At 40.4% G+C, this 117,708-nt stretch overlaps 2 protein-coding genes and 1 long non-coding RNA gene across 21 annotated transcripts; 2 read left to right on the forward strand and 1 right to left on the reverse strand.

The window, feature by feature from the left end:
• Window positions 1-1,207: 1,207 nt before the first annotated feature.
• LOC135580470 (uncharacterized) lies at window positions 1,208-2,748 on the forward strand. Its single transcript, XR_010475126.1, has 2 exons — window positions 1,208-2,222; window positions 2,266-2,748. It is a non-coding gene; the product is annotated as an uncharacterized LOC135580470 (long non-coding RNA).
• Window positions 2,749-5,099: 2,351 nt separating this feature from the next.
• On the reverse strand, window positions 5,100-89,673 carry ATXN7 (ataxin 7). Of its 19 annotated transcripts, none has more exons than XM_065075532.1 (16): window positions 88,968-89,105; window positions 83,561-83,674; window positions 80,790-80,997; window positions 78,918-78,975; window positions 71,649-71,741; window positions 63,323-63,580; window positions 62,624-62,692; window positions 40,047-40,151; window positions 13,348-13,600; window positions 12,369-12,631; window positions 11,506-11,588; window positions 9,686-9,951; window positions 9,072-9,270; window positions 8,078-8,199; window positions 6,847-7,801; window positions 5,100-5,494 (listed from the first exon to the last, which is right to left on the reverse strand). In XM_065075532.1, the coding sequence occupies exons 5-16, from the start codon at window positions 71,680-71,682 to the stop codon at window positions 5,477-5,479; spliced, it is 2,625 nt and encodes an 874-aa protein (XP_064931604.1). In that variant the 5' UTR covers window positions 71,683-71,741; window positions 78,918-78,975; window positions 80,790-80,997; window positions 83,561-83,674; window positions 88,968-89,105; the 3' UTR covers window positions 5,100-5,476. The 19 variants fall into 19 exon arrangements, with proteins under 19 accessions (XP_064931604.1, XP_064931605.1, XP_064931610.1 ...); XM_065075533.1 differs by lacking the exon at window positions 88,968-89,105 and adding an exon at window positions 73,812-73,910 and having other exon boundaries at window positions 83,561-83,677; XM_065075538.1 differs by lacking the exons at window positions 80,790-80,997; window positions 83,561-83,674 and adding an exon at window positions 73,812-73,910 and having other exon boundaries at window positions 88,968-89,106.
• Window positions 88,983-98,750, forward strand: THOC7 (THO complex subunit 7). The gene is made up of 8 exons (XM_065075550.1): window positions 88,983-89,214; window positions 89,669-89,786; window positions 90,672-90,799; window positions 91,578-91,664; window positions 93,134-93,191; window positions 96,353-96,419; window positions 96,542-96,611; window positions 97,854-98,750. The coding sequence occupies exons 1-8, from the start codon at window positions 89,196-89,198 to the stop codon at window positions 97,919-97,921; spliced, it is 615 nt and encodes a 204-aa protein (XP_064931622.1). The 5' UTR covers window positions 88,983-89,195; the 3' UTR covers window positions 97,922-98,750.
• The last annotated feature ends 18,958 nt before the right edge of the window (window positions 98,751-117,708 follow it).

A 117,708-nucleotide genomic window follows, 5' to 3' on the forward strand; every position in this document is an offset into this window, starting at 1 on the left:
GTCACCATCCCTGGAAGGGTTTAAAAGATGCATAGATGAGGTTCTTAGGGATGTGGTTTAGAGGTGGACTCGGCAGCGTTGGGTTAATAGTTGGACTTAAAGGTCTTTTCCAACCGAAATGATTCTATGAGTGATGTCTGCATTTAGGGGGCTCTACTCCACCACCTGGCCAGCCAGTATTTGTCACAACAAACCCCTGCACTGAACGGAGTCACTGGCAGAAGCGATAACCCAGCGAGCAGCTCTGCACTGCGAGCTCTGAGACACCTCACAGTTACACGGCATAACCCCACCTTTCCTCACCTTACCACGTTTTCAGGGATGCAGATCCCTGTTTTAAATGCAGTTAAACATGGAGTTAATCCTTCAGTTCTGAGGCAGTTGCAGGTCAGGGTCACGGACTCGCCTGAACGCGACGAGAAGCAGCAAGCCCAGCTCCCATCACCGGTACAGCCCGGCACAGCCACCGCTGCCAGCAGCTGATCGAGTGGAGCACAAATCAGAAATTGCTACCAGAAAAGATATTTTCAGGATGGTGAGGCAAAAGGATAGATAAAAATCTTCAGTCAATGCAAAAATTTAAATGTAGAAATATTGAAGTACTCACTGTAAAAAGGCAAAGCAAAAACTGCTTGCTGCCCGACCCCTCTCTTAAATCTTGTAGCTTTTATTCCAGATAATTGGGAAAACTTCGTTCTTACTGTTGTAAAAGGAAAATAAAAAGATAAAAAAAGAAAAAGGAGAGGGAGGAAATAAAGGAAGCGTTGCCATGGATACAACCATGACTTTCTATCCCACTAACAGGAGTTTTACCGGTTTCACCACCCGCTCCTCAGATGTCATCGTCACACGCGAGGCCTGAGTCACATGCAGAGAAAAGCCTGGAAGAGGATTTAACCTGCTCAATTCACACACCGGGGTTTAAACAGTGAAAATACGGAAGATGCTTTTTTAGAAGGAAAAAGCCACGATCATTCGACATAGTGCATTTGGGGTTGTAATAGCTGCTTCTCCTTTTTCTGTTTAGAAAACAATACAAAGTGTGAACCTTAAGTAAAAAAAAACCCAAAAACATCCTTTGCGCAGGAAAAATACTGCGGAGCCGATACGGGTATCTCTCAAAACCAGGGACCAGACCCCCAGATCTGATCCTAGCGGGCCAGCTCTGTGCCATCCCCCGCGATGCTGAGGTGCAGGGGCAGAATTTGAGCACATCCAATTCTCTGAAATTAGTTCACATAGGCACTGATACAGATCATGTTTTCCTTTAATGGTGAATGACTTTATAATGAAGCAGAAACATATAATGTATTCCATGCAACCAACCTCATTTATTGAAAAGTCCTAATTTTATTGCCTTGTTTAGTAACATGTTTGTTCAACAAACTAATCTTTTTCATGAAGCAAAGCACAACTTTTTCTTATAAATAGTATAAATTATTTTATTTACAGAAACTTGTTACAAAACAAATAGACTATATATTTATTTTTCTTTTAAATATCCAAAGTAATTTTTCTATCCCATGACATTTGTTCATGTACTATACAGCAGCCAACACAGAGTTCAGCTGATCAGATGCTCTTGATTATGTATACAAATTATCGAACTATTCACACATTTTACACAGGAGATTGCTTTTAGAACCAGGCTCAACACCGAGCAAGATGCTTTCAAGGCCTACATTCACATTGACATTATGTAGTGCTCATTGTAAAATTACCTTTAAAACGTAAAATATCTTGCACAAAAGGTAAAAATAACTCTTTTCTGCTGGACAGTGAAACATTTAAGAATCTTTCTAAGCCCAATTCCCTCCTCCAGGACAGAATGAGTGAAAGACGAGAAAGAGATTCCTTGGCAAGAGAACTCTTACAGGAAGACAACTGCCTTAAAAATGCCATGTGGAAACCACATCTTTGTTTTTTAATGGTTTCAAGAGGTACTTACTTGGTTTTGTTTGTTTGTTTTCCTGGAATACCAGCTATTTCGGACATTTTCCAAGTTATTTCATTTACGAATAACCCCCATCTCTTCCCCAAATGAGACAGTTAAATAAACTGCTGGTTAAAACCATATTTCAAACCCTTGGCGTTGTACTAAATAGGAGTTATCAATGGGGTTGTTCCAACACAAGGTATTCTAATTAAAAGATTTTACAAAAGTTACCAGCATCATTCGCTTTCTTTTGTCAATCCATTAATTTCAGGAAATATACATATATGTGCGTGTATACACATATACACGCACACATATATCATATATAGGTGGAAAAAGCAAGCTCCAAAATTTCAACTGAACATTCAAGTCTTTTAAGGAGAAGCTGTCTAAACAGTCCAAGCTTTAAAACTAGTTATATCAGGCACTTTCAGTTTTTCCGTTAGTTTTACACCACATGAGACCCACACGGATGCGCACGCACACACACAAACACTAAAATAAAATAAAATAAAATTAAACAAACTGAGAAGCAGTGTGTCACTTCACTAAATGTCATCTTCCGGGAATCAGGCAACTGATAAGCAACGCCGGAGCGAGATTTGGGCCCCGATCCTGCGCTCGGGGTCCGGCGGCAGAGCCCGGGCACAGGACCCGGGTGGCGCTGGCCGTGGATTCACTCCCAAGACGTGAAAAGGGACACGGCTTTCACAAAAACGGAGGCATCCCTTCAGTTCGCAAAAGTAGGCATGTTAAACTATTGGCTTGGCAGTGAACCACTTCAAATTATAAAAAGGTATTTGCTTCCCCCCCCCCCGCCGCCCCCTTTTTTTTTATTTATTTATATTTTTTTAATTAATTAATAAATAAATACTAGATGATCTCAGTTGTACCAAAACTGGATATAAGAAAAAAAGACCTGTGCAAAAATACATATTTAAATATGTACAATCAATTAACAAAATATGTCTTCTGAAATAGGGATACTTCAATATTTATAATAGAACAAGAAATTCCAAAATAAAGATACAAAAGTATGTGTTTTTTTTTTTTTCTTGTATAATTCTTTGTTCATCATTGCAGCAATTTTTTAGGTTAAGAAAACTGCAGGAGTCATAACGAGAAGTTGGAAAGACTATAAAAACTGTATATCTTAAATTAATACCAAAATCTGTCTAGAAACAACCCAGCCACTGCAAATTCAATTTTGCAAGGAAAATTCATTGTAAGCGTCCTTAGTTATTTACAGTTAAGAACTATGTGACAATAAAAGCTTTAGGAACAATGTTCTGCTTATAAGCAAGATCTAAAACATAATATTTAAGCAGGTCTATGCTCAAGGGCAGACTGAATTTACGACGTTCTAACACTTTACACCCAATGGCTTAAAACCACACGCCGCAGGTGGCTGCAAACACCGGCTCTGTACGAGCAGAGATCAGGAATTCACTTTGCAACACGTCTGCAGGCTACTGAAGGAGCACGAATTTGCCATTTATGCTTTCAGATCAACAGAACCTTAAAAAGAAACACAGAGGAGAGTTGGATCACAGAATCGCTAGCGCTCAATAGTGACAAGTTTATGTTTCCTTTACCTTTGTGTCTATCAAGAGTCCAATTGCACTTGTGACTGACGCTCTCCTGAAGTGGAAGCTCTGCCCCAGGGACTTCATCAGAGCGTGGATTTCACTCCAAACGTGCAGCGCTTAATACGCTTTGATTTCTCTTTGTGGCATAGCGCTTTGGTTCCTTCTACATTAAACCAATCGCAGTTCTAATAATCCTTTTAACAGGGCAACTTAATAAATACAAACCCTTTGTTCCTGAAAAGCTGTCTATTTTTTTTTTTTGTTTTAGTTTGCATAATAAGTGTCTCTAGTACGTTGCTTTCTCAATGTGATCTTTTCAAATTCAAAGCTAAAACGTCTGCATAGAGGCTTCTTGTTGTTTTGCTGTATTAGAACGATTTCGAAGCAAGTTCAGTTCAAACTGAAAGCATCGTTAGGTAAACAACAAAGCAACTGCTACTCAGAGTGGCTTTGGATTCCCTGATGTACCACTTGCCACCAGAACCGGGCAGGCTGGGCTACGCCAACAGCTGGGCAGGCTCAGATTGTCTCTTCTCAGCAATAGCTGGTGCCCCTTTAAGGCAGAAAATAAAATACCTTCTGGGTTAGGAATTGGTTTTCCTTTCCTTTGCCTCCTTATTAAAAGTTTAGTCAGTTTTGAGACTTTACCTGATGTTTAAAAAGTAACAAAAACATCCAGACGAACCAAATCATAATACAATAAGCCCTTTAGCAGAATTCACTTTTGAGGTGTTTTGAAGCAAGAGAAAATATTTCATAAAAATTGACTGGACTATATAAAACTGTGTGAAGCCCCTTTTATTCGTAAAGCTTGGGCAGGTGGGGGACGACTGCGGTGAGACTGGGATGACATCTGCACTTTATGGTGAACTCGGCTTTCAAATTGGTGTTTATTCCAGAATTTCGGAAAAGAAAAACCTTACTGAGTGGCTGAAAGCATAACATGTTAACCATTTACTTATACAAACCAGGCATAAAGTAACTGACTTCAGTTTTTTTGGAAAATATTTAAATACTTTAAATACTTAGTTTTAAAAGGGCTATCCAGCCTTATTTAACCAATACAGCTGTTATTTCTTTTTAAATAGCAAAGGTATACAGGTCAATAAATAACGTTCTTTGGGCATATAGTTTGAGAGGTTATTTGCCTTTGTTTGATGGGTTTGGATTTTTTAAAAAACAAAATTAAACTTTTCTTCTGCAATCAAATCTTATTCAAAGGAATGGGAAATAGGTTTTGTATCATGCAAGTATGACATTTTTACACTTGTTTTTGAGCGATGGCCTCCAACAAGTTTTTCTGGGTTTTGTTGATTTTTTTTTAAAACTCCTGATAGTTTCTTATCCCAAATTACTTGCAAAAGGCTGGGCAAAACACAGACTATTTTTTGAATTGTGCTATTTTGATATTCCGTTACAGGAACATTGCTATAAAAACACTAAAGCCATATTCCCTTCTTGAGGGCTTCTTTCCATTGTGCCTCACACGTTTTTCCCCTTGTCACGGGGTCCTCTCCATTGAGGGTGTCTGTCTGGTTAGCTATCACCTACAAAAGACACCATCAGTATAAAAATAAGTCAACAGTAACGTTTATTTCCCCCCAGAAAACATTCCTTTGCCCAACCAATCTATGTCAAATAGTGGCAAGATGATGTACTCCTGTAAGTAAAATCTAACAGCTGTGTAGCAAAAGTCCAGACCACCATTAACACTGATAAGAGCAATTTTGTGGCTGAACTTCATCCAGTGTCCATTTCTAGTATATTCACTGCTACAGACATGGCTTCAGGGAAATTCCTTGTTTTAAGTGACAGTCCAGTAGATTTCCACACCTGAGGACCATGGGAAGTTGGGAAAAGTCAAGGCATCTTGGAGTCCAGAAATCCAGATAGAGGTTTTGCTTGTAGTGAAAATTATCCAGTCCGTTTCTCACCGGGGTGCGTTCAGCTATCAGGGACGTGCCTTTGGCTTTTGAGCAAGCAAAAGGGAGAGAAGGATGAGTGAGCCAGGCTGTTACAGCACGTGCCCCTAAAAGACATTTTCTGGATGACAAGAGCATATTAGGGGGAGAATCACCAGGCACAATGCGCCACCACTAGTATGTGGATGACTTCTCTAAGACTTGGCAATTCTCAAGCTAGAGCTCTTTAAAGTTTTAATGGTTTCAGCCATTATTTCCTTCCTTCAGACATCATTTCCTTCCTTCATTCACTCACATTATATTTCTCCTTTATCTAATAGTTACTATTTCAACTATGCAACGTAAATAAGTCCAAAAATAAAAGGAGAAAAAAACCTCATGTGGCTAAATTTGTTACAGTAAACACAACACAATGATGAAAATCTTCCTCTATGGCTGAAACTGAAAATTCAAAAACCATTCTGAAAAAGCTCTTACTGACCTGTTAGCTCTCCAGGTACACAGATTTTAGGTTATTAGCACCAGAGGAAACAAAAGGTTTCTTGGGTTTTCCATCCCAAAGACTCCAGTTCTAAAGCTATGCTCTGAAATTTCATCTTCTGTACTCTCTCCGACCTGTATCCAATTATTTTTGCCCCTCCAACTGATCCTCCAAGTCCATTTGAATAGTTTTATTACAAAGTCTGAGCTACTCGTTCCCTAATTCTCTGTCATCTTAACTTCGATAACCTTCCCTCCTGATACACTACTGTTCCAGTGTGATTTATTTAAAAATATCAAAAAAAACAACTAAACACAAAACCCCAAACTAAATTTTAAAATGGGATTTTACGGATCCATGAGATCTGCTTCCTTTATAGCCAATCTGTTTGCTTTACTGATTATAAAAGTTTCTATCTTATTTATAACCTTTAATCTTGTTATTACTAAGAAGTTAGCCAATGACACCTTGGGATAATAGGCTTATTTTATCACAGTATCACAGTTCTGTTATCAGCATCATTATGTTCCACTTTGTAGAATGTTTACTACCGACACAAAAACAAGAAGTCAGGCTGAGACACACACCTCAGTTCCACGGTTGGCTGGCAACATTTACCTTTATATTTTTTTAAATGTGAAGACTGAATTTCATCTGAAAGCAACTCACAGGCAACATCTAAGGAACTTGGAAAGTCATATTTAAGGTTTCATAAAGTGTAGCTTTCTTTAAGTGTGTTTATTAAAATCTTAGGTAAATGTACTATGAAACCATTTAAAATGGACAGTGGACAAAAAAAGAGAACTATCACTTGAATAGGATCTGAAATTGGCTAACTAATATTTAAGAGAACACATCTAACGTAAGCATGTGAAGAGGCATGTTCATATTGGCTTAGTTTGAGACAAAATTTCATACCTGATGAAAAAGAGAATTGTTCATCAGTCCTTGTGTCCCTGGGATTGCACCAGTGTGTTTTGCGTGAACATTGTTCATCGATGTCAATTTGGCAACTTTGTTTGATTTGCTGCTGCTGCTGCTGTTTATGCTGCTTGAACCAGGTGAGCACTTTCTTTTCTTTCCTATTAATTTGTCAAGGGAAGTATGCGAATGTGAAAAACTGCTGTGTGAATTTACAGTCAGCTCACTGGACTGATGAACAAACGGCCCTAAGGAGAGCGTGGAGTCACTGCTGTTCATCATCACACTCATCCTCTTTATCGACTCCGCAGGGCTCCCGGTCGGAGGACCCCTCCCTGATTGCTCGTGTTTGAGGCTCACAGAGTTCGCTTTGCTCGTCATACAGTTGAGGCCAACGCTGTGGGACGAGGCTGTCACCGACGGGTGATAGGAGGTCCCAGAGCTTCCAGAGTTAACCACACAGTTTTTTCTAAAGGACTCTGTGGAATGAGAAGGTGCTAGCAGTGCGGAACTGTTTTTACGCTTCTTTCCTGAGCCGCTGCTGCTACTGACGCTGCCGGTACTGTTACAGGTGCCACTGCCAGCAGAAGATTCCTTAGGTTTAAAAGATTTGCTGGATTTAATTTTCTGAGGTTTGCTGGGCATAGGTGAAGGTACAGAGGAAAGCACTGTAGGTGTTGAAGGGGATGAAGACACTTGTCTCGATTGCATACTGCAGACAGGATCCACCGCACCCAAAGTCGCAGGATTGGCATTTAGTGTCGTTCCATGGGATGGTACCGATTTATTATTCAGAGACACGCAGGAAGGAGACACCAATGCTGGCGATGACATAACCGTGGTGGGTAAGAGGAAACCTGCTGCACTGACACCATACTGTGAAGCAGGCATTGAGTTTGTCCGATGTGGTGCACGAACTGATGCTGCGTTAGTAGACGCTGGAGGAATTTTCCTGCAGGTGAACAGGAAAACAAACAAAAACCTACGTATCTACCGCTCTTTGGAATGATACCCAGTCTAATAAAGCTCCATTAAAGTGATTGTACCTTGAGATTGATTAACGCCAATAAGTATTTTCTTAAATTAATTAATTAACTTGTTGCAAAAACAAAGCATAGACTATTAACCTTTGATTCAATTAATCCGAACCAAGATTATCGTTCTTTAACTATAATCACAGGCTTCATGTGTTTCTACAAATACCAAGAACTCTTTCACTTCTACTCACTTCCACATCTGTGAATTCAGATGCTTCTCGAACATGAAGTCAAGTGCACATCGCATATGGTTCCATCGCTTGTCGAACACGTAATAACCTCTTCCAATTTGCCGACTACCAAATGTGCAAAACTGAAAAGACAGATTTTCATTGGTGCTTTCTACTTTCAGTAACAGCTCTCTGAATAACAATGCAGTTGTTTACAAATAAATAATCGCTAAATGAATATGCTTTTACATGTTTAAATCAAGGATAGAAAAATAGAAATTATCATTTTTATTTCTATGGTATAACAACTATTTTAAATTTTTGGTAGTGGTATATTGGTATCATTTTCTTCCCATTCAAGACTCCCTTACAACCAAAAGCGAGGGTCAAATTTGAATGCCCATGATTAAACAGGGAAAGACAATGTGTTTCTGTACGTGTATAAAAACATAATACGTATATGTAACATCCGCTTCAGAGGACCTATCAGCTATCTGCTTGTAGTCTGTTTAAAAAACCAAAAAGGAGATAATTTGATATATAGGTTAGGCAATAAAGCTTGTGCTTTTAGTTGGACTAACTAGCTTCTGTCAATATTTAAATATTAAAACAACACATTACTGCTACCTCTACTGCGGTGACTGGCACTTTAAGTAAAAAATGTGTGTGTGAGAGGGAAAGTCCAACAACAAAATCTCACCCAAAAGACCCTGCTTACATGTCCTTATTGCAAAACCACGGCCCTTTAGAGCAGTTACCAATTTCATCTTCAGTATTTTGGCATTTTGATTTTTGCATTAGTGAGGTCCCAACATGTTTCTTTAGCACATTTACTTCACAACTACAGTTAAATCTTCACTGCCTACTAGCCAACAAAATAACTTTCTTAAAATGAAGAAAAGAAACAAACAAAAATCATATGCCCAATAGAAACCCACTCTTAAAACCCCCAAGTAATGTGTTTACAAGTTCAGAGCCAGTCAGAGAGCAAAGTCAACTTTAACTCAAAACGTACAGCAGCTGGTTGAGGATGATGACCTGAATAATGACAATCCAGTTTTTCAACAGGCTCTTCTTTTTCATCACATTCTCCCTCATCACTGGATAACCGAGGTGCTGGCTCAGCTGCAGGCAAGGGAGGGTGCGGGGACTCGTGGACAGAAGGAGACTCGCTGGGGACATTTCCACCGTGCTGGGCTGGACAGCCTGGAGGCCTGGGCAGGGCGAGCAGGAAAGGTGTTAGTGAACTACGTCTAGGTAAAAATTCCAAGCTGAAGTGCTTTATGTTACTGACAGCAGGAAATCCTCACAAACAGATTTCTGATATTTTCCACAGTCTCGCATCACACCTACTGAGAGGAAGCACAGAAGGTACGATACCCCTGGCAAAGCGGCTTTGCCTTCATTGCTGAATCACTTTCATTGATGCAACTCAGCTTTTACTGTTTCAAACACCAAACCCTTCTTGTATGAGTTACAGCTCAGCATCTAATTGCTAATTGCAGACAGTCAGCAAGCCTAGAGCAAAAATATTGCCCCATCCAACAGATCCATATCACTCTTTCAAAATCCACCTGAGGAAGCTACCAGTATTAATTCCAGACCATTAGACTGGCAGATTTTCCTTACCTTGGAAGACTGGGGGGGTGAGGTTTGGGTTTATTAGGTAATAAAGGCTTTGACTCTGTAAGAGTAACTCCATGAGAATTTTGGTGCAGCTCCTGGGAAGTTTTCGTAGGTGATGGATGTGGTTCCCTGAGAGGGGGCATCTGCTGATGATGATCCGAATGTCGAAGAAGTTCCTTTTCCCTGGTTTTGCTTTTGTGCTCGGCTAATAACACATCAAATCGTTTTCTTCGACCCTGTACAGCCCTCCGCTGGGTTAAGGAATGTGTCTGCAAAACCATGAATAAATCATTAATCCTACGCTATTAGATTTGTGGAAATTAAACAAGCAAAACATGTATCTAGAGCTCTAGAGCACAGAAAATTATCACACCTGTGGTTTAGTAAAGAGGGAGGAGAATGACTTAGAAAACAAACTTTAAAATTGCCCTGTAGGTTCCTATATCCCTGTCTGACACAAAAATAACGAAAACCAGTAACTGAGTAAAAGGCTTCTTTCAAAACACTTTTAAAAAATAAACTGTTAAAGCTCTTATAAGGTTAATACTAGAATTGAAAAATCTTTTTACATCAAGATTTTAATTGCCAACATGGTATCGAAAAACATTTCTCTCATCCTAGTGGATAACCAGGAGTACTAAATATTTACTTTCATTTACAAAAATATTTAACACATCTCCCATTAAAAGTCTGATTTTAAAGATGAAAAATACTTATAAAAATACTTTGCTTTCTTCTATGTACTAATACATTCCTTGAAAGCTAATGTAATCGAATAGATATTAAGGAATGCAAAAAAAATCAGCAGAATCCACAGTCAGAACTCAAAGCTACACATAGTGAAATGTATATGTGTATATATGGCATAAACTCTAGACAAAGTGAGATAGATGTAGGTTATTTTTCTGAATTGTTAAAGTCACAGCAATACCCTTTATTCATATGGCATAAAAGGTTTGATTAGGTTCATTTTAATAGGTAAAAATTATCATCACATAATTAAGACACAAACAGTGATTTCGAAAATATTTTATAAGTAGGCATAAGGAATAGCTGAGAAATGTTTTTACTTTTTCTCTTTTACACTCTCATCTTGCTCTCTTGTAAAATCTTGAAGTTTTTCCCTCCTCTATTAGCAAACCAGTTGCCTCCCCCCTGTAATTCCAAAAGGGCAACATGTTCAAGTTCAGTTCCTCTGGGTCATTAGTACCAGCTTCATTTACCTTTGTTCTGTAGGTGGTTTATTTGCCAGATGCTTCCCCTACTGACGGTTTAGCCACTTTGCAGGAAAATAGCTAAATATTACACAATTGCAGGGGATCTGATTTTTGGTTCCTTGGGACTAAGCAACATCCCTCTGTCTACCAAGATTTAAGCCAGAGAACACATTTTATCTGACTGAAGGTTTTCACAGATGAGAGGAGTAGCCTGATTTAGTCAACTTCTGCATAAACAAATAATACTTTTTATGCTTATGAGGAATTTTTAAGTTCATGATCTATGACCCAAAGGTTATCCCTAAAAAGAACATGCTGGCCCCCTGCTACCTATAGGTGGAGTAACATTATTCGTCCCATGTCAACATCCATGTTTAAAGGGTTTATACAAAACCACAAATCTCCGGGTTACTTTACTAAATAAGTTTTTGAGCAAATAATGAAACAAACTTTGAAAAAATTCCTCCTTGGTTCTGGGAAACATGTTTGAACAGGTACCATTTACAGGTAATTACTGACAGCAAAAAAAATGGTAGTTTTCTGTCATATTTCTCAAGATATTGAACAAAAACTTTACACAATCTTATTCTGATGAAGATATCCCACCTTGCATGTCAAAGACCTAGTGCAAGGTTTCCTGGTTTCCACATCAATGACACCACAGTATATATCAGGATCAAATTCTCTCTCTGTCAAAGGCACAAAGAATTGAGAAGTTATCAAAAGACATTTTGATATACTAAAATTTATTTTTGTTATAAAAACTAACCATAGCAGAAACTGCTTTCAAATGTAACATAGGCAAGCATACAAGTAAAAAATGCACAATAAAATTGTACAAACACAATTTTCTATACTCTCAGCAAGTTTATGGTGTGCTGGAATACAGATTTCAAGTCTACAAACAGAATGGAGAAATTCACAGCTGTAGGGACCCCAAAGGAGGAGCAGATTCTGCATGTTAGGATTAGAGGTCACCATCAATATAAACTGTGACAAACAAATGGTGGTTTTTTTGTTGTTAGTTTAGATGTTACGAAATTTTCTACCATTCTACTAACACTCAAAGTTATTGTGTTTAAAAAGTGTAAAGGGCAGACTGGGTTTATATTTTTAAGTTTATGAGGTGCTAGTTGTTCCAGTTCTATGTACATTTGGACCTTCCATATAGAAAGAGGGAAAAGAAAAGCTTTAAAGATAATAGAAGAGCTTAACGTTAAAACTGTATGAACTGACAGATCTTTGAGGTTTCTGAAAGCAATAGCTACACTTAAATTTGCTCGTGTACTTTAAGAGTATGTCAAGTTATAGACTGAAACTCTAATATGTAAAACGTCCCAAAATACAAGTTACAGTGTTATAAAAGTGTTCAATTTAGTTCTAAAGCTTATTTCTATATATTCTATATATGTAATTTTATATATACACTAACAAGAGGAATACAGCAAATAACAATTAAAACCAATTACCTGACAATCTTTTATGTAAAAATTTCCTATTATTTGTATTTTCTTCAGGTTTCTTTTCCAAAAATGGAGGCACAGAGAGAAGACCTTTACCATTCAGTATCTGTCCAGGGGAAGGCAAGGGTGGCTTTGGTATTGAGGGACAATTAAGGCCAGTCTTTATTGAGGAACTCACAGTAGTAGAACAAGTTGGACCAACAGCAGCTTTCAGTTGGGCACCATCTATCTTTGGATGAATCTTTTCCACTTTGACAGATGGAGTCATACTATTATTTATGAAAAATAAAGGGAGTGAAATGGAAAATTATTGTAATAAATTTTTAAAGAATATTTCAAACGTTATTACTCAACAATACTCTGATCTATTCACCATGCAAACATAGACCTTCCTCCTTTATTCCCAGGTGCTTTTGTATTTGTTGGTTTGGGGTTTTTTTGTTTTGTTTCATTGCTGTTGTTTTTTCCCCATATTTTTTGTGATGTCCATAATCTCTTCTGCCCTCTTTTCCCCATTTCCTTTTAAATATTTCAGTGAGTCATCAGGGACTTCAGAAACTGTTATTTGGATTCACAAATACAGCGCATCACCAAAGCAATTATGTCCAGTGAGAAATGACCCATTCTGTGCAGAACTGATAATATAATTTACTGTCAATCTCACTTGTGCAGGTCAAAAATGACCTGAATCAGAGCTAAAACTCCCTTATGATCAAAGTATGCAGATTAGATCAAAGAATTAAGAGCCCCTAGTATAATGACCTTTATTTTTAGTGATTTAAGATGCAGCTTTGCAAGAGTTCATGTTCAACATAACCATGAGTATTACCTACAATCTTAGACTAGGCTGCTGAAAATGATCTGGAGGAGTTAAAAGTGATTATTTCTTAAACCAAAACGCCTCTGAAACAAAAAGAAATTCTGCTGATGCAGCAGTGTCTATGAAAGTAATAACATTTAATTCTTTGTCAAAATGTGTACTCACATTTTATCATGGGGAACTTTGCTATGCTGTACCGGATGCATTAACTTGTTGTTTCCGCTGATCTGCAGCTTGTCTTTGGGTGATTTCAACAACTTGGAATTTGATGATGATGCACTAGTACCTCCACTGGATGAACGATTGCTCCCACTTCCACTGCTACCTTTGTTTTTTGAAGGGAGAGATGAAATGAGGGAAAATACTGAAGAAGAGGGAGGAGTCAAAGGCGGCTTGCTAGAGGAGCTGTGTCTTCTTTCTGAAAAGGACGAAAAGGGGTTTTAAGCACCCATACAGAAACAACTTACAAATACTTCATCTTGTCATTTACTCCATTAGCATTTTTCCCTTATTGGCTTGGGAGAGCACAGAGGATTCAAGCCCCACTGGAATCCATCAGGCTCCTTTCATTGCAGGTGCCCAGCCAGTTACCAGAGTCTCTTTTAACCTGGGGAGCTAAATTCCTCGGCTGCTAAAGCTTCACTTCTAATAACACTCCTCACTCTCTATCCAACTTAAAGAACAAGAAAGTGAGGATCAAACCTAGACCTCAGACACACAGAGCAGAGACCCCTATCCTCAGGCCGAGCAAGCTTAAATATCATATTTCCTGAAAGGATAACAATTATCTGTAAGTATGTCACCTAACAGGCAAAATTATATTGGAGCCAACACTTTAACTTTCACTTCATGACAGCCGTCTGGTATGATCTACTAGAGCTTCAGTGTGGAACACCCTCGAGAACAGCAGCTCAAGTATTGACCTGCATTGGTTTCTGGCCTGTTGTGTGTTTTTTTGTTTTGTTTTGTTTTCTTTTCCTCTTATTAATTCTATTTAGGAACAACATCAAGAGAAGCAACAGGTATTGTTCTAATAAAGAAAAAACGAAACAACACAAAAACTCAACAACTGAACATTTGAATTGAGAGTGTCAGGTTCCATCAATGAATGTGTTGGAAAAAAATTAATTAACATGAAACCATTAACATTAATATACTGCTAGCATCAATTAGTTAAAATAGTGTAGAATACAAAGGTAGTTCTTTGGAACAACGAATTCTAGTCAAAAACAACCTGACAGCTTCAGGGAGTACCCAGCTCTGCCTACACGTGGACACATTAGTTGACCATTTGCTCCACTGATACTTGGACACCTGCGATTCCTTGATGATCTGTGTAATGAACATCCATTTAAGAGACATGTCTGGTAATCAAGTATATGTAAACCACAGATCTAAGAGAGAACCAAGAATTAGCAGGTCCATCAGGGGAGTGGAAAGGCATCTTCTCGCCAGCAGTAACACCTCTTTCTCAGCCAAGTATTGTTAAATGTGCCCAAATCTGGCACCACTCGATCCCAGGATCAGCTTACAGATTTTGACATAAGTTTACTTAAACTGTGAAAGAAGCAGGTTACTCAAAGTTACAACAACTACTGCCAAGAGTGGAAGTCAAGCCCAGTGCAACTTGTATGGATGTAATGCCCTAGCAAATGTAAATTAATACATCTGCCTTCTGCTCATACAACCTATTTTCCCCCCAGTTCAAACTACAGCAATCATTTGCCACTCAGATGGTGACCAGCCTGGACAACATTGGTAGCTGGAAGCCACCAAACAGCCCCGCACCACTGTGGTCGGGCTCATTGCCAGCTCCTGCAAGTAGGATGGGAACAGCAATAATTTGGGGAGAAAAGTCAAACTGCTCTGGCACTGCAAGAGAGAGACACAGGAGTCTGACACCCGGCAGAGGTGGGGAAGCAGCATTTTAAATTTGTTAATTAGCTGAGGGGAAAAAGAAAAAAAAACACAGAACAAACAAACAAAAAACCACACAAAAAGCCCCAAACATAGAGCTTAGACCAGGAAACTCCAGTTAAGAAATGATCTCTGCGACTGAACCAAACGATGTTCCTCTGTTTAACTGGAAAATGGATGCAAACTACCTAACAAACCTTCAGCAAAAGAGTCATCACTTCTTAATTAGTATTTACCAAAAAGCTTTGAGAGGTCAGGTGAAATACGCAACAGAAACACGTAACAAACGCAGCAATTTATCAACCATCGCAAGAAACGACTGCTTTAAAATTACAATATTTAGAACGACTAGTTATCTGCGATGTACAAAATCATCTATTTACTTTTCTACAACCAGATGCTGCTGAAGAGTTTGGAAGTGAAGTATGTTAGCGTATTTATGTGCTAGTAAATGGCTGTGCCTCTATTAGGGCATTCTGCTTATTGCCAAATGTCTTTTTACAGCAATGGCAAGAATCCCCAAGCAGCTCTGATAAGCTGCTATTTGAGGGCCATTAGTGCCGCGATGCTACACCCTGTGCGATGACTCTGCGAGATAATGAGACAAATTGCTCAATACCCTTCCACCTTCTGGATATTTAGAAAATTCAAAGTCCAAGTTCTTATCACAGTTAAAATAATCTCTAATAAAACAGTGGATGACTAACACAATCTTCCGGAGGTGCTTTTTTTTTTAAGGAAGACAGGGTGTTACTTCCTTGGAGAAAACCTGGCAGGTGAGAAGAGAAAGGGATTAGAATACAACTGAGTACCTACTCGCATCCCATCATTAGGAATAAAGTAGACAAAATATTAATCTCAGCTATTAATCCAAATTATATTAACACTTCTTTTCTTGCAACTTTAACTGGCGCTGCTCTGGCACTAACCTGAGATGTTATGGATTACTATTTGCAGGAAGGTTTCGCAGCACTAGTCTCAAACAAGTGAGTTAATATGAAAAGAAAGTGTTTGAGACTGCTGCTAATAGAAAAGAAAAATAGAGAATTAAGGCTGATGACACCCCAATATTACAGCCTACCTGTCACAGGGGATTTCCGTTCTACAGACAGACTTATGATTTGGAACACACACCAAAGTCAAATGAGCTTTTTCTAGAATTTCGGGACAATTTCTGGAAGAAATATTATAACACTAAGTCTGTGAAATCTTCACTTATTCTGTAAATAACCACAACTTGCATAGTTTATCAACAAAATGACAAGACTTTGCAGTTAATTCGTCATAACTCGCCTGGACCTGTTTTGACTTACATACGAGTAGAGGTAGGTCTGTTACTAGGATTTGCTTATATTTAATGTTTCAGTCTTTGTATAAAATTCTTATTTTTAAGTGAAGTTTGCTTTGTAAACCATCCGAAGACTATTGATGTCTCATCTTACTGGAGAAAGCTAATATTATTTTTGAAACAAGGCATGTTTAAAGAATGCCACACTTGACCTAATGAATGTACTAATTGACAGACTGACAGTCTTTTAATGGAAAAATTACTTCACAAACTCTCACTGAATAATCAAGACCACCATCCTTATTATGCTAAGCATATTATAATGATAAATTCTACTAATCATCTGCCAATCTAATACGGTTCCCATTTGTCATTAACTCTGACTCAGCCTGAAAACATTTTAAAACGTAATTATCTCCAGGTGTTTGGTTTTCAAACTGTTTTTGTCCCTTTTTTTTAATGTCATGATTACAAAGTGATACTTCAAATACTGCGTCTGTGTAACACGGTTCGAAGCCTAAAATTTGGGGGGAGGATTTTTTTTGTTTGGTTTGTGGGGCAGCGTTGTTTGGTTTTTGTTTCATTTTTTAAATACCAGAAAGACATAAATTTTGGCTTCTTGATCCCCATAGCATTCAGTAGAATCTGACCTAAAATGAAAGTTGGGTTCAACACTAAACTTTAACAGATAAACTCTGTCTTTGCATTTCTAGAACATCTTTGTGGCGCGAAGGAGAAGGGCTGGAAAGAACGAGACAGCAGGGAAAAGAGGCGGCATCCCAGCAAGGGATGGCTCTGCTTGGCCACTGGCTATCTGTTAAATATCAATTTGGAAACATACACACACACACACACACACATATATATATATGTATTTCCTACTAACCATACACTGATTTCTGACAAAATGTAAAAAAAAGTGACCTGGAAGGGGAAGAAGAAATAAAAAAAAGGGGGAATGAAAACAAAAGGAAATCTTACCATGTTTAGCTACTACTTCAAATTCTTCTATCAATATGTAAACACTTGGACTTACTTTGATTTATGATCTTATATCTATGTCAAAATTATGTATCCTTTGATATAGAAAAATATTCTGTTTTTCATGAAATGCTGCTTTCTTGGCTGTATTATTAACAAAACAAAGTAACAATACTCTTAATTTTTTTCAAAATGTTCCTCCCAGGTCTACACTTAGTTCCCAAAACTGACAATTTGTTTCATGCTATTCATTCCCTCTGGGCATCAATTAACAGCTTTGGGCAGCAAATACAAGATGTACAGATCGAATTTCACAAAGCCATTTTTTTTTTATACTGACTTCTTACGTAAGTACTGGGCAAAAAGTCAAACTGACCTGTGTCAGTGCTAGCAGAGTCGTCATTAAAAACAAAGCACACCCATTCGAACACACACAAGTTTAGTTCAGGGAAATATGTTGCAACTTCAGTTAACATTCAGAAAAACAGTTTTAACATAGGTTACCTGAGGTGTAAGACTATCATCCAGACTATAGATCTAAATGTGCACATTGAAAGAAAGCATAAAGATAACTTTGTTTAATTAATTGTCATGTATCTGTCTCCCAAAAAGTTTAAGCATTATAAAGATGCTACTTAAAACAAACTTATCTTCTTTTCCCATCATACTGAGGTACTGTTTGACCTGTCATTGGATAAATGATTTTGTACAGCCACAGTAGAACAAAAACCTTTTACCAGAGGATAAAATTTATTTACTCCCAGTACGACTATTACATTTCTAGACTAATTGTGAAGAGCTAGATTTACTGGATCTTCTAATTTGTCCAGAAGGATGAGATCCATGACCTAACAGGAGAGGACAGACCATGACACTCCTCTGGAAGGACATCTCACCAGAGCCATAGATTTTACTGCAGCAAGAAACTAAAATCCCTTTTGTGGCTCTAACCCAAATGCCTGTGATGCTAAAGCGATCACGGGCATAGGAAGCCAATGTCTTTTCCTTTGTTGCCACCCTGGCAGTTGCTGCTCGGGAGCAATCGCCTGTGCAGGATCTGGATCTGCTGCTCATTCACTTATTGCTGTTTCATTATCCCGCTCTAATCACGGGGCTTGGATACCAAGGATTCCGCCTTAATCTTCCACTGATGTCCTTTTAATCATCCCATCAGTTCTGTTTGCACTCTAAGTCAGGAAGAAGTCACTCCATCTTCCATTGTGCGGTGTTTAAACTTACACTCTTTGTTTAGGTGCTGTCTGTTCAGCTAAGTTATATTTTTCACAACAGTAAGAAAGTTACAGAAAAGAATATCTATGGAGTCCAAGCAATCAGTATGACAGACTGCCAAGGCTTGACTGGCACCAGTACAATCTGTCATGTCTCTACAGAGACCTTTTCTATTTCATACAAAAACATTGCTCTGCAACTGGCAGATGATATTATTATTTATCAGTCCGTGTTAGCAAAACCACTCAGATTATCTGACTGATAGTCATGTATGTTTATGGCACTCCATTCACAGAAAAATAACACTTCAGCAGAAGAGAAAGAAAAATTAAAAGAAATACATAATTTACATTGCAGCACAACAAATGCAAGTCAGGATAGCACATATGTAAGCATACGTTGCTTTATGTATTTACATCACTTACCACAACAGTCTTCCTTACGTTACTAGAGTTCTTCAACATTATAAATAAGTAGTAATAGGTATAAACTATTTTTCTAAGAAGTAGGTTTATATAGTATCTCTTATAGGTAATATGGCCAACTTAGCAATCCTGATGGAACCTTGTGTCTTGTACTTCCTCACTTTAAAAAATATTCAGCACGTTTGCAGTACAGAATGTTTCTATTGGTGTAGATACCACCACGTGAAGAAGCAGTTCAGCTACAGTGATAAGACTTGACTTAAAAGGTGTCTCTTCTCAAAAATCCATTAAAATGCAATACCTGGCCAATTTTGAAGAGTGTTTTTTAAAACCCAGAGTTCGCCTCCAGAAGCGGATATGTTAACAGGTTTGCTTTGTCTGGCGGAGATCTAAACCATGCTGGTTTATATGTTTTTATATTACATCTCACCACACATGTGCTACAGCATTGTTCAATGACCATATTACACTTAAATTGAGATGGCTAATACCAAAGAAGATAAAATCACTTTCTTAGGGGCAAAAGATAGAATTTGAGTTGAAGTCACCCATCAAAGAGCAAAACATGACTACAGCAATCAACGATTTTAAAAATTCCCTTTAAAACACTCTTTTGCAATAAAGCAGCTTGTGGAATCTTCAGCTTGGTAAGTGCCAAGAAATATTTATGCTCTCCCATGATTAGAATTCAGAAAATCCTTTGTTGAAGCCAACAGACAAACAATGCAAATACATCAAGACGTTTTTAATAGCTAAGTGGGTATGTTCCAAAATAATTTGTCAGTTCCTAGGACATTTTACTTCTCAAGAGAGGGCTGCAGCACCACCAAGCTTTACATGACACCTGTTTTCTGCATTGTGGTGGGTTTCCTTCCCACCTCGCTGCCCAGCGCTTCTTGTCAGGGTGAAGGTCCCACTGTTCCACGTACAAATATTCCTGCACCCTTCCCTGGTCAATCACCTCCCAAACACACACTACAAATCTCCCCAAAAAGCATTAAGAAATCTGCCTCTGCTTTCACTAGGGTGCACTGATCTACTATGAAAACTCATTATTACAAAGAAGAGGTTTTTTCATAATATGTGCTTTGGTTATAAATGCTTAATTCAGAACCCAAAGCTCTCATATATTCAAATATTTGGGTTTCAGTGCATCGTTCCAGTTCCAAAATCCAGTCACAGTAATTCACACTGATTTGAGACAGGTAAATAAAACATATCTGGATGTTTATGATGGTCCAGCACACTTAACTGATCCTCCACACAAAATCCAAACTTCGATGCAACCAAAATCCACTGATCGTTTTGAGTGATGTATTCGCATTTGAACTAGGTTTCACATAACCTACTTGCTATCCATCCAGAAGTCCTTGGCTGACAGATTTTAACTCAACTTTCACTTCTGTTTGTTTTTAAAAGCAGGTTTACCAGAGCACTTAACAGGAAATGTGAGCAAAGCCGGGAACTGGAAAACATCCTCTGAGATGTCTCCTGGCTTTCATCTTCCCCAGCCTCACTGCACCACCTCCAACCTCTGCAGTTTCCCAATGTTTAAATTTGAATATTTGCAAATTATTTACTCAACTCCCAAGAGGTGTTAGGACAGTTATTTAACCACATCCCTCTGAACAGAAACAGAATGCAAATATTTGCTATTATTATCATCACTTTGTTTGTTTCATTACAGTAGTTAGAGAGAAGCACTGGGACCTTTTAAAACTGTAAAACCAACTACTCGATTTCTGATTTCTAAATACATGTGTTTATAATTTTCCGAGAGATTTACTTTTGAGAACTGAAATCCACTCACAAGTGATCACTGTGCAAAATATGTCAGATCAAGGAGCATGAAATTCTGCATAAGCAAGGTCACAGTTTTGTTGCTGCCATTGAAGAAAACAGGAGGAGGAGTGGAAAAATAGGATTTTCACCAGTAAGATTCCAAACGCCAACTTCAATGTTTTAAAATTGTATTTCAAAAAGGAGACAAATCTCGTAACGATAATTTAAGATATAAAAATGATCTTTTAAAATGGTACAAGTAGGCTGGATGGTGGTGTAATTCTCCATTAGCACAACATGAACTGGGCAGGAATGTCCAACTCCACTACGGTGACTGCTGCAAAACGGCCCCAAAGCCAGCACACCCCCCTGAGATCACCACCACTGAAAGGAGAGCGAGGAGCAGGCTGCAGGGTTATTAAGAACGTAGCAAAAAATAGCAACGCTAAAATATATTTAAATAAATAACCTTCAAGGGCATCCCTTTCTGCACTTCTGCCTCTCCACAACTCCGTATATTACTAAAGCTAGTTTTTCAATTTTTCCATATTTGTTACTAATCCTTTCAAAACCCCTTGTATTCGGCACACAGGAGTAGTTCTGCAATTGATTTCAACAGGATTTAAGATTGCTCTTTAAAATACATGGGGTTTGCCCCTTAGAGATGTAAAACAGCCTCTCAAGCATCAACCAGCACATACCATCACCCCAAGCCTACAGACAGACAAGAGGTTTGCTGTGTCGTGCAGCAATAAACTGGAATTAGGGACAGTCCCATCAGGTTTGTTTTAGGTATTCAGAGCTTCAAGGAGAGCACTAAAACTCAAGAGCAATGTGGGAAAAATGAGAGAAGCAGGACATTAAATCATTCACGGAGAGAACCAGAAGCAAAGTGGAGTCAGGGAGACTGACTGTTGTGCGGTCCCTTTTGTCACCCAGAGGAAGATGTTTTGCCCATCATCCTCCATCCTCATCTTTGCTCAGGTAAACTCAAACACAAGGGCTTTAATATCTCAAAAAGTCTCTGGCACGATATCCAAGATCAAACTTCTGGTTCACTTTCTCAAGCAACCTGCTAAGAGGTAGAGGAAAGGACAGATTTGTCTCCAGGGAACCGGCCCTGGACCTTTCAATTGGTAGCTGTCTGGTAAATCTGTCAAGCATTGGAATATAAATATTCCAAAGTTATTACAGAAGGACAGTAGAGTGTCTTAGATGATAATCAGGCCACGGAGAGATTATAATGTCCACATTAAGAGCACTAATCTCTGCGTAGCCTGTTGACGTGACGACATTACCTACACTGTCTGATTAAAAACCAGGTATTGAATAAATCTTTTTTTTCTAGTAAAAAAATGTGTTATTTGGAGAAAAACACAAACTTTGGAGAAGCCACAGTGATAATAAACAAAAATATCAGAAAAAGGTAACCAGTACAAAGCAGTGTTGGACCAAGATGCAGTATGGGTCAGCATCCTCAAAAATACAGCTGGAAAACTGTTGTCTCATACATGCTTATCCTGAATAACATTAAAGAACAGCTTCAGTTTTTCAAAACAAGCATAAAGCAAATTAAATTTAAAAGAAATTATTCCAAACTTGAAATAAAAAATTGAACTAACAGAAGTTTAATAAAGACCTGTGTGTTGAAAGCATGGGAATAAAGACTTAAGGGAAGAACCACCACTTATTTTCTCTCCCTCTGACCACTTTCTACCCAGAAATCAGGTTTGCACCATTGACACCATGTTCTTCCCCTTCAGCATCAACAATACTCCTCACAAGACCTTACCACATAGTATTACAACATTGTGTAATGTATTTAGATGAGTTCACATATCCAAATGCCCATCTAGCTTTCATCCTGCTAATGCTTCTATTCACACCACAATCACGAATTTCAATGTTTTCCCCTGTAGCTATTTCTTTACATGTAGCAAACGTTAATCGTTGTATGTTGACTGCCAGACTCAGCTCTGCTGACATTGAAAACTTGCTCAAAAGATGTTAGCGAACCAAAATACAAAGGGATTTAAGGGATAGCTGGTGAAGTTTGGAGATTGGTGTAGAAAAAAAAAAGCTTTGAAATTGAAAGCTCTCCATAGGAAAGAGATCAAGAAGAGTGAATTGACTTTGTTTTATGCAGGAAAATAAGAGGAAGTATCACAAGATACACAAAAATAGTATTGTCAGCTAAGTAAATCACTTCCTTTGATGTCATTAAGAAGTGACAGGATAAAGACATTGAGCACAAATATTTTTCTCACGTACTGCATGACGAACAAGTGACATCCACTGCCACATGATACAACAGCTTTGTAAGATTAAAAAAGAAAGATAAACACCTCCGTGGCTACTCAGAACCAAGCACAACAGCCCTTCCTCTCCCCCAAGGTGTCACTGCTCACGACAGAGCAAGAAGGCAGCGCCCGTCACTGTCTGTCACATCTGTCCCTGCACACATGGTACCAACCAGACACACCGTAAGGATGCGACAACCCATGTGCTTCCCTGCGGCAAATGGGACTAAAGCATCACTGAGCCTCTGTAGCTACGGGCAGCGCCCGCTGGCAGGAAAAGCTCGGAGGGATTCAGGCTGGGCTGCTGCCTGCACCACTAACACCCCGATTTCTGGTAACGCACAAGAAATGTTGAACTTTTTCAGGATAAAAAGATGGAGACAGGAAGCAAATCTGTGGTAGGCAAATTGCAATATTTTTTAAAAGATGTTTCAAGATTCAAATAACTCTCCAAAATTTGAAATCCCTCAGAACATAAACAATCTGCAACATCAATAGAAAGCAGAGAATAAATATTTTGATTTCTTATTTTAAGTCAGATCCTTACGTTATTTTACACTGATTTAACATTTTTAGGCATTAGTCATTTTTCAATTATAAAAAAGGGTCATTACAGCTTATTTCATTAACACTGGTCAATCACAATTGGCATGAAGCAACTGTTTTCATGTTTAGAACCACCATGTTAACTATACACTAATTAAAATTTTACAGCACCATTAGCACAGCAAAGTCTCGCAGAAATCACTAATACAGTCAAAGGAGGGCACAAACCTACTGTGCTTGCACAATAATGTCTTTCAAATCAAATAAACCAGCCTTTTCACATTTCACTTTGAAAGAACTGGGTAATGCTGTAATTAGGATGTGCTAACTAAAATGTTTGTGCAAGTTTAACCTTTTAAATAAAAACAACTGCGCTTGACACATCCAGACTGTGTCTGTGTTTTCCTTTTCCCCTAAAACTAAGATATAATGGCATGGACCATCCTGCCCACAGCGAGCGGTCTGCAGAGCCGTAACAAGGAATGTATTTGCCCTCTGATTTATAAATTACGCGGATGAGCGCACTAAGGGAAACAAGCTAAAATGAACACGCTCTTAATAGTTTCTTTTAATTAACACTTTGATTAACAGCTGCCAATTGATCTCAAGGCCTGCAATCGGCTGTCTACATTTTTATTGCTAATTTCTGCCTTTCCGCTTCACCCACCAGCGCTGGAGCTTCAGAGCACTTTTTGGGGATTGAAAGTTTCTGCTTTTGGAGCCGGGCCAGACCACGCCGGTGACATTTCAGAAGGGTTCACATGGGACATTCGCAGCACGTAATCCCTCGCTGTGAGATTATCCACGTTGTTTGGCGAACAGCAACGTGGCCTCGTGACACCCGTGGGCAAGGCCACATCCAGGCCGCAGCATCGCAGGACCCTTCGGTATTTACTGTCCTGATCTTCCATATAGGTCTCGACATCCTAAATTTCAGGCTCTGAGGTCTGAATGTCAAAGTCTGGTTTCCACCCAAAGTCAGCGCATGGATACTAAAATCTAATTTTTACCAAATTACTAATTTCTGAACCACTTCCTAAGTAAACATTCATAAAAATTACAGTGTATCTGCTGACAAAAAAGAATAGGAAGAAATAGCTTGTGGCTTTTGCTCTTGTTTTAAATCACTATAATCAAAGCTGAAATTTCTAGTCTTTCCTCATTTATCAAATTACAGCCAAATTCATTTTTAACACCAAGCAAATAACTTCTTCACTATAATAGTTTGCCAAGAGGAAAGGCAGTTGGCTTGTACAAACACTTTTGTGTATTACTATCAGTGTGTTTTCATTAAGAAGGGTTAAACAGAAGCAGGGAGCACCCTGCCAGCAGACTGGGTTTGGGTTGTGTTTATCCTTTTTTTAAAGGAACATACAGAAACCTGGAGAGTAATGCTGCCATTAACAAGTTTATAAATGAATATTAAATCCTAAACCACAAATACGAAATACTAACTTTCATGCGCACTCAGAATATGAGAAAGAAACCAGTTCCTCTTCTGCTCTGAATTTCAAGAAAAGTTGACAGCCCATGTCACCTGCCCGTTAATTTTTAAGAATAACTCAGGAATACAAAGACATTTCCTTGGATTATGCTGCTTTAAAAACACATCTCCTTCCATCGCTAAAATTAGTAGCAGAGGCATGTATGGTTTTTAGAGGATTTGTTTCTATTTTATACTCTTCTGCTTGACACCCATAATTAAAACTGGGTAAGTCTCCAACAGATTTTAGTGGTTCACGAAATTCTTGACTTTAAACTACCACACGGGGAACCAACACTGATGTATTAGTCTTCTTACCAACCAGAATTTATCCTCCTTTAGTCTTTGATTTGGTCTATTCTCACTTTAAGACCAAGAGGGCAAGCCAAGATCAGGCAATTTAATTCCCACATAGAACAATACAGAAATCTGTCTTCCTTTTGAGAAAGAGTGAGGACAAAGAGCCCAACTGCTAAGAAACCCTCCCAGCAGCTGGGTGTCAAGGCAGGAGCCAGAATGGAAGGGAGAGGCATGACGGTGCATTCACACAATGGCCCAGAGAGAACACAATGGGATTTTATGGTTTGCTTATGGTATACAAGCAGCATCTATGTCAACTGTGTCAGTCTGTGCATTTGTTTTTATTTACTTCTTCCCAAAAACTAAAAGTTTCGAGGTAACTTTATATAGTAAATATTCACAGGGTTTCACCTTGAAATGGATTGATGCATGTGCCACAGTTGAATCACATGCTGGAAGTATACTCTGACAAACTCAAAAGTAATTTTACTTGATGCAGGAAAAACAACCTGTTACATAAGCCCATGAAATTATGAAGGTCTTTTCCTGGTACTAAATACCACAGGAGGTTGTAAGTTTTATTTTCTACCAACACTAAAAGTCATTTAAAAATCCCCCAAACGCCAACAACATTAAATTGACCATAAACACTTAGATAATCAGTTAATACCTAAGTTCAGAGGCTTAAAATTAACCATGCAAGCTTTGATAATACTTTGAGCAGGCACATAAACCTGTGTACACTGCTTGCTCGCAGGGAACGAGGCTGAAGTGATGAGACTCCTGTTCTAACATAGCTCAAGGCAGAAGAGAGATCAGCAGCTCAATATCTGTCACTGCAGAGAACCTAATTTCCAGGTCTTCGGTGTTGCAAGATCATCCAAAACCATTCCACAGCCTGAAGTATTCTGCACATTTTGTATTGCCAAGAAAATTGTTTTTAAGATTGGGTAGAGAACTTTCAATCTTTTACTTACATTATATTTTCTTGTCTGGTTTTGTGAAGTAAGATAAATGTAGTTCTACCATGTCTCCTTCCACTTGTCTGCATTTTAGTGTTCTGTATTTTGAAATGATAGGTTAGTTTTAAGAAAACTGGAGTGCTGGATTTGAGGTGGTATGCCCTCCTGCCCCCTCTGCCGACAGAGGTCTTAAAGATACTGGGGTTCATCATTAGCATTAAAATCAGCATTCAGACACCAAAGGCAGGACCTCTTGGAGCTCTCACAGAAGGAAGGCAGGAGGATCTTCACTGACAAGTCATCACGTGCACACTCCAGCCGAGCTGTGGCATGTGAATGCCCTGGTAAACCAGCAGGCAAAAAAAACAATAGGCAAACCATGACATGAAACCTGAAGCTCTGTGTGTGCACAGAGCAGGAGGTGTTGCAACGGGAGGGAGAGCAACTGCAAAACACACAGGACAAAGCCACAGACAGCCAGGCTTCATTATCTCCACTGCGCATGAAACAACTCATTTATCCTTTCTCAAAATTCAGCAATCTCAGGCAGCAATTTTACAATCACTTTAAGCTGGCCGGAGCGAGCTAATAGTGCCGCAGCAACACGCGTTCCTGCCCTCTCCCCCAATCCCGAGTGCTCCGTTCGAGCCTTCGCACCATCTGCTCTCCCCATAACAAAGAGCAAAACCATCCGCTCAAAGGCCTGACAGTCTCACAAACCACAAACCTTCTTGTGCCAGAGCTTGCAATTAACTAAGCGAGGATGAGCAAGAATTAAAGTGTGACTTGATCCCAGGGAAGGGGCTGGAGGCCTAAAAAACTGGGGATGACAAAGAACTGGGTTGTGAGCTGCAGTAATGATTAGTTTGCCAGTTCCTAGAACTTTTGAAGGGTATATAAAAAAAAAAAAAAAATTGAATTTCCAAGTGATTTCATCCGATTGATGTCAACACTGCATAAGCTGGTCTTGCTTATACTGCACCCTGCTTATGTTTACATTTAGTACTGTTTAAAATGATTTTCTTGTAAATATTTTGCTTTAGAGAGATTGTTTGGTTACTGGCTACTATTATTATTCTTCCTGGAAGGAAGAGAATGATGGGCTGTGAGCCAACACCCAACTTCTTAAAGTTGATCAATTGAGAACTCCAGTGTGGTTACTTGGAAAACTGACTTTGCTGCTATGGGGGGTGCACAGAAAGAACCCTGCTGTCTGCTATTTGACACCATGAAACCAGCCTTAGCAATGGGAGCAGCACAATCATATACAGAGTAGTGCTACTGACTTGTCTTTAAGGCCTTGTGTAGCTTTTTTTTCCCCAAAGCTGGAAATGAGCGCTTTGAAGTCCCATCATGAATGGAATTCCCAGAACCTCCAGAAACACCAGGCAATGGATTTTGAAATCAGTGGATTTTTCCCTCTAACAACTGCTACTTTAGAAAGTGCCTTACATGCTAGAGAAAACACAAATGTATCAGGCAAGATTTCTGGTTCTAGTGTCCTCTTTTCTTTTCCAAGTGAGCATGCTTAGAAGTTCCTCAGGTTTCAGAAAAGTGGAGCAAGTCCAAAATAAAATGGATGACTGAGTACAGAGGAACAACTTGACAGGCTTGTTGATGCACAATCCAGTGACAGCATTTTATGCCTTAGTATCAACTCCACATACACAACATGCTTGTTTATACCAGAAATACAAAATACAACTTCTACCCCTATAGCATGTGTGTACACACAGAGAGCGAAGGCTTCTGTATAGACTTATGCCATTTTCAGGGACTAAAGACAGAAAAAGACATTTAGTACATCAGATTTCAAGCATCCAGCCACAGCTACTACAGTGGACCACTGCCACCTGGACAACTGGGACAGGACATATGAAGCTGCCCAGGAGCCCACCAGGGCTTTCAGCACATCCTAAGCAGCTGCCAAATCTCCAGCCTCCACAGGTACATTCTTGCGATCACAGAAAAAGGCGAGGGCTATGGTCCTGAAGGTCAGTACCGATCCTCATTCTGAACACCAATGGATCCTATGGAGACCATGCTGGACTGAGAAAAGAACTGGCCACTATCAAAATTAAGTGACACTAGCTGTCATTCTCAATCCATGACAAACAAGATGTGAGCATCCAGCCTCGCAATGCTATGTCCATATATAAGTTTATATCATTTCTACAGCTATCAAAGCAGTCACAGGGGTTTGTAGAAGCTGGAGAGCTTTGTGACCCACATGGTGACCTCTGGTCAAGGAGTACATGGCATGATGATGGGGATGGGACTGAACTGTGGCAGTTTAAAACCTTTCTTTTGACCTTAGAGGCCAGGAGAGAGCCAACATGGCATGGTTCCAGGCATATACATGGTTACGTGTGGCTTGTCCAAGGCGGTAAGCCAAAATGAAACTGAAGAAAATGAGTGCTAGCTAGTCCCATGCCAAAGATGAGAAGGGCCAGAGCCTTAAAGAGTACTGCAAGGCTTCTCATCGTGATCTAGAAAAGTGAAAGCAATGAAAACAATTAGTTCACTAAGCCCAGCTTAATACAGCATCAAAATACTTAGCCTACAAACTCAAATGAAGACTTCAGTCATGTAGTAACAAAGATGACACAGCCAGTTTACCTCTTACCATGAATTCCATGTGAATATCTCTCAAAACTATCAAAGTATATCACACAAAGCTTCTGATCAGCTCAAACCCAGCTCTACAAATAACCTACAAACATCTGAAAGTTTCAGGCTCAAAGTTGGAAGGGGGCACTGAAAGGGGTACATCTGCTCCCTAACCCACAGAATTAGCTGCACCACGTAGCAGAAACTGGGTCTTTTCCCACCACCAGACACAACAAACAGGTTCTTTGCAGCCCATGGGGTCACACATAGAGGACAGAGCAGAGTACAACTTCTGATTGGTAGTGGAACAATATCTTATGAGGTAAAAACATAAGGTGATCTGCCTAAAAGGGATGGCTTCCTTTTGAAAAGCTACTCTATATAGAATTGCGAGCTAAAGATTTTCTGACAATCTTGCCAAGCAATGAGGAAAAACTCAGTTATGTAGGAACTGCCTCAACTCTCCGGGAGCCTGGTCTAATTGCATCCTTTAATAAACCAGAGCAAAGAGTGAGTTTCATACCAATATGGGCAACTCATTATTTGGGGAAGAGAGAACAGAAAAGAGGACAAGAATCTCCTGGTGATAGCTCTTCTTTCTCTAACACAACCTGGAGAAACAAGTTGAAATATAATTGCAATCTTTGCAGCCAGCAGCGCTCTCAGATATTGCAGAAGGTGTATGAGGCAGCAGAACAGGCAAAGTTTATTAGGAGTTTACATATTAGACACACTGATAGCTTTTTTCTCCAACATCATTTTGCTGTTGTTCAAAGCATTAACCTGTTGCCCTGGTGCACGACACCTAGAGAAACATCTACATAAATTCTAAAGTAAAAATATTCCTATAGAAGCACTATGCTTTTTGTTTTATCAATAGCATATAATAGAGTTTGGAAGTATTTTGGCTGTTACTGCCTGAGACAGCTAACAACGGCCTTATTTAATCAATAACAGCATCACAGACTTCAAGTTTTATATGATACTTATTTATTTCTGTTTGCTGTTTTCTACATTTTGAAAATATATTTATAATTGTTTTCAAGTTTCATACAGTTGTAGAGCTCTGACACATCTGGGTAATACAAGAGCTAGCCCAAGACTGCTATTGCAAAGCTGTTTGGATCTGTCACAGGTGGACACACCACAACGAATGGGAAACTGAATGGACTTCAAGGCCATTTACATTGTATATATAATTATTTAGTGTATAACCAAATTAAGTCTAATGAGAAGTTTAAAAAAATAGCATTAATTATGCTCTTTTGAAAGTGAATTTCAGCCTGCAAATTTTTTTTAAAAAACTTATTTTAATCACGTGGCTATTGATTGCTATTCATCAATAAACTTACAGGTTTAATTGTATACAAAGTGTTATACACTCCCTCTTCTGGTAATATCTTAAAAACACAGTTTCTAGACTTCTGTGTATCACACACTAGAATTTAAGTGTATCATATTGCCTGCAAAACCAAAATAAACAGACTTTCAGATGTTGACATGATACTGTTCTTTTAAAAAGTCAAAGCAGTGATCAAAAATGAGTAAATAAATAAAAGGTGAAAATTACTTGCCATAATACATAAGCAGGCAGCCTACATACTTTGCAGCTGTGCCTTAACCCACAATGTTATTGATTCCTTTCAATTTGATAAGAACAACATTGTCTCCAGTGTTTCCTGAGGTGTGACACTCCTGTCCAGGCCTGGTGACCACTTGGCACACTATTGCTGTAGGTGAGAATGCAGCTTTCAGAATGCTGCCTACTTTTGCTGAGGTAGCAAATGAAGAAGCTCCTACAGAACACGGCTTGACGTGGCTCCAGCACCGGTAACTGCCTCCCACCCAGCACAATGCCCCCTTTCCTCTCCACTTGTAGAGAACTGGTGAGCGCTCCAGTCACCACAAAAGCCGGGTGAAAGCTACAAACACCCCAGGCACCTCCTGCTCTCTAAACAAATTTTAGTTAGAGTACAAAATATGAGAAGTCCAGCAAGAAACAGTGTAAGGGATGTATAAGAACACCAACGTAAGATGACCTATAATAAGAGCACATGCATGCACATATCCATCTCTTTCTTTGATGGCCAGCGCCTGATCACCCCAGGAGAGCTGTCTCAAGTGGGATGCACTGCTGTTGCCCCCACCTCTCACCAAAATGTGCAAAACCCAAGAATGCCATGATGTTACACACTAACAGCATTGGTGCCAAAACATTAAGAGAGGAAAAACTAGTAAAAAAGCTTTTGTTTGTTTTGCCCTGTTAAACCTCTCTTCCTTCCTTCCACTTCTCCCCCTCATTACAGAGTAATAAACCCAGCACTGTGCCCACTTCATTCTCCCTCCTGCAAGGTCATTTTGTCCTACCTTATTTAGCTTCCTCTTTATTGTCTTCACCTACTTCTTTTTTATATGTATTTTACTTAAGTTCTTTGTTTTACATTTCCCTTTTTAGCTATTCCCTCATGTCCTCTCCTCCCCCTCCTTGGACACACACCCACTGCAAACCACTAAGTTCTGGTTGTGCTGAACCAGCCCTGCCAAAGCTGCCGTCCTGCCCGCTGGTGCCCAGCCTGGTGCTGCACAGCTCTGTGCTGGGAGCAGCGGGATCTTGGCACAAACATTAATGTGACTGATGGTTACTGATGAGATTTACTATCTGACCTTTGTAGCTGTGCTTGCAGAGAAAAAGAGACCATGTGCAAATCCTCTCTCTTCCAAATGCAGCAGTTGTTCGAGAGTCGGCTGGTGGGATGAGAGGGTACAGTCTGTGCAACTTGAAACTATGTGCTTCCACGAAAAAAAAAAAAGCAAAAACCAACCCAAACTATTTTCTTCGTGACAGCTCAATACTCAACATTGTTTTACAAGCTTCTCAGAATACTTCTCCCTGGAATCACAAAGCGCTGTGGTGTTCATTTGAGTTTTGCAGTTCTTGGAATAATCTACACAGTTCATGAAAACACATACTTCTCCCCAAAAATTAAATTAAGACATCCTTATAAATAATTGATCTGCGTGTGGTTAGCTTTTGAAATTAAACTACCTCTAACCCCACTCTCCAACACCAAGTTCACATCTCAATGGCTCTGACACATTCCCAACGCTCCTCCACAATAGTAGAAGTCCTGCTCCTTTTGATTCTGATTCGGGATTCTTCCACCTCCCCAGCTCTTCAACAGGTTGCAGCTCCATTCCTGTGTGCTCAGCTCCGGGCTGTGTGCCCGCAGCCTGCCCGGTGTTGTGCCACCTCCTCTGGCCCAGCTCCAGCCCCGAGGAGCAGCTTCGGCGGCAGAAAGAGCCCCTTTAGCTGGGAAGGAAACCTTCCAGGGATGTGGAGCACGTAAGCTGATGCAGAACAGCCTTCCCCGAACCTGCAGCAAACCTGCAACGATGGATGCGAGAGCCGTGTTCTGCTCCACGTGCCGTCTCAGCATTCAAAATGAGTTCTGAATGATGAAACTCAACATGGACTTTTAGATCGGTTAACTCATCCATTGTCAATCATTTTTAACTGTAGACCTGATATGTCTATCCCAGCTGGCTTCTTCCTAAGCGAAGCTGTAATCAAATATACTCAGCAGCTACTTTTTATTAGAGCTACTTGTTCCCTCTAGATCTTGCTCCCAACTATCGGACACCACACTAACTTTCCCCCTCCTGTTTAACAACTATTTCTGTGAGCAACAGTGAACACAGCGCTGCTTCCTCTTTTCCCATGAAGATAAATATCTTTGTTTTTCTTTCTTTCCACTTGTTCTTCCCCATCAATGTTTACCTTGAAAAGGGAGCAGTCGATCCCAGTCTCCAAATACCTAGCAAGGAGATCACTATAAAGGAGCAGGATGTTCATGGAACCCTTGTATAATTTTGTATGTCAGGCTTGTTCTAAATACTTTAACATTTTAGTAAGCATAGAATTATAAATATATATATATTATATAATTCATAGAATTATAGATATAGATATTCTCTATCCAGCCAGTAATAAAACACAAGGATGTCCACATGTAGGTCTTCTGCTACGGCAGAACAGCATGAAATTTGATTCACGCTAACTGAAGGTAAGAAAAGTAAAAACCATACAAAAGCACTTTAAGTTTGCAATATTTTAGCACACATGGTGCAATAGGTAGAATAACATGAGTTACACAGTAAGCAGTAAACTGAACAATCAATTTCTTTTTTAAAATCAGAAGGTGAACATCACTTTTTTTTTTTTAGCTGATACTTCAGATTGCTTTATGTCTTCAACCAGAGCCTGATAAATCCATGTACTCACAAAAAAGGAGGATGTTTTACTAGAGAACTGCTGTCAACTTCTCAAACAGACTCCCTGGGCTTTCACGTAATAAACAAAGACCACAGCCATTATGTTTACAGAAATATCCTTCTGCACATGAACCATTTGCGATGTTACAATTACCCACAGCACCTCACTTCACCGCTCCTCAAAATCTGCATGGCAGAACTTGTGTTGTGACTCAAAATCCCAACTTTAAATCTTAACGTTTGGTATTCAGCTAACAGCTTTGGGGTACACGTTTCAAAGCCCAAAATACATTTGCAGAGCTTCTTTCCAGGTGGTAAATACTTTCTTATTTAATGATGCATTATTTAAAAATAACTAAATAACCAGCTGAAGCTTTTTTTTTTTCCTTTATTTTTTCGGAAATGAATCCTGTGCTGACCTCTAAGCCCATTCCCTTCTGGGAATATGCCAAGATGATTCTTGCAAAAGCTATAGAATTTCACAAATCTCTGCCAAGAAGAAATTAAACTAGTTGTTGCTGGCCATGGAGACCAAGATCCAACTACCAGAATCTGGACAGTGTCAACTGCTGTGTGAAGACTGTGTATCTGAATAGAAGCTGCTGAAGCTGCCAAAGATAATTTGTTAAATCATATACATTAACTCAAGCCACAATATGCCAAATGCCACCTGTGCACAATTGGCAATATGCTTGGCAAATGACTACAGCACATCTGTGACACACCGCATAATGTTCAAGTTTCATTTTGGTTATTAGACTGCTACAGAAGATTACCAATAGCCAAGAAAATTCCCATGATTTATACAAAGCGTTTTCATATTGCTTTAAAAAGACATTAACTAACAGTGGACACTTAATTACTGAAACAAATTGCTTGCTGATAAAAGTATGCAGGCCATAATAAGCCTTATCCCTCCAAAACGCAGATGAGCTCAAGCAATGTCCTATGAGGAAAAACAAAACAAAATCAAAAAAACCCACCAAACAACCCCCGAGTCCTCAGGTCCAATGGCTTTGGCACAAGATTCAGTACATTCCTTTCTTTCCCTATCTGCTTCAAATGCTGCCTTGTGCAGACACTTTATCTTTGACTTGGTAATCCATACTAAACGCACTATTCTATTCTAAACAAGCAACATGTGCACAACTTTGAAAAAATAAAACTTAAGAGTTAAATACCAATCTCGGATTGTTCAGAAGGATTAGCTGATGCCAAACTTGAGATAACAGAAAGACGGTAAAACAAATTTATATTCAGTTGACAGTATGTCAGAAAAAAACAGATATGTAACACTGCATGGGCTGTAATACTTAAATTACATATGATAAAACAGCTAAACTACAACAGGATATTAGCAGGGACAGTTAACGGATCATTTATCCCAATTAAAAATCACAACAGATATTCTCTCTGAATCCAAGCACTTAACACCAAAACCACCCCTTATCACTAGCGAAAGTAGTAAACCTGCTAACTAAAGGTGGGTGTGAGAACTGGCTGAGGGAGGAATGAGTATGATTAGACAATAGGTGAAGGAGACTCAGACCTTACACTGACTTCCAGGATGAACCCAAACAAGTAACACAAGTGACCATTTCTCTACTGCCAGGATCTGCCCTCTGAGTCTCTCCAGCCTGAGTATAAGGTTGTGGGATGATCTTTTCTATTACAACCTCCTAGAAACCACAAAAGGTGTGCAAATCTGTATTATTATCCCATTTCTGATTCCTATACTTCATGTTTAAAGCTGCACTGATCAAAAATGGAAATGCTTAAGCTCACAGAGCATCAACAAGCAAAGCTCACACTAGTGCTCACTTTAGCCACTGCATGTGAAACCTATGGAAGTTAATCAAAACACTAAACTCAACAGCCCAACACACTACTATCATCTCTTTCCAATATGTACTGTATTAATGGTTTTCACAATCATTACATGACTCACATGCGCTCTCAGTTTAAGTTTTACGGGTGGCTGCCTTTATTATTGCTCAGAGTTTAACCCCACTTCGTATTTACACCAACCAAGGCACAGAAGAAACAAACAACTCTGCCAAAAAAATCCTAGGAAAAATGAGAAGGAGGAAACCTCACATCTCCACACTGACATTGCTTCCACTCTGCTGAGCTGCCTCCTCTCTCCAAGGCACAAAGCAGCCCAGATGGTGCAGGGGAGCGTCTCTGCTCAGACAGGAGGCTGATAACCACACAGAGATGCGATAAACCTGTAGAACGGCTGAAATACCATCGGAAGATCACACAGCCTGAAAACCACAGCGCTTCAGGGTTTCCATGAACAACCTGAAGTAACTGTCGCAATGGCTTCCTCCAAGAACAGCCTTTCAGTGCAGCACAAAACATTGAAGACATTGAAGTGCTGGAGCGGGTCCAGAGAAGAGCAACACGACTGGTGAAGGGACTTGGACATAAGACCTATGGGGAGAGGCTGAGGGAGCTGGGGTTGTTTAGTCTAGAGAAGAGGAGGCTTAGAGGTGACCTCATCACTCTCTAGAACTACCTGAAGGGAAGTTATAGCCAGGTGGGGATTTGTCTCTTCTCCCAGGCAGTCAGCAATAGGACAAGGGGGCGTGGGCTTAAACTCTACCAGGGGAAATTTAGGCTGGATATTAGATAGAAATTCTTTACAGAGAGAGTGGTCAGGCATTGGAATGGCTGCCCAGGGAGGTAGTGGACTCACCGTCCCTGGAGGTTTTTAAACTGAGATTGGACATGGCACTTAGTGCCGTGATCTAGTAAACGGACTAGAGTTGGACCAAGGGTTGGACTCGATGATCTCTGAGGTCTTTTCCAACCCAGTTGATTCTGTGATTCTGTGAAAACCATCTCTAGTATGTTGTTGTGGGAAGGAGAGAGAGGAAATAAAAGGGAGTGTGATGGTTAGCAATTTGGCAAAGTCATTTTTATCGTAAAAATTAATATATTACGAAAGGAGACTGTGCAGGAACTAAAATACTGTTTAAATACAGATGGAGAGTCTACGTGGCACAGAAGGTGGAGAGGCTGGCACACGATCATCCAGAGTGTAGAGCAACATTCCAGCTGGAGAAAAACACTGTTTTTTTTAGAATAGGTCATTGTTACAAGTGATTTCAGGTGCTTTACCCATGAGATTGAGTGCCTGAACATTATATCTTTTTTCATCTTTCACCTCTGAATTGATCTTGAGCCATTCAGGGAAGATGCTGATACCATGAAAGCGTAACCATTCAAAAAGCAACAGCAAGACTACTGGCAATAAAGGACTTAAATCTCTTGCTCAGCCCCACCAATGAAGTGGTTGAGATCTAACAGAACAGAGGATTTGTCTTGAAATGACCCTTCTCAGCTGGCTGGTCCCCTTCTGCCCTGCCAGACCCCCAGCATTGCTGCCACCCTACACAGGGAGGGTAAAACTCTTTGGGTGTATGGACAGTCAGCTGCTGTGCACAGCCTGGAAGAAACACCATAAGCAGACTTCTGATATCTCATTATATTGCTTTTATAACCTACATGTCGTGTTACACATACCAAATATGTCACTGAATTCTACGAATCAGTGATAGCAAACATACCAACAGTATAGAATAAATTATTAAATATCTATTCATACTTCAAATGCATGCTTAGATTGCCTCAAAAAGTAAATTTAGTTTTGAATTGATATATCTTCTAGTCAAACCTATGAAATAGAAAAGCGTCATTTACATATAAAAATCTGTGATTTGTGTCAATAAAGTATTTTACTAAAAAGGTCAAATATCCCGATGAACAAATTCACATTCAAATTATATCTGACTACTTGTGGTCCAGGGAAAAAAAGACAGCATATGCCCTGAAATGCACTTTCAGCCTACCTAGTTAAGTAGTTTATCACAAATATGCCTTGGAAGAAATTAATCAGCTCATTAGGTTTTGCTAATAGTTTGTTTAGCTTTCCTTTGACAAAAGTGACATTTTAAAAGAGAATATTCTACTTCAGAAAACAAAATCCCATGTGACAAGTTTCAAAGAACACCGAGTACAAGCAACACGTACCACCAGCACTTGCAGAATATTTTAAGAGATTACTATTTCTCTGGTAACAAAAATAACTTTAAAAGATCCTAAGAACATCACAAAGGTACAGCTTCATTGATGCACTCTCATTTTTCAGAACTTGAAGTAATCTCTCCTTTGTCAATTCCTGAAATAATGGCACAAATAAAAACCTAATTCACAGAAAACTGACTGTGATGAATCCAAAGGGCTTTATTTTCTCATAATCACTACAATGTAGATTTTGTTTTGAAAGAACTGCATGTTTTGAGGACTTCAGCAATTTCCTTCTCCTGAAGTACACTGTGTTAAAAAAAATACATATATATATACACACACACCATTGCCTGGTAATCAATCACCTGCCATATTTATCAGCTTTCACATTCAATTTGCTAAAACAAGGGACAACTGCATAGGGATTTCAAGAATGTGAGAACTGATAAAAAACAATGGGAGCTAGCTCTACACAAAGTCACCAAGTCCGCCTTCCTACCTTTCAGAGGCTATTAGTATGGCAAACTAAGGTCCTCTAATGACGTTCACCCCACCCAAGCCTGTTTTTCTCATCAGAATGACCCCGCCTGTTTCCTCTGCTCACCGCAGCCCTCGCCAAGCAGCGTCTTCATTGTTCACAATGGGCTTAAGAAATACTAAGAATAACCTCGTCATTTCCAGCCCCTCCTTCCACCTTTCTCTCCAAGTATGAATCTGCCATTGATGTAAGGTTTACATTACTAAAGTTTTATCCTCAGAGCTCACAGCCCTACAGTGTGATAAGGAATGGGAACATTGCATTCATATTTACTCTTTTATTTTTAAAAAATATTTCCCATACCTTCATTTTGCAGTTCCCTCTTTACTCTGTCCCTTTTAAATTACATGTAGTGCTTGCAGAAGAGTTTGAATTAACTTCATGTAACAAGTTTAACACTGGTGCAAGCAGCATCACAACACCCCGTGTTTTCATGACGACACTCGAGAAGCAATGCTGTACCTAATGAGTTCTTGAACTGCTTCTTCAACCTGCCCTCAAGCCTGTCACGCCAACAGCTACGATACTTGTTCCTACAATAAAACTATTCGTTTATCAGACAGTATTTGCAGATCATCTGCTCATTTCGGAAAGACAACCCGAAGTGTCTGCAGACATCCCCAGCTCTTCATCACCGCCCACCTGAGCCAGCCCCATATTACTGACCTCAAGATGGAAGAGTCAATGTGCCAGCACTCGGAACTGGGTACCGTCCAGTTCTGCCCCATAAATTTATTTGTAACTGTCACAATCAATTTAATATGATATATTAGAAAGACTTATTGGACATCCCAAACTGATATTCAGCCACAGGTGAGGAATCACAATGGCAAGGGGTGGACTTGCTCTTGGCTGATACAAAGGCAACCAGAGGAAGACAAGCCAATGCTTTTTTTCTTCTTCCAGCTCCCTACAGCTCTGGAGGATTATGTACACAAAATTGTGGGGTTTATATAAAAAAAATAAAAATGAGTACTGCCATCCACAAAATAACAAACAAATTAGTAAGAATTACGTCATAAAAACTACTCAGATTATTTTCCAAGTCAGCCTGTGCAACACGACAGCAGAATCCAGCAGCAAGGGCAGGGGTATAATCCATAAGGCATTATAACACAAAACCAAACAAGTGAGAGGTGGAAAGGATAAGAAGTTCACCCTCTGCACAGCACAGGAAGACAGACCCTTTCCCAGTCTCTAGGAAGCAGCAGAAGGCAGCGTATCTTTTCTTGCCAAAGGGCTGGATTATTTAAGATGCAAGAAAAGTTATTACTTGTTCTCAACATCAGAAGAGACTCCTGACCCCTATCCAGCATCTTCTGTCCCTTTAAACACCAAGGCAACCAGTAGGTGCACTGGCCTAGAAAAAAGGGAATGCATACAAATACACACACACAGAGGGAGGAAGGAATAGTATGGAAGATGCTCTGTCCATCTTTTTTATAAGCACTTGCTCAGAAAACATCTCATGAATTGCTCAGAAAACATCTCCTGAATTTCCCAAGGAACAAAAAGCTGACTGCCAAAAACTTCCGATCCAAACATTGGCATGAAATCGCGATAATGAGATTAATTTAGAATCTTGCCAACCTCCCCCAGTTTGGCTTGTAGGAAGTAACTGAGCACTTGAACTTGTGCAGCACTTCACATTTCCTCAGTCCTCTGTAAACACGGGCTAACACCAACCAACACAACGAGAGCTTCCTAGCATAGCTTATATACAAAACCATTGGACCAGTAAAACAAACACAAATTGACACTTCCGAAAATAAACAAATAAGCTTACTAGCCATTAGAGGCATACTATGTTTACAATGAAATTTGCATGTTTAGCTTTTAGCTCAAGTTCACACTGTAACAGAACCCATGTAAAAATAATCTGTATAAATATACAAGGAGAAATGACATAGAGAGACACAAACACACTACACACACTGTCTGTGAAATACACTATATGTATGTCATTTCAAAATTGAACTGTATGTATGCAGCATTTCAGAAGGCATTAAAAAAATTAAAAGGAACAAGATCTTTATGTAACTGCATTACAATGTATATAAAATGATTAAACACAGGTTATGTTTTTTGACATTATTTATAATTTAATGATCTACGTACCATCAATTTAAAAAAAATGGCAGGCTTAATCCTGATTTAACCTCACCCTTAATTATTAAAAATAGTTAAGCACTTACCATAATGTGATTGAAATGCCTGTGGTTTTACGACCTGATTACAGTGGTTACACATCACCAAATAGAAATCATCATGAGACGGGCAAAGACCAAATATTGGCATATCTAAAAACAAAAAGACAAAATGGCATCTCTCAGCTGCTGACAATTATTGAAAAACAGTTTAATTACAGAGCCATGACACTACTGTTGAACCATAATTGTAATACATTTGTATTAAATTTGAAAATGAGGAAAAAAGAGCATATAATGCAATAGATAATTTTGTGCTGGAGTATTACAAAAGCAAAAATCTTCCTACAAAGATAAATGTAAAATGAGTGATTACTTGTAGAAAACATCTATTAGAAAACTGATTTAGGACTGATTATCTTATACCAGATGCAAGAATGTAATGAAAAAAAGAGACTGACTTCAAATGACAAGCACAACACGAGGGGATGTTTTATGTATTCTGAAAGGGGCTTGGATTTGATTCCAATTTCATTAAATGAACTCAACAATGAACTTTATTTTCTATTTATTTTTTTAAAACCATTTTAAACACACAGTTGTTTACCAGGCAGTATTACATGCCTAATGGTTTTATTTGTTTAACAGTGCATTATAGTCCAGCCATCTGCTGCCAGAGATCTGTGTAACAGCTATAAGAGAGAGAAATAGAGATAACAGTATGTCAGAGCATGTGTGGATTTCCGAGATAACACACATACTTGCAGAGTTTTCCTAATAAAATGAGTTTCTACAATTTTGTTTTTAAGAACACAGTTTCTTCAAAATATAGTTTAACAGTTAAAACTGCATTCAGAGTCTACTGGAGCATTAAATACAACATTTATTACACAACTTAAAGGTATATTACAATAATATAACTAAAAACGTTATTCAATCATTAGAAGATATAAAAAAAGAGAAACTGCAAACATAATAGTATAAATTCATTATTGCCAAATATGTGGCTAAAAGATCTATAACGCTATTTAAAGCTTTAAAACTGATGATGAGAAAACTTATTTTATTTTTAAAAATACTCAAATAATAGATTTATCTTAACAGTAACTTAGAAATTAAGTTCAACTGGTTTACCTCTGTGCTAGAACTGACCCCAAAGTTTCATTTTAAAGCTACTGATTTGCCTGTGGGTATTTTTAACAACGTCCATATTTTTGTTCATTAATGGAACACCAATTACGAAATAAGCTGAGTGGGCTGCATTTTTAGGAGTGAACATGCCGTGACACAAGGTGACTGCTGGCGCAATGAGCCCTGTGGAGCCCCATGGGTTCCACTTTGTCCCTTGCAGACAAAAGAATGTACCCACACCCAATGGCTTCCAGAATGAAGGGCTCCCATTGCAGTCTCTTCATCATAAAACATTTATTTATTTTTCTGGAAAAAATAAGGTCTATCCCACGTTTTCAAAAAGCTTATTACTGCTACATTAAAATTAAGCGTGATACCTGCAATAACAGCTGCAACTGGATTTTGCAGTTGGATGCAAATGCAATGACCATGGACATCTGATGTGACTGTGATAGATCAGAGCTACACTTATCGAAGTTACAGGCACCTTTTTGCAATGGAGGTCGCATTAAATAATGTGATTTGCCCTTCATTAAGTAGCAACTCTTGCTTATTTATTTATATGTAATTTATTAAAGAAGTACCAAGGCTTTGGGTACGGCTTACTGCAAACTAGTAAATATATGCTGGGGGGAAAAAACATAGGAATAATAAATTATTTTTCAATATCTACTTTCTGTGATTTAATATTAAGCTAGGTAAGAAAAATAAAAGGTAGAAACTTAAATGTCATTGCTAATACTTCATGCAGGAGCTCTTTGGGTATGGTTGCATAAAAAAAGTTTCCACACAGCAAGCAAATCCTCCAGGGTAACTTCCACGTGACTCCTGATACACGGTGATGAATGGGACAATAACAGCGCGCACTGCCTGCTATTTACACTGGTAATAGCACACGGACAGGCTACTACTGTAAAATGTCTAACGAACTGTAAATCCACACCCGGTAACCTGTTCTCGTAACCAGACCTTTGCAGACAACATAGGATTCGCAGACTTTACACCAGCTTGTACAGCAAATCATTACCACGAGGGAAGGATTGCCCACTCCTCTGTCTCTTGCAACATCAAGCACTTCTTGACACTAGTCTGAGATATCACGTTCACACTATTTAAGTACCTTTTATGAATATTTGCTGGCAATACAGAGCTGCAATTTTAAACCACAAGTTAAACTAATTGGCAGAGACTGATGTAAACAACAATGTTTTCTTATTTCAGTTCTGGGAACCCCGAGAAATCTGAATAATTTATGAGTGTCCTTTACACTGTGAAGTACACCTTCAGAGTTTTCAAATCAAAGCTCCAAGTGAAAGAAAGCAAGGCCAAAACACTAGGAAATATACAAACTCCTGAAGAACCATTCCAAGAGTAAAACCACTTGACACAGGAAAAAAGGATTCGCTGTACACTCAGAATCACAGCTGTGATTTCAAGGGAAGTCACACACGAGGCTCCAGCCAGGTCACACAAATCAGTGTGAAAAACTCTTCTACCCCCGCAGTGCTCTGCTACAGTACAGATCATAGAGCAGCACCTCAATCTAAACAGTGAGGGAAGAGGTTAGAGTCCTACACACAATTCCTTTTATTTTCTCACGTAAGGTAAAATAAACTATAGCTTTTCATTATCAAAGCATTTCTTTAAAACAGATTTAATCAAGTCCTTTTGTTAGAGAAGCCCATGGGGCTGCAAATAAGAATGGAACCTGGCTATGCTACGCGCTGCATGAACACACGAGACCAGATGCTCATAGGCAAAAAGCAGTAAAAATACTTCACGGAGACCTGAACGTTAGTTTTAACAATGTGTTTGGAACTCTAAAGAGTGTGGCCCAACCAAAAGCAGTTAAGACACCTGGAAGAGACCTACACCCACACTTCCCAACCCAGGAGCCTCAGCCAGGTAAGCTCCCACACCTTTAACATCCTACCCTGTCATTCTAGTCAAGAGCAAGTTTCAGGAAAATCTTATTTCTGTCTCTGTGTTCCAATGGGGCAAACACCTGTGTGGTATTGTTATGAAAATAAGCTATATTAGATCATGCAGATATTAGAGAATATACAGAACAGTTTATTAAAACTTACATAAGAAGCATGTACCAAAAGCATAGGAGATGGATGCCTAATTTTTCTCTTCCCTCCTCAACCACTTATGAAAGTTCACAAGTCTTGCAGCTGATATTCTAATGTCTAATACTTTATACCTATTTCATTTAATGACATGCAAATGCCCTATTTAAAAGTCTAATGAAGTTTATAGTATTTCAGCAGTGTCATTTTGAATGCACTGTTCCTCCGAGTTCGAAGATTACTTTTTGAAATACTTCACTGCAAATGTAAAGCCCGAACCTCTCAAGGCAGAGCCTGGCAACCATGATTCATATGTTCCTCTTTCAAAGCTGGGCTCATTTAACTCTCTCCATCTGGGAATGTTTTTCAAGGTCAAACTGAAAATTTAAACCAAGACCTCAAACTTTCAGTTTATTTTTCCATAAACGCAGTATTTATCTGCTATCAACATAGAAATACTATTGTAGGAACTGCTAGGTACATTAATTCTACTAACACCATAAAGAAAAACCACTTCATTTACCTCCATAATATGAAACCTCTGAACATCATGACCTCCAGAATTCACTTCTCCTTTCAAACGTAGCTTACTTACAGGCTTTTAAAAAAGGTAACTTCAAGCGATATATTGCTGTACTCCTCACCACAGCTAGAACAAGCCCATGCCACAGGCACTTCTGAGATATCTCAACTGCATTATTTGTGGAGTATGTAACAAGGAAAATGCTTCTTATCCGGAAAATGCCAATATAGCATCTTCTCTAATAAAAAAAAGGAAAAAGAAAAACAATAACAAATAATCTGGTACACTGTACATCAAGAAACACAGATGTCAGCACGTCTACTCTGAAATACTTTCTTAAAGAGCTGCCATCTCTTCTCCTCCAGAGGGATGTAGAAACATCTAAGTCACCTCGTAATTTCTTAGTATTTCAGGTTAGTTACACTACAGAAACTCATGCTTGTGGTCACTAAAAGTAACTGTGTCTGTGTACTCTCGATTCTATTACTTAACATCACAGAAAACAGGACAAATAGAACAGGCTAAAAGTCGTGCAGCTAGAGAGCAGCCCGGCAATTTGCTCTTATTGAGCCACGAGATCACTGACTGCCACAGCTCCACCACATATTTTTATTGGATTTTTTTTCAATCCCCCAAATTTATAAGATTTCCTACAAATGTTGCTGTCTCTTTTCAGACTGGAACCCTTGTGCAGTCCATCTCACCTACCATTTAATAAGACAACAAACCTTCTAGAAATTAAATGAAATAGCACCAAAAAAAGCAAGGTCAAGATATTCTCCAGGACAGCAAAGTCCAGAGGAACGGGGTAAAACCAGCCCTAACTGTGGCCGTTCGCAGAGACCAGAACACAAGTTTCCTATTTCGCAGAAGTCTGTTCACCGCGACTGAAAAAACAAGGAGAGTGAAAACTGAAACAGGGGAAGGGAAAGCAAAACTAGCACGGGCAGAAGTGAAAGGCAAAGAACCAACTCGACCAGAGTCAAGGCAAAAGAATACAAATTGTGGTGAAAAAAGTGACAAGAATGTATCAAAGTACTGCAGAAATATTAAGTCAGAACACTTCTATTGCTCCCTTCTTCCTTATCCATTCTCAGCATAAGCATCTGCTTATTAAGATTATTTTTGAAAGTCTGAATTTGATTTATCACAAATAGGTGTGTACTGCTTGCCATTTAGTGTAAATTGACAATGGACATTTCATGCTGATGCCTGATGTGAACGGTAAAATGTTTTGACTACGATGATCTCCACAGCATAACAAAACGTGCCTTCAGCACAACACCAACCTGATTATACTTCCACAATATTTTTAATCACTATAATTAATATTAAAACATTAAAACACAATGCCCTAGACTATTAACTTTACACTCACAACAGATACAACTCCCTATTATCTTTACAACTCCCCAAACATGGAATTTATTTTTCTTTTTACTGAAGCCTGATCCAAATCCACCCTAAGTAAATGTACCAACTTTTATCGATTCGGGCAGCTTTCCACCAAGACTGTTTTGCAGGTACTATATAAGGAAATTGTAAATATATCCCATTATTTTGAAATGTTGCCAAATGTAGATTGTTTGAACTATTTACTTCATGGATGCAGTAAGTTCAAATAGTGTCCACAAAAGCTATCTCGAATACATTTGCTCTGTACTAGCTGTGTTTTCTCTTTTCATTAGAAGAGACTTAGTCTTGATCATACTAAGGTAAAAGAAATGTGAGTACACCATGTTTTAACTTGGCTTCACTGGTAGATCTCTTCCTCTAAAGGCAGATTTTATTAGAACTTTTCAGATAAGGCAACTTTTCACTAGCATCTGGAAAAAATACAACGGGGAGGAAAAAAACAATGAGCTGCAGTAACTTAAAGCTGGTTGACAACTTGAAGGAAAACTTTTGTGCCACCTCCTGTAATTTGCTTATAATAGGTGTCCCAGCTACTGTCAGATCCCATTAAAGAAATAAAAATATTTCTATTGATTTATCCTTTGTGGAGCACACAAATGCAATTTTAATATCTGAAAGCAGACGTAACCTCCAAACGACTGTTTTGGAGAGCCTGTGATTGGGGGGCAAGCGGCAGGTGACTGACCAGTGTTTAGGACCACGTGAAAGAGCCGGCACCAAACCTGGGCACGTTTTAAACAGAGCTGAGCTTGGTTACAACCAGACTAACAGCTTCTGGTCAGGCCAGAAAGCTAAAATTCTGCTACGGAATCTGCGCACCAGGGGTCCGGCTGGATCTATTGCTGACATCAGTTGTCAGTAACAAGTAATTTTAGGCGCAAGGAGGATCTTAGATGTAAGTCTAAGGCAGCGAGATTTCTGCACAAACAGCACTACAAGGTATCCCAACTAATTTAGTTATCTTAAGTAAAGCTCACATCAATTCTAAGTCATATAGACCCTTGTTGTAATTGATATGAATGTCTAAAATTGATCTAAGCACCTCAAAACTCCCCTTTCACACACAAATCCTTCACTTTCTGCAACTAAAATATCATTTTGTACACAATATATTTCCAGACTGTTTTCCAGAAGCACTCAAGTGCTTATCATTCATGAACACATATCTGGTATTGTATACTTAGCAATGTTGAAATGAAATAAAATTACTGGCAATTTTATTACTTTGTACTATGCAAGATGATAATAAAAAGAATATTCCTAAACAGATATTGTGAACAAAATAACTGAAATCATAGGTATTCAGAGTGCTCTGATTTACAAAAGTTTTAAACCGAAATAAGAGATTCTAGTAACCCATACGTACTTGAGGGTTTTCTGAAAAAATTCAAGTAATGAACACTCATGTATTAATAGAACACGAGTATTTTATGAACCATATGTGCAGGCGTAACAAATTTGTGCCTGCGAAGAACATACGCATAATCAAACAAACCAAACATAAACTGTTCAAATTTACATACAGAAACAGTTCTTCCACAAATCTCTCCCACAGGGTTTGTGCTCATATCGTCTCAGATACCAAAGAACCTTTTAATACAAAATAAAGTCAAACACACAGACATTCCCATACCCGAGCTGTTGTATTTAGGCTCAGAGGAAAGCGCTGAAGGATTTTCTGCGAGGTTACCTATTTTTTTTTTACATTCCTTGCCAACTCTGCTCTGTACATTAAGTAACTTACATATTTTGCACACCCAGCTATTTGAGGAGTCGCTGGGACAGCAGAGCTCCCCTTGGCTTCTGAGCACAAGCGCACGAACTGTGCCACCGGGCAGCTGCTGATTGATCGGATGAAGGAAGGAACAGCTGAAGACTTGATTAAATGTTTTTACTGCATTTTCCACTTTGGCAAATACAGCAATTACACAGCATTTTATTAAAGTCCTAAGAATACCTCCAAGTTTTGGTTCAGAGAAATGATCTTCACTTCAAGACCAAAAAAACTCCACAATCTAGTTTAACTAGGCACAGGAGCTGCATTACAAGCTTTGATCGGTCATAAATCTTTACCAGTGCTAGAACGTCCTGTCTCTGACAGCAGAGTTCTCTCTATCCAGTCTCCTTTCCAAACTCAAGATAATCTATTTTATCAAAGATATGGTTCTGAAGTTTTTATTTTGCCTTCCCAAATTCAAGGCAGAATCTTGCCCAGTCAAACCTGAGAGGGTGAAGAAGGACCTACCTCTCCCGGCTCACGTTTTCCATGGGTTCAGCCGCACTGCATTTCCAAAATCCTACCCCCTCCAGCAAAAAAGGTTTGCCACATGCTGCAGGCAATAACACTGCTCTGTGCACACCTAAGCGGCAAGTCCAAATACCCGTCCTTTTGCATGGCTACAAGCTCACAATGACTCCAGTTCTCCTGTTGCCTTTCTCCTCTCTCTCTGCGCAGATGCAAAATGCAACACTGACAGTCGCTACACCTCCTGTTCTCTAAAATTTAACAGCCTTGGGAAATTCCTGTATCATGCCCACTGATACAAACCAAGCAGCAGATACTGAAGTCTGTGATGCACACGTGCACCTGCAGCCCAGCATGCAGCTGGGAGTTCTAATTTTAGGCTCCCAACATTAGAATGTTCCTGTCATTATATATAAATCACATGTTAAAGCAGACATCTAAGTGTTTTGTTAAATTCTTCGTACACAAATTCAGCCGGATACAATCTTTTAGAAAAATCTAACAAAACGTATGTGAAATTGTTCAGTCAAAACTAAACATGTTCTTCTAAGTTTATTACAAAAATTCAGTGTGCAAGTTTACAGAAGATTGTCTCTACAAAAGACTGAATAAATTTCTCCATGAAACACAAGTTGCGTATTTAAAGCTTTTAGGCAGATAAAAGTCTCCCCCCCCACATTGTGTTCTGTTACATCAGGTTTTCATCAGCAGTTTGAAGGAAATCAGTTACCTGCAAAAACTATCCTCATTTACTCATTAATTAATTTTCAGAGTTGATGACATTTTAAATTTCTTCAGCCAATTTGTATAATATTATGCAAATCCTGAACATTCATTTTGTCATATAAGAAATCTTCACTCAATGCCATGCATTACTTTTAAGTGACACAATCTCATCATGTCACTACTGTATTTTAGGGACACCAACAAATCATCATTTATGTTTTTGTGTCAAAAAAACCATCTATTTTTTTTACATATCCAATCCTAAAATAGCTTAAGGAACTCTCAACGTTGAGTTTAATTTTGTGATTATGACATAAAAATTAAACAGAATTCAGGAAATTAAAGAAAAAAAAAAAAAGGGTTTACACTGTAAAATTAAAATCTGGGCTAATTTGATACAAAAGTGTCCACAGAAACACTTCAGATGTTATGCAGAAGAACAGGGTCTATTGTGAGGAGGAAAGATGGTTCTGAACAAGCAACTAGTCACAACCATACCCTCAATTAAAATTAACAATATCATCCACAGAATAGTCTAAATTGTATCTTAAATCATGTACCCGAGAGCATGCTACTGTTATGAACTGTTTTAACATCAACAGGTTTAGTACTTTTCTCCTCTGTGACACATGGCACTCTGTGTACTTTACAGCAGCTGTACTTTTGTAGTAGGAAAAAGGAAGTTTGTTTTATTTAAATCTAAACTCACCGTTTACATTAAGCTGCTCATTGCAGCAGAAATATTTTGATACATCGTGACCGTAAATGGTGAATTTGTTCCAAGCTCCTCCCCCATCCCATCTCTTCTCTAGGCTTTTGAGGAAAAAAGTTTGGCATGTGTGGTTTTTGCCATTTTTCCCTATGTAACTGGTGATGTTACAGCAACACAACGGGGTGCTGGCTGGACCTGGGTTCTCGGGAACAGAGGAAGTAGAACAGTAACAACCATTCTATTTACACACTTTTCCTACTAACTGAGAACTGAAAGAATACAATGTACCCATGACTGTGTCTTTTGTGACAGGAGGAAATCAACAGAATTGAGTAATACTAAAGTGATGTCTGAAACACTTTTTTCAGAACCAATAAAAATAAGAACTAGAGGCAGCTACACATCTCTTGCATGATGGCATTACTGCAATCTTCATACTAAAACCACCACCAGTTAACACATTATTTTCCCTACTACACAGGACATGTTCACCTCTCAACCTCTTGTACCCTCTCCCCAGCTCCTGTGTGACACCAGCACAGCGTTCTTCAGTTGTGCAAAGACAATGCATCTTTGCACAAAACACGCTCCGCATACATTTTCCCTCATGCACCTGATACCCGAGGGAGCAAATCAGCATATGCAAAGAAAAAAAGAATACAGATGACCTGTCAACTGAATTCTATTTCAGTATTTTCTTTTATTAGGCAACCCAACTACCTAAAAATCACCCCACCCCTGCCACTCCCATTCTCCATGCACTGGAACATCCATTTCAAAAATAAGACTGTTTCAATCATGTCTAATAAAGCTATAAGGAAACTGATGCCTGTCAACTCTCACATACCAACTTACATTTCTGCACCCCTCTCAGTTTGGCAGCCGCTATTAGTTTTGCCATTGAAATTTACTTCCTTTGCTTTACAAATCTACTAACAGTTGATTTGATATAATAAATAAAATATTGTACAGCAACAGGCATCTCAAAGTATTAGAGCAAAAAACCCCCAAAACAACACCCCCCCCCCCCAACCCAAATGCTACTGTGATATTTAATAAGTTTTAAAGATAAAGTGGAAAATAAAAGAACGTTTTTGCTGTTATAGTGCAGTAAAAGAGCTAACCCACTCTGTATTTGAACACACATGTAGTGACACAAAGTATTTTAAACTTGGCCATTGCATACCTTTGAACAAATAAATATTGCTATTTAAATTATGTAGCTGAGGAACCAGTAAACCGTAAGTCTTTACTTCTCACAAAAGATACATTCCAGCACATATAGAGCTACAGTCAGAGTTCCCTTCCAAGAGGGGATTTATCTGTTCAGAAGCGTCAGGCTGTAAACCAGCGCTAATTGTCCTCTCAGATACAGTCATATTAACTACATTAGTAAAAGCACTGAAGAAAATCAGGCTACCTGTTCACAGTGAAAGGTCAATAAATCCACAGCTGGTTGTTTGTGATATAACACAAACAAAATTCAGCTTATAAACTTTATGGAAGTGTTTTTTTTTCCTTAAATTGTTATGGAATTTCAAATTCTTCTAAGGAAAAAAAAAAAAACAGGTTTCACCTTTGCACATCATCTCCCTTTTAGAATAAGCCCAATCACTACGCTTATTTCAAGATCTATTTCTTCACCGTTAAGAGTGATTCTCCTTCTTTTAGGAGCCCACCTTCACAAAATTTTCCAGAATTCCATCTCCAAACATTACACACAAAATACATGATACTTTTTACAGAATAAAAAAATACTTTGAAAACACTGGGGGAACAAATCTGTACCAAGTATCATTCTTCCATACCTGGCACTGGTTCTCTGCTACTCAAATTATCTGTTTCACTCTTAACTAGAAAAAGGTTGGGAAGGACTGCAACTTTTAATATTTTCAAATATAGATGTATTAAAAAATGAAGATCTCTTAGATGATATTATACATGCAGAAGATCTGAAAGGGCTGACATGCTTATAAGTAATTTTTCTGCTTTTTCATGGTCTGGGCCTCTTATAATACAACGGGAACACCAGCACACTTGTGATGTGCACAGAAGGTAATACCTCCAGCAAAACAAAAGGAAAGGAGAGAAGAATTTGCTCAGACTACTTAATGTACTGATTTGGTTGGTTTGGTCTAGCTCACAGTTTTGACAGATACTTCTAAGATTACTTCTCTCCTCTGATCCCTCTGCAGTTAACAGCGCTCCCATCAAACATGGGAAGAAGGTACATGGATATGTATGAATGGACCTAAATACACAGGCAGAGGTGAAAAAACCCAACTTTTTCCCTTTTGTAGGCCAGCTAGGAAGCAAATTGTTCTACGCTTGAAAAAAAGTATTGAGTCCATAGAATCATAGAATGCTTTGGGTGGGAAGGGACCTCGGAGATCATCTAGTTCCAACCCTCCTGCCATGGGCAGGGACACCTTCCACTAGACCAGGTTGCTCAAAGCCCCGTCCAGCCCAGATGTGAACAATTCCAGGGATGGGGCATCCACAGCTTCTCTGGGCCGCCTGTTCCAGTGCCTCACCACCCTCATGGGGAAGAATTTCTTCCTTATATCTAATCTAAATCCACCCTCTTTCAGTTTCGAATTGGGCACAAATTCTACTTTTTAGACATCTCGTGTCAAAAAGGACATAAAACCAATAAACCTGATTATACAAGCAGCAAGATCCTTATCCAGATACATGATTAAACATGTGTGGTGTATGACTGCAATGAGATGCAGGCAAGTAGTGTCCTGCACTCCCCAGAAGCCCGCAGACCTCAAGTGGTGGTCCTGATGCACTCTGTTATGAAACCGCGTCTGTTTACAAAGGTCTGCAGAGGAGATGTCGTAGAAGACATATGGAGTCAGTATTAAGCAAGAAGCACAGCAAAGAACATACGGAATTGGTATTAAAAAAAAAAAAGAGGCAGAAAGGAACGTGTCAAAGCACTAGTTAATTGCCCCTAGATGACACAGGATGACAGCAGTACGATCAAATAGATAACAGAAAATTGAAAGGTAAACAGAATCCTTTGATATTATAAGGAATTTGTAGAATTTACCACCCTCCAGTACACTGACAACAAATAACACATCAACCTTCCCAAAACAGACAAAACATAACTACTGCAAACATATCTAGGATAACAACACCGTGGATTACAGCAGCAGCGCACCCTTTGCCAGACACAGCAGATGCACGCGCATGGATTTCAGGACCTATGCTGAGGTCTTCAGCTCCAACCCGCTCCAAGATTCCGGCAATCTCTACTGGTGCCTATCCAGGGTAGGCAGGGAGCCAAAGCCACTGCTGCCAAACTTGTTGAGCCAGTCTTCCCAGTGCCGGCCCACAATGCACTGCTTTGTGTTTGGAAATTGCTCAAAAGCTTTTGCTTCCAGCAACAGTGCTGAGTACTTGGGGAAAGATGCCAAAGGAGTCCAAGAAAGGGTATTGCAGGGCCACCAGAACAGTACGGACATCCCAAACGTTCCCATCAGTTGGTGACATTCCCCTGAATTGCTGCAATGATGAAACAACACGGCATTTCCCATGAAGCCTCAGTCTCACAACGCTACTCACAGGAGTGCAGGAAAACTCTTAGTGTGATTAAATTATAAATACAACTGCTGATGTTGCACCTTACCATCATGTCTTCCCATTGTACAATGAGGAGCACCATATGACCGGACTATGATTTTGGTCCTCTCCCAGGACAGGGTCCTTCCTTCACGTCACGGTGTTTATCTATGATGACTCTCCATGGTGTCAGCAGGCGGACTGAGAATTGCCAGCGTTGCACAGAGAGTCCCTTTTCCATCCCCAGCAGTTGTAAACAAGCCTCAAACGAGACACACTGACAGCACACTGAAGATTTTACTCCCGTGCTCTACCTACTCCATGGATAAAAATAGCATTCTTATCTCCAAGGCTATCAAGCTAACATTTCAGATCATTAAATTCAGGCCACAAAAACAAGAGAAGAGACTTGCAAGTGTTATTCCAGAAAACTGACAAAGTAGCCTATGCCCCAGCATTTCAGGGCAGAGCTGATAGTCAGGAAGAACCGAAAAGAAATTTCCCAAACAAGAGCGGATGTGTTTTGGACTTCTCCAAACACGCCATGGAAATAGCGGTGTTGAGACAGCCGGGCAAAGCAAACCCAGTCAGCCGGCTCTTAACGCGGGTTCTACAGGAGCAATAGATAAGGAGAGGGCTCTGCCCAGCCTGGATACAAAACATAATCAAACTGTGTCAGGTATAGTTCAGACATCGATATTTCCTCCAGAGTCTCATAACAGATCTGCTAGCGTCTTCCTTCAATCGCTTAGCTACAAAAAGAGTACTTAGGACAAAAATTCGCAGTCTACTATATAAGCACGTATTACACTAGCTTTGGAAGGCAACACAGATATATTGAATTTGTCTCTAAACTTCTCATCTGTAAATTATGAACTACAACATGGAACAGAAGCTCCTTAATGAGTGTGATTTTTAGACAGTTGCTTTGGGTAGTACAACTTACGCAGAAATGAAAAACAAAATTGCTTTCCAAAACTGACCTGTAAGTATTTTTATTAAGTAAATGCTGCCTATCAGAAAATTCATTTAAGCCTTTCTTCTCAACCGTTTCCATTTGCTACCAGCGAGAGCAGGATGACTGTCATCTCTCTTAGCAGAGCAGAACACACACATTCAAACACAGATTCCATGCTTTAAAAAACAAATTATTGGAAGAAAACATCCTAAAAACCACAATTATATTCCTTACAAACCCAAGCCCAGCAAAGCCTTCTAGTTGTCCAAAGCAAGTTACCTCCTTTGATACATTTCTAGAGTCATTCTAATCGAACAGGAATGAAACGGACAATGTTAATATTCCCTGGGAAAACTGGAAAAAATTCCTTTTATTGTTTTAAAAGCTGCTTTCCAAACTATTTTACACGGCTGTCTCAATAATCCAACACCCACACTGTCTGATTATTGGGAACACTTTTCTTTCCTTTGACAAATCCACCAATAATACAGCCAGTTAACCCAAATCTTTGCAGAGTGTGAGACCCCTGCATATCCCACACTACTACAGATTCATTCTGAAGGGATAAGAAGAATATTTGGTATGGTTCACATTTACAGATACTGGCTAGATGATGCCTCTTTCTCCTTTTGGCATCATTGGCAATAGCTCTCCAATGCGAGATAAAAATAAATGACGCCATAACTCCTCCTCAGCAGAGTAACCCAGATCCAAATGGTATTTTTTTCCAGTTCACAAAGTTATTGGGAACTGCTTTGGGAATTTCAGTCAAAGAAACTGTTGATTTCTATTACCTGGCTTTCTGACATAGCTAATTACTGAAAATGAAGAAACGAACAAACAAAACACACAAAAAACCCTGCAAACAACTAGCCAGTATGTTAAACAATATAAACTAGCTCTTGCTGTTTAGCTTTCACAATATACTACTTACAACTGATTTGGATTTACACTGCAGTTATTTACTGATAGAACATCTCTAGCACTTACAGATAACCAAGATACAAGATCTACTATGCTGTACAATACAGCCATGTAAAAATCAGATCAGATTCGCTCTGAAAAGATACATATTCGAGTATGGTCCAATGCATTCTAGGATTACTAGACCAAATACATGCTGAAAAAATCAATATCTTCTTTAAGCAACCATCACCTTGTTTTGGAAACTACTTTAAAATTAGAATCCAGCCATTATTTCAAATGTTTCACTCAGTAGAGATGGAGAAGCAGCTGAAATAAGCATTATTGGGAGGAAAAAGAGAAAAAGATTGTAGAACCACACCCTAGGTGTAAACTGATACGGATTTTCTTCTGTATTTTAGCCTGAAACAACAGCCAGAGGGTGTCACTCAGGCTATAGACACCTTAACAAAGCAATGGCTACAATATCTAGGCACTGGCAATTAAAGTGCTTGTGTAGCCAAGTACTTCTCTGGCGGGTGCTGAGCACAGGGGCGTGGGGGACGTGGTCACCTCACACACCAACTCTCACCCGCAGCCCCATGGCCTGAACCTGCGTCCTCCCTCCAGTCACAACCAAAACCCTTGTTGACTTCAGTGGCTCACGACAAGACCTCACATCCCCAGATACCACTTAATGAACTGGCAGAACTCCAGTTTTCCCACTGACAACGTGTACGATGCCATTTATGCAGTCAATGAAATGAACTGTAGACGGAAAACTGAATTTATGAAGAGCAAAATGCAACAGAATTTGATGTTAAAGGAACAAACATCCAATTTACTGCGTATTCAGCGTATTAATCACTTTCCAAATTTAACTCATTAAAGCTTCTATACTTCATTTAATGGATTTTCAGGCAAACATATCAGCATGAAATTGTCCAACAAACTTTCTTGCAAATAAAATTGTGAGAGCTATAGATTTGAGAACAAAAGTGCACATCATGGACTAACGTCAAAGCTGCTCCCTAGTGAATTTTAGCCTTTCAGCTGCTTTGTATACATTTTTTCAGTGCCAGGTGAGAACATTGCACTTTCTGCTAGACTACAAACAGTTGATGAAAGATGTGAGACCTGCTTAGCCACAGAAAAACAGATTGAGAACATTGAGTACGTTTTCTGGCTGTTATAATCCCACCAGAAGAGGAGAGAGGCACAACCAATTATCCCTTTCACCTTTTATTATCAATAAAGTTTCTCTATGGGCTACACCAAAGCTATTGAAAACTGAAATCAGGGTGAGGGCGAGCTTGTAAATAATTAAATATCGTTCTCATGAGCAAACAGGTTACCACAAAACAGCTTATTCCACAAGGGCTGGCAAGCAGCGTTTACACACAAATAACTGAGCATTTGAGTATCACCTCCAATATTTACCATCACGGTAACCATTTCCCAAGCCAGCAATCGTGACTCCAAGTGACGTGGGAGGAGCTGTGCATGCAGTTTACTTTGATGAAGTCATACCCCATAGTATTTGGGGTTCCCATGAGTATCTGACTTACCAAAAGAATAGTACAAACCTATTTTCATCTCCGTGCTGTCACCTACACTGTAAGAATGTCTAGGAAATAATGTTGACTATCACACATATGTGCAACTTCCGCAGCAGCCGTGATTTTCTTCATTAAACAGGAAGAGAAACAATTTTAAGCATCTTATAAACTATTTAGAGTACTGAATTACAAATCAAATCGTATCATGGCTTGTGAAAGATGAAATATTTTCTGCCTTGTAAGCAATAAGAGGTCACACATATCCCCAGTCAGCCTTTGGCAGTTACAGCCATGGGTCAGGCACAGTAATAAAGGTGTAAGAACTCTGTGCATTTTCTTTTATAGATCCACTGCAATGGAAGAAATAGTTTTTAAATAGTTACCTCAGAGAGAGTAATCTGCATCCTCTTAACCCAATTTATTTATAAGCATTCTTCATTAAGCCTTTTTGGTTTTCCTGCTCTTAGATGATAGTGCTATCAACTCACATGTATGTTGTATTTTTACATAATATTTATTGCATTTTTCTACTCTTACCGAGCATTTGTTGTTAAATATAGAACAGAAACTATGCAAACAGCAACATTTAATCAAGTGTTATTGAGAGATCACCTCTTCTGCATAGGTATAACCTATGGTATAACCTAGCTAATCATACATAACACGTTGGAAGCGCTAAACAGTGAATTCCTGACTGTTATGTATGCGTATAGACAATTATTTAAATGGTTCTTATAAAGAAAAACATAATCCTGCTTCCTCCCGTATTATGGATGGACTGAGGCATTTTTGTGGCTGTAGCTCCAGTGGAAGTCCCCCAAGGCCCTGTAATATCACACTAATAATACGTTAACATCTAAAACCTGCAAAGTATCTTTAAAGCATAGAAGATGACACAGTTCTAACTTGAAGTCTAACATCACAATATTCTATTTATAACATGTGACTCATCTAGCCAGAAATAATTAAATATTGTAAACAGAACTTGGATTTAAGGAAAAAAAGAAAGAAAAACCCAAAACACATGAAGAAAACAAGGGTCAGTCACTGTACATAATCTCACAAGCAGCATCCTTTCAAACTGTATGTTTTTCAAGCTATCTCATAAAATCTCTTCAATTTTCTTACACAGTTCAGTGCACTTTTAAACTCTCCTTTTAATTGTTTTACGATAACCAGTCCACAAATCCTTAAAACACTCTCTGCTAATAGTCAATTAAAATGCAACGAAATGAAGAGATTTATCTGATTGCATACTGAGAACAGCTATGCAGAATGTCAAAAACAGAAGCATGGCACTTTGTGCTGCTACCTTAAAATATGTATTTCAATCTATTAAAAATTCTCATAGTGTGTTTGCAGGCAGTCAAGGACTATAGAGCCCTGTAAGCATCTTTGACATGATTTAACACAAGAAAAATCAACTCAATTGAGCACCTCCCAAGGCTGAATAAAAACAAATTTAAATTTGAAATAAGATGCTGTCTCTTACTTGTATTTACAACTTAATATTGGAACAAAAGTTTCAGCAATGCTTTAATTCTTTATTGAACCTGCTGCTGGGAAAATTCTAGACCTTGGGTCTATGTCGTAAAGATGCTTCCAGTGAGCCCTCCTGGACTCATCCTGGATTTCACAGTTCAACCCTGCCCAGCACAGGCTCAAAGAGAACAGGGGTTCATGGCATAGTTCTCATTATGCTCACAGCTCTGCTACCTTCCATTAAGAACAATTAATATAATCAAATCTCAAAGATTCTGCTGAATGCCCTAGACGTTCACAGGGTCTCTTCCCCCCCGCCCAGGGCATACTAACTGTCTAAGACCAGAAGTGAAACTGCTACTGGGCGACAGGATGCTGAACAAAATTTGCTCCCTCTTGCTCTCCTCATAGATTCTTACAGTCATAAAGTCTTCTGGAGTGTCTTCTGAACGTGCTTAATAAAAACTGACGAGCTGCACTCCCACAGAAACTTCAGCACTTCTTTATTAAGACCAGTATAGTCTGAAAACTGAAAGAACAGCCCCACACTACATCGCCATACAGAGAGCACCGGTTCTGACCTGCGATATATTTGAGCACATCTCACACACCAGTGACCGTCATTCAACTGACCTCAACCTATGATAAAAGTAAATTGTCTCCTCTGCATCTCCCTCCATGACCATAGAGGGGACCATCTCATCCAAAATAGCTCAGTTACGTACAGAGAGCAATCAGAAACTTCCTTGGGATTCTCAGAAGCACCAAGCATAAACAGTTAGAATAAATCACTGGCAGACTGTATGGAGGCCGTAAAGGTGGCAAAAACCTCTTTTTAGCCAAGATTCAACAATCTTGATCAATGACAATTGATGAAATTGAGCTCAACACCCAAGTTACAAATGTTCTTCTCCTCCTATGCTTTGTTTCCAGTTAGCTATAAATTATAGTGATGGAACTAGTGAAGTGCTTGCAATAGGCAGTACCAAGTGAAAAAAAAGGGGCTGCACATGTAACTGAAAGAATGAGATGCTTAAGGTCTTGCAAAGACACCCCATGTTTCAGCATGAACTGAATAAACAATCAAAACAAGTTGTCAAACCAAATCTCTCTTGTGTTCTCCACACTTTTATTTTCCATTCTGAGATGCTGCAGGTTCCTTTGCATTTGTATTATTATATGTATTTTAATATTATTTCGTGACTCAATATGAGAATCTAACAAACTGTCACCCCAACCGCTTCCAAAAGGTTGGACACATTAACAAGTATTACTGCAAGTAACAATGATCTTTGTTGAGAGCAGACAGGTTCTTTCTATTTGTCTCCCCAACACAGGCTTGAGGGTTGTGGTGGCCTAATTTTTTTGGATTTGTTTTATTTAAAACAAAATACAAGATAACTGGTAGCAACTGGAAATTTACTGTGGAGAGAGTCAGTTTTTTTGGGGGGTGAGTCCCAATGAACACCTTTATGCCTTGTCCTTTCTACTCAGAGCTTCTCTACTCTTCCACAGAGTGAAATGAGCCAACCTGTTGTCAAATTTTGCAAGAAGCAAAAGTTCACTCTATTGAAGCCTGTCAGAGTTACCACAAATGAACCCTACGCCTGCTAACACAGTTCTATTTAGAGATCACCTTCACAACAATAACGGGCTAGAAAAGTTTTAAAAGAAAACCAAACTCAACACAGGTTGGCAAGAACCTCCTGAAAAATGAACTTATTTGCCAAAATGTTTCAAGCACTAATTACAAAGTTTGACACTAAGAATCTTCTTCTTCAAGTGAAAAACCATCAGATACTAAAGCCACATTAATCTCCTTTTGAGACCTACTGCATTTCCAAGACAAACCGAGTGTCTGTGATCACGTTGGCTGTACCTCATGGCACATGCTCTCAGCATCCCACAAACAAGTTTGAAAGATGCACTTCAGCAAAGTTTCATTTTAAAACATAAGAAAAATGCATGAAGAGGACTAGATTTTCCACCTCACTGTTTTAGAATGCATGTACAGATCATACTGCAACATTCTATACTTGATTCATCACAGCAAAAGCTGCGTGGCAGGGCAGTCACACCTTTAGCTGGATCACCAGCAGTAAGTAATTAAGTGACTGTATGAGCTAAACGATTCTGTCATGTGAACTACATATGGAAATAACTGAAGTACAATTACTTCTAATGTGCTCTTACACTGATAGTGTTGCTCATCACAAGAAGACTTGAGCATACAAAGTCAAATTTAAAGGGAACTTTAAAAATAAAATTTTCCTGTGATGAAGGATACCCCTTGTCATTTACATCTGTTGGGGATTTTCCGTACCAAAAGAGAGTCACATCCATTGGGCCTGTACCTTATTCCTGCAGCTCTAATTTTGACATCAAAAGCTCAGCAGAGACTGTTACTGCCTCAAAAAGCAACACGTAGAAAAGCAAGTTTCTCAGTTTGGTGAAGGTCTGCAAGGAACCCAGCAAGAATGATTATGTATTATGGATTAGCAGAATAAAAAGCACATAAGAACAGTGAAAAAGAGAAGACAAACATTGGGAATTTAGGAAGCTCAAATTCAACTTCTAATTCTTACTTTGATGCAAGCTGGGTTACGTCAAGGAGGGTTAGATACAGAAAAAAGTGTTTGAGACTACGGACTAATTTTAGTTTCCTGATCCCTACATGGAACTGGCATCACTGACAGGTATTAAGGACTCATCAGGCTTCACAACCACCAGCACACTGAGAGAGGAGCTGCCTGATCAGCAAATAGGAAATGCCAGTGACAAAGGTGTGTCTGAAATCCTGCCTCCCTCCACAGCTTGCAAACATTGTCCCGGAGTTACACATTTATGTCCTTTATTCCTCCAAAAGAATAACAGGCTTCATTCTTTTCCTTTAAATAATAACAAAAGGAGAAGCTGGTAATGTTAAGCCTCTCTTTAATGCAGTGTTACAACAACGGGAACACTCAGTTTCCATTCAGGAGACCCAGACTCTGCTGTCTGCGAGCCTGAAATCCACCTCTGGCCACCAGGCAGGCTGGGGATGGAGTTGTTCCCACTAGAAGATGCAGAGAACCAGAACGAGGGAAAGGAAACCACGACAACCCATAACCCAGTGGGTACGCAGGCCGGTGGGAGCCTGACCTGAAAGCTGGCAATTGTTAAATAAAGAAAATAGTTCTTGGTTTTGAACCCAATTCTAATAAGTGGGCTGTAAAGTCATGTTCCCTCCTTCGCTCCCTCTCCAGGCCATGAATATTTAATTCTTTTATGCAAACTGGAAGAGTTGCAATGCAAGGTTAAATTAGCCTAAATAACCTTGAAATCCTTTTGTGAAGTTGGGCCTCTGAGTCAACTCCTAATCGGTAGAGAAAGAACTTTCTTACACAACGAGTTCTGTTGTTAGCCATTTTTAACATACTATGTGGTACCGTGACAAAAATCTTTAGGTTATAGTTGATTTGTCAAAATGTATACCTTTGATTCACCTTTCTGTGGTAAGATCCATGGTTTAGACAGTCCAATTATTTAATAAATGAATGTAAGTTTCTTCCTGGGAAAAGGAATCTGTTACAGTATTCCCAAAATTTTACTTGATAACACAACACATACAAATGCTGGCATGTTTTGCTGCTCCCCTAATTCTTTAAGTGCAAACTTAATTAACACTACTTTTGCTTTATTTTGCAGCAGGCTCAGCTCCCCGCAGACTAGCTACAGGTAAACACCAAGTCAGTGTCTCATTAATATGTCGTAAATCAACCAAAATAAATAGACTTCTGGAAGCCTGACAGGGCTACTAAGTTTCACTTTTAATTTTCAAAGTGTTTTATGAACTTCCTTTAACTCGTAACCCTACAAATCATTTACATGGTTGGAGTCAGTGTGGAGAAGCTGTGTCTCAGTGGTCAGCCTATGCAAAAACAGTTTCGTGATCTCTCTAGAGGTAAAAAAATATTATTCTTCACCCTGCCAGCTAATCTTTAAAATCTGGAAACCTTAGAAATAAGGTAGAAATAAGAAAGAACGTTTGAAATCCGTATTAGTAAAATCTTTACCAGGATAATGTGTATGCTTTTTGTTGTAAAGGCTGTTTTAACACTTAAATGATTTGCCTATTCAGAAAAATAAATACCCAACACAACTATTAGATTGGAACTCAGCAATGAAGTAATAAAGTCATTTTTCAAATGCCTAAGAACTTACACATACACTCAGGAGATAGCAAAATGACACAAGTGTTTCTGAACGTCACAGCATAGCTGTCTGTTGCATCTCTCCAACACGTCAGTGACCACTGACTCTCACCATAGAAATTGATTTTTTCCAAATTTTATCAACATGAGGAATTCTACAATAAATAGATGTTTTATTCAGTCTCAGTATAGATCACTGCCTCCCAGCCTTACTAGCTTGTGCCACCTCACTTTAGTTTTCATTTGCTGTTTGTAGCTCACAAGTAGAGAAGTGCTGAATCAGATCATCTCCTAATGTCAAGGCAAGTCCTGCCTTCTGTGATCGTAAACCAAGTTTACAAACTCAATCTTCCATCTCTAACAGCATCAAATAAGAGACTCAGGTCTAACTGATCTAGTGTTTAAAAAAAACGAGATCTGTTCTATGGCATACTTCTCAGAAACAGAAAGTCCGATGGAACCGAGCTAGTGTCAACAATATTGAGAAAGTTTTAGAACGTTTCTCTGCTATATAGTAATTTTTTATCTGGAAAAACAAAAAAACCCTGAATATCATGAATCAGACCCATCACTGGTTTTTTCCCCTCTCCCTGTTACAAAGTTACCAATAATCTATAGCTTTCATTCATCATTTGTTTACAACTTCAAGTAACATTGTCACTCTTGAAACAAACTAGGCCTTAATGGGCTTTTGCTAATCACAGGTGAAAGGTCACTCTCATTTAGCAATGCACTAAGAAATAAACAAAACACACTGACATGACAGAGAAAGGGATCAGCACTCAAACACTGACATGGATTATATTATGAATCAAAATATTTTAGCTCAAGAGAAGATATTATCAGTGCTGGTCACACAGCTTCCTTAGGACTATTTATGTTCTAAAAAAAAAAATAGAAACACAGTAAACACAACAAGTAACCTATGCCCTGCCTTGCAGTTTTGAGATTATATATTAATTTAATAATAAGGCTAATAACACCACTCACTGACAGGTTGCAAATCCCATATCCAAAGTGACAGGACTGAAGGTAAAGTTCCTTTCTCTTTCCCATGAACATCCTCTCAGTAATTAGTTACAAGCAGCAAAACTTCTCTGTGCACTTTTCTTGAAGAACAAATCACACTCACCTTCTCTGCAAAGCCGCATTGCTTCTCGATTTCTTCCATATTCCTTGAAACTTTCTTCTAATGCTGTTCCTAAAACCGAAAAGCCACAACATCTCAATCCATGCACAAGTCACAGAGTAGGGCTGACCCCCGGCTGTAACCCATTCCCCCTTTGAGGACACACCAGCACATCGGGGATACCCGCAGTAACACCGCTTCACAGAGAGGGAGATGTCCCGTCCCGTCCCCTGGGCAGGGGCTGCCCGGGCCGCTGTCAGCGGCGGGGGATGCCTCACCTGGCATGGGAGCTCCCCCAGCCCAGGCTGAACCGAGGGCAGGAGCTATCGGCCTCCGGGAACAGGCTCAGATCTTCTCGCCCCGTGTCCCGGATTACAGGAACTGGGGCAAGCGCTGTCCGCTCCGCGCTGCTCCCGAGCCCCTGGCCGGGGGGCGCAGCCGCTCCGGGAACCGCGCACCGGACAACGAACTCGGCCGCGACGTTGGGAGCGGGCGGAGGGGGGCGGGGGCGGAGAAACGGACCCAACCTCCTCCCCGGGCCCGGGACCCACGGCGCCCTCCAGCCGGGCACCCTGCCGTGTCGTATCGGCGCCCCACGGTCCCTCCCACGGCGGGGCCGCGCCCGGGGCACCCTCAGCCCCGCGGGGAGCGGGGACCCGGCCGGTAGAGGAGGTTGGGCGCGGGGGGGGGACGGCCGCTCACCGTCGTTCCCGTGAAGTTTAGCAGCATCGACCCAGTGGCTCCAGGGCTGCCCCAGCATCGCCTCGGGGCTGGGCAGGGACCTGCGCTCCCCGACGGCCGCCATTGCCGCTGCGGTGGCGGCGGGGCCGGCGCCGCTCCCGCCTCCTCCGCCTCCTCCTTCGCCGTGGCGGGGCCGCCGCTGCCGCTGCCTGGCCGCCGCCGCGCTGCGCTGCTCCCTTCTGACGTCACCCGCGGCCCGCGCCGACATTCTTTCCGCTGCTATAATGTAACGAGAAAAAGTCATCGGGCGCTTAAGGTGGCGCCGCGCTTTTAAGGAAGCGTTGCGGCGCTGTCAGCCCGCTTGCTCCCCCCGTCCCCCCCTCCGCGGGGAACCTGCGGCCCTTGGGGCGGTGTCGACTCACCTCTGCGGCGGCCCGGGGGCCAGGAGCCGGTTGCCCATTATTGTACGGGGAGCGCTCCCTTCCTCTTGGTGAAGGTATAGGTGAGGAGCGTTTGTGTGTTTGCGCTTACAAAGCAGCGGAAGGGAGCGGGGCGCGGAGGTGAGGGAGAAGTAGAGCTACACCGCCCGCCAGGCGCTTCCTAGCTCTACGGCCCGCGACCCTACAAAAACAACGGCCGCATCACAACCCCGCCTGGCACCCGCTGCCCCGGGAAGGGGGGGGCGGATCAACGACGCGACGCGGCTGGGCGGAGCCGGGCTTGCGCGCCCCGCCCCTCTTCCCCGGACCACCTTAAACCCGGCGCCTCCTTAAAAGCAGCTGCTCGCAGGAAACTCGCTCCGGGCGGGCGGCGTCCCCCCCCCCCTCGCCCGGGGCCGCCCCGGGCGAGGAGGGGGGGACGCCGCCCGCCCGGAGCGAGTTTCCTGCTCGCCGATGTCTTCGTTATATTCGTAACCTGTCTCTCAGGAGGGGTCTTGTCATTGTTATTCCGCATTTCTTTTAAAACAACAGCTTTTTTTTGGTGCCTCAACTTTGCGATGACGCTGAGCGGGTGCTAAAAGCCAGGGTTAAAGGGATGCTTTCCTTGCCTGAAAAGTCCTAGTAACAAAGTTTAGGCTTTGCAAAAATCGAGTTACTTGATTGAAAAAAATAATAATTAAAAATCTGGGTTTAGAATCCGTTTATTACGGGTTTTTCTCTCCAATCGACTAAAATGTTCAAATTTCAATGTCAAATTAAACTCTCTGCTCATGATCTGTGAAGATTTCTGGCTACAATGTCCCTCTTGGTAACAAACAGTTAAAGATGTATAAATCTCATCTGCTGCCTGCTCTGTAGGTGCTCAGCCTATGGATAAGCTTGAGAGCACGATGAGTGGAAGTGGATCACATACACACATTTGCAAAACTAAGCTGCACAAATCAAAACTAAATAAATTTGCTAGACCACAAGGTCCCAGTCCTGCAAATGTCTACGTATGTGCAGGCTGAGCTATTGCTTTGCTATTTGCACTTAAACTGTGAAAATCCACAAAGATATAGATGTTCCTTTCCAAATTAAAGCATATAAATATGTATAAATAAAAACTCATCAGAGAATTGTCATATGGGATGGGATAGGTTGCAATTATAAGAATAGTTTCAGTGTTCCACCCAACCGATAATACATGTCACACTCAGAATGCATCTTGTAAAATTGTAGATCTAATACAAAATGGCTAGTGAGATTTTTCTCTCCTCTTAACCACTCTAAGTCTAATTGAACTGGTTAAGAAAAACACAAACACCACGAGATTTAGATAATGATAGCAACAATTACTTCTACCACAGCCGTTTGTAGCAGAATCAATTAACAAGTGCTATCAACTTCTCGAGCTGGGCCCTGATCTTTCAGTTACACGTGTTCTTAACTGTACTGGAGCTTTCCCCAAAGCAGTGGAACAGCCCTTCAGCTCAGGGCTGAGCATGGGGAAAGGTGTTTATGAGAGTGGAGTCTAAAGATAAATGATGAATGGAGGATATTATTGTTTGATTAATTATCAAATGGTTTATAATATAGAAAACTACTTATAATTAAAGCTAAGAACATCACTGGAAGAAAAATGCCAGTCAAGTGAGTGCTAAATGATTTCTGAAAAGAAGCCAGATAGGAAAAGAAAATATCTATGATCTATTTCAAGCCTAGCTCTTCGAATGCTCCACAAATGAAGTCTAATACAACATCTGTAGCTGAATTCAGACTCCAGCCACAGGACAAGGCAAGTTACAGACAGAACTATATTCTCTGTGTCAAATGTTTTGCTTTATATTACAAACTTCATTCATGGACCTCTCCTTTGTCCTGGAGGAAGCTGTCAGAAAGCTGCCCCAGCTGCAGTTTGAAAAAAGAATCCCTGTGATACATCTGAGTGACCATCAAATTCATCAAGGCTTTTGCTGTTATTTATTTTACATAGGTCATAAAGCAAATATAGTGATGGGTGACCAAACAGAGCCATAGAACACAAATGCCACCTTATAATAGTGACAGATTTTGCCATGGCATATCAATTTAATGTTCACACACCACATGATTCTTTTCCTTAGACATTACTGATGTATGTATTTCAAATGATGCAAAAGTAAAATGGTTTAATTTGGAAAAATTGCACTGATTAGCTAACTACTTTAACACGCCCATACACTATCAACTTTTCGGTTTCTAAGGCTGACACTCATCAAGCTACTCAAAAGTGTCTCTTGCTTTAAAAGTGCCAGCTGAACACGTAAAGCACACACCCCTGTCATTTCATATAACTTTGATTTTCCCCTTTCTTGCTCTTTTTTGCTCTTTCAACTGGTTGTTGCACTTTTCCCCCCTCCCTCTTTCACAGCTTTTCTTTTTTCCTATATATTCCCACTCAAGATCTAATTCTGCAGTCTGGGCCTCAGGCTGTCCTTTAGTAAACCTTCTTCCGCTAGTAAAATATTTTCCCACTATGTCGTGAATACATCAGTATTCCAGCAGAGGGAGGAAAGTGGCAGCAGAAAGATCAGTTCATCACTTCAATGCACAAGACTGATTAGTCACAGAGCAGCAATAGGTGCAGATGAAAAACTAATTTTACAAGGACTGGAGGTGGAGAGAATTTTCTTTTCCCACAAACTCACTATGTTGAATATGTGTTTGGGTTTTTTAAGCACACAAGTTCAATTCTCTTGAATTGTTTCCATAGTGCTACACATGGATGCATTGATGATTTACACAAGTTCAATTCCCTTGAATTGTTTCCATAGTGCTATAAAGAGATGCATTGACGATTTTAGGGAAAAGCAGGGAAAACCCTGAAAATCTGTCATGTTAGAAGGACATGAGAATTGAAAATGTGTACAAGCTGTAGACTTTTGGACAGAGGTGACTACTATGCATCTGAGACACCCAGGTCAGGAGTATGGTCATCCAAAGCCTCCTTGGCCATCAGTTGAGAGCAAGGGATACTTTTAGGATATTTGGTCCTTTCTGGTCCAAAGCACTTTCTGAAGAAGCCCACTAACCACAGAAGTAGTCAAGGATGAGCATACACATAAATTAGGCAGCTAGAATTAAGTGGGATGAATTTGGTCAGGAGAGGGCAGAACAGTCCAGTATGGAAAGTGCTGCCTGGCAGCCAGTGCCCCCTTAAGAGAATAAGGAACGGTCCAGAAATGCTACAATTCAAAGGGCTTAAATGAGGAAGCAAAACAGCCCAAGAAGGAGCGTTGGGACTGAGATGATGTGTGAATAACCACAGACTGGTTGTATGTGCGAATGAGAACAGGTATTCAGAGAGCAGGGAGAAAAAACAGAGAGGAGTAAGTTAAGCTCAGATAGAAAGCAGAGAAGGAAAAACATGAGGCAGGCAAAGAGCAGAAAAAAGCGGATGATGTAGAGAAAATAGACAAATAATGGGGTGAAGAAAGTGTAAACGAACAAACAAATACAACACAGTCTGCAAAAGGACTGAAAGAACGGAGCCAAGAAGAGGAAACAAAACACACAAAAAAGGAAAAACCATAGTTTTAAAGCTCACTAAAAAACAACATACTAACCACAGCTGGCCATACTATGATTAAATGTATGCCTACAAATAGCATGCAACTGCTTAAAACTGCAGAGGATGGTTATTGTGTGGCATGACACTGCAGGCATTTTTTCACCTGTCCTGGCAGGTTTCGTACTTTTGCCAGGTGGTCTGGGAAAGCTGTTCAAACAGGGAACACCTTCCTCAGCTGCTCAGTTCCAATCTGTAAGACAGCCTCTGTACAGGACCTGAGGTGGATAAGTCTTAACTAGAATGGAAAAGGAAGGATGGATCTGCAAACCCTTTGGAGAACAGAAGTGCAATGACACAATTCACTGATGATTTTCCACAACAGAAGTGAAAGGATGCGTGAGTTGAAGTGCAAAGGGAGAGACAGGGAGAACCTATGAGGGTGTCACTTTATCAGTACTCAGAAGAAAGAAAAATAGTGAATTCATGAAAAAGTTTGTCAAGGAAAAGATCTGAGGGGCATTACGGCCCTAAAGGAAATCAGGTAAGTTAATTCTAGCTAAAAGGTATGAAATTAAGAAGGGCTTAAAAACTAAGAATGAATATTATTAGTAAAGACTTGTTGATAGATGAGCTTCAAGATGAAAGGACAACTCAAGGAGCTGATGCACTGAAGTGAAATCCCAGCCCTCCCCTCAGTTTCTGCTGACGGCGGCAGAACTGGGAGTGTATTTTGTGCATTTCAAAATACGTCTCCAGTATGAGAAGTGCAGGAATATAACTGGGCAAGTAGGGAAGCATGAGATAAAAAGTCTGCAGAAATCAGCATGTCCAGATGATGAGAGAACTATCCAGCCACAACAAAAAAGACCATTTCATCTAAGCCTCACTGTAGAAAAACATTAACATATAAAAAAATCCTACATTACAGTAATCTGTAGTTCACTCTCATCTCCAGTGAAATCAAGCAACTTCTCCCTTTATAACTATACACAGGACCATGATCCCAAAGAATAATAATCATGAGTAGCACACAATAAATAATTATACAAGAAACCACACCAGTCTATTATCCTTTTCCCACAGATCCTGGAAGCAGGTTAATGAGTATGATTTTATTAATGAGCAATACTTCAAAGGGGGAGATAAAGATGCTCACAACTGCTGGACTACAGCTACTTTAAATACTGGAATATGAAATGACGTTGGAAACCTACTATAAACCACCTGTACCAGGGGAAAGAACAACATTGTTAAGATTACAAGACTAACTTGAAGTATCCTTTTCTAAGAAGACAGAATGAGGGAATGGAGGCTAATAAATGTAAATAAATCTGAGAAGAATTCTGCATCAGGATGAGAACGCAATAGGTGCCCCTGTATGTTTATCCAAACATCACAATGACTGTACTGAAGGTAGCACGACATTTTTACACCCAAACAATAAGCCAGTGTCATTGCTATGTGTTGATAAAATACACAGTATCTAGCAAAGCATTGCAAACACTTCCTTCTTTATTCAACTATCAAATGTCTTAAATGCAAGTCAAATTTCTGAAAGAATTGATGCCATAGCGATCTACAGCACAATAAGGATTATGTGGAATGCAGGAACACAGATCTTTGCCCTCATTAGATGTCACCAAAATACTGTCAATTCTGGAAAACACTGTCACAGAGTTTTCAAGTGTTTTCAAATAGCTAAAACTACACAAAATACACCCAGTTAATGATTTGGAAATCAAACTAATGTTTATTAATTTTACATAAGGTATTGAAATCACCTTTTGAATTCGGAAATGTTAAAACAATTTTAGCAATGTGACTATGTAGATGAATCATTTTAATCAGAGGAACCAGAAACTGGTATGACCTTTCAATTTCTCTTTTATGCACAGAGAATAAAATATTACAATTTAGAACGATTAAAACACGCAGCTATTCAGATCAATTGTAACAGAACATTAGAGCTGAATTTCCAGTTTTTGAAATCAAAGCACTTAATGTGAACAGTTTGATATCAACAATCTTCTGATGGAACCTGACTACCATGCAAAGTTTCATAACCCTGCCTGGTTTCTTGCCAGCTTGTCTATGCGGCTCCTTGGCAATTCATTGAGGCAGAAGCCTCTAGGTCCAAGCACAGCCCAGAGGACTCAGAAGTTCCTCCAGACCTGTGATGTGTGGCTGCCTGCGACCCCATACCCTCAGAAGTCATGAATACCCATGTGCTGATTAATATCAAAGAAAGGGTCCTGAAAACACCAGCGCATGAAAATTTAAATTGATGTCATTCTTCTCACATTTGATTGCTGCTTGCTAATGCTACCTGCACTGACCACATGCTTAGCAGGCTAGCAACAAAGTATCATAGAACCTGGACACAGATAAGTCCATGGGACTTGACACAATGCATCCAAAGGTGCTAAAAGAGTGAGCTTGAAAGGTCATGGACGTGGATCATGAGATTGGTGGTAAACTGGCTGACCTGCTGTGCTAAAAGGGTGGTAATGGCTTAATATCAAACAAGCCATCAGTCACAAATGGAGTTCTTTGGGGTCAACACCAGGCTGACTCCTGTTCAATATCTCTTAAAATGATCTGGATGATGGATGACTAAGTGCATCCTCACCAAGCCTGCAGATGACACGAAACTTGGAAGACAGGTAGATACACCCAAAGGAAGTGTCACTACGTAGAGAGACTGTGACAGGCTAGAAGACTGAGCCAGTTCAAGAGACACACTAAAAATCTGGACAGGGTCCAGCAGAGGAATGCGGAGGTGATGAGAAGGCTGGAAAACGTATTGGAGAAAAGAGAAGGAATTTGGTTTGCTCAGCCTAACCAAGAGAAGGCTCAGGTGGGATGCAATCACAGTCCTCCAATAAGTAAAACATGGTTATAAAGAAGATGGTGGTACTCTCTTCACACAAAACATGGTGACGGAGCAAGAGACAACAGGCACGAGTTGCTTCAGAAGTTCTATCTGGGTACAAGAAAAAACATTCAATGTGAGAATAAATATATATTGGAAGAGGTTGCCCAGAATAATGGTGGAGTTTCCCTTGCTGGAAATATTTAACACTTGGCTTGACCAGGCCTCAGATAACCTGCTTTTAACAGTAGGCTGGACCAGATGATGTCCACAGGATTCTTCCAATCCAGACCTTCCTATAATTACATGAAAATCTGATAAATGTTGTGGCCCTATTTAGTGATGAGGAGTAAGGAAGTAGATAAGAACAATGCCAGTCTTAGTTTGCAACCCCAGGCACTCTGGGTTCACAAACACTGACATTTCTCAGGCTGCTGGAAAATACAGGGAAAAATATTTTGTTATAGAAACCTCAGATATTACAGTTTCCAACCTTACATATTGCAAGAGCCACACCGTGACAAACAGTCTTCGCTCTTCTTGAGCCCAGATTAACTCTGGCACTTCAATAAATTCTGCAGACCCGCTCCATGCTAACTGTAATGGCCCCTTCTGCTGCAATCTATTTTAAAATACATTAAAAGACGATTTGCACAGCAAATACTAGCCAGGCAATAACAGACTGGATTCTTCAAGTCTGTGCATATGAAAAATGCTAACTTAGAGTGAAGTCTTTTCTTGTTTGGTGTCAAGCAAAAACATACAAAATGGTAAAATGCATGAGATTATAAAGATCAGAGATAAATGTAAAGAAAACAGAGAAACAAACAGATATTGTTTCAATGAATTATCAGTACCTGATAAAAGAATTGGCACTAGCAGCTCTTTAGCCAAAATTTCAATTTATTATCAGAATTTTCTCCTTTTCCAAACACTCTGCCAGGAATGTGAAGTCATGGAGAATAACCTCGCTGTGTTAGGCAACTGTACAGTATCTGCCTCAGTTTACAAATCTATTTTCTCAACTCATGAGATAACAAAATTGATGCAGCTGGGAGGCTATGGTTTATACCAGAACCTAACAGCCTTCAAATGCTTTAAAGTATCATGGAAACATGGATAGATACAAATAATTACTTAGAAAAAGAAGCTTGCTTCTTCTAAAATATAAGAAATAAATTGAAAATATTGCCTCTCTGCCACATCTTACTTGTCCAAATCACTTCATCTATGTGATTGCAATATATAATCCAACTCACTTTTTAAGTTTGACTGTTCCATGCATTGAATTCCCTTTAGGTTGATTGTAAGGTCACTTTATTTCCCATTGAAACATATATTAAACACCTGCAGTTCGAAATAAAAAAAGTCTCCCCACTGCATCTGGTAACACTTCAGACTTGCTTTGCAACCCTGTTAATATCCTGTTCTCCACGCTTCTCACACCTAAAGTATGTGAATATTATGCTTAAGGAAAATATTTGGGTAAGCAAGTCACAGTACCTTGAAAGTATGGTGAATCGCTGGGTTGATTCATCAATTGATCTTCATCTGTTCAGATGTTGGAAGCTTTTTCTAACTTGTACCTGATTAATTCTGAAAGAAAACCAAAAAATAAGAGTATAGCAGTAAGACATTTGAAACCTTGTAACTGTAAATACACCTATTTAAAAACTAATATGGAGCATTTTATCAATTTTACGAATAGTTTCTGCAATGAACTTAAAATTGAAAGGTAAGCAGGGAGCTGTTATGCACTCGTACGTACAGAGCAGCTCTTTAAATGGCAGCCTGACATTACCAGAAAGGTATGCATTGGATGAAATCTCAGTCTTCGCCCCAGTTACTGCACTTACATCGACTCTTACTGACCAGGTTCCCAAGCAGACGGTTATGTCTGTATCACAAGCTGGTAACATGACAGCGCTGGATTTTTTACACAGGATTTTTCTAGAATATAGCACGACTCTAACAACAGGGGCTCTCCGTATGCAGCCATTGACATTTTTACCACCACGTCAGAGAACGCGGATAGCTAAAAATGATCCCTCACGTAATAGTCATTAGTGACTATTACTGTATTGCTGATGAAGAGTTTAACAAAAACTAGGGAGATGTACAGATTGAGTTCCTACAAAATGAACTTTCATCATCTCAAGCTCAGTTTTTTAAAATCCTTTCATTCAATACATATAAACTTACCGTTTATATAAACCAAATTGAAGCCTGGTTTGCTTTGGTTTAGCATAAACCAATGCCTAACTGGTTAAAGCTAAACCAAAGCCCTGTTAAAAAAAAAAAACTTCAACCATCATTGTGCACAGATTATATTAAAGATCAAACAATTGATTTTCATAAGTGCTTTGAAATTAAACTGGCGACCTTTTTTGCATCTACCAAAAAGTCGTGCAGATAGATATAAATAAGCCAATCTAGCGCTGGGGCTGGATGACACTTCAGAGAAACCTGTTTTTTTCCCCTCCAAGGATTAAAGTCCAGACCAGAGGAACACGGTCCAAGAGGGCACCCCCGCCGTGCCGCGGGCTGCAGGCTCTGCCCACTGGAAGGTGCAGAACGAACGTTTCCCTGCCTTCTGCTGCTCCTCCGGAAGCCGTCTGCAAACCGAGCTCATGTCTCTAAGTTCTTAGGCACTGAAGGTAACCCCCTTTTTTTCTTTTAAACTGCAGTTTAGCAGCTGCTGCTGTCTTGACTGAGATCACCTGCAGATATGTTTCTAAGCTTTACTCTGCTCAGTGACATAATTGATCTTAAGAAGCACATCCAAGCTTAATTATATTCTAGCTACACCCTATAAAATCCAGAATTTTCTTGTCTCCAGTGGACAACACTTCAAAGCAAGTCCAGTATTATTTTCTCTCTTTCCTCTCCAGTCATTGTTCTGCATTATGGTTAATAATAATGATTGTTAACAAAGTTCTGCACTAGTAGAAATCTCAAAAAATGTATTTCCTTGTTACACATCCAAGTCTCATTGAATACTGCTGTAGAAAGCTTTCTCTTCAACTCTTGCTGCTGCTCACTGGCAAAGGCAATGCAGTGTTTGTCAAAAATACCTTTTTCCTTAGTATGTTTAGGACAGGAGACTCTGAATTCACATGGACCACCCCCTTCGCAGAAGATCATTCAGTGTTTAGCCTTAAAGTCCCAATCCCTTTGAGCATACATCCCCCCTGCTGTGGGAGTAACTCGCTTCATCTCTACCCCAGTTTCTTCAGGGGATACAGAAGCTCTGCATGCAAAATGCCTTTTGTCCTGATGTAAATATTATTAGTTATTCAAAAAACAATTTCCATTACTTCATTAAAAAATGAAAACAAAACTACCTATAAAACAGATGGCTTCTCCAAAGACTTAAAAATCTAGGAATAGGGCAATAAGTAAGTGATAAAAGACCAGATGAAGGTGAAGGAAGGAACAGCAAGAATTTTACTCCCGTATATGAGAGATCAGAGCATATTATGTCGCCACCTGTGAATATTGCTGTAGGGATTACATCTGGAGTTGAGTTTGAAGGAAGTTAAGAGAATAAGTTTCAAAAGAGCAAAGTGACAGCTTAACGACCCTCTAAAGAGAAGTCTTTCTCTGGATAATGGGTGGCAAAGAACAGGAATGATTCTTGTTGAGAATTTACAGCAGGTCAATTACCACCACAACTGTCAGCAAAGAGTAATGCGAGGAAGCGATGGGATGATTGCGAAGGCGGCAGGAGGAGCTCTCTCTCCAGAAGGTAAGCACTTGGGTACCCTGGAAAAGGGAAAGCTCGTTGAAAGATGACAAAAACAGTCAAAGCAGCAATCCAAGAAAATGGAAAAAGGCCTGCATTTTCAAACCAATGAAGCAGACTTGGCATTATGTCACTCCCGATGCCTGACTATCAAAGAAACTTGGTCGCAATTGCTCCTTTGAGGAGTTACTGATACACAAGACAGGAAACCACAGCCTGGCAGAGCAAAAGCTCCATCCCAGTTAAAACTCTGTCTACAGAGATGCACGTAATAAAGGCATAGTTATGACGACTAAAGCGTATGATTCTTTAAGGGAAATATATTTACATGAAAATTGTAATTGCAAAGCAACTCATTAAAAGAAAGGAAAAGTAAATGTATGTGATAAAGCTTCCCTAACTTTTGAAAGTATCACAACTAAAGCCTCAGCTATTCAAACTCCTTTAACTCTTTTTCTTTTCAGCTGTCAGAAAAAGGCACCAAAGAAACGTGCCTGAATTTTGGAACATTCTTTCTCTTTTGTTAGCTACTAAATACTCAAATTTACAACAAAATACAATGTACACATTTATATAAAGAAAGATTTGCACATGCTAGGCATCATCACCCCACTACTGGGCTTCATTTAAACATTTTGTTCATGGGGATAAACTAGTGAGGTCTGAGTCTGCCCCTGGAAAAGTGGGTGTGGGAGGCGTGTGTTGAAGGAATGGGAGGTGGCCAGAAGACTTGGGGCTGCTCCTAAATCAGAGCAATGCTCAGGCTGATCTAATTTGCGCTGGAGACTGACTCAGGACCCACTGACTGCAGAATCTCAGGGGGTCAAAGACAGTACAAGAGCTGCAGGCTCTAATAATTGGCCCTCCCGTTCCCTTCGGGAGACACAATTCTTCACATCTTCACAGATATTAAAAAGTAAGTACCAGTTACATGCTTCAAATAGTGAATAGATACTGAACTTCCCATGTATACCAATATATTTCTCAGAATTACCTAAATATTTGCTATTATTTGTGCAAACACAAATGCAACAGGATATTCAGTGCAAAATATAATAATGGTACAAGTTATTCTGAAACTATTTAAAACATGCACAAGTATAGATAATGAGATAGGGTACAGATGAGGAGATAATGAGAAGGGTCAAATTTAAATAATGTCTTCAATGGAGAAGCAACAACACCTTTCAGATAATTCTAAATAAATTGATTAAAAGCTGCAACATAATTACGTACACCAAAGTGCACTTCACGGGTCTTAACTTTGCCTACTGTCATTTTCCTTTGTCTAATGGCAACAGAAAAAGATTTGCATCCATAATTTTGCTCAGAAAAACATGTTGTCACTAATTTTAGCTTTATCTTCCAAGAATTTGTCTTTTAACTTGGAAGTCTTTCTTAGCAGCAAGATTAACAATGCCATAAGAAGCCTTTGCATATTGCACTTGAGCTGTTTAAGTACAACCACACAAAGCATGGAACAGACAGGATAAAAAAATACTTGGTTTCAGAAATAATGAAAAAAACCCTATAAGCAAGTATCTTGTCTTATATTTCAAAACAGCTGCATCCTGCAGTATGATTTACACTACCATTTGAAAGTTCAATCCATAAAACACATTAGCTTACTGTAGCAAACTAAGATAAATAAGGATAGTTGAAATTATATTTATATCTTTCTTTAAAAATGGTATTTATATACAACTGTAGAGAAGAAAAATATATGTTGCACATTTTACAACATAGGAATATTTCATACCAATTACAACTTGTATTACATCAGAAACACAAACAACAAAAGACTAGTAGCAAGCAATAAGACACTGGACATCAGGATTTTCCTTTTTTTTTAAATAAATAAAATCCTGATTGGCTCATTTAAAAGGGTGCATGAAGTAAAACAGTATATGTGAAAAACAATATACAAAGGCATAATATAAACATACTTTGCAAGACAGAAAGGCACAGCTAATCAACACAATGCAGAGTACATGATTAACATGATTTGCAAAATTTATTACTGAGCTGCTCTGTTAAAGGTAATATTATTCAAACTACACTGTCACAGTTATTGCAGATTAAAGATTTGAAATTAGCTCCTCATGTATATCATTATCCTGAGTGGCTGCATTTTATCTGTCTAATTTTAAATTACTGCAGGCAGATGAAAGTCATCTTAAAATCTGACTCATAATTTAGGTACCATACCACTAACCTTAACAGAGCCGCTGGTTCTTACCCAGGTACAACACTATTCTCAATGTAAACAAAGGACACTGGCATGCACCCCAGGCTAAGGGTGTCAGCATTTTTCAAACACCTTTCTGACTGTTCCATTTTATGGTGATGCAATATGACCTACATTTTCAATGGCCAAAGAGAGACAGAGAGATAGAAAGGGAGGAGATAGAGAAAAGAAAGACAGACAGACCTTTGCTGTCCTTATCCTCCATTAACTACAGCTTTAACTGTCGCTCATGGGGATGGTAATGTGTAAGAATAAAAGCAGAATGACCTAACGGTAAATTCTGAATGAGAAGCTGAAAGATAGGCCAGCACAAGAAATAATAGCAAGATTTTTTTGCTACAGTCCTGTGAACAAGTACATAGTAATACCCTCAACAGGAAAGAACAGTAGAATCAATAATTTTATAATCAGTTGCCAGTACAAAGCTGGCTGTAATACAGATGCTTATTTTACCACCTTATGTTCCTCATCATGTTCCTACCACTTCATTCCTATGTATTCCCTTTAGACCTCAAAACGAAACACAAAATAATCCACATCATTATCATCATTTTTACAGACAGAGAAATTGAGGAAGCAGGAATGATTTGCCCACAGTTACCTACCAGGCCTAAGGCAGGGTTAGGAACAAAAAGCATCACTCTTCATTATCCCCACACTCTGCAACCTATTAGGGACTGTGATACCTGTCATCCTAATACATAATCTTGACATAATACCAAAATTATCCCTATCTTGTGTTTCTTGTACATGAACTTCACACAGCAAACTGTACTAGATTGCTGCTAACCCTCAGGAAGCTTTCCCGCACAAACGATACACTGAGTTTCTCAGACTGGCTCTGGAAACGCGCTTGACTGTGAATGGTAAAACTTTGCATAAAATGACAGTGGTGTTTTTCACTACAAACACGTGAAAATAAAGACCTAATGAAAGCTTTGGTTGATTTCTTATTCTTCTGTAACTACAGCACCTTTCCTTTCAAAAATTCGTAGTTTTCCACAGTTAAACTAGTACATTAAAAAATCAAAAGCTTGTGGCTTTTTGCATTAAACAAAAATCAAGATCTTCTGATTTTTAGTTACTCTTTTTTAGTGATAAAGATCCACAGACTGTTTGCAAAGCGCTTAAAGGATCACAACCCCTTGACCAATGCCAATAATTAATACAAACAATATAACTGTAAATAATTATTGAAACTGAAGGCCAAAACTTGGTCTCAAGTGTACTTCCATAAATCCAGAATGACTTCAGCACTTTCTAAAGAGTTGCTTGGGATTTGAACATACATAAACAAGAATGTAACTTGATATTGTTTCTGAAACCAGAGATCAATCAAATGTATAGATTAATTCTCGGTTTTGAACTGTATTTATTATAACAATAGCTTTCTTATCGGGCAGTATTAATCTCATGAAGTGCAATCACCCCCACACAGCAAGTGCTGAGAAACTGTTGTTCCTTTGCTTGAGTGTTGCTGCCTTTTCTACCTGCAATGTTACATCAAACTGGTTAGGAGTGACGAGTTAGGAAGGCAAACAGCACCGATATGGAGAAAGGGAGAGAAAAAACCTATAGCCTATCCTATAGAGGCAGAGTGGAGAGTCAGGAGACAGCTTTCTAACAGGTATGAAGGAAAATAATCATCTGTAAAATGATGGGACAGAGTTTAGAAAGTGAGAAGAGGGGATGGAGACTGCAACAGGAGGATGGGCAGATAGGGAGTGGTGGAAGACACAATGTCTTAAGCAAAAAGGGAATTATTTCTCCAACAACACGTGCCCATGAGACTGTGAGGAAATCCTCATTTGATCAAATGAGATTACAGTTACACATTCCTCCACTCCTATTATCCCCGGTTGGCACCTTGGCCAACCTACTTTACTCATTGGAACTGAATTTAGTGGGAAACTGGCATTTCTTCCATTATCAAAAAATATTTCTGTTAATCTAGGACAAGGGTCTTACTGATGTAAAAGAAATATGGTCATTATTGTCAGCATTACTGAAGCTTGCTTTCGTGAATGTTGCACTGCAACATTTTCTCAGTTTCTCTCTTTTTATTTCTTCCTTTCTTCATAGTATCTCTGTTGCAGTTCAGAAGGGAGAGAAGCTGCAGTGACACTTATTGCTGTCCAGCACCATAAAAATTCCAACCAGAGAAGCCAACCAGTTCAGAGACTTGCAGGGTCCAACCCTGAGTGCTCCTTCCCATTGCCCACCAGTGACTGTCACCTGGTGGCAGAGCACACGGCCTCGCAGGAGACACAGGACTGGTAAGGAGATAGAGAAAAATTCTAGGGCAATGAGAGAAATTATAATCCCAGTCAAAAAAACCCCCAAGATCTCACACTCTAGAAAGTTACAACTAGCTTAAAAAATTAAATTATTTGGGTTTTTCTTCTTATGCCTTCTGACTCACAAGCATCTGGCCCATGGCTCCCTGCTTTTCTTCATTTTTGGAGAATGAAATAGCATTTTGTTACAAACACTTAAGTTGTACATGTAGGGAAAATATTTTTCAAATAGCACTATAACGCTTTTCAAGTAAATCCTGGTTGTTTGCTAGGAAACACGCTAGGCCGTGCTAAGAAACGGAATATGAAGTTTCATCACTAGCTGAAGATGCAACAGTCACCTTTCAAAGACTACCTATGTAAAAACACCGATGTTAACACTAATGACATTAGTGATACTAGTGAGATCAGAAATATCTTTCTTGTGGCATGAAACTTTAAAACCTTAACATTTTCATTTTAAGAAATACGTTCATACTCACCCAAATATAGCAATGGTTCAGACGTCTACCAAAGCCCGCCCAAGCCACTTCTGACACACTGTGAATTCAACACATTTATATGCTATATTAATTCACAGCTGTTTATTATACTATATTAAAATCATACATTTTTCTAACTACTGCTACTTATGTAGCTATTAATAGGACACTCAATAGTCAAGCCTTAATCTAACAACCACTAGATACTCTTTAACTGAACAAAAGAAAGGATCTTTCGGTTATTATTTACCTGGAGAATATGATCGTTTGCATTTTTACATATTCCCAGTAGCAGTTACCTTCTTTGCAAAGCACACACAGATATGAAGCCACAGCTGTGTAAGTGTGTGCTAGCATACTCTTTAGCTATTAAATGATTAGCTATGGCTAATAATGTCTTGTGAAGAATCAGTTCTCCAGTTTCCTCACTCTTCTGCTCACCGTCAAGAAATGCTAATGAAGCGTTATAAAAACACAAGATTTCTTCTCACATTTACCGTTGCAGTAGACACACAACCTCCACATCACACAGCATACCTCCTCTTACTGCTAGTTCCACTTAGAAATTAGTTTTTCCTAAGGGGATACGTATTCACAGATAAAATTAAATTAAATGGGATTACAAAGCTCAGTGTTGAACATGACTACCTATGTAGGAACCAAATGTCAAGTTGCAGTCTATTGAATTCAACAGTTTCTGCCTCGTGCATGCATGCAGCCAGCTGGAACAACGGCTTGTTCTGATCCGCACTCCAGCCACACTCCTTCCCCACAAACCACTCCACAAACCCTCCTAGTATTTTCAGGTAGAATAACGGTTCCATAACTGGCCTGAAAGCAACATTACAGTAGAGAATGGTATTTAAATAGGAGGAGGATGGGCTATAGCATTGCCTTGGAGGATAACAAACAAGAAACACCCCCCAAAAAACAAACTGATTAAAAAATATAACCTTTACATTACAACTACCATCGCCATTCTTATAGAAATAACAAATTCTAGATGAAATAGAACTGCTAAACAGGTCACAAAGGTGGAAAATAGGTTTCAGCATGTATCAGTCTTGTACTCTGATCTCATTAAAATCCCTGCAATGTGTAGTTAGAGGTCCGTTAACCAAAGCAGGGATGGAAGCAACATCCAAAGGTCAGAGAGCCCATCACTTAGCCCTGGGGCATGACAAATAAACTGTCTGGTGGGAATAACACAGGTGATTGGACCTGTTGTGACGGACCTCAGGCAATGGGAGCACCGTTGTCTCCGCAGGTGATTATTCCATTTCAATACTTCCACTAGAAAACTGTGTTTGTCCATCCTGAATCCTCACTGCTGCAATTTGACCTCTTTCTTTCCCCACCTGCCATGAGCCCCCCGCTTTGCAATGCTCTTGAATAGACCTGTCTTCTCACTCAGTCCTCTCTTAAGCTACGGAATTACATCCTTCTGGCACTTCTTTATGCATCATGTTTTCGGATCTTTAAGCAATTGCACTGGCATTTCCACTCTTCCTCTTTCCTAATTTCATTCAATATAGACTCTGTTTTCCTGCACACGTGCAGTTAATTAATACTTTATTTCAAAACTAAAGCAGACCAAGCATTCTGATTTTCACAAACTCAGGATCCTTAACAATGTAGATAATTTTTTGGTCTAAAAAAAGTTTAGGAAGTGATGTGAATTACTGTAATGCATTTCTCAGCCACAACAAACAGCCCTGTACCCTTCCCAAACCTACTAGAAGCTGTCTTGTGCCAGGGGTACCTGTTAATTATTTTTCCCCAAGCAGTGTCAGTATTGCAGCTGCTTAAAAGACACCACCTGCACAGAAGCCAAGAGAGAACAACTGCTTATTTAAAGATGACTGTACTTGCCAAATAAGCTGAAGAGGCCTCTTCAAAGGAGTAATATATTCTCATAGCATCCATCTCCACAGAAGAGCAACAGGGAGATCCACTAGCAGAACAAGGAGGAGAACCACAATTCTACTCACTGATACAGGCACAAAGAGAAGAAAATGTAGGTTGCAAAAAGGCTGTCTTAGATTTGCAAAATCTCTGTGACAAATTTAGTAGACCAGTCCTAGAAAGACACAATGGGGAACAGATTCTATACAGAGGCAATTATAAATAAAGAAGATTTGATAAGAATAATCCAGTCATTAGGAAACTCGTTACCTGTATTATCATCATATTACAAGTCTACACCAATGTTTGAGAGGACTAATAAAGTTCAAAGCTTGTCCAAGAGCTTGCAAGATCAGGACAGAATTATTTAACATATACATTTGAAAACAGCAGCTCTTGAGCTATTTCCTTCCGTTTGTCTGATGATACAAACTACAGTTACAGCCAGTTGCTCCTGTTTGTGCAAATATTTCACATAACCCGGGAAAGAAAAGCTTTACCAGAAAACCTGACTGTAAATATCCTCCTATTCTAATCCTAGCAAAGTGTTTGCAGCTCAAGTGCAATTTAATTATTTTTAAAATTAAATTTCAAATTCACTATATTTTTAAAAATAATATATGTTTTATTTTAATACACATGTGCACAATTTTATTTCAGGATGTTTTATTGTTTGACACCACCATAACTTTACATATATATGTATAAATATATATATATGCACACACACAGAGAGAGCAAAAACCACAAGCAGATCTCAAAAACGGAAAAAAACCAACCTGCAACTGCCAAAGTGACACTGAAATGAAACTGAAGGGAAAATATTTACAATGAACAGCTAAATCACAGGTGCATACTTGTAGTTGTTATTAGCATAGCTTTGTTTTACTCTCTTCTCTTACAAGCCAATCTTTATTCATTTAAGTTATAAAATCTAATTTATCTGCCCTTCCACTTTATTAGTTCAATTCTCTCCATGTATAATCGACATTTAAACTTTTATTAAAATAAAGGCAAAAGGCAGAGGACCAAAAAGAAGTCCTTGTGGTTTTCAGACATTCTACGCTAACATTTTGCAAAAGAGAAAACAAGTAAACCTGAATGCTTGCTTATACCAAGTCTCTTCTAAAACATTATTATAAGAAAAGTTACCTTGCAAGTTTTATAAATGCTATCAAGAGAAATAACATTTTGGGCTTAATGTTTTGGACACACCTATAACCACTTTCATATCTCAACTGAATATACACATGCATATATAAATACATGCATATATACACACACTTTATGGATAATGTATTATGTGTCCAGTTTATCACTTTCCCAATGTTTGACATTAATTTTTCTATTTACCTTTTGCAACTCACCAAAACAGTTTACAAATAAGGTTATTTTATTGCACATTTTTTTCCTGTTTGCCTATACTTTTCAACTCCAAATTCTATCCCTGCTTGCAAATAAAATTTGGAAATCACCAGGAAGGCACTCACACGTCTTTGAACAGAATCTGGTCTGCAACGCAAAAATTATCTTGTATGTTGTTCTCTTGCACTTCCAAACCTACTAGTTTGCTTTTATGGTTTATTTCCTTGAATCCCTTAGTTTAATATTTTCTGTGTTGGGCTATACCATCATGTTCACTCCCTCTTTCTGACTAGTCAAGAGCCTGGTGATTACAAAGTTCACTCTGATGGAAAGAATTAGGGGCATTAATCCCCTCAGGAAGGAGGAGAGCTGGGCTGAAGTCTCCCACACATGTGGCGAGCAGCCTGGCGGCTAACAGCTCTGCTAATGACGGAAAGGGAACCAGAACCATTCCCACCTCCTGGGTTTTGAAAGCAAAGATTGACCTTTGCTCCCTTTTTTGAAAGAAAGGGCTTATGATCCTAATTTCAAGAGAGCGTGAATCCAAAATGCTCCCTAGAGAAAGGTGCTTAGCCCTGGATATAGGCAGGATTTAAGCACATTCCTACTTCGGCGACTGAGTAGAAAATGTGCAGATTCATCATCCCCTTTCAAGCTGTGCCGACTGGTATGATTTTAATGAAACACCAGCAAATATTAAAGCATTTGGCTCTCCCCATCTTCATGGGAACACCACCCAACTGGCCTCAGCCAGCCCAACCTTCCCTTTGGTACAACCAGCCTGAGAAAGGTGAGGAAATGTCACCAACTGGATCTGACCCTCTGGACCTGAGTGTCTCTGCTGGGAAGGACCAGTTATCTTCTCTACATACATCTCTTACAGTATTTCTTTAAACCACCTGCTCTGACGGCAGTGAAGCAATAGTTTACATTGTAAATGTACATCTGGCCGACTCAAGAGACAAAAAGAAACTGAGGAGAGTGTGCCTTCTTCCTAAGGCCACAGCTTCTCTTTGGGGTTTTATCCCACTTCCAGTCTCTATTGATAGGATAGCGATTGTCTGAAACAAAGTTCAGTGTTTTCAATCAACATATGACTTACTAAAACCTAAAACTCAGCAGGCATCGCCAAAGCATGCGACCATGCCTCTGATTATTTCTGTTTCACTGCTCAGGCTTGTATTTCACTCAGAAATCAGGGGGTGAGAACAGGCTTCAGTGTATCATGTTTTATGGGAACTGTAAACTGTAGCTGTGCTTAAACACTACCCACAGACAGAGTTACTCTATTAAAAGAAAATAAACGATAAAATAATCCAAAGCAAAACATAAACCCAATGTAAAAGGAGAAACGTATGTTTATCGATATAGACCTGATACTCTTTTTCTTCATCTTCTGGGATAGAAGCGTTTCTTCCAACATCTCTCCATGACGCAGCCAAGCTCAAAGCCTCTAAAATTTCTGGGTCTTCTTTTACAGATTTGGACTGCTTTAAAAAAAAAATAAATAAAACAAAACAAGCCCAGCCAACCAACTTTTATTAAAATCTGAAAAGCTGACTCAGAAGCTGCGCAATAGCTCTGATGCAGCTTTCTTAGCCAAGTCAAAGCATCTGGCCACGTGATTCAGAAAACACCGCTCTGAGGTTGGGCAAGAACTGCTTTCCACAGGAGGAAATGCCCCTTTTCCCTTGTAATCCCTGTGCAAAATTTCCTCAGTAGCACTAACAGTTATACATTTAAGCATGATTCAAGTAAATATGATATTCACAACACACTTATTGTTAATCCAGTGTTTCAGCCCACAGTTAAATACATTTACTGCTTGGCCCGATGCCAACAAAGACAAATTCTTCTCCTTGGTCAGTGTTAAAGCCTCATTCGTTATCCGCCTCTTCCTCTGACACCTCTGGCACGCCACTGATGATCATCAGGGCACAATGCACATGCTACCAAACCCATGAAGGACTGGGGAAGCAAAAATGAAAATACACTCTTACTCATTAAAAAAAAATTAAAAAATTAAGAAAGCCACACTGAAAACATCCTGCCAACAAACTAAGACGGTACTAGATAGCTGACTAATCCTGCCAAAAACAATTCTAAAAGAATGGGAGGCTGCTTCCTTACAAAATACATGAAAAGCTACCCTGAAACTACCTGACAGTCATTTTAAATCACAGAGTGTGGGATCTCTGAGGCATCGCACAGACAGCTGAAGCCTACGGTGTCAGTGATTTTTAGATTAAAAGAAAAATCTAACCATCCAATCTGTATTGCAGCAGTTTCATGACACTGAGTTTCACGAGAGACCTGTTAAAACACCTTGACTTTCTTGCCAAGTGGGAATCTACTAAGTCACTGGAACCAGGCACCACGATCCCGTGTAGCACTTCTAATGTCTGATAATTTCCCCTCCTCAATTAAAGCACATTTGACATGACATGCATGTTTTCATTCACTGGGAGCATCTCTGCATCTGTAAGGTCAGTTTTCTACACTGAATACCTAAATTCCCAGTATCATGTCATTTCAACTTGAGCTTGACAAGCTTTAAAAAATTAATGACCAATCACTTTCAATGTACAATAGTTGATCTTCAGGCTTCATATATGTTCAGTAGGATCCAGATATGAAATGTGGAAAGCTGTTACATAATTCCTGTGAAGTTATCTGTAAAAGAGCAATATCAGGATGCCACCTGTGTAATCTAGATTAACCAAGAGACAGGGCCTTTAACTTAGGCAAAAATTATTAAAAGGACCCTGCAGCACTATTTTTTTTAAATTACTAAGATAAGCTTTTGTCTCCCTTCACAAGAAAATCAGGAGTAAAGAAGCATCTTTCTAACAAGCAAAATATTTCCAGGACTTGTACTTTGCAAAATACTTTGGTCAAAATTTCTGGAATTGTACACGCTTCTTTGAGTTACAAAGTGAAAAATAATTTTAAAAAGAAATCCTACATAAAAGCCTACAACTTGCGGTCACATTATTATCTGATAGGAACCTGGTTTTTAAAGTACAGTATTAACAGTACGTTTAATCAATCTTGGTAACACAGGCAGCAGACAGCAAAATCGATTACTGTTTGGATAATAAAATATTGCATTTTTAAATTATTGTTATTGTTACTACAGTCGCAACAAGTATTTTCACTCTCCCTTCTCTCGTTACATTGTAATTCTATGAAAATGTGCTGGCTCTACAGAAACACAAGGGTCCATGTTAGGAAAGCTTTTTACAAGGCTAAGAAAGAACCACATTGCTCAGGATCTGAAAAAGATAAAAAAATAAAATAGAAACCCTATTTCTATTTTACCCCAGTCACTGGATTGAAAATTTTCTGTTTTATTATCTAAATATCTGCAGAACTAGACAGCCAGTGTCTAGGAATTTTTACAGAACGAGATGACAAGCTCTTGAAATACTGATGCTAGTTTTCAGTAAACGCTGAGGCTAAAAAAGGCTGCAAAGAAAATACAACACTCTAGCATAATTTAAAATGAGAGAACAGGGTGACACCAATAGTCTAGCTTGGTATCAGTTTTGCACAAAATCATGGTACACAATCAACAGAAAAATAAAGGATAGTGGTAAAAAGTAACGCTAAACATAGGCTTACAGAAAATAGGTCCCGCTAAATAAATTTGGTATGGCTTCCTGACAAGAATATAGGTTGGACTGGTTAAAAATACCTTGTAGTTTCTGACCTACTATTCTTAGATCTCTGTAAGATTTAGTGCCACACAACAGTCTGATTTAGAAGTTATTCAACACGAAGAAAACCTGGAATTCAAAACCACCTTATAAATTATTAGGGAGGCTTAGGAAAAATATTTTCAATCCACCTCATCAATAGTTAAAGTTGTTTTCTTAGCTGTAAAAATCATAGCTCATTATAGCCTGGAATACTATAAAAAGCTTCTTCCCCTTTAACTTTTTCTGTAGTTGGAAACAAAATTATATAAATACATAGTTAAATAAAAGGGGAGGAGGTATAAAGTCACTTTAAACTTTGCCTTTCATAGATTTTTTAAAGGAAATAAAACTTCAACATTAACAGATTTCCTCAATTTAAAAAAAAAAATAAAATCTGGTGTACTTAAAAGCCATTTTCCGCAAAGAAAAGATACTGATGAAAAATCTGAGCCAGCTCCACACACGTGTAACATCTTGCAGTATTAACCTCACCTAAGCTTATACTTCCTGTATCCAGAGTCACCTGGAAACATTACAGAGGATCATTTAACACTTTTGACAAGGATAGCCGTGCAACAAATTATTATGTATAAGCTGCTTCAGGGTCTTACCATATGGTACATATAAAGGAATTCAAGGGAAGAGGGAAAACTACACCACATTTAGCTTGGTTGAAAGCTTGCACACACAGGTACTTATTCCAAAAGAGCTGGCATGGAGAAAGGTGCCACACTCTGTGCAAGGCACTTTTTTCCTGTTGCAACACACACTCCATACAGGTGAAACAAGGGTTGTTTCTTACTTACAAAATAAAGAACCCTACTTGGAAATGGATAGAAGACTCCAGATTGAAAGAAGACTCCAAAGACATAGTGAATACTCAAATGCTTATAGAAATCCAGCAGGGTGGAACTGGCTTCCTGGGAAAAAACATCTTGTGGATGTTTAAAATGGCAACAGAGAACAGGAAAGAGAACATTTATTACATCAATACATAGCCTTAGCCTTGATGATGTATTTACCAAGTTCTACTTCACATTCAAAAAAATTTAATGAACATTGACGATGCCTGAAAGCCCTGTCTTAAAAAGAATGGTTTTGTTCCCTAAATTGTTCTTATAAGCCTAAGACCCAGAACGAAGAATCTGCAAGAATCTTGTAATTAGTAACACATATGAAGATAAGAACAGCGCAAAAGTCATTAAATATTATTAACTAATCACATGGGCTACTGTACTCTAAATTAATTACTCAAGGACTATCTATTTGTCATTGTGGAGAGTTTAATAAGACTATCTGACCAACACCGGAATGATGAACAAAAAGCAAGAAAAGATTATATTGGATTGAATGGCAGAAAATAACACTAAAGTATTCTAACATGACTAAATAAATAATAGTGGATTTTCACCTATACTAGTCTTCAGATCAACTTTTCTCCACGGTAGAAACAGAAAGGACTCAGAAAATTGAAAGAGCTGAGAGAAGGGCAAAAAAAATGTTAAGTCTCGATAAGAGCAGATGCTTAAGACTTCCAAGAGGTTATCAGTGGGTAAAATGGGAAAGGCAACAAGAAACAGTACTGTGTAAAATTGTGTAGAGAAGTTCAACTAACTCTTCTTCTCACTCTGTGCCAAAACAAAACGCCTAGAGCATAGTGACCAAAGCCTTAGGAAAAACAAAGGCTTTTGTCAAACCAACTACATTAAATGGCAACAAATTCAGAGTTCGTAAGAGTGAGGGGTTTTAATAGTGCGTACGTAGCTTATGAATTCATGGCCTGTTCTGTGGTCCAAACTTTGTGTAACTGAATAGAGAGTTATGTTTTCACATAAAATTGTATCACCCACTGATCACATAATAATACATAAAAATTTCAAGAACACGAATCGCTTATCCAGGTTTTCTATGTTGGAAACTCTTTATTCTCAAAAGTTCAGGTGAGGTTTAATGACCTCTCCCTGTAATGCTTTCCCAATAGCATCTTCCAAAGAATCTGTCCAGTTGCCTACTGAAGACAGAGCACTGGCTTGAAGCAATCTACAAATCCATAGTGTTTAAATGCCATTATCTAGAACAAAACGAGCACCTTGTAATCACTCACAGCTCTAAAACCAGGAAAGCACAGGTTACAGAACACACTTACTTTGTTCTCTTCTTACCCTGATCTCATCCAGGACCCTAAAATTACAAATGCAAGGTGCTTTCCAGAACAAGCTACTTAAGTGTCCAAACCAAAATGAAGAGGGGACATGAGGGTGTCAGGCTCTGTGCATATGTCTCATGCACTATGACGTACCACAGTAACATTGCCAGCTTTAGCACTGCCCAGGTGTTAAAGTCTGTGGACCAAAACCCTAAAACCCAACACTTGGTGTTGGTAACACCTTAATATATCTTTTCTCTAGACACCTCTAGCCTTTATTTCCAGTGCCAGCTTAGTTTTTCAGGGTAGGAAGAAACAACTTTTGTTCCCATCCACTTGTGACAGCCAAACTCCCCAGGAAACATATCAGAATGATGATTTTTGGCACACCCCAGGCCCTGCTGCTCGTCTTCCCAGCATCGAGTGGGGATGATCCCAAGGGTGGCCCAGGGCAGCCAGCCCAGCTCCCTCACACCTGCACCATGTCCTCTGCACCCTCACCAGGGAGCAGGACCGCAGGGCTGGTGCTCCCGCTCCCTCCAGCCACGGGGACCAGCCAGCACCCTCACAACGCCATGACCTCGGTGCTGAGCACCATGGCAGGACCAGCCACCTGTTCCCCTGTGCTGCTACCACCACCACCCTCGCGGGGCCGAGGCCATGCGGGAGCCCGGCGAGGGGAGGATGGGGCCGCCAAGGGCGATGGTGGGTGGCCCCGGGAGGACGCTCTGAGGCGGGAGCGTGGCAGGAGGGCAGCGCAGGGGCAGCTCGGGCGCCCCCCGGGCCGGCACGTCGAGGGCAAGGGAGCATGTGCCGGGGGCATGGCGGGGCGGCTCGGGCGGGGGGCGGCGGGGCCGGGGGCGCGGTGGCGGGGGCGGGGAGGTGGAGCCTGGCTGCGGGGACCGCCGCTTCCCTCCCCCGTCGGCCCCTCACCTGGCGGGGCCGCCCCTCGCCAGGGGGCCGGTTCCACGCGGGGCGCAGGCCTCGCCCGCCGGCCCTCCCCGCAGCCGCCGCCGGGCCGCGCGTCCGCCGCCAGCCGGCTCAGGCCCCAGCCGCCGCCGTCGCCTCCCCCTCCATGGCCGCCGCTCTCGCCGGCTGCATTGTGGGAAGCTGACCTCACTCGCTGCTGCCGCCGCCCCGTCGGCTCCGGCACTCGCCGCCATGGGGGCCGTGACCGACGGTGAGACCTCCCTCCCTCCTTCCTCCCTCCCTCCCCGCGCCCCGACCCCTGCCCGGCCCGCTCCGCTCCTCTCCGCTCGGCTCCCCTCCGCGCCGGGCCCGCCTCGCCTCCCGCCCGCCGCACGGCCCCGGCCGATCTCCGGGGAAGAGCTCCCCGTGCCCCGGCCTCGGGCCTCTCCCCGCGGCCCCCTGAGCCACATCCCCGGCCTCTCACCCCGCAGATGGGCCTCCATCCCGGCCGCGACCCCGCAGCCCCGCTCCCGGGCCCTTCATGCCGGGGAACGCCCGGGCTGTGGGCGCCCCAGGGTCCCTCAGCCCCGCGCTTCGGCCCGGGGCGGGCTCCTGTTCAACAGATCCTCGCGGTTTAGCCGCGGGAGTCGTTCTCTGAGGGCGCGGACTAAAACCCGCGCTCGGCCCTGGCGTGCAGCTGCCATTAAACAGGAGTTTTTCCTCAGATGAAGTTATCCGCAAGCGACTTCTGATCGATGGCGATGGTGCTGGTGACGACAGGCGGATCAATTTGCTGGTGAAGAGTTTCATTAAGTGGTGTAATTCCGGATCTCAAGAGGAGGGGTATTTGTTTTCTGTTTTGCTTTGGTTTTGTGTTGTTGCTGTTGGCTTTTGTTTGTTTTTGTTTGTTTGTTTTAGTCTTGAAACTGATTAGCTTGCATTTTAGTGGAAAACTGGGCTTGATCCTGTTTGGAAACATCCATGTTAAAATGTATACATCTGCTTTTGGGTATGGCTCTGTGGTGTTCCCAGGACAAATGCTGAGCGCTGTGGCAGGAGAAGGCGGCGAGAGACAGGGTCAGAAACTTCTGAAGGCTGCAGGCGGTATCTGCCAGCGCCGCTCCGGTGCCCTCAGGACCATGGTGCTGCTGTGTGATCCGTCCCAGAGCCCCGCTATTGTAACAGGATCAGGACTCGAGTGTTTTAGTTGGCAGTTCTGCATTTGTTTTGTTAAGGAAGGGTAGTACTGCTGGTATTTCTGCTGCTGCGGTTCTCTTGTTTTTTAACAAAACAAAACAAATGCCCAACAGGCTAAAATAGTAAGAGATGAGCGACAGTTTTTGTGTGTTGCTGTGAGGTCCATACTAGCAGTGGATATAAATTCCAGGAGGACACAATATAGCAATTGTGTGTTCAGAGAAGCACTGCAGTACTAAAATACTAATCTCAGCAGTCACAGAGCCAACCTTAGCTGTGAAGTTTATAAGCCCTGGATGAATCTGCCCCTTGCTTTAATACTCACTTTGCATCTTTAAGGACACAACAGCAGAATTAACGGGTACAATGTTTCTAACTGCACTTTCAAAAAATTATATGTTGAGTCTTGGAAATATTTCTTTAACAGTTGTTGTTTAATTGTTCCTTATGCTACATGAGGCTTTGTTTTGTTTTGTAAAGGTAGGGGCTATTTTTATGCTGCTTAGGAATAAAGATCTTGTCTGTTTCCAGTTACAGCCAGTACCAACGAATGCTGAGTACTTTATCACAATGTGAATTTTCAATGGGAAAAACTCTTCTGGTGTACGATATGAACCTGAGAGAAATGGAAAATTATGAAAAAATCTATAAGGATATAGGTAAAAATGATAAAATTTTACTGTTTTCTCTTTGGCAGTTTCTGTTTTATTAACAAGCTTGAGCCAGTTCTGGTGAACATAATATGTCACAGAATCAAAGAATGTCAGGGAGTGGAAGGGACCTCAAAAGATCATCCAGTCCAGTTCCCATGCTGGAGCAGGAACACCCAGATGAGGTTACACAGGAAGGTGTCCAGGCGGGTTTGAATGACTGCAGAGGAGGAGACTCCACAGCTTCCCTGGGCAGCCTGGGCCAGGCTCTCTTAGCCTCACTGAGAAGTTTCTTCTCAAATTTAAGTGGAACCTCCTGTGTTCCAGTTTGTATCCATTGCCCCTTGTCTTATCATTGGTTGTCACCAAGAAGAGCCTGGCTCCATCCTTGTGACAATCACCCCTTACATATTTATAAACATTAATGAGGTCACCCCTCAGTTTCCTCTTCTCCAGGCTAAAGAGACCCAGCTCCCTCAGCTTTTCCTCATAAGGGAGATGAGGGTAGATATGAGTATAGATGATGATAGATATGAGTGGTTGACTTTTTTTTTTCCCCTCATTTTCTTAATAGATAGCACTCATACATAAGGTGTAAGCATCTTATCAGTATATAAAATATATACAAACATTTTTAACCTATTGAAGTGGATGTACTTGTGAAGCTGATGAAGCTAGCAGGCCGCCGTCTCACAAACGGCTCTTTGTCTTTTTATAATTTAGCAGAATGTCTTGTTTATGTGTATTGTTTGATTTCAATATTACTCTGTATTTTTTTTTCCTTAAGAAAATAGTATAGCTGCAGCACATGAGAAGATTTCTGAATGCAAAAAACAAATCCTGCAAGCAAAAAGAATTCGAAAAAATCGCCAGGGTAAGGAGCAATATCTGTATTTACACTGGTTGGCTTCCTTATTTTGTTATCTTCTGAATTATATTGTATCAGAAAATAGTTTACAAATTTTTGGAGTGTAAGGGAATATACTGGCATCACAAATACTATGTTTAGTCTGGTGGGTTCTACACCTGCAACTGAAAGTTTTTGGTGGATGAGGCAGGCAAGAGTGAACCAATAGATCTCAGTGATGTGCAGGAAATCAGGAAAAACTAGAACCATAGTTCAGAGAGATGTTTTCAAGCCAAAGAAAAACCCCAAGAGCATCTTACCGCAATTCAGATGACTCGTGAAGAATTAAAGCACATTATTAACAGTGGGAAAAGACTTACAGCCAGCACTGACAATCATGCAAGTGTGTTCCTTCAGCTCTCAAAAGATGATGATGTCTCGGCACACAGACAGTGGTGCCAGTTACACACCCAACAACTCTGCGTGTGTCTTTACTGAATACCTGTTATGGCAGGTGTATTTTCTCCCTACTCTTAAAATTACTTGCTGATAATTTCAATTGAAACTTAAAGCATTTCCCTGTAATACTCACTTATCAAAAGATTAGCAATTGAGGAGAAGCAAGAATTTGTTTCTTCTTAATAAATGAAATGCAAAAAGAAAATTATTAAAAGTATAACAGAGGAAAGGTTTTAAATACAACTGTTTGATAAATTTTTCAATAATTTTAGATTCAACTGGAAATTCAGATGCTACTGGAAATTTAAAGAACCTTAACTAGTAGGAATGTAGAGTTCTTATATCTTCACAAACATAGGTCTGAAGTGTTTCCTTTTTGATATGTTCTGTCCAGCTTGCAGCACAAATTTTACCATGTGATGAGGTAATTGGTGTATGTGCAATCTTACTATCAGGAAATGCCTTTGTTAGCTGCCTGTGGAATCATAACGTTATTGTTAATGTGGAATACAGTTTAAAAAAAATCCTGTTGTTTTCATACGCAGCATTTTATACTGTTTTCTCAAAATCTTAAATGTTTATGTGTGACATCTTGTTAACACTGTGTTCTGTACACGTACTCTACATTGTATCTAAAATCAATACTGATGTTCACATACAAAAGACCAAGTGTGCAGCAATGCAGAGCAATCTAAAAGTTGTGTTTTCTGGCCTTATCCTTTATGAATCACTAGCACTGGGTAACTTAAGTTTGAGTGAGTAAATAACGGCCTGTAACCATATCTGTAGTTTATTTAAAATCTCTTTTGATGTAATCATCTACTTTGAAATGTTATAGGATAGTATAAATTATCTACCTTAATATATATATTTGTAGGTATTTCTACCTATGTAAGGTGTTGTGTACAAATTTGAAAGATGTAAAACCAGTTTTTCAAGAAGGAAAAAGAATCTGTACTGTTCTATGGTACTTGATTTTTGATTCTTGAATCTATACTTCCAGAATTATTTAGACTAACTATTTAAATTTCTTTCAGAGTATGATGCATTGGCCAAAGTCATACAACACCATCCAGACAGACATGAAACATTGAAGTAAGTATGAGACTGCATTAAATTATGATAAGCCAGTAAGTTAGAAATCATCAGATTTGATATTTCTTCTTAGTTTGACCTTTCCTCACTTCTATATCGTTTCTTTTGACACAAGGAAACCTTGGGTTTCATTTTCAAATTGTGCCCATCTGTATGGGTTCAGAAGCATTGCTAATAATTTTATATTTGAAAGTTTTCCATTGTTAAGGTAAATAAGCGAACTCAGAAGTAAATGCACATCTAATGTCAGTTTGCTGGGAACCAGTTCCTCAGAAAAGAGAGATAGTGTGGAAGTGCTGTAAAGTACACCAGCATGGGGTTCAGTAGCCATGCAAAATAAATAACACACGACAAGTAAAATGGAATGAGAGAAAACAGGAGAAAGCTCTTGGATTTTATTATTTTGTTTTTATGTTTTCCTTGTAGTGGTTGTTCCTGCATGCCTGGTTATAAATTACTATGTCGCGTCCCAAAATATAACGTGTGGCATGCAGGTTAGGCCTACCTGTAATGTAGGTCTAATGTAACTTATAGCATTGTTTGTGTCATTGTTGGATTTGGATCACTATCTGTGCTTTTGGATCATTTTTGGCAGTTGTAGGGAGATAATATTTTTAACTTTATCAAGCCACAGAAACGTTCCAGGACTCGTTGCATCTATGAGTTTGTTCTTAACCTGGTTAAAGATGTAGCATGGGGTTACTGTTCTCAGTTAAGTGCAGCTTGTGCCTAACCTGCTGCCCACTTTCAGTGAAATTGCAGACAGAGGATTTATTTTCCCATTCTATGGTCTTTCATACCAAAAGCAAGATTTTTGGTTATATTATTACCCTAATAATAGCATTTTTATAGCTATAAGCCACAGAGAATATTTCACACGTTTTTCTTGTGTGTTGTTTTTCTGTGCCTTGATTTCATTACCACAACTTTGATTATTACAGGCAATTCTCATGAGGCTTAACTACTTCTTATTTAATTAATCAGCATGTGCTGTTTATGCAGTGAGGCTTCATCATAAAGAATTATCAAAAGTGAAGTTTTTGAGATAAGTAAATTGATAAAGAATGGAAACAACTAAATGATAATACTTTTTTTTTCTTAGAGGATGCTATGTCATTTAGGTTTTGGGAGGTTGTTCTAATTTTGCTTAACACATCCAAGCGTAAGTTTCTTTAACAAAGCTAGAAATGGTCGTAAGTTACAGCTAGTAAATGTGGCATTTTTGTCTTAAACTTGATTTTGTCATCTCTTCAGGAGACTATACCACATTTAGAAATACCAATGTCTTCATCCACTGGAAGAATGACTACAGTATGTGCCCTTCTGTCCTTAGTCCTTCGTATCTGTAGTCGAAGACACAGACTTGAACTGTAGCAGAGTATGATCCCCTATGTTACAGATGGGGGAAATAGGACATAGTAATAGAATGGAATGTTTTTAAAGGGAGCTTGGTTCGTAGGTATTTTAGCTTTAACCAACCTCTTTATGTGCATAGATTTTAAATATAGGAACTAGACAAAGTTTTCATCCAGTGTTTTCATTACAAGGCTTTCTTTCTCTCCAGTTTGAGGAAAGTGTGCAGAAAATCCTGCGATGAACCAAAAAGGGCAACCCTTCAGTCAGAACAGAGGAAGTCTTACTAGCAATGTCACGCTTTTCATGGAACTCTTAATCACTCAAAACACTTGAGAAAACTTGTGCTCATATGGCACAATAGGACAAAGTTCAGAAAACATACTTTCTTTATGCTTTTAAGGGGCTGTTTCTCGGAACAACTAGTCATACAGCACAAAAGAAGAGAAGCTGTTATAGGCTTAGTCACAAGTAATACACAGGAGCCAATTCAGGAAGTGACAGGAGCTGATCTACTAAATGGCAGTGCCCACAGTGTCATTAGATGCCCTATCAGACGAGCTCTTAAGAGGACCAAGAAATGACACTAAGTCCTAGAAAAGGAGATACAAAAATGAGAAGGCCAGGCAAAGATTCCCTGAAGCGGAAAGTAAAAGAAGTCAAATGCCAGATGTGGCTCAGATGCTTCTAGAGAAAAGATTCACAGTCTGCTTATAACTGACAGCACACTATAAACACCCAGATTTGGCCAAAGAGAAGTCTTTCGGAAAGCAGAAACCAAGTACTGGGAAAACCACTGTATGAGCCTGTAAGGCGTTAGCCCATTTCCATTATAGGAAAGGATAATATCACATCCAACCCCCTTTCAGGCATTTGCTCAAGGTACCAAGCATACTGGCTCAAAAAAAGACAATACCCTCAGGTAGCACTAAACCAGGCCTTTTTTCCCATCTGTTACTTAGGACTGGAGGCCTTTTAGTGGTTCTCTGCCCAGACTAGTTGCAGCAGTAATAAAATCCCTTGCTGACCCCTGTATGGCTCTGCCTCCTAATTAATCAGGGATGGTCAGTCCCAGTCTAGGTCATCTTTAAATAAACAGATTGTTCTCATTACATGGAGCATAAATTATGATGGGCATTAGAGGAAAAGCAGAAAGGCCAAACGGGAGGTTTGAGTGTAGGAGTTGATGCTCCATCCTCATTTGAAAGCACATGATAGTACCTGTTATTCTTTGTCCTACCTCAAAAAGGATCATGGTGGTCTGTGGTGGGGCCAAGTGAGAACAGAAAGCAGTCAAATGCTTGCAGAAAGATCCCGAACAGGTGTTGAAAGATGATGTATTTCAAAAGAATATGACTAATAATGAAGATTGTAGGTGTTGTATGTTTCCTTTATCTCTTAATGTGAGAGACAATCAATTAAAATAAAAACTGGCATTTGAGAAGGAAATGAGCATTGATATGGAACACAGTGCTGATTTCTGTATGCTGAGGCATAAGCTGTATTATGTAGTCTCATAAAAATTGTAGATTATTCTACATATGCCTACTTTAAAGTCTACATGTTGCCCAGTACTCTGCCCCGTGTACAACTGCAGTCATGCTTGGAGGCCTTGTTTTCTGTAAAAGTCCTGAAATTACATGTTTATGGCATAATAGTGTAACATTTATGTCTCTGTTTAATTTCATTTTTTATGCTTTGTTTACATGTGCTGTTTATTTAATGGTTCCTTTTCCTCCACTTAGTTCAAATCTATTTTTGAAGAATTTACAGAACTTTCAAAAAATACTGTGACAATTTCTTTTCAGGCAGCTGGAAGCTTTGGGAAAAGAACTTCAACACCTTTCTCACATTAAAGAAAATGTTGAAGATAAGGTAGGGTTTTCACAGAGATTGTTATATAATTATTTACTAGGAATATAATTAATGGAGCATCTGCTATGGGTTGTTTGGTGGTGGTGCTCTCTCTTCCTAAAATATATATTTTATCATTCCAGTTGGAGCTGAGAAGAAAACAGTTTCATGTTCTCCTGAGCACCATCCATGAACTTCAGCAAACCCTGGAAAGTAAGTGGTGTTCTTAGGTAATATATATGAAACTGGGTTGGGTTTCAGCGGATCAACAGGAATCACAGCTTCCAGCAGTGGGCTGGCTTTGTGCAATTGAGGTTGGTGCCCTCTTGCATTGGCAGCGTTTCTTTTCCCAGTACTATCTAGTAGTCCAGAGCCTGCTCAGAAGTTCTTTCTTCTACAAGCCAGCCACTGTGTCATTTCCTGCTTAGCTTCACATTAATCTGTAGGCAATGGACTTCTTGAAAATGTGGGGACAGAGAATAACAATTTGAGTGGTTAGTTTTTTTTATTTTTTCTTTTTTTAAACAGAGAAGGTATTTCATTAGAGAAAAGTAGTTGTGTGCATAGTTTCCACTCTTATTTGTGTCATTCCTGATTCAGTAGTTTAGAACATGTCACTGCCATCATGGTATTGTTTGACACTTTACTAAAAAGAAACTGGAATACAGGAAAGCTAAATGACTTACCTACTCGGACAGCGAGTCCGGAATAGAGCAGGGACTATAACTGCCATACACAAGAGCTAAATTCAGGAATTCAGTTATACTCATCTTTTGTCATACAAGTACTTAATGTTTTCAAATCAATGCTTTTCATTCTCTAAGATGGATAACATTGTTTTAAATATTATTTGCTGGATTTTTGCTGTGTCTTTCCAAGACAGAATAATTAGTATAGCCACTGAGCATGACCCGCTTAACATACAGAGATGGCTATAAGAGCAGACTTTCATTCCCTAAGGCCGTCTAGATCTTCTTAAGCAGAATGAACGGTTAATCCTAGGTGCACTTTAGCAGAAGGTTATTGTTATTATGTGTTACTAACGCTTGCTTAAGTATTAGTCTCTAAAATACATTTTCACATGAATGTATAGATTACCTTTCAGCTACTAGAATTTGGAAAGGAAATAACATTTGAGTGGAAGGCACAGCTTCAGTTTGAGATAAATATTTGATAGGCAAAGAGAAGGCATGTAACTTAAAGCAACCCAGTACTGTTTGCTTGATTGGGTACTATAGGGCTTATCCCATGTTTCCTGTAATAGCTGCTACAGGTAACAGCCTTAAAAACTCTGAAGATTTTGTTTTGTTTGAACAATAGCATTTTGTATAATGACATACTCAACTACACATTTAAGGCAATTACCATAAAATATTTAAGTGGGACACAGCTCTGCAATATAGTCTGTAAATATATAACCAAGCATGTTTGACTAATAGTACTATTGAATTCTAGATGATGAAAAACTTTCAGAAGCTGAAGAATCTCAAGAAACTCAGATGGAAACAGAAACCAAACAGTAGATGTAATATGAAGACTACTGACTATACTATTGAAGAATATCCAAGTGTCTTCACTTTGTATTAAAGCCAAGAGTAAGAGATGGAACCGAAAAATAGTTTTCTACTGCTTCCATGAATTTTTATACAAAAATACTTGTTTTGCTTATGCTTCAGAGGAAAACAGTTACAGATCTGTGCAGACAGGCATTTGCATTAATCCACAAACTTTGTAATTTGTGACAAGAAATATAGTTTGTTTTACAAAGGATGAAGCTTCTGCACAGTACTTGTTAACTGAAGTGTTTGCAAAACATTGTCAATAAAAGGTGTTTACAAAGAGTTTCCTATTTTTAGTAGGCATTGAGCCTAATAGTATGGGCTTCCTTTCTCACTTGATGCTGGGCTGAGGGCAACGCATCTGTGCCTGAGTCCCACCTTCCACACCCTTGTCCAGATGGGACCTAAAACTGAACTAAGTCTGATCTTAATTTTTTTAAAGTAGCTGCCATTTTAGAACTTACCTGTGACTAGACTAGAATTTGCTAGTTTCATATAAAATTATTTCTGTAGGATTAATACTTGTCAAGAGGTGTAAACCAGCAAAAATCATACTGTACTAGCTTTATTTTTTTCCTTAACATGATGGAAAGGACTGCAGTGATCTGAGCCTCGCTGTGCTGTGATCTGTGCAACCACATCAAAAGTCAAATTTTGAAATGACACGTTTAAAGATGCAATTTTAAAGCTTTGTTCTTGTGGAACCAGGAATCTAATCCTGATACTATTTGTAATCTGCTTCTGGAGTTTATCTGTCAATTGACTATTATGAAATACATCATAGTTCCTGAAACAGATGGTGGAAGCCTTCCTTTCTCATAATGACAAACCGAAGTGGTAGAGCGGCAATCATAATGTTAAACAATTTCAAATACTGTTATTATTAATAGGGAGGGTGGAATCTGGATTATCCTGCAGTCCAAGCAGTTGGTTGGGAGGTAGAAAATACCGATTTTGTAAGGCAGGGAGGAAGAAGCAAGGGGCAGTAGCAGGTCATGTCACTACCTGTTAGCCATGATCTAAACCACCTGTTAAATCAAAACCTTACGGTGGTTTGGGTAGAGGACCACATTTTGAACCTCTCTCAGACTGACCCATAAGCATACGTGGTTTAAGTAAAATAATGATGTTATACAGAATAGGGCCTCTTCAAACTAGGTGACAGCTGAGGGAGTTTTCCAGGATTGTGACTTTGGACTTTTATAGTCTAATGCCATATAGTTCCCACTCTCAGTGCCTGTGGATCTGTGTGCGTTGGGCTGAACAGACGTATCCGAGCTTGTTTTGCTTGCATTCCAAATTTGCTAAAGGCAAGCCAGCTGAACAAGAAGTCACACAACTTCAGTAGCATGGGGCAGCCCCAGACTAATAAGCAGTCAAAAGTTGTCTGGTTCACAGATGGTCAGCTCAGAACACAGGGGAAGCTCAGGTTTGCCTGCTAGAGCCTGTGTAGACATGCAGTGCTCCTTATGCACTACAAATTTCACAGATGGTGGGGGTAGGTAGGCAAACAAAAGGGAATTAATATGAAAAATACACTGTCAAAAAGTATTTAGTGTGCTGTGTTTTTTCCCCTCCTATCAAAAGTGAATAGTAAAATATTTTCTAAAGTGGCAATACTGTTAATTGCCAAATCAGGGAGGAGTCACTTTCATGAATGTGTGAATTATGAAGATGACGAAGTCTCAAGATACTTTTCAAGCACATTAACATTTTTTGTGGTTGAAAGGCCCTCCCTGAGCTACCTTCATTGTATTTTGATGCAGATGTGGATGACATTTACCAGCTACAAATGGTCTCTGTAACAGCATTGTCATGAAAACCTCAATTTTTTCTGTTCATTGTTTTACGCAGTTCTTTGGAAATCACTTGGATCACAAGTATCTTAGCTCAGAACTTGCTCTGCTCTGTACAGAACCTGACCAGAAACCTGACCAATGTGTGAGTCTATCCCTCTCATAAGGATTACATACACAGAAACAAAACTTGTACAAAGAGAAGCAATACAGATACATGGCAAAGTAAGGAGCAGAGTCTAGTTTTAATTATACTCATGCAATCTTGAAAATAAATTATTACTCTAGAAAATCAGGTCGCCCCAGCACAATGTGGCAGCAAGAGGGTGATGTGATGTCACCATATGGCCTTGGACGGCAACCAAACCAACAAAAAATTACATCAATTCATTGCAAATACAGCCTCAGCGTGACATCCAAAATCCTTGCTACTACTTTTTTTGGTATTTGTACCTCTAACTTCTTAAACATTGGATTTGTAATGAAAGAGAAACAAAACTGAATGAAACTCGTAATACCGGGCAACATTTAACCTGTGCTGTTATCAAGCCACAAGTTCTGCTATGCGTATGTTGAAAATAGATACCTGCAACCCCTTTATTCTTCTATTGAAGCTTTCTTTGCATTGGATTTCCAAGGCACAGATGATAGTCACCATTTCATCCCTGCCTGGAAAGCTGTCCCGCTACGATGCTGCCTACCTGCATTGACTCTAAATGTACACATACAAAAATCTATACATTTACAGACTCAGGATCTCAACAACCATGCTATTTAAGTAAGAAACCTTTCCTATTTTTATGATCTGTCTCACCCCTATCTGAACCGAAACATTATTACATACCCAAATGCTCCATCTTAATGCCATTGCAATGTGGATGCAAAAATACAAGCACAAAAAGAGATGATTAAGTGATAAGCTGGCATTTTCTATACCAGGATTTGTTTTTTCATCCTCTGCAAATGAGAGAGAAGTAGAGTTCAAGAGTGGAACATTGAACAGAATTGGTAACTTGAAGAGACTTTTGAAAGAGATTTAGTGAGCTTCATGGAGGGATGGAAGGAGTAGGATAAAGAAGGTCACAGTGACACTGTCAAGTGATGGGATATCTCTGAAACTGTAGTAATTTGAAGACAGCTGCTGCCAGCAAAGAAAATCGCAAAAAATATATCACGAAGATGAGATAGAAATTATTATTTTAGATACTGGTCATGTAACTTTTCCAGCTGTCACAACTGACTTGCACCATCCTTTCCCTCATTCTTTTTTCTCACATCTTGGAAGGTTTTATCATTGTGAGTTAAAAAAAAAAAAGGAAAATTTTAAAAAAAAAGAAGTACAGGCAAGTACTCTTAGTTTTGTTCTAGGAACTCGTGTGATTTTTATTTTATAGAATACATGCACTAGGGAAATACTATACTAGTATGTGAACCACTTAAAATATACATATATATATATATATATATATGTATATATATATATATATATATATATATATATATATACCGCAGACCCCAGGGAAAGCAAGTTAGCAACAGAGAAGCGTTCTACCTTTCATACTTCATCCTGATTGTCAAACATGTTCTTGGGTTACCTCAGCCTTCATTTCACCAGTCTATTTTAGTAAACATTATTACCTGTGTTGCAGAAGTCCCCAGAAGTGCCACTCGTAGCCCAAGGCCTGTGTGTTGCTAGGGGCTGTGCAAAGGCAGAACAAAAAGTTCTCGCCCCTCTGTGCCACAACAACCAGGAGGCAAAACCAGGCTCAGAGCAGAGTGTCCTGAGCACCGCAGCCTGCCTGAAAACCCCTGCTGTTCCCGCTGGCCTGGCCCGATTCTCCTGCCTGCTGCCAGCAGGCAAAAAGGCGACAGGAGCTGGCACAGCGTTTCTGCTCGGGGCTGCTCAGGTGCACACCAAAGGCACTTGGGGAATGGGACACCAGGGGCTGGGGACCCAGCACATCCCCACCAACAGGACTCAGCATCCTCACGTCGAGGAGTTTCCCATGTATTCAAGAGTAATCTTAAAGCCAGGGGTGCGGTGTGCTCTGGTGTTTGTCTAGGTTGGCAGGGTGCTAAGGAGAAGAGTGAGGGGCCTTGCACCTCTGTGCAGGGTGAGATCCTGGGGGGCTTGTGTCACGGGAGGAGAAGCTCTAAGTCTGTCCTCACTAGAAGCAGAAAGCTGGTTGTGTTGGGCAGCCACTGCTGTTAATGGCAGAATGGCAGGAGCTGGTGTTAACTGAGGCACCCACAAAGAGGAACTGAAACAAACTTGTTTTTCTAGATTTGGTGTTTCATGTAGCTTTTGTGGGGGATCACACATTTGGATTCCACAACCACTGCAACTCCCGGGTGCTGGGCAAGCGGGAGCTGCCAGCGAGGTGATGCTGACTTACACCACCCAAGGGTCAGGCCCCGTGGGCTCGCTGACAGCTCCAAAACGCAGACCTGAAGCAATTCACCGCTGTGCAGACGAGCATCTCCTGGAGTATGATTTAGTGAGCATTTGGTTCCCCCACCCCACTGGCACAAAACTAATTCCAAATTTCCTCATTTCCACCGGCACAAAACCAGCTGCAGGCACTCCGCGTGCCCCTTAGTTTAACACACTGTCCCCAGCAGCCCAGACACGGATCTCCTCTCCCGGTAACGCAGCCCGGCCGGGGCCGCTGCCGCAGGGCGGCCGGCAGGGGGCGGCAGAGGCCGGCAGGGACACAGCGGCCGCCAGGGGGCAGCAGCCGCCGGGCGAGCGTTTCACCTCCGAGCGCGTCACAGACATCAATATTCGTGTTTTCATCACTCCCCGGCCCCGCACATCCTTTTCAAAACACTGCCGCCCCTTTAGGTTTTAATTTTCCCCGCGCGGAGAGCCCCACCCGTGTCTAGAGCAGTTAAAAACCGCAGAGGTTCTCTCTGCTCACCCCGCCGCGTCCTTGGGTTTCAGTGTCCCACCTGAACTACCCTGATCGTCAAAGCCTCTCCTAAAATGCCCAAATACACAAGACGCGGCAATGGAACAAAAAGTGCAATGCTAAACCTTTGCTCTTTGCAACACCCCATAAAGTGACAAAAACAGACAGTAACCTATTCTTAGTTTTCTTACTGAATGTAAAGAACAAACAGATACTAAACCCTCTGAGCTGCCCCATGTGAGGGCAGTAGGGCCAGAGCTTGACTGCTCCCAGCAGGGCTCCAGCACCCTCCAGCACACCCAGCACTGCAGCCCGAGGCCAAGGTGAGAACCGTTTCAGGATCACTTGATACTGCGATGCTCAGAATTTGCAGCATCACGGTGAGAAACTTGGCAAAAGTTTGCTGAAAGCATTCTACTGCGTGAGAATTCGTAAAATAGGCAACAGCCCCGACACGTGTTTTTAAATTGCTCTCTCGTTAAGGAAAAATAAAACCCAAACCAGCTAAACAACCTTTTTTATGCTTTGCCAGTTTGCTTGCAGTGAAAAAGTCACCACTGAGAGAATTTAAAGTGATGGTTTATTTCCAAGGAGAAAAGGATCGTGCTTTTCTCAACAAAAAACTATTTCATCGTAAGTACACACTGGAAATAACAGCGTGTACTGCATGTAACAAATAGGCCCCACTAGCAGCCCTTTTTGAACAAAAAACCCCAACATGTAATTTAAGAGTTGGCAAGGCAAGTTTTCTGCTGCCACCTTTCCAGTGACTCTTATGTAGAGCATTACTACACTTTAATCTCCTTATATGAACCTAAGTGAAATCCATCTTTACACTGAACTTGCTGCACCAAAATCCCCATGCATTAGCTCCTATTCCAAACAAAATATTTTCCCTGAAGAGTTGTACTGTTGTTGAAAACCTCCCAAATAACACTAGGCTTCAAAGCTGAAACCAAAAGCCTCTGGTTGTTTACTAAACACAAGAAACAAGTATAGACACGACAAAGGGAACAACCATCACTGTCCAAAGCAGTTTCTCCCAGTTACATCCAGGAAACTTTTTCAACATGGTAAAAATTCAGAGATGGAGGTATTTTAACTTATTTGACAGCAAAATTGAAGAAAAAAAAAATAGTATCTTGGTTTCTTTCTTTTTCTTAGTGCCTGTTATCATCCATGTCTTTTGACCCTTTCTGCATGAACTTGCTGAATGCTTTCCGATCATTTCTGCTTTGCTCTGTTATTGTGACTGCTGGAGATGGGAAGGGCCATGAAGCACTGGGACCACCACCCCTGCCATGCATGTCATTAGTGTCCCCAGTACCCAGCCAGGTACAAAACCACAGGAGGAGCATCCACTACCTGCCTACACATCCACAAACACTCCAGTGTTGGGAGACTGTTTATGCTGAAGCTTCTCCCTGGAGTAGCTGGTACATGCAGGTTATTTTTCAAAGCTTGTGGAGCTGCGTGAGGTCTCCGTCCTTCTGACATACCAGCGTGACATTTTATTGAGCTGACCTGAGAAGTGATTGAAGGCAAACTGATGGACCTGATGACAGAAACCTCCCCTGGGAGACCTGTGCCTTGGTCAAATAAAATGTAAGGATCAAAACTATTTGCTGGAGTATAACAACAGCGGGATTCGCTGAAAGAATGAGACAAATTCTGCATCTCAGAACTCATCCTGTCAGGGACATGTATTCACTCAGTTTCTCGCATATAAAAGCAGGTTCTTCCCAGCACTCCCTGGCACATTGATGGAGAGAACAAATCCCCAGGACCAGCCTTTCCAGGCCATGTAAAATGCACCAAAGCCAAGGGAAGATTTCTTCCCGCACGTTGCATGGGCCGTGGTCCCTTCACTTGTGCCCGTGGGACAGCGGGTGGCAGTGGGGGGACAGGGAGCCAGGCTGTCTGCAGGAGCAGCACCTCCAGGACCTGCCTGGGTGAAAAGGCCATGCAGAAGAGCTGGGGGAATGAGTTGTGTATTTGGGGTGTGTTTGGGTTTGACTTCTCAGTACTATTCATTCAGGAGGGTGCTGTAACAGACAGCAAATCCCTCTTTGAATAGACAGATTATATTTATATTTAACTTGTGCTTAAGTTCTTGCCCTTTCTCCTCCTTACTCTCTAACCTGTCAAACCTGCCAGCTGCTTCTGATGTACACCAAGCAATGACAAAGGATCTCAAGGGGAAAACCGTCATGTAATCTCCTTGCTCCATTACAGTAAATAGCCATTGCATTTATTAAATATACAGAGATGTAAAAAGGGGATTTGTGTTCCACTGCAGCATCTCTCAAGATGCAGAGATATTTCCTATGCTTGATAGGACTAAAGCCAGACCGCAATCCTACAAGTGTATCAGCTGACGCCGGTATGCCAGTACCATCCAACACCAAATAATGTAATATGCAATAAAACTAAATGTTTCAGCTGTATTTCAGGCCGCTCGCATGATATTGGTTTGCTAGACATCATATAATGGCTGTAGCTAGTACCCAACAAGCACTTCCCTTTGGGGACAGGCTGGTGACAAGTCTTAAGAAGGAAACAATGCTCCTGTGGTCTGGGTAAGGGGCTGTGCTGAAAACAATGCAGGGAGTTTGCAAAACTATTCAGATAAAACAGAAGAGTCAACTAAGAAAGAACAAAAACATGATAGCACGATTTGAAAGCAAAATCCTAAGAAAAGCAAAAGCGTTGTTTGGCAGCACAGAATTTCCACAGGGTTTTGACTGTGGGAGCAGCAGAACGGCTGGGTTGTGTAGGGAGCGCGGGGATGCTGCTCGCCCAGTTCGGCAGCGGGTCTGCCCGGGGCTGCCTGCTCCCTGCTCCCACAGGCTTGAGCTTCACCAGTGTTTACTTGTCCTGTGGATGCTTTTTAATCCGATGTCATGGGTTTTTCAAGTGTGCCAATTCCTGCTGTAGCCTGCTGCCAACTGATTGATGGTTTATGCCATTAACAGTGCCTGAAGATGAGAATTGCTAAAGAGCAGTGGGAATATTTACTTTCTCCTGCCAATGCAAGTAGCAAGCAGAGGACTTAAAAAACCTCATAGCCTGTATGCAGCCAGCTGCAGACTGAGCCTGGCTGTGGGTGAAAACAACACAGAACACATCTCCATAGCTAAACCATAACAAATCCTCAGGACAGAGTGCTCAAAGGCAGGCCATAGCATTAAAGCACTGCATTGCATGCGGGGAGTGACCGTGTAAGAGATGCGAGCCAGTGGATTTATTTTCTTAGAAGAGCTGAAATAAGAAAAAAGCAGGAAAAAAAAAAGAAAATTAACTGTGAGCTGATTGTCCCTGCTTTATTCCTGTTCTCCAGGACTAGACCTTTAGCCTCTCTATGTGCACATACACAGACGCATCTGCACAACTGGAAGCCTTGCAAACTGCTGGGTATGCTGTACAAAAGCACCTTTGGAAGCTTGGACTAATTAAACAAACGCACACATCTCAGTGGCTCCCATTTTTTCCGACCGTGTCTCAAGCCTCAAACCCATTGCTATCATAGCTTCTTGATTCACTCCCATACCTCTGCCAGTGTTACAAACACAGAGAAATACACGTTGTTATTTGCCTTGACACTTGGGAAGCACTGAAACTTCTGTTTGCTATTTCGCATTGTCCTGTTATCACCCATTGTCAAACTTCCTCCTCTTGTTTGCTTTACAATTGCTCATCTCTCAGGGGAGTGGCGGGGGAAGAGACACAGCATGCAGAGCAAAGAGCAGCAGTTTTAATGAGAAATAATAGTAACTGACTAAAATGAACTGATTACATGGATATGTCAGTGCGAATGAGACAAGAAAGATTCCCAGTTGTGTTATCTCCAAATTGCTACCTGCCTGTTGCTATGCCTGCGATTAGCCATGTCAGCTGCAGAGGGACGGTTCAGCACCCAGCCCTCCTCCTGACCATTCATTTCAGGAGCAATTACCAGCGAGTACAACAGGAGCAGATTGTTTCTGTTTGCTAAAATGCAGTAAAGCTCCTTGGACGGTGCACTCAAACCAGAAAGACTCTACTTCACTTTGAGGTGTCTGTTCCCAGGGCACCGTCATAGAACAGCTGGTGTGCACACAAGGGGCCTGGTGTGCCTGGGCACAATGCATGGATGCTGTACATCCCTCCTGTACACTGGGTGACCTGTTTAATTATTTAGCCTGCAAAGGATCTTTGGAGGTCTCTAGCATGACCTCCTGCTCAGAGTAGGGACAGCTTCAGATTGCTGAGAGCCAGGATGTGGGTAACCAAGCATCTCCAGGGATGGAGCTCCCATAGGCTCTCTGGGTCCCAGTTCTAATGCTTAACTATTCCCATTGGGAAATTTTTATTCCTTGCTGTCTGATTGACTTTCCCTCACTGGCCGTTGTGTCATTGCCCAGGTCCTTGTTGGCCACAGGACCAACTGGACTCTGTCACATACCTGAGCAACATCACTGGGATGTGACCTCCCCTCGGCAGCCCCTTCCCATCCCAGGTGTTCTTTCTGGGGCTTCGTGCGCCAGGATCTGGCCACTGAAGTTAGCAGGCAATTCTGCTCATTTAGACAAAGCACTGGGGAGGTTAAAAAAGCTCCTCTGTTTACAGTGCTCTGTTTTTTTGTTTGTTTAAGTAAAACAGCAGTTGAAGAGTTAGGGTTTCACATAAGATGGGAACCAATCTCTTGGACAGCATTATTACTTCTCTGCCCTCAGTGCAGCCACCTTGGCTTTCCATCAGCCAAGAGGAGGGAACAACCCCAGCATTTATCAAGTCAGATCCTACTCTGCCATCAGTCTGGGTGGCTGAAAACCTCACCCTGAAACTTTTCTTTCTGGAAGCAGTTTTGCCTGGAGAATCACCTACTGAGTACTCATGCCGTGCATCGCCCCAGCACGGTACGCTCCTCCTCCAGCACACTGACATGATGACCGTATCCTTTCCAACAATATTTTATTTGAAGATACTGGATACTGAAGAAGAATAATTAGTCATGATCCCCATCAGAAAGCCAAACAATTACAGTGCCGAATGATATTGTAGCAGTGCCTCTCATTAAGGAACTGCCAGCATTTTAATTATAACTTAATATCTTCAGTGGCTGACAATCCAGCTGTACAGCAGACCCGTTAAAAGTGAGATTGCAGGTTCCAGACTTATACACCAGCAATTAAAGTTTTAGGGAATTTATTTATTTATTTTACTTCTTGCTCATTAAGATGTGTTTCTTGCCTATTTAAACTCTGAGAAAATTTCATCAAAGTCCTTATGTTAATCAGTAGCGGGATTCCCTTTAACTTTCAATGATTTTTCTGTCATGGCATGGGGTGGGGACACCGTGAGGCCAGCAAGTATCTTGATGGGCTTTGTCCCATCACACTGAAGCCGATACAGTGCTGCTTTAACATTTTCCACCTTCAAAGCTCTAGGCCAGTGTTATTGCTCAGTACCACTGAGGAGCTTTGCTAAAGTCTTTTTAGAAAGTGCCCTAAGTATCAGTGGGGATTTATTTAGTTACTACCCCTTAATGAAGCTTCAATAAGCTAAGGCAGTCTATTCCCTAACGGTACCTAAAATTAAAAAATACATTTTAAACAATAAAATTTCATTAAGCATAAAGAGGCTGCTAAGAACTCACCAGTCTGCAATATCCAAAATATTAAAAACAAGATAGAGTTTGTCCCTTCCCCAGCTTCTGAGTCACTGCAGAACCAAACTCTGGTTCTCTTGATTTTTTTCCTCGTTCAGGATTTCTGACAAAGAGTTCAAACTTCACAGACACGGAGTCCCTGGGGACTGCCTGTCCCTGCAAGAGCTCGACCCTGCAGCGGAGCAGGTCGAGGGGAGCAAAGCAGCCACCAGCACACAGCCAAGAGGCAACCAGCAACAGAGCCTGAGCTTACAGGTACCAGGCACACCAGTATCACGTACTTAGGGAGTTCTCTGCTGAAAACTTTCCTACCCTTCAGCAGGCACGACACATCTCAGGGCTGTGATGGAAATGCCTTTGCTGACTTGGATTTTGCTAGCTGGTCCTGGGACAGATGGGCAGCAGCACAAGATGCTGAGGGCAGCAGGTGTTACCTGGCTACAAGGTAGGAGTTTTCAGCTACCTCTGATCTTCTGAGACCTGGGAGCTATAAGCTGTGCTGCCTGGCTTACACAGCTCACCTTGCCCTCACTGCAACAGGAACAAAACCCCACCCAGGGCACAGCCCACCCCCTCCTACCCCCTATCACCTCCCTGACTTTTCCAGCACGGGTCTCCACTGAGAACTGATGTACAAGCTTTTCCCTGTCCTGTCCCTGGAGACATGCCGGGATGCTCGGGCTTTGCACAGAGACATTTACCACCTGGAAAATCACCCATGCTGGCATGCATTTCTGAGAACATATTTTTGTCCTTCGGGGCTGGCTCAAGGGAAAGGTCCCCACAGAGCTCAGCAGAAGCAAGCAACACTTGGGAATAAAAAACTGCTGAATGCAACGTGCCACGTCTTAATCACACAGAGTTGCTATTCCCCAACATTGCTGACACTTGCACTGGAAGATAAGAAGCCTGTTGAGCTACCTTCCCGCCACGCTGCCTGTACAGGGGTCCCTTGGGCAGACAAGCCCCAGAGCCCCCTCTCTCACTTACTGTCCCAGGAGCATCACACACCCCAGCAACCACAACATCGGGCTGAACAGGAAGAGAAGGGACAGGAAGAGAAGAGCCGTGATGTATGAGATGAGGACAAGTTGTTGACCCCAGCTACGAGAGGCACTGGGGCAGCATGTTCACTTGGCCAGCTCATTCCCACGCCTGCAGCCTCCGTGTCTTGGCTTCCCGCATCCACCGCTGCCCCCCTGGCTGGGAGCACCCGTCCTCCCCAGGTCCCCTTCCCCTCCAATAGCTCACTCATAAAACACCAGAAAAAAAAACTTGTGCCATTTGCAGCAGCCTCTCAGGGCTCACAGGGCAGATGTTCAAAGCTTTTAGATGCTTGTGTGCAGAGAAAGCAGCACGTACTGAGACACTTAGCAACGTCTTGAGAAAACTGTGAGGCCTCCCTCCCTCCTTGACCGTGCTGATGATCCCACTCAGGGACTTGCCCCTGCACTCAGGCATTAAAAGACCTTTTAAAAATGTTGGTCCATAGGCTGTCATGGGATGAAGGCAACGTCCTTACACCAACAGCACCTGCAGCAGTTTGGAATGAGCGCACCTCAGAAAGAGGGGGATGGCCCTCTGCAGAGGCAGATATTGCTGCCTGGCCTTGTGTGATTTTAAATGCCACAAATCTATTTATTTGTTTCCACTACTTACATTATGCATACATATTTTTCTAAACCTCAGATTATTAAGCACATTTTTTCTATGCTGGAGAGCTCAGGTACCTAAACACGCAGGGGTATGTCATAGCACTCATCACCACACAAACACCCCAGTTTAATCCAGATGCAACCGAGTAATTGCTGTTAGCTTTGTACCCTGCACAGGGATGGCATGTACAGGTGAATTTTCCTGCTGTCCATGGACAAAGCAAACCCCAAGGCTGGGAGCTGGACTCCTCCAGGAGGGATGAGAGTCCATCTCTCTCTCCCGAAAGGATGCAGGCACCAAATGTACTACAAACGCAAGCTTCTAGCAGGTGCCAGTGACAAAACACTTTTGGTTCCTGCTTAAATCTTACGAACCATGATTTGACACCTTTTCCTTAAGCTTTTGAGGATCTGTGCTGAAGGAGGGAGGATTAGCCTCAGGGCAGGGCATGGGCAAGGACAGAAACTGGGGCTTGTTCATCACTCAGACCATCACTTCTCATTCCAGGACTAGTTATGTGAGATGTTAATTTGAACTGGCAGCAGATTTTGCACAAAGGCAGCTGAGAACACCAGTCAGCCCCAACATCTGCCATAGAATTTAGTTTTTGTATCATTAAAACCTTATAATGAAGTTTTCCTTTGCAGATCTTGCTTCAAGCTTTACTGCAGTGAAATTCAATCTAGTATAGAATACACTCCAAAGGGTGAAGGGAGGAATGTTAATATTATTACTGTTAAGTGCCCTGTGCTTGGTCTTAGCCTCTTCACAGTATAGGACACCAAGAAATTTTCAGGTTACTTCCATGTGATTACCAGCATATATTCTTTCCATGGATGAGACAGGACTGCCTACAACTTTTATGCAGGAGCAAAGAATTTACTGTTGATGAGACTGGAACCATTCTATGACATCTTATTTCAGTCTAGAATGTATTTCTTTTATCCCTAGCTAAAGTGTTCAGCTAGCTCTCTCTTTATAAAGGTATTTCCACAAAATTGGTTACCACTTCTCAGAGAATCCTACTTGGATATGTTGCATTTCCCTTCTGAAACCATGGGCATTGCTGAAAACAGCTTCTTCCTTTTTTTTTTTTTTCCCTAATTAGAAAAAAACCTCATGAACCCTGGAGTTGAGTCTTTAGAAAATTGATAGCAAACCCTAAATTCATTCATTTGTTCTGCGCATACAGTTCTTCAGGTGTCTCACAGTTCTTATCTACTTACTTTATAGCTCTTTGTTCAAGCATCCTATTTTGTATTTTTAAAATAAAAATAAGCAAGAACAAACCATGTGAAAATACTTATTTTCCTCTCCACCTCTGTCTCTGTGGTTTGCATGGGGATGCTTTGCAGACCTGTCCCTTGGCCACCTTCTCTCCACTCGCATCCCAGCCCAGTGTTTGGAGCAGAGCTGCTCCAGCATCACCCCAGCCAAGATGAGGACATCATCAGGTAACTCATTCCAGCAGGTTCCTGTACTTGCTGGGAAGTGACCCATAGTCCTGAGTGTAAGAGTGACAAACAGGAGAAGGATTGCTGTTCTTTACTTGCACTAATTATAGGTAGTACTGTTACACACAGGCACAAAATGTTAATGTCAGGAAAGCACATTTCTGTCCTGTAGCTTCTCTTTCTTATTCCGCACTCTTCTTAGGGCACAGGAGAGAGCAACTCCTACATGCAATTTATATATATCTGTAGATATGTGTGAGAGATTTTTAATAAAAAGAGGATGATGGTTGCCACAGGAAGTTATGAATACATGCACATTACACACACTCAAAAACACATCCTGAGCCTCTGAGACCTTTCAATTTCTTGAAGGAAATACTTTTAAAGAAGGGTGGTGCCCTACTAGTAGCTCCTGCTTGAACCAAAAGCTCAGCAGCAAAGAAGGGCGTGAATATGCACCTGAGCCCTCCTCATGAGCTCTGATCTAAGAGAACATGTCATTTTGTGACGTGGGCATGTGCACAGGTTGTCTTCTAAGGAAGTCATAGCACAGCTACTCTAGTAATTATACAGTAAATGCAAGGTAACGTATAGGGAGGGGTACCTACTTCATATGATATAGTGATTGTGAGCACCAGCTTCTCTCTATGGGAGAGAAAAGTAGGGTTTCATTTCTACTCCACCCTATATAAATACAGCTGCCAAAGAGATGAGGCAGCTTCATCTGAGACCTACACACACACAAAACACATTAAGACCCCCGAGCTTTTGTTTTCCTCTAAAACTCCTATGATTGGTACATAAATAATCAGTTTAGTAGAAGATGGTTCAATCAATCTGACCCTGGGAAAATGTTAAGTAGTAACAGTTTTGTGCAAGCTGCAGACTAGTGTCTTTATTAAAAACCTACATCAAAGCCCATGCCTATTCATGCTACCGTGCTCATTTTGAACATGCTCATACACCGAAGAATCCTGATGGATTGGAGCCATAGGAGGTAAAACAGCAGATTGAAGAGGTTAAATGTATTTCTTTACTAATGGGACTGATGCTGTTCAAAGCTCCCATAAAAATTCAGCATGGTGAGCTTCCTAAGCTCACAGGTTTTATAGCCTTCGTGATCATTCAACCTTTAAGCAGATACAAAGAAAATTTTTCTCCACTGCTCTTTGAATATATCTATCTCCTCAGGAGCAAGTGAAAGACTTTTATAGAGAACTTGATAAAATTCTGGAGACAGCTCATTAATTCTAGTCACTTCAGCACTGACTTCCCCACCACTTGTGGCACTCAAAGAGGTTATAGATTGCATTAGTAAGAATGAATCCTGTTCATTAGCCATTTCCCCGCACTTGCATATTAATATTTTCTGGCTTTGTTAAATATAGAAACCTATTCTCTTTTAATATGTTTTTAACAAGCTTTCCCCCCACTAAGGATAGCCATGAAATAATTGATAATGACTTATCTCACCTCTGAAAAGTTTGTGAAATTCCCTCAACAGCCTCCTGTTGCTGCTGGGGAACTGGGGTAGGCCAGTTCGCTCTGTGGATATTGCGCTTGTAAGCCTGTTTTGGTGGCAAATTTAAAAACTTTTGCATTACACACCCTCTTCTCCACTTTGTGGACATAATTTAAACAGCATAACTTTTAGCTGTGTTACACATGTGCTTATAAACACGATCCAGTGGGGAGAAAAAGAAATAATAATCACAAATGGTGCGGGTGGTAGGTGTGAAGGACCTTGCAGCAATCCCTTATATTCTCTACAGTTCATGTTCCCACCACACAGCACAACCCAACCAAACACCATCAGTACTCTCAAGTAACTCAAAAGCAGAAAGAATTGGCAGCAGTCAATAACTTGCTACCAAATAAATCTTTATTCTACAGGGTAAAGAGAGTCTTGTTAATTTATTTGACTAAATTGGAGCTGGTTGAAATCTCTCAACTGTGTTTTACTGAATAAGATTTTTCGTGTAAACAGAAATTTTGAAGGACCTTGGGGAGAGGAGGCGTATTGGAGAAAATGTTGCTTTTTTGGCAGTGGAAAACTTGAAAGTTTGCAGGCTTCTATGAAAATGAGGGCTCTTGTGCTGTTCAGTACATAAGGAACAGTGTTTTACCCTGAAATAGGAAATGAGATTTTCTGTCCTTTTTATCAGTTTCCAAGACTAATAGCTTTACAAGAATCTAATCCTTTCAGAAATCCAGCATAAATATTTCCATCTCGCAACAGCAAACTATCGAGCCAAAGGGGATACACAAAAACTTAGCAACTAATTTGTTCATTCTGGCGAGGCTGCGGGAAGAGAATCAGAGACAGAAGAATTACTGAAGAGCTCTCAGATACTAAGTGGTGGACAAAACCTCCCCCTGGCACTGACAACGCACCAGAAACAAAGAGCAGCTCAAACCCCCGGCTGCTGCTAAGCTCTTTGTTGGTGTGGCAACGTTTTCAATATTCATTATAATGAGGAGTTTCTGATGAGGTCTTGGTGCTGTTCATAGCACGAGCCCAGGTATAACTCATTTTATGAGAATAACTGGCAAAAAAAATCAGTATCTGTTACAGCTTTTTGGCAACTCATGATTACAGCTGGAACTGCAGTCAAGCGATTTCAGACAGAAGAGCAAGTAATTTCCCAGAGTTATCCAGAGGGCAGCACCTTTCCCATCTGAACACCCATGGAGAAGAGAGAGTTCCCACTGTTCAAGTTCCTGCAGAGCATGTGCATGAGGGGAAAATGCAACTTCTTTTTTTCCTCTAAGAAAAAAAAATTCTATTCTTCTATACTTTACAATCTCTAGTGATTTTCTGCATGCTAACTCTCAAGTACTATTCCCGCACAGCACTATTCTGACTGAAATCCGGGGTCCCCACTGCTGTGTGCTGGAGCCCCAATGGTCAGCATTGCACTTCAGCAATTAATTCTGCACTGTGAATGACCTCTACATTTTTTTTTACACTGACTCAACACAAAACACAACTGTGATAAAAGTCCTTTTCCCTGCTCTTTTAGGGACCAACTTGCTTCCCATCCTCAGCACTGGTGCTGGATGGTTGGTCACTCCAGAGACACTGTAACACTCTTGCTGGTGGACCAGGTCCTCCATGTTTTCAGGAGCCAGCCCCTCGTGGGGCTGCACAGATGGCTTTGGGACAGCAGAGATGGATTCAGCATCCTTCAAATCAATGCTGACTTCAGCACTGGTACAGCTGAGCTGACCCCCAACAGATCTCACTGCTACATCAATGCAAGGCTGATGTAAATGAGATCAGAAATGTGATTAATCACTTTCAGAAGTGACTTTGCTGTATTTTTCGAAAATCATGATACTCTTTCAACTGAATTTCACCAAGAAATCAATTACCTACTAGCTATTGCATTTATCAAAACAGGTTTCCAGTGGTGTAAATCATCATCACCTTGCTGAAGCCAGTAACACCAAGCCCATCTGCATGAGCTGTGCAAGTAGCCCATTGCCTATTAGGATGGATGGCAATACATGAACCTCATATAGCTGACAGACATTTATAGAGGATAATTATGGCGACTGCATGAATATCAGTTACTTTGACATGTTAATGGTTTCTTTTTAATTAGATACAGCAGAGAGGTGATTGCAAATAATTCAGTTGCTGCTGAGCTAACATGTCTTTACCAGGACAGGTCCCCAGAGGTACTTTATTGCGCACCAAAGAGCAGTCCATCAAGTATAGGGATGCTCTTCAAGCAAGACCAAGGCTGGGAACATCATCTGTGAAGTAAAACTGATCCTAAGTGCCCTGTTCGCCACAAACTGCCCCATTTTTGGTGGTGTCTAGCCTGACCCAAGCCCACCCCTAGCTGGAAGCAAAGTGGACATGGCACAGAGCAGCTGGTGCTGCAGGGTTTGGGTGTGCAGGGGTCTCAGTGGGGAAAAGAAGAGAGATTTTTGGGGTGGGGGGGCAGGGAGCGGGCCCCTGGCAGGTCATGATGAGCTGATTAACACCACACAGTGGGATGTACAGTTATGCATGGTGCGCCATGGCTCTGGGAGCAGCAGGCATGCCTTTAATTATTTAAGCCAGCATAAACAGCAAAATGCTTTGATTTTGTGAAGCTGGGGGACAGCTGTCAGCATTTGGCAGGGCTGGAGCCTCCTTCTGCCAGCAGGGAGGTTGTGGGCATGGCCTCACCTCCGAGGGGATGGGGTTCCAGGTCCCTGGCTGGGGACAGTACCTGTGGGCACCCTCATCTCTGCAGGAACCAGCACTTGCAGACCACCATGCTGGCAAGGCAGGTGGGTCTCCTGCTTCAGCACACCTGGGATGGAGGTGGCTTTGAACAGGAGATTATTGCCTCTCACCTATTTTCAGAATGCAATTAGAAAAATGAATAGATAAACACTCTTTTGGTTTTGATCTCAGGTATGAATACCTCCAAGAATTACCTTGTCATTACATGGAATATGTAATTCCAATCATGTACATTTTTAATAACCACCTGGCACTAGTGGAATGGCTTGATTTGCCAAGCTTTCAAGGTCACTGAGGAGTTAGTTTATGAGTAACCAACTGAAGCTGCAGGTGTCAATGTACACAAAATGATGGTATCTGTATGTAGTGACACAAGACCTTTCCATACAGGAATTTTTTTTAACATTAACTACTTATGTAAAAATCCTTTCTACAGACCCATCTTATTTTCCTATCCATAAGCCATATTTCATATCCATTTCACATCCATTTTCATATCCATAAGCCATATTTCACAGAAAGTTTAATCCACTTCCTAGAAAATTGGCCAGTGAAGCAGCTTTCTCCTCTCTCTCCAGATGCTACAGCTGTGATACCATGACAGGCCATCTTCCCTGGGCTCCATTTTCTCAGGAATTTCTTCCGTGTGGTTTGCAGTGAATGCCAGTGTGTAAAAGAGAGCAGTGAGCTGTGAATTGGTATTTAATCCCTCGTTTCTAGGACTAGGATGCAAAGCTGGCTGGGTTTCCAGAATGGATGTTGGCTCAATTAGTTTTTCCAGTGTCCCGTAGCAATCCCATCGGTATCCATCATCCTCCACACAGACACCATGAAGGCACATTCACACCTGAGTGCAAAAACTATACGTGTTTCATCTTCTCTCTTTTAACCCAAATGATGATAATGGAGCACGGCATGGAACATGCCAGCTCTGCTGGGATTTAAGGAAGAACAGAATTCCCCTCATCCTCCTGCCTGCCTCCAGCAGTGTCCACAAGAAGACAAGTTCCTTTGGTTAGCATCAGCCATCCTTGCTCAGAAAGAAAATTTTCTTTCGTCAAGGCATACAATTACTACACACGGCATTCATAAAAACAATGCTATGTTTAGCTATTTGTAGCAATAAATATTGAAAGGAATTTTCTCTGATGGAGTTTGACAACTTTGCCTCAAAAAAAGAATTAAATTTCTTTAAGCTGCAAATAGTCTTTAATGGAAACAGATTTAAATACAAACTAAAGTTCCCTTACACTGTGCTGTAAATCACAAGGGAAACATAATTCATTTGCAGCAGTTTTCAACAAGAAAACTTGGCAGCCTTTCAGCAAGTTTCATAATTGCTCTATTTTAAACTTCAGCTTGAAAATGCTCAAGATAGCTTTTAGTTTTATTGAAAGGTTAATTTCACACCTACAGAAAAAATATCAGCTTTCCATTGGATCTAACGGAGTGTTAAATGCAAAAATTACAGTCCCTTCACATAAACGTGCAAAGTTTGTTGCAGTTTTAACCCATCTGGCTTTCCCTTTCTTTCCTAGCGGAGCCGAGGTACAACAGGCGGATGTGTAGCCGTGGGCACACCGGGCACGGTGCCTGCAGCACCAACACCAATTGCACTTACTTACATATTATTCCTTGGCAAGAGCTGCAAGATGATGCCAGCTGCAGTAATTGGGGTGCTAGCTATGCAGGGTGGTGGGCATTAGCAGCCTACACTTGAAGAACACTCAGCGTGGAGGGCAACTGGGGACATATCTCTGGGACAAGCATTGAACAAAAATGCTAATTCTTCACAGATTTCTGCCAAGGTGCCTCAAAAATCACCGTTGTGTTTTTGGGCTTTCCTTATTATTAAAATAGCATGAAAAAGGGGTAAGCAAACAAGAATCGGACCTGTCTCCCTTCTCATCCCCACCCAGTGACTTTTCTACTGAGGCGAGGTGTGCCACTGGGAAACAGCCTGCTCCCACCGTCCATTTACAGTGACCAGGCAAGAACAGCCCCACTTCCACTGTTGGGGTCAAATGTGGGCACAGAATT

Source organism: Columba livia, chromosome 10 (assembly GCF_036013475.1).
Source record: "Columba livia isolate bColLiv1 breed racing homer chromosome 10, bColLiv1.pat.W.v2, whole genome shotgun sequence".
In the NCBI taxonomy this organism is placed as follows: domain Eukaryota; kingdom Metazoa; phylum Chordata; class Aves; order Columbiformes; family Columbidae; genus Columba; species Columba livia.

Coding starts and splice junctions, on each gene's coding strand:
- ATXN7 (XM_065075537.1), bottom strand. CDS start 71,682: ATGAATCAACCCAGCGATTCACCATACTTTCAAG. Junction 62,693..63,322: donor TAAACTTCACGGGAACGACG/GTGAGCGGCCGT, acceptor TTTCGGTTTTAG/GAACAGCATTAGAAGAAAGT. Junction 8,200..9,071: donor ATCATCCTCAACCAGCTGCT/GTACGTTTTGAG, acceptor CTGTCTTTTCAG/TTTTGCACATTTGGTAGTCG.
- THOC7 (XM_065075550.1), top strand. Junction 91,665..93,133: donor AATTCGAAAAAATCGCCAGG/GTAAGGAGCAAT, acceptor AATTTCTTTCAG/AGTATGATGCATTGGCCAAA. Junction 93,192..96,352: donor GACAGACATGAAACATTGAA/GTAAGTATGAGA, acceptor ATTTCTTTTCAG/GCAGCTGGAAGCTTTGGGAA.